Genomic DNA, 144179 nt, shown 5'->3' with positions numbered 1-144179 from the left:
CCTCCTGCTCCACTTTTTCCCTGCCATCAGGCTGCCAGCCTTAGGGCTCCTGCTTTGCCTCCCAGCTCTTGTTGTCCAAGACAACTTTTCCCTGAAACATGCTTCCAGACCCCCTCCTTCCAACCCGCTTGGTGTTACTACACACCTATTGGGCGACTGGAATCTTCCTCTTAAGGGGTGCTCTTTCACAGAATCTCTCTTGTTCCTCCTCACCAGTCAAATCCTACTTCCCAAGGTCTGCTCCCATTCTCCACCTCGCCACCAGATATCCTGGACTTTCCATCCTTCTCCATCCACACACTTGTTCCTTGTCCTCATCACCCTATCAGTATCCTGACTTTCCCCACCTCCACCTCCACCTTAATGCATACTTCCCTGTAAATCATCTAATTTACAATAAATTACACAAGTTTGACTGTAATCCTCTGCACTTGGGTTCTGCCTTTCTTCCTCTACTACCATTTGTGACAGGTTCAAATTAATTTATTTGAATGCCACTGTGCCAATGATTGCTGACAACCATCTCTATGCATTAAAACATTGTTTAATAATGGGCCCAAAACAGGGACATTTTAGACATTTTCCTTTGCCTAAAATTGTTTGTTTCTCCTCACTCAATGGAGTGGAAATTTTCCAAATTGCCAGAATGTGGACACAAACAGGAAAAGGTGGCACCCTCATTAAAAGCAACCAGATTTGCAGTGACTCATTTTAAAACAACAGGAGCTGAGTGCCAAAGTTTTTAACTAAAGCCAAATCAACAGCTCAGGTAGACCTGTATATTATCTGACTTCCAGTTGTTGTGTTGAGCAATTTTGAGCAAAAGCCATCTCACACATTCAACTGCTGAAGAAAATAAAGGAATGAAAGGAATGAAAATACTCTCGTAAGTTGCGTTGGGCAATTTTAAGCCAAACACATCTTACACATTAACCTCTTAAAAACGAGAAAGGGCAAGGAGGAATTTAAGGCTGATTACACCCAGAAACTGTCTACAAAACAAACCACTGAGAGGGAAGTTGCTTGGTTATTACTCAGTATGGCGGTAAGTTTCCCCTGTCCAAACCTATCATTCAGCTCTCTGTCAGAAACTTCTAAACAATGTCAGCTGGTAAAACGGAAAGTTTGTTTCAATGCTATTCAGTCTGAATTGTTCTCGTTGATTCGTGCTCTGACTCCTTCGCTGCAAATAATACCACCATGCCCTCAGGCTCCCCCTCCTGAGCTTGTTTGTTTACATGTGTGTATGGAAAGTGATGCGGATCCAATTTCCAAGTTCACATTCAAAGAACAAATGAGAAAATGTGTTCCAAAATTAGATAAGCACCATCTGAACCATGTTATTGACTTTTTTTTAGTCTCAACAGAATATTACAAAGTTCCATAATGTGCCGACAGGTCTTTGGTTTTCCAAGTTATAACATACGGCATTATGGATTGACTGTACTCTACATTTTTAGATCAACTTCAGCAATAGATGTATCCATTCTAAGACCTTTATATGTCCTCTTTTTCCTTTAAAATCCTTTTTTTCTGTTTCTCATGCTGCGCTGACATGTCTTGGTTTGGTTCCATACTCTTTCTATGTTCTTTTCCCCTTTCAATTTGTATTTTACACATAAACTGATCGCACATCTACTGATCCTTTCAGCTCTTTACAAGTGGCCTGGAATTCTGGTTGCTGATCTTTCCGGCTTTCAACACTTCACAACGAGTGAAATTTCTGTGTCATGTCGTTGCATCATACAATACATCTATTCATCTGTCAAGCTCATTCACCCAGCATGTTCTGACATCAATCCAAATTCTGGCAGTGAGGACTTCCTCTGTAACAATGCTCTTCAGATTGATGTTTGTGAGGGAGCAGTCCAGAAAAACATTATCTAAACTAATAGTCTTGCTCTTAATGACACCAAGCCTTTTATTCCCTGCCAAATTGCACCAGTCAGACGCCTTTCGGGTGTTTCTTCCTACTCAAGTCACCACTATTCGGTTTCCAGCCCTTAATATAGTTCAAATCAACATCCACACCCAGAACAAATGGTCTACCTCAGATGACTCTCCAAACAGATCACACAGGATGAGCCCAGGTCTCCAACCGTGTTTCCTATAACCTTTGCAAACCCTCCGAGGAACCTCTTTTCAACGAGTGTTTCAGCAGATCAAAGGCAGATCAAAGTTTTGAAGTTTTCCTTTGCTGTGTGTTTCCTGTCCCGTTGGTTGACCAACCGACTTCAACACATAGTGAGTGAAACATGACATAATCTCTTTGGTTGAGTTAAACTTCAATACCGCTGCAGGCGGCTAGGGAATTGAATTCATAAATCACCTGGATCCTGGTGATTCTGGAAAAACTTTTATTGTTACAGCTAACAAGCTAACTGAGTTTTCAATGGCAGCCTTAGGCTTCCTCTTCTCCCTCATTCATTTCTCCCTGAATGCCAAACTGTCATTACTTAGCCAGAAAATGTGAGGTTCTTTGGCTTGTCAGCTGAGGTTGACTCAGCAAATGAGATTATTTAAAAATGTCAGTATTGTATAACTACAACTCGTGTTTGAACAATGGTGATTGTGCATAAATGTGCACCCTGATGGATCTGCAAGTCAAAAGAAGGGACAGAGAGAAAAGTACAAGGAGTAGGAGGAGAATCCCCCTCAGGGAGGATACAGCAGGGCAGGAGACAACATGGCAAAGGCAGCAGCAACATTCGAAGAACATGGCCAACTGCCAAGAGTAGCTTTGCGGACCTCGGCTGACACAGCACTTCACTGCAGCAGCCGCGCAAGCTTTCTTTGGTTAAGGCTTACAGGGCTTGCGCTCAAACAAGCTCCCTCTGCCTCACACATGTAAACAGAGCACACACCATCAATATTGGATGCAGTCGGACATGACAGTACTTTTACAAAGCCAATATGTACACACTTGAGATCTCTATATTAAGCTTGTAAAGCACCACGCAAACACAAGGCATACTGCCATAAAAACACAAACCATGCCAGACCAAACAGTATTAGACAGACCACACAGAAATGCACTGTGCACACCCCAACATGTGATCTTGTTAGGACTTTCATGTATTACACTCATAACCCAAACCTTATACTGCAAAATACAATCTGTACCTTAACGCTACTTCTAAAGAGAAACAGGGAAACTCAGTTAGGCACATATTAATGAAACTATGTCGTATTGGTAGGGCATTATTGGCGATTGTTCAGACATAGTGTAAACTTTGCATACAATAAACCCAAATTTTCTTTTACTTGACAATTAGTCACATATAGATTATGTAGACGATTATACAGAAATCTTTCATCCATACGTCCGGCCAGTAAGCCGGCAAGCCATGATCAGTCCTCAAAATCCTCCAGGGGAATCCCAAGGCGTCCCCAGACAGTAAAATATATACTGTCCTGGTTCTGTTTAGGGTTCTTGTCCAAGTTGGACATGGCAGTGATACCTTCTACACATAGGTGTCAGGGATTCATCCTGGTTTAAATGCTCAAGGCTCATCTTCAAGAGTCCAGATGCCCTATTAACTAAACTTATTTTGGCAGGAGGCTGCGCTGGTGGTCAATCTTGAGATTCCCTGATCCAAATGGCTGAGTCACAAAGCAATTAAGAATGTTTAGCTGCTTTGTCGTCATTTCCCAGATTATTTTAAAATATTTTGCATATTCAATTTTGTCAATGCATGGTTTGGCCCTTGGGAGAATTTGTACAGAACGAGCTGGGATTCAAACCTTCAACCCCATGAATAAGGGGACACCTCTGATCCAAGGGACTGTACTTTCAAAGGCTGTATGCAAGACTTATGTATTATACACCTTAGTGCACTCACTGTGTATGATCAACTAGAAAAACTACTGCAGCCATTGCAGCTTTATCTTCAGTGGGCATGATAGGACAGGATATAGAGATTGATTGTAGTGGTGTATGGAAAGCAAAGTGTGTAGCCTGAAAGTTTTATTCTGTGTGTGTTTTTGTTCTACACAGACAGCCGCCTGTCAAAGGGAAATATTTATGATGACAGTAATATATAACCTTCTGTGTGCGTTTACAAGAACTCCAGGGACTAATTGCTCTGCTTTGACCTGGGTTCACCCCAACAGTGCACACATTGTGATGAACACAGCAAGGATGAGTTCTCATATTATCCATATATTTACTTTACTTTACTCATTAAACACCCTTGACAGAGTCCCCCTCTGAGTTTTAAAGAAACAGTACTGCAAATAGCTTAGTTTCACACATCTATCACTGAGGCAACAATCCTGACATGAGTTTTAAATGAGCCGTTAAAAAACACATCCGATGTCTCTAAATAGGTTTCCCTTGGCCTTGTGAGAGATAATATTATTGCTACCAGTTTTTTCGGATAATGTTTGCAACATTTATAGCTGCAAGGCAAAAGCTACGGCTTCTCTGTAGCAGAGTTTCTGGAAGTTTGGTTACTTACTTTGGAGGGCCATCGCTGCTCAGATCTGGTCAGTTTTTTTTGCAGTGGCTGTAAGTTTTTCTCCAAAGTAATAAAAAACAATTCAAACTAAACCAGGTGGGGGTTTATGGTCCTACTAATAGGATAGCTTTACAGGACATTCACTTTATTGTGTCCTTTATGCTAACGTGAGCTTAGTTGAAGGTGACATGGCTAGTTTGCCAGTGAGGTCAGGTGAGCTAATATTAGCTCAGAATGACAAAGGAGCAATGCTGTCACCAAACTGCTTCAATCATGACTAATTACATGCTAAAGGAACCTGACCGCTCCGGTGCTTGACACCACTGTTCGGTGCTGCACTGTTTTAGGAAACAAACCTCCCCTTCCAGTGCTCGCTGCCAGCTGCTAGTGCAGCGACAAATCATGGCAATAATTTAGGGAAAAGCTCCTCCTACATGTGAGGGCAGCTTCAGGTCTTATAAAGTTTAGCTTTTACAACCTCCCACTCAACGTCCAACGAAAGGTTTCCCTTCCGCTCCACAAGTATATTACTTATTTGGGGAACCTAATAACGATTATTCAGGGCGGTAGGGTGGCCTTGTGGTTACAGTGACCGTCCCATCATGTAAAGGACAAGGGTTCAATTGAAGAAACAGCAGCGCGTCCTGGCCAGAAGCCCTTCAGCAAGAAGCTGAAACCACTCACTCAGTCACTGAAAGTCACTCTGCATATGACTGCTCACCACATGTTAACATGCTCTGAATTAAGTGGAGTGTTTTTTAAATTTTCATATTAAATCTAGAACGTCAGACCCTGAAAAAACATTGTGACTCATGGAGCAGATAAACATGCAAAAAGATTTTTATTTTTTTTTACAACGCGTAAAGTCACTGAACATTAATACCACATCTCAATGATGAGAAAGACACACTTTGGAGAATTAGAATTCACAGTCAACTAAGTGAAAACAATGTAGGCATGTGTGTTGGATGGAAGGAGATAATGTTTTTATAATATGTAGCTCAATGTCACTTTGGAACAAAAATAATGAAAGCAGACATCGTCTTGCCTTACACTTTATGCAAGTGGGTCTAATTTATGTGGGAAAATGAAAGATTTGTCGAGAGCACAGACGGTCCATTTTACACAATATCGACATCACAGTGAACCTCATTGCAATCAGTCAAAAGGCATGTCCAGCCTTTTTTAAGTGTGGTGATTTTTGCAGGGGCGTCATGAAGTATGAGTGCATACAGATACACATGTCCTACTAGCTATTTACCATTTTTTGTCATGCTAATTATATCTAACTACTAACATTAAGCTAGTTCTTGCATTCTCCAAGGGTCACATTATAAAGTACCAACAAAAGAAAATATGCTACATTGAAATGCTACGCCTACAAGCAGCCTGTTGCAACAAAGTCTAATAAGTTGGTTTAAAGCTATGTCCTACCTCTGACTGGGCAGATAGGGTGGCACCTGGGTTGGCCAATCAGATTTCTACCCACTGGATACACCCTTGGTCATAGCTACTAATTTTACTGTTACCCAAGATGCTACTTTATAGTTATGATGTATGTGACAGAACTAAATCTGATTTGCTAACTCAGTGCTGAAAGTAATTTGCCCAGCTGGGATTCAAACTTTTTTCACGAGGCAGTGCTAACCTAATAAGGCTACGCTTCCAGCTGCTAGGACGAAGCAAATAAATGATCACACTTTGGAGTTTTTATTTAGAGAGACTTTAGTTCTAAGATCTAAATTAATGTCTGATAAGTGCTGGGATATTGCTTCTGCTGCTGCTGTAATGTCTTTAAGAAGGCATGCAAACTGGGCAACCCGAGCTGAGATACTGACTCAGCGATAGCAAAATAAACAGAGATTATATCTGCTTTGATTTGCAAGAGATTTCTGCAAGTCAGAATTTGTGAGAATCTTAACTAGATTGACAGGCGTTGAGCAACAAGCTAATCATTACAGTGCAGATCACACACATCAAAAGCCAAGCAAAGGAGTGTGGAATACATATTTAGCAAAGCAAGATTGATATCTACCTGTTCTCACAGCGCCAGCAAAATGCCACAATTTAATTTCAAAGCCTAAGGGTCTCGCTGTGATGGGAAATATTATATTAAAAGTAATGATAACAAGAGTGCTTCCAATATTTAAAAGTTAGAGTCTGGAAACATTTCAAAATTGGGTGCTGGCTTTTCTTAATAAATTATTTTTTAAAGCAAACAATAATTCAGTGTTCACATGCCCACAGGAGAGGGTAAATGAGGATAAAGACAACCAAACAGCCACAGTCAAAGGTTAGTAATTGGTTATTGAATGGCAGCTACTGTTTACATTTTTTAAGTGTTCCAAAATGCTCCCACATCGTGATACAGATAATCTGTTAAGTGGCCACAGTTATTATTATGGGGGAAAAAATTTCAAGTAGGGACTTTTGGCATTTTAGTAATTCATGCATGCATGCTTTGAAGTGGGTGAATGCTGTGGGATTCCTGACAAAAAAGAAACAGTAGAATGTGATGTTCGACATTATTGGATTTTTATAAACAATTGCAGAGCGTGGGCCGACTCATGATGATGTATGAGTTGGCCAATTATTACATATAGTTGACTTGTGGAACATCACTCTGTCCCATTGATTTGTGCTTTTGATCTGTTTGTTGTTTTAGTTACAAATCCTCCAGATTAGTTGGTAATGAATAAAAGCTGACAAACCCATCCAGAAAAGGGGCGAAAGGAAACGCGGATGGGAAATGTGAGGTGGGCCAACGCCCTTGAGTATAATGCCTCAGACGTGGACTTTGTGGCCATGACCAGTCCCTAATTTGATTCCGCCGTACGATTTCGGAACAATCAGGACCAGGCTTGTCTTTAAGGATGACTGGTAAAACCCAGCCAATGGAAAAGTCAGCCTGCATAGCAACATGGAGAGGATGCAAAAACAAGTGCAGGACCCTCATCTAACATCAGGAAACAGACCTGAATATGCACACACCTGTAGCTACTAGAAAAGACAGGGAAAAAAATTCCAAAACCCCAACTGCCCACTCAAACCCACTTCATTACAGTTAATAGAACTATCTTACAGTAGAGAAGTTTATATGGCAGTGCAATATGTGAATGTCTTTGTAGCTAGTTAGAACATGATGGAAACTTGTTCCTCATCCTCACTACCATGGCCAGTTTAACAGCTTTTCCATGGGAACGCTCCCCAGTATACCCCAGCTGCAAGCTGGGAGCCAAGAGATGCAGGGTTTGAATGTGGGCTAGGGCGAGCCTACATTAAGCTGGTGATCCCAGCGAGGTGGTAAACCTCGGTGTGCTTCACTCCTTCCTACCGTAAAAGCCTGGTAAAGGCGTCAGGCCCGGCTAGGCAGAGACAACCCTCTGCCCCTCCCAGACAAAATGTTGTACCTTCAACATGATGCTAAAGCTGGAAAAAAAAATTGTGTACTTCAAATCTGCTTTTAATGCTACAACCCTAATGGATCTCCAAGCAATGCTAATGCTTCAACAGTTTTGTTTTGTTTGTTCAGCTTCCTGAATAACAAAAAAAGGATGAACAGTAGTATACAATACTTAGATAGAAGACTTATTCTGACACCAAAATAAAGGCAAAGTCTCGCATGCGCGAATGGGGGCGCACGACACCAAATGCAAAATTTGTATCTTGTTATGTTGAATGTGGGCCGTGATTAAAGCCCCTTTTACACATGCATTGAAGTCCTGAATATGTCCTGACATTACCTGCGTTGGCTGCATGCGAGAACGCAAAAATGCTGTTCTTATTGGCTGATTCATACTCTTTACTGCTCGTCTCAGTTGCCAGTAATGTGTTGCTCACTCTTGCATTTGTACTACTGAAAAGTCCTTCTACTATTATCAGCACAGGCACCGTTACTGAAGACTCTCTCCTCCTCTTCCATCTGCACTATGTACTCCAGCGCCAGCCCTCACCTGAACTAAATGGAGTATTTTCAGTAGTGGAGAACGTGTCTCACATGGACAATCTCCTGCCACGTGTATAAAAGGGTCCAGAATGTGTCCAGACTTGGAATTAGTTTTAAAAATGGCTTTTGTCAAAGTTGGCCAAAGTTTCACTCAATGAAAAGCAAATCTATGAATTGGCTTTGCCACCACAACTGAACGTTGTATTCTTCACTTGAATATGGAGGGCAAATATTTGCTAGGGCTGCACGGTGGTGCAGTGGTTAGCGCTGTTCAGTCCAGGGTTTAACCTGCCTCTTGCCCAATGACAGCTGGGGTAGGCTCCAACCCCCTGCGACACTTTACAGGATAAGTGGTATAGTCAATATATGGAATATTTGGTAGTGTTAAGCCCCTTTCCCACTGGTCAAAAAACCTGCTTACACCCGCTAACACCCGGGTTTTTTGCTCAGTGGGAAATGTTACAATCGGGTCAAATGACTCTGCAGTAGACCCGGGTAATTATTGCTTCGCCTCCAATCAGCAATTATGGGTTGACACTCTAATCTCCGCCCCCTTTCCTGGCACGATGTTATGACGTGCATCGAAGTTCCGGCTGCTGTCGCCCGCAGAAGACTAACATACAACGGTGAATTTGTTTGTTTCATACAAGATGCAGCAACGGTGGCAAGACAGTCAGACAGTGACACAGCAGAAAGGAGTATTCTCCACTGAGTGGTTTATCGCACTTTCTTTTCACTTGCTGCCAACACTTGAGTCTTGCTGAAACAAATGCATGCAAGCAAAAATGTGATTGATGTAAGTTCTCTTTTGCTACTTCGATATAATTTTGTTCAGCCACGTGAACATTTGCCACGTTGCATTTGCAAGAAAACTGCTCATACCAAATAATGAAACAGCTAGATGAGCACTATTTACGCCCACTGCTTTACTTTGGAGAGTCCCATACCATGAGTGTGACCGGCCTTGTTGTTCATTGAGCATTGAGCCCACAGTCACAACCCCATCCCAGTTTGCCACATCGCCCATGATCCCAAACTTTAATCCTGGATGACCTCACTCGCTGTTTGTGGTTATTAGTCTATATAATGGTTACAGTTATATTGGATGGGAAAATTTGTGCTTCAGAACATGCCAGTCAGATAAAATAACATATGGTCTATGCAAGAACACTGACCACTCTATTTGTAACTGTATTTGACCTCTGAACTATACAGAGAAAGGGGTCACCCAGAGGTTATGGTGCATTTACAGCTAGTTCTGTATTTGACAGGAGTTTATGAGAGTGGTGGTTAATGCTGCTTGACAGCGGCCTGAGTTTTCCTTTAATGTGGCAACTCAGACGCTCTTCCATAGTGCTTGAGTTACTTTCTTCAATCCCCTCTCATTTTAGGCTCTGCTGTAGAGGCGTACTGGGTGAAAAAAGATCTTTATTGAATTAGCCCCTGACTGTAAAGTTAACTGCCATCAAGCTTTTTCTCAGGTCGTAGGCCAACAGGTTTCTCTTGATGTGCAAGGATCCCAGACCTCTGCCTTGTCCACTGTGCAGAGCCTTTGTGTGCAGTCGTACAAAGATCAATGAGGCATTCATTCTGGTTAATCATACAATTAAACATCATAAACAAGATTAAACAATGTTACATCGGCAAGACCATGCAAGATTAAATCAATGCTTGCTAAATGAAACCTGAGGCAAAATGAGTTTACGAGGCGAATCCAGACACCAGAACAATTTGAATGTGATGCATTCACCAACACAAACTCACATCCACTAAAGAACACAAAAATGACAAAATATGCAAATCACACGAATACTGTAAATACAAAGAGTCTGTGTTTCACCCTGTGCTGACTTGCTCATTACAGATCTGTGGGGCCTGTGCGCACGTCTACCTAACTTGACGTCACAAGTCGCCCACTAAGTAGGAGGCACATGGGAGTTAGGAGTGAAGGTTATTTTGAAAACCCCATCGCCTGACTGGATTTAGTTTTTCTGATTTGGGTTGGACCTCACATGGTCACCGCGCCACTTGTCAAATGTTTCATCTGGTTTGAAATTGCCCTGGTGTGCAAGTGGCTATCACAGCTCCAAGTGGCAGCTAGACTCCTAAATGCTGGTTTCAGAGTGGCAAAGCCACAATGGCACCTCATTTCCAGTCATCCAGAACGTTCTCTCGCTTTTCCACCAGAGAGAAATAGGTGTCAGTGCAGGTTATGGTGCCATGTAGAATAATATGTCAGAGGTATCAAAGGTTTTGGCAACGAAAACATCAATGATTCTCAGTGACTGATAAGTGATTCTTAACATGACGTTTTGAGTGGACATTGAGAACCTGAAGTATGTTTGTTCCAATGTTGAATTTTGCCTAAAATTTGGTTTGTGTTCACACGGAAGCTTTTACCAGCGGACCAAAAGTTTTGATGCTGCGAGGAAACTGCTCTCTGATTGGCCAGAATGTCCACATGATTAACTCCCTGCAGTAAACAGAGAGAGAGCACACTCCTCAATCACACTCAACTCGATCACGGACTAATGTTTTGTTGTCTGAGGTTTTTTTACTTTTAACACTACATTACTTTTTAACATTGTTCCACTCGCCTTTAGTTTTTCACATTGAATGCCTCACCGTGTTCACATGCATTTCAACAAGCATATGTGCAATTGTTTGGTCAGCACATATTTATATTTCCTCGTCGCTCCTCCACATCCGTCATCTACTCATCCTGCAGCATGGCCGTGTGTCTGTCTCTGCCAGTGTCAGCACCCGTTAACAAGGGACTGTACTGCACTGTTTTTTGGTTCACGTCCTATATTTGGGTTGGATTGCTTTCTCACCTACAGCGAACAAAATTCTGGCCCATTTGGAAGCGAACGGAGACCCCCGTTTTCAGGTGAATCAGAGTTTGTTTGTTTGGTCTGCACCAAAGTTGGAGATTGCTTTCACACCACCCCGACCAAACAGCTCAGGTGTGAAAGCATCCTTAGAGCTTCCCACCCTGATTGTGATATTAGAGGAAAAATGGCAAATGTATATGCTCAAATCTAGATATATACTTGCTTTTTTTTAACCTTGCGTTCGCACACACAACAGGCTGCGTCATGAACGTAATTGTTCACATACTTGTCTATGCACTACCCGTGTTACTGGAGGATACCTCTAGAGGGCACACCAGAGAGCTCAGGCCGTATGCAACTATCGTATGTGCAGGATATAAACAACAGACATGGCGACACTTGAGGTGGTTACTATTATGTTAATTCTGAGATCACGGCAGGTGGACAAAACGCACTGTTGGCACCGTCCCTACACCGTTTCTCCAACATTTACGCCAGCTATTTTGACAGGCATGTTTGTCGCTATCGTACAGATGTGGACAATTGCAGACTTGCAGCTTGTCTTCAAAACTTTCTGCCATTGTTGTCCTGAACGGGCAATCCACAAGGTGACACAATACAATACAATAGGGTAACGTGAGTTGTTACTAAGCAAGAGGACATCCTTAATAACTATGATTCGAGGACTATATAACAGGTAATGATGAGTTACTGGAGAACCAGCAAGGTGAATTTTAATGAATCAAGAGGTGATGATGAATTCATAAAGATCTCTAAAACAGACAGGTGCTGGAGTCATTCATTACTAAGTAGTCCAATAGACAGAAAACGGAATATTTAGAGTTATGGCTGATAATGTGATTAACGCTGAAATTAAGACACAAATGGGTTCAGCATGTCATCCTTGGAGTGTGTTTCACAAGTGGATGAGATAATTATCCATTTTAGGCCATTAAGCCATAACCAACACGCTGCAAGCTCCATATTCTCAGGTCTTATTTTTATTTTTATATCAGCTCATGACAGGGACTCGATTGGTAATGTTCCTGTCTTTGCTTGTTGACTCATTTTAAACCTGGGGCAGAAACGTCAGTGAGATGCCCTCAAACACTTATCCAAGCCTTTGAGTTTCCTCTGTGGTCGTCCTGACACACATTCCTCGCTGTTTTTCAAGCGGAGTGAAGCAGTGACCTCACGTGAAGCGTCTGCAGCTCTGGATATGTAGTTCAGCTGATGCCGGGTTACATCACTCCCTGAATACGGTTTGTCCTCAGACATTACGACAAGAGCGACTTAAAACATTGTTTGTCTCATTTGAGGAAGTGTTTCGTGTCTTAGGTCAACTAATTGTATCACACCTCTTTGTCTTGGCTCTTTTTTCTCTCTCTTTTAATTACATTGTTTGCTGTGTGTGTATCAATGGGGCTTTAGAGGTAATTAAACTCATTTTTGCACCACAAAATTAGGTGTCCTCTAGCAAGGGTGTGGCCTCAGCCCAAACTGCTTCTGCCTACATGAGACATCTCTTTTCAATGGTTCAAATTATCACCAATTATATAATCCTGCGTGTGCTTTGTTCAGTGGCAAAGAGCAACAGCACTAGCATGATTCTGTTGTGCGCAGATGAAATGTCTGTTAGTACTCGGGAAACCATGAATGACATATTTTACATCCTCGTGACTCACTGCGAGTTTTAAAAGCACTTACTCATAAATTAGATATTGTGGGAATACTGTTCTCAAATAAAAAAATAATTAGGGAAACAGTGTGTTGCAGTGTTTTTGTGCAGTGGCATTTGTCTCGCACTTCATTTAAAGCCAAGCAAATTATTTGGATCCAAGATTATATATCTGCGATGAAATATCCATGTTTCCATGTGGTTTTGTCACAGCATGTGTCACCCAAACCCCAAACACGCGTCTTTCCACATGGTTTGAAAAACACAAGGGACACAGCAGCGCTGGAGCGGCTTAGAGAAATATTTCTGCCACCAACTGTGCTGTGAACACCAAAATAAATCACTTTAGAGCAGTCTGGATATCATTCATTTTTACAGTTTTTGAAAGTAATGGCAACATTGGCAGAGACATGAGTAATAATGGGGCGGTTTTAAAATGTAAATAGTTATTATGATGATTGTTGCTTTTTTTATATTATGCAATGAGGAGACACATGCTGTCATACTGATATCGTTGGCCCGGCGTTTGCGGATGTTAGTAATTTGTGCACAAACCCAGGGAAATAAAAGCCAGACTGCATCGCTTGTGTTCCAGAAAACAAAATATTTGCTCAAGAGTAGCTTTTTAACTAAGAGCGTCTTTCAGATCTTCTTTTCCTCGGGCCTTCAGATTTTTGCGTCAGAGGCAAAAAAGTACATGCAGGGAACAATCTGTGGAGTTGCTACAGGAGTACCTGCGGTGTCGTGTCGTAAAAAGTAGAGCAGCGTTCTCTCAATGCAACAGCGTACAGTCATTGTTGTCCACCTAACCACTCTCGATGTTTTTTTAGCACGCTTGGAATTTGGTCTTGGTTAAAAGTGCAATGCCATGGATGTGATGATATAATCATGACATGTTAAGTCTGAGGCAGACTTTGAATTGTTTGTAGATGACTGAACCTTTTCCCGTTGTTTTAGTCATCCAGATGTCTGCTCAAAAAAATCCTCGCTATATTTTGGTTATGGAATTACAATAAAAAAGCAAAAACACTCGTGCATGTTTTGGAACAGGCAATAAAACTTCATTGTTCGTATGAGTATATTCCACTTGTGGTTCCTTTGTGTTTGACTTCATGCATGAACAACGCTGAACAATAAATGTATCTGTCCAGCTGCTACACCTGCTTTTTGGGTCTGTGACATGCCTGCTATTCTTAGGAACGTCAAAACACAATGTGGCACTGGTATTATATGATAGGGATTCCTTTGTAAAAGAGCTGCACGATTATGGACAAAATGATAATCACGATTATTTATTGAAATCACATTTAAATAAACAGAGCAATGCTTTCAGTTCCCTTTGGTGCTGCATTCCATCAAACCAAGACTTAACTGGGTTCTTTACCTGAATTTGGTGCATCTTCTAGAGGTAAAATGTAATGCAAAATGCTTTGGTAATTTCAGTCTGTCTTTGGGAGTTGGGTGGATAGGGTGTTCCGCTGTGCAGCGTCGCTGTTATGGACGTCTGACTTGACTTGACTGGATAAGGACGAAGTAGCGACATTATTCCTCATGGCCTTCATACACTCATCATGCTGCGCTTTGAGCTGTTTTTTTCAGGTGGTTGAACAAGTTAGTTGTGTTGCTTTGAGGCACAGACACTCAACATCACTTGCCGTAAACCTCCAAACAACCGATGACAAGCCATTTCGGGGGGACTGGTGTTTCTGTTTAACGAGTGACCTGCTCTCTTCCTTTGCAAACTCCGTTACAGAGAAGTATATTTTGAAATTGTAAGGAAAACAACAAATAGGCCTTCATGAGGACAGCTACGTATTTTCTTCCTGTGTTCAATAGCTGCTGTAACCACGACAACCACAGTCGCATTAGGCTGAAAATCACCAGTTAACATGGTCACTGGTTGAACCGTAACACCGGTCACTGTTGTTTATTCTTCCACTCTAAAGTGCCGCTGCAAGTTCGGCTCTCACAATCTCAGATCCCATCAGCTATAGTCTGAGATGATGTAGCCTCTGGGGACACCGGTGAACGTGCCGGGTGGTAAGCGATAAACGACTTCCTGTCAAGACTTCCCTTTCCGCATGCTGCATTGTTACAGAAAGAGAAAACGTTTGCGTGTGATTTACTTGGTCTTACCTTTGCCAAAATTTCTACATCATGATGCAGATTTGTAAACAGTAAAAATTGAAGCTTTGTCAGGTCTGTCCTCAAGAGGAGAAGAAACCTTTTAAAATGCTTGTTTGGTGAACGGAGGTCGGATCGATCTGATGCTTTCGAGGAAGTCAGGAAATCTGAGCGGCTTTCGTGACACAGCGTCAAGGGAATTCATCTCAAGTTAAATGCTAGATCTAGAACAGATTGTTAGCTGTTAGCATGCAGGTGTCTGTTTATAGAGATTAATAAGAAGCTAAATCGTCATCAGATCGCGCTGATGGGAGCCGGGATGTCATTACGGCACATTACTTTCCGCCTGCTTTTACTCTCCTCACAGACTGTTTTTCCTGCATACACCGCAGCCTGCTGATACGTGATTGGTCAATATTACTCGGACTACAAGCGTAGTTCAAACGGAAACCAGATCACGTCCCAGAAATCCATGTCTCTGCTTCTACTATGTGGAATCTGTAAATAGAGATTAGGCTCTCATGACATTACATGCCAGCTCCCCCAAAGATGAAGCCAAAACCTCTCGATCGCCCCCTGGAGGAGCAGCTGTTACTTTAGGGAGCGCTTGATTTGATATGCAGCAGTTTTTTACGGGCGGTGCACGCATTGTAAACATCAATATTGCCGTCAATCATGTTAATTTCATGGTGGGAAGACAAAATCATGATGGAGATTAAATGATTAATTGTGCAGCCCTACTTTGTAATACAAAGTGCACTGATTCCAAAAGTAGGATCCGGAGATCTCCAGGCATCCTTGTCTGTTTGTTGGTGGTCCCTATTAATCCTCTTACTGTAATTAGAGCTTCCTCCAGTTTATCATCCTAGATGGGAGGAAATGTGAATGAAAGTATATGAAAATGTCACCGTACACCGAGGCTTTCCCCACACAAAGCACCAAATACATGATCAGTATTTGAGGGGAAGACTGACTGCTTCGCTGCAGAAGGAAGACAATAGCATCAGACTTTAACGCCTAATATCCACCAGCTGGAAAAAAGGGCGGGTTGGGACGTGTGATGAATCATAACTGTAATCAAACACTGGACACGAATTCACACCATGGAATATGTGGATGTGTCACTGCTGCGTGATTGGCTGTTGGAGCAGTGATGTAACAGATTGATACAGACGTGGGTCTTTGTCACTTTCCACAGAAAAGGACCTGCGTTTGAGGATAGAGTTTATGAAATCGCACGGCTTTTTCTGTGGGGGAAAAATGCAGAACAAAAAGTATGTCTTGTTGGGGTGTGAATTTATTTTTTGTTATAATTGATACTTTTGCACTTGAGAGATTCAGTCAAATTGTTCCCTTCATAGAACTCCATTTATATTGATAAATCGTAAGTGTAAATAATATGTACTTCCTGCTCTATAAAAGTTTATTCTTGACCCTGCTACGTGTTTATACATGAATCTTAAATATCCCTCTGTCGCCATTGAAGTCAAGCTTGTTGTTAGCACACGCGAAAGCCTTCAGAGCACTTGTGCAAAAAGCATTAAAATTCCCCATGCAATAAAACTTTTATTTATAGGACCGTAACAGCCTTGTAGTTTGTCTTACACAAACCCCAGAGCAGGGACAGAGACACTCAATCCTCCCATAGACACTCGCTGCTGAGGCCACTGCAACACATGGCCGCTCTGCTGGTTTGTGTGCTCTTTTGATGCCAACCAGTCAAAATGCTCTTTTTGTTTTCCTCAGCCACATGAGAGCTAAAAGTTTTATTGAACATTAAACAGATAAGAATTTGCCGCTGAAGTCGGAGCGGGCGACACGGAACAGAAGGACAGACTAACTAGGTGCTCTCAGTAACCCGTGTGATGTCATCGGGAAAAGTGTGTAACATTATAAACTGGTGCCGAAAAAAGACGAACTTGTGACACAACACTTGCGGCATTAAGGAAGAATGTGTCACTCACTTGTTAAAATTCAAAATAAAGGAATTAGCAATGAGAGAAAAATGTGGCGAAAGCAGAGAAGGCCTCATGGACGCAGGGTCAACAGAGTTCAACAGCTCCACAGTGGTGTTGTGAAAGTGGAGTCTGCTGCAGATTGATGAAGAAATAATGTAGCTTCCTCTTCTCCTTCACCATTACAGGTACATCAGAGTGTGAGCAACTTACCTGATGATAGCCGGCATTGCATCACCCTGTCACCACAAAAAAAAAAAGAACATGGAGTCAGTCATTTTTGGCTAATCTTGATGCCCAGGTCTGGACACAAGATCCAACATTCCCAGCCGGCCACAAACATAAAGTATGAGCATCAGTAAGTATGTCAAATGTAAAGGGATAATCAGGTGACTCACATAATGTCCATTTTCACAGCCTGCTGTTGCTCAGAAGTACAACATTGCAACCGTTCAGTCTCTTTAATCAGATACATTATGCCCTGAAATGTTGCATGCAATAGTACATTTGTATAGTAAACATCAAATGAGGGCTGGTGCAGCTGTTAGCACTGTCACTTTGTAGATAGAAGGTTCCTGGTTCAGACAATGTGGGTCCTTTCTGTGTGGAGTTTGCATGTTCTCCCCGTGCATGCATGGGTTCCCTCCAGGTACTCGAACTTCCTCCCACAGTCCAAAGACATGCTCGTTAGGTTCATTGGCAACTCAAAAATTGCAAATGTGAGTGTGAAAGGTTGTCTGTCTCTATGTGTCAGCCCTGTGATTGACTGTCGATCAGTCCAGGGTGTAACCCCGCCTCTTGCCCAATGACAGCTGGGATAGGCTCCAGCCCCCCTGCAACCCTGAACAGGATAAGCGGTATAGGTGATGGATGGATGGATGGACAACAAACAAGTGAGTCAGGGGAAAGTAGTGCTATTGCAATGTCACAAAATATTTACTGTCAGTCAGGGAATACCTGTTTTGTTTTTTCTATGAGGAATCAGTTGGCTTTTAATAACATTTTAAATGTGTATTCTTTTCCTAAAGCAAATGCTCCCTGTTGCTCTCTCATGACTTTACTCAAATTTAGTTTGAAACGAAAGACAACACAAATAGTTACGGAAACATTCACAATCCAAACACACACCGCGGTGCTGTTCTGGTTGAAAATGATAGCCATACAAATCTTTATGGAAACTGCCCTATTCAGCTATGGATCACTAAGACCAGTTAGTAAAACAGGCTAGATTGAGGCACTGGTTTAGCTCAGCGGTTAAAGCACGCGCCCCATGTGTAGAGGCACGGTCCTCAAAGCAGCGCCGCCAGGTATGACTCCGGCTCCTGGCCCTTTACTGCAGGTCATCCACCATTCTCTCTTCCCTCATTTCCGACTCTATCCACTGTCCTGTCAATAAGGTTTTAAAAAATTATCTTAGGGGGCTGGTTTGGCACCCTGTATATAGTCCTCGACGCACTGATCATGGGTTTGACACCAGGTCATTTGGTCCCCATGTTCTCCTGTCTCTCTTTGGTTGTCCTGTCTAATACGGCAAAAAAAAAAACCCAAAAATCTGTAAAAAACTTAAAATAAGAAAATAACGACACACTTTATTAATCACTGAAGGGAAATTCAGTGATTTCACCATGCTACACACACATAGGCCTGAAATACACACATGCCCAAACAGGACTCTACGGACGAGCATTAACGGAGAGATGTCAGAGTGAGGGGGCTGCACGTGCCCCGAGCAGTGGGGGATTCGGTGTCTTGCTCAAAGGCACCTCAACAGGGCCCAGGAAATGACACGGCAATGACTTGAAGCCAAGGCCCTACAGACTTAGCTACCGTCTATCCCAAATAAACAGCCTCGATCACTACCTCTGGTTAAAATCCCAACTCATGGGCAAAATGTTCATTAACGACTGTCAAAGTGGCCTCGAGCAAGTCACATGACTATGAAGCTTCCCCAACGGATGTGTTCAAAAGCAGAGGCGTGCTCACACCGAGCAGGTAAATGTGTGTAAACGTGCCACTGTGTTAAATAGGCCACAGTGTTAAAGAGAGTTTGCATGCTCAGTAAACATCCTCTGAATTAATAAGATCACCTCTAATCTGCTGCTTGACTTGAACCCTTTTGTCCTGACAGACCCAGTTTTGGAAGTTTAATTTCTCTTACACAATCATTCACTATATTTTCATATCAGTAAACGTCTGGTTCGCTACATTCTTCTGCTGACTGACACAACTCTTAAGTGTTTTCCAGTTCATGGGAGGTTTCGCGCCTGTTGTTGCAGAGTCTGGCTGCCCGTGACTGAGATGATTCTGCCCCAGCAGTTCTTCTAATTATTGCTGAGCAGACACATTTTAAGAAAAAGAGCTGGGAGGTTGGTAAAGCAGTGATAATCACCGTGGCTGAGGAGACGCAGGGCACGTGTGTTAGAGAGCGGCGCATGTTAAAGCTGACACATGAACATGACGGCCTAAGCAAGTAGATGACAGCTGCTATCATCACCTCTGCAACACTATTAAGTACAAATCCAACACACTTTCTAGATGCAACTTTATTCTGGAAGTGAATAAAATACATTGCAAAGAAAATCAGGAGATTACTGATTTTCTTCCACCATAATGCGTAAGCCTAATCTGCTCTCCACAGCCCTGCAGGGATTTCCATGTACTCATGATGTGCTGTGATTACAGACGTATTTTAACAGGACGGTATTGATCCAGTAAACATTGGACTATAAGGGGTATTCTCTTTTCGGCACAGCAAATACTGCCACTCTGTGTTCCAACTCAGACGGTGCTGCCTGTGAGACTGTAACTCGGCTCTGCACGACCCAGACTGCTGCAGAGTCTCTACACACTGCAACAGACGTCAGACCTGACTGACTCTTTATTTCAGCTTAAATACACATTTTTATTAACTCACTCACGCAACCTGTCTGTGGGATTAATGATTTTTCAGCTCGTGTCGTCCTCTTGACACTAATTAAGTAATGTGCGAATGGATCTTATCTTATATTGTGACAGTTTAAGAATATTTCTGAGTTTAAGTTTAAACACGGCAAATAAGAGGAATCATCTCATTGCATCTCTAATTAAAAGATCAGTCAATATAAAGTTACATATATTTACATTTGTTTACACCGTCACATCAAATGACATCATTAATGACCATTAATTTCAGGCTAAATGTTGTATTATTACAAAGTGGTAACTTTGTGGTTCTTTGGTGGTTCGGTTAAATTGTTACCTTCACCTTATATTTTTATATGACCAGGTAAGCGGTTCTGTTCTGGACCTTTATTGTGAAGAATAGACTTGATTCTTTAATAGGAAATAATTTAAATCAGCATTATTACATTTAAGAACAATATCTGTTACTTGGATTGACATTTAAGTCGTGGTTAAAGTAAATATATGTGTGTGCAGAGCTTTAACACCTTAACCTTATTAGTTATAAATTAGTGTCAAATTATCAATCATCTTTATGAGTGGGCAGGTGGATGTGTAGACAGAGAGCACGCACACACCCATGGAGACGTCAGTCTGAACACTCATCATGCCTCAGAGTATAGCATCAGCATGCGTCTGTTTTGTTCCTCCACCTTGTGTTATGCGACAGGTCTGAAAGAAAACCCCGCACCATCAACTGTCTCCAAGATCAACAAAACAAACCACCTCTGAGTTAACGATGTACGGGATTTTAGGACACGTGAATGGGAACCTTTTCTGTCGCGCGAACCGTCAGATCCGTTTAACTTTGCTCGTGCCATGGTGGCAGACGTCATGGCACTGCGTAAAGTTGCTTTTCCAATAACCACTTTGCGCACAAATGCGTAAATCTGCTACACGATGTATTTCAGCCGAAAATGTAGCTTTCTTTTTCTCATTACAGGAAAAAAAGATCACAGTCATTCACGAGTCTTTCAGTTTCATTGTGAGATGTTACCTTTCCTTTAAAAAAATCATTAAAGGGGCTGCTATGGAGCAAAGACACAACTACTTCTCTCTAAAGCAATTTCTCTTGTTTAAAATGTGTCATTTGGTAAATAACACGATAAATGATGTGGAATTTCTTGAACTTCTTTGAAGTGAAGTTAAATTCTTTATTTCCAATTCAAATATTCAAGTCTTCTTTAAAGAAAATATGTCATTCCTACTCCCACAGTAGAATATGACTCGTTAAGATGTTCCGCAGGGCAGGCGGCTGGCATCTTTGAGGTCATCTCTCTGCCAAAGTCGCTCCTCAGCTCCTGACGCGCAGCCTTTGAAACCACCTTCAATTTCAGCTGCTGCACTTCAGCCAGAGGTCTGAAAGTTAAAAAACGGAGCATTTTGATAGCTCATAGCCTATCTCATTTCCTCCAAAGCCCCGATGACCGGAGCTTGTATCATTTAATTAATCCCTGACATGACGTGCTCTGAGGCAGGTAGAGAAAACAGGGAGTTGGCGAGGAAGGAAGGACCATTACGCAGGTTTTCATGACATCACCATGGGCTGGCTATAAAGCGGTGAGGAGTAATCCACAGAGTTAGAGAAGCACTTGAGGAGCTTTGGAGTAAAGGACGGACTGAAGCCTCTTATGTTTAACAGCTGATTGGCTGCTGCTGCTTCCGTCCCTCTTTCTGAACTTCGGCGCAGAGGAATCACTCAGAGAAAAAAAAGTCTTGTCAAAATGAACTTGTCGTACTTGGTAGCGTGTGGACTTATGGTCACCCTGCTTTCTGTGAGGATGGCGGCAAAACCTTTATCTCAGACGCAGCAGAAGGTAAGAATAACACAATTTATATCCTTATTTATGGCAGCTTATTTGCCTCGCAATATTAACCGTCTTGACCCGAATCCTGCCGCAGGACTGAGCAGCTGTTCTGTGGTGTAGACGCTCAAGACTGTTGTTTTACGCATCATATTTCATCATTTTAGTCCTGCTTAGCAATTCAGGGAGGGCATTTTCCCCGCTGTCTGAATCTCAAACAGTCAAGCTCATGCTTTTTTTTTTTTACTTTATGTTGAAAGGAGCAGCATGTTTTATATTGACATATCATAATCTCACTAAACAGCATTTTGCTGACCAGCTTTAACGTTTAAGCTCCCAAATAAAGCCATTTGACAAGCGCTCCAAAGAAATACAAAAAGAAAACTAAACCTTAAGGAAACGATGAAAACTATACAAGAAACGACTTTACTTTATGGGGATATTCAGGTCCAATTTGGAATGAGTCTTGTCCAGTGTTTTGTCCAATTAAACTGCAAGAACCTGAACGGCGTTGTGCGTAAAATCACAATTACGCACACAACTCGCGTGTAGAATAAACTTAATATTATAATGACTTCAGAAATTGATTTGATTTAAAAAAAAAAAAAAAAGAGAGCTTAAGTTATAAGCTAAGATGTCTATAATTTTGTGTAGCTACGAGTCGATGTCACAGTCTAAGTTCAGACCACAGGAGCGGGCTGCAGGCACCTGCCTTATGTGACTCTTTACTAAGGGCGACAGGGGAGTCTGTGTCAGAGCTGAACGGTCCACTTTTAACCCAATAACTTGAGCATTTTGCGGATCTGTTGGAGAGTATCAATCAATAAGTTAATCCTATTGTGCGTATTGTCAAAAACCCTTAATTCCTCTCTTGGCTAATGCAAATAGTGTTTTAAAAAGCGTACATATTCGGCAGGTTTTATTAGTTATTGTTTTATTTATCTTATAAAACTTATCTTAACGAGTCACCAAGCATGTGTTTTAATATTACGGAAAGCGTATCTCGCTGCACAATGTATCTGCCCAAGCAGACATCGTTTATTTATCTTCTCAATCTCTGCTCCAGTCTCTTAGAAGTTTGCTGGGCGAGGAGCTGGCGGAGTTTCTGGAGTCGGAGGAGAGGGAGAGGCGGATGGACGCTGTGCGCTCTCGGATACGGTTACTTCGAGATTTACGCATGGACACCCGGGCCAGGGGGATGTGGGCTCGTCTCCTTAACGACCAACCCGCACCCAGGAGACACAAATCCGGAAACAAGAAAGGGGGCTCCACGTCGCGGAGTGGCTGCTTCGGACACAAGATGGACAGGATAGGAACCATCAGCGGCATGGGATGCTAGGGCTGGAGCAGCGCTGTGACGGTGAGTTTTCTACAAAGCCACAGACCTTCTTTACACGCAGTGGATTCACTGTAACCTGACATAGTGACGTGTAATCAGAACCAGGAGGACAAAGGAGAAGATAGAATGCATGTTGGATAGGAGGAGAAAGAACTATCAAAAAGGCAAAGAGCTGCTTTAGGGGAGGATGGTACAAAACGATTGATGGGCAGGAAGAATGGATGGATATTATTAGGAAAGAAAGACAGAAATGGGGGATGAAGGAAGAGGAACACATTTATATTCTCTGTTATTCTCTGAGTCTTGTGTATGGTGGCCATAAAGACAGGATCAAGGAAGAAAGGAGGGGAAAACAAGCAAACACAAAAGACAAGTCAGATTATCTTCATTCACAAATGTTATCTTGCTGAAAATGTGTGCACTGGTCCCACAGATAGGCTTGTTTAGTCTTAGTGGCATGGAGAGCGATGAGCGTGCACTGTTGTATTCCGTCTCGAGGTGAATTCACAGCCTTTGTCAAAGATCAGCTCGATGTAAGAGACCACTTTGCGCCTCAGCTGCCCTCTGACGCTTCATTCTGAGAGCCAGAAGTGGATATAAAGGAGGATATTAAACTGCTGGGAGAGGACAGGATCTCTCAAACCTTGTGATATCATCAAAGTGCGGTCTGTAGTCTCGCAGTGTTCCCCCTCAGACAGGAACCCCCTCATGGCAGCAGGAAAGCCCACTTACATTGCTGTAAACGGATGTATTGGAAACAATCCAGCAGGTATTTAGGAAGTCTCCTCTTGTAGTCATTCACATAATTATGTTTCATCCAGAAACTAGTCGCATGCATCACGTTCAAACTAATAAAAGAGGAGAGGGAGAGATGTCGGAGGAAGGAGGGGATGCAGACAGGCAAACACACACACATTATAAACACACAGCACCCTGCGGTGGCCAGGATCTTTCTGGGAAAGCCATTCTCTCTACCCGAGTGATTTCAACAAAAACAACAAAGGGGCTGCGGTGGTGAATGAAGTAATGAGGAAGCAAGGTGACGCACAATTAGTCCTGAGGCTTGAGGCCTTTTTGTGGTTGTGGCAAACTGTGAAGTCCTGATGGGGGAGTGTGAGTGGATGTGTTTTTCATCAGCTGACACCCGTCTTTCCTCCTAAGGGCTGGCGGTGTGTAATAAATGTGGACGTCTGCGTTAGACATGTGTTGTTGGAGGTGAAATGGTTAAGTGAGGAGTCAGAGCAGCGCTTTGAGTGGGCATGAAACCGAAAAGTAGAAGACACAAACGAAACTTCTGCTCATTGAAAAGTTTCTGGATGTTTGATCTGACCTTGACTCTCCTTTTTCTTCTCTCTCTCTGCAGATCTCTGGATGATGGTTTTGGAAAACCAAGTTTCCGTTTGTTCACACCTGAGGGAAAAAAAAGAAACTCACCAAGAGACAGATTTTTGGTACGACAGTCACCACGACCAGCATAAACAAAGACTGAGACGACAATGCTACAAAACCTTCATATAAATATATATATAATAATATGCAGGTATATATACATATAGACATATGTGTATACCATACGATTGGTCACATCAAAGATGCATACGACAAGATGGCGGACAATGGTGTAAAAACTACAAACCGCGAAGCTGTATATTGTTGCTGCTGCTGTACATTCATGTACTTCATCTCCCCCTGCATAAATGTATTTATGTTTAAAAACTATTTATATGTTTATAAAAAGAGATATTTATAAATATGAGTTTTATTTATGTAACATTTGGAAAATGGATGCAAACTGCAGGTCAATTCTGTTTGTAACTTTTTTCTTTTGTCTCAAATAGATGTAAATGTTTTAAAAATGATAAAAAGAACATTCCATGTGCACTTACATGAAGCCTCTCAGGGTTTTATGTGTCAATCACACGGCTCAGTTCTAGGACTTTCTGCATGTGTTGCTGGTGGAAAAGCAGTATGTTGGATATATAAGCTTCTCAGGGAGATAGGAGATGCCTTGTTGGATTAACCACCAGGTCAGATTTCATCATCACCACCTCAGCGTCTTATTCTTAAAAAGGGCTAAGTTAGACAGAGTTGGAGATGAGTAGATGGTGTCATACCCTTCCTATAGGCACTTTTAAAGTTGGTGCTGAGCACATATCTAAGCTTCTTTTATCACCTTAAGATACCAGACTAAATTTAAGCACTGTTGATAATTTGTTGCTTTCTGGGGCAAACACGGACACACATTAAAAAGACAACCTTGTCAATCAATACCTGTAAGGAAGGGGGGAGCCACAGCCTTACAATCACACAATTTAATAGTGTCCCTGTCATGCAGACCTACAGAATACAATGACTCAAAGGAGCAATTCGGCCCTGGAAAAAGCCACTGTCAGTCAAAGCTGGTGTTCTCTGTAATCGATAGAAGCAATAATATTTGAAATTGGCGCCATAGCTGTGGAGAAAGTTGGACAAACAGCTCGTGGTTTCGCACGTCACGGAAATATGACGAGACTATACCGGTGGATTGTCTAAAAAATCTTCTGGTCTGCAGTCTACATTTCAAACCTGATGATTTTGAATGAGACATGACAGTAGTGCCCCATAATAGCACGACAGGACTGAGGTTGAAAATCGGCAAACTGGCCCTTTAAGAAAAATAAATACGGTGTTGGTAGATTTCAGGGCAGAGTATGAAGAGATTTTTACTGCAGCATGTTTTCAGCTCCTTTGCTGTTTAGCGTGACTTCCACGGCTTTAGCTTTTATGTTGATAGTTATAATGGTACTTAGCTTTAATGATTGACACGCATCTAAAACAGTAGGTTCCAAAAGCATTAAAGGAAAACAGTAAAGTATACAAATAAGGTCACGCATTTCTGAGGTATAAAGATAAAAAGTTAACAATAAACTCAAGCAGATGGAAACATAGAAAGTCTATAGAAATGTGTTTATGAGGGATGGTTAATCAGCTGAAGTTTCTAACACAGGTTTGAAACAGTTAGAAAAGAGTCAGAAACACAGTGGAAGGACATGTGAAGGCTGTGGAAAACCTTTATATTGAACGTGTTGTACAGAGTTTGTTGTAGAGCACACTTTATACATCCACAAATATGATATAAAAATTAAAAATAGTACAATCTAGGTCAGGCCTACACAATACTGTAAATAAGTCAATGGTAAATGTATATAAGTGAGTGCAAATAATTTGGAGAGAAGCTGTTCAAAGATGACATGCACTAATAAACTCCAACACTAGAGGGCAGCATATAGGGACACAAAGAGGACACAATGACCCCATCATTTACTAATAACAATATCACATTTGTAAAGATTGAGTCACTACAGTCAGTCATTTTTATCATGTTAATACAGCAGAGATGTTTTATATACAAGGTTTTACTTTACAGAGGATCGCTAATAGATAGCAAACCTATTTAAATTCATGTCTGAGGTGCTAATACATGCACAAAATTAAGCTCACAATTAATGAAAATGAACCCAACAAAACGAATAACTTACCTGTTCAGCACAGACTGGTCACAAGCTGGTTTCTATACTGAAAAGGCAAAACACACCTCATATATTTGGTGTCAAAATTGCAGCAACACTGGTCACAAAAGAACCTGACGGAGGTGAAAACACGACAACACCTGTCTGACAAAGATAAAAGCTTTTCACAAGCTGAAGATGGGCAGCAGGAAGCGCTGAATATGAGAGCTGCTAAAAGTACCCCACAGAATCTAATCAACACCTGTGTGAAAATACAGCGCTCCCTTTTGTGGACTGCTATTCATTGAAGTTCAAAGGCCGGTGTACAAAGGTAAACAACATGTCACCGTTTCTCTGGCTGAATAACAGTCAGGGCATATAGGACATAATGGTGCAGGATTCATTTCCCCGTAATGTTCTGATATTCTAACTTATACAACAGTTAGTTCCGACCAAGTGATCTGATTGGACAAGACGCATTCCATGAGCGCTGATAGAGGGAACAACATCACTTGGGATTTTCACTCTGTGAATCACTCCGCCTCAGCCGGGTGTTCTGAATACTGCTAATTAACATTACAGCAGACCGTGTGTGTCTACTTTAATCAAGCTGGTACCTCTGAATCACACAGCACACTCTGATTTCACTGGTTGAAGACAAATTAAAACGTACAGATAAATGTACAGGGCTGCAGGGTGGTGCAGTTGCCTCACAGCTAGAAGGTCACCGGTTCCAACCCCGGTTTGGGCAAGGTGGGCCTTTCTGTGCGGAGTTTGCATGTTCTCCTCGTGCATGCGTGGGTTCCCTCCTGGGTCTCCGGCTTCCTCCCACATTCCAAAGACATGCTTGTAAGGTTAATTGGTGACTCTAAATTGCCCATAGGTGTGGGTGTGAGTGCGAAAGGTTGTCTGTCTATGTGTCGGCCCTGTGATTGACTGTACCCCGCCCTTCGCCCAATGGCAGCTGGGATAGGCTCCAGCCCCCCCGCGACCCTGAACAGGATAAGCGGTATAGATAATGGATGGATGGATAAATGTACATGATAAAAAAAACAGCTGATCTGTGGTAACCTGTAGACACATGTTTGGGTTGCTTGGCAACAAAAGTCCAGTTTCAGTTAAGTTAAGCTGGTGGAGCAAAAAAAAATCTATCTGTTGTTGATTGTTACTGTTTACTACTATTTGCAGTGTGCATAACTGTTGTATAAAAGCAATATCAAACTCAAGGTCGTGATGTTATACTGAATATCAGCGCTGCTGCACAAGGCCACGACCGAATCACAGCTGTGATGATATTCAGTACAACATCTCGACCTCGTGTGTGATATTGTTTAATTAAACATAATGAAACTGACTGCTTTAAGCATTGGGACCACAATGGAACATTTACCATAAAACTTATGAATTACGCATTTCCTTGCAATCATTGTAGCTATATGTATATATTTCTAATATCAAATACACCTTATAACCCTAAAATAGCCTAACATTTATTTTTAAATAACATCCTACAAACAATATAAAACTCCTCTTAAGACAGTGGGCAGCTCTACTCTTGCTTACTTTATACATGCTGTTTAATGTGTTTCATTTGCTTTATCCAGCATCCCCTGTGTCAGATATAGCTTTATGATGATGTGTTGGCCCTGATGACAATTAGCAGAACTTCTGCAGTGAATAAGTCATAACAGCAGATTTTGAGTTCCTACAATTTAACTCCACTAGCAATGATGCATCACTGACACAAATGTAGCCTATTTATATTTTTTAGAAATATTGCCAGTGTGCTTTTACCAAGACTAAATCTCACTCTGGTCCGTTTTGGGTAGTCGCCCAGAGAGAAATGTGTATTTCTCTGTGATAAAGGGAATTATTTCTGACCTAAAACCCACGAGTGCATCCATTTCCCCACCTTGTTCTCTCCATTTGTCGGATTCACTCAATTTAAGCTATCCTGTCAAAACAGCAGCGGTGACATGTGGAGAAAGGGTGGGTTGAATGACTGAGGCCCATAGCTTTGTTCATCTTGTGATTATTAGCATATGTCATTTAAAAGACAGCAACAAGAATGTAACCCAGTGAGCATTTTTCTGTTGAATAGACGTTTAAAAGATGACTTTGGCCCCGCTGAAAAGACGTTCGAAAGTGGTTCAAAAGTTAGTATTTTCACCAACGATTTGAAGACGATTAAACGTTTATGTTGAGACCAGATTTCACCTGCTTCTGTCACAAGATTCAAACATTCAAACACATATTGATGGCAATTTGAAAGTCATATAGCTGCTAAAATGATTGAATAAGTGTGCAGTCACAGTCACCAAGTATAAATGTTTTGCATACATCGGTGGAGTTGGACTCCGACTCACGACACTTCAATTTGAACCCAGCACTTATCACCGTCGGTCAGGTATTAGTGACCTACATCAGCATCCAGGTGTTGTTCTACCTTCGTTATCAGAGATGCACAGTCGAAGTCTTCTTTTTTCTTCTTCTGTGGGGAATGTTCAATAACAAGACTGGCATTTAGATCCATATTTATTGTTAAACCCGTCATTAATCAGCGGGACTCCCTTCTGTTACGTCACATCCGGCTGTCTGTTTTGATTCAGAAACATGAGAAAACTCCCAAAAAATGACTCCAGAAGTCACTGTAGTGCATTAATTCATATATTTATTTGACAATATAATTCCAAAACCATTTTCCTAAACATTGATTCACTGTGACTTGACACCCCATCTGCAAGTTGCTCTTTAAGTGTTGTTTTCCACCATAGAGCCGAGTGCATGTTTGTTGTATTTGTCACTAAGCACTTAGTGCCACAGTGCGAGAGACAATAGAAAATAAGGGGAGGCATGCAAGGCGACAGAGATGTCACTGAAGATGTCTCTCTTCTCAGCAAGCACAACCTCTCAGTTGAGCGCACACACACATTCATAGAGCATGTGGGGGCAGGACTGACACAGAGAGACAGGCTCTTATCTATATTGTTATTGTTTTAAAGCTGTCGTTAGTGGTCGTAAAATTTACACGCGTAGCAAATTGAACGCAATGAACACTGTACTGTATAATACAAACTAAAAATAAAAACAAAAGAATCCCAGGTACCTAAATTATAGTGCATGTTTCTTCTGTGGAAGGATCTGAGATAATTGGGTTTAAAGGTGACAGTGAATTATTAGAGCCTTAAATCATTCAGTAATTTAATACAGTTTATAGATATTGTTGAAAGCTTGTTGAAACGGAAAGGAGCTCCATACTTCCACTGTGAAATGAGTGAGGAGTGTAAAATGCAATGCTGCCTCTGTGTGGTGTAGAGGGTTAATTACTTAAATGTGCTGCTGGTCCCCCCTGGGAAGTCCCCCTCTGAGTCTGTCTTTACTTTCAAAATCAAAAGCACCACAACGGCCACGGAATACGTCGTGCTTACATGATTTTTCAGCCTCTAGATGAAAGGTAAACTTTCAATTTCAACATTTAGGCCAAAATACTCATACTCTATTCTTTTTTTATATGTGAGCTGTTAATTTCACAGTATGCTTAAAGGTGCTGTGCATCAAGTCTCTGACTAGGAGCATGAAAGAGTGGCAAATACATTTTTATCCCACATCAGCCTTAACTAAGTGGGTGAGAAATGGGTCCCAAATAGCTGAAAATGTTATTGAACCGATCCTCAGGAACCTGAGTCTTTCCATATGTATGACTGACATCATTAGGGATGCACGATATTATCGGCACGTTATCGGTATCGGCCGATATCTACTTAAAAGTGAACTATCGGATATCAGCCAACTCGCCGATATCCGCCGATATAATTAACCGATAAAATAATGGGCTGCTGCATACTTGATTAAATGCCTGACCTCGGCGCAATGTCCCCGTCGCGAAGAAGACCTGCGCGGCGTGGTGCGGCGCGGCGCAGGGTGATGACGTCACGTGTGTCTACCTGCAGCATGAGAGAGTTAGAAGCCAAAATGTGGTGTGGAAGTTTAGTGTCCGAAATAGAAAGCAAAACTGCTATTTGCAATGACTGCTCAGCTTCGGTGATGCGAGGAGGAGCCAAGGCAAAGTCTTTCAACACTACAAACTTGATTAACCATCTCAAGACCCGTCACCCCAACCGTTGTAACAAATGTGATAAGAGTATCACCATTATACTGTACGCTAATTCCAATACAGGAGAGAGTTGATGATCTCTGCAATTAGGTGTGCGGGTAAAAAATATCGGTATCGGTAATCGGCTAAATGAGTTGTAAAATATCGGCATATCGGATATCGGCAAAAAATCTAATATCGTGCATCCCTAGACATCATATCAGCAATCCATTTCTGAAATGAAGGGGGAGAGGTGGACTTCCATTCTCTCAGGATGAGTCTCTCGGCAATTGTCATCCCTAGCATCAGTGGCCGTTTCACAGGTGTGGGAAGACCATCAGTTGACTGTGAGCAGCTGAAGATGGCAAGTCCAGCTTCTGTCTGGAAAAGTCTTTTATAGGCCTTCGAATACCTGTCAAATACTTTGGACCAGAATCCAGTTAGTGAGGGGCAGAACCAGAAGGTTTGAGATAGCGTGCCCTCTGCAACTTTGCATCTGTCGCATAGCGGTGAGGGCCAAAATACTCTTACATGGAAATTTAAACATCTTAATTTTTATCACTACTGAGTACACTCCATCTGCTGAGCTTGTGTGAAGCATTTGGAAACTCCAAATGTGAAACTGCTACTAGATTATCCTAAGGGACATTGTTTTGTCCATTTATAATCATCGTTTTCTTTATCGATGATGGAAAGCAAACTTTGTGAAAGTACTACAAAAAGTCCTGCATTTATTATAGGGACTTATAATAGGCTAACATGATTTCCACTACTGATGTATGCATGTTGAAGCACATTTTTTTTAGTTGGAAGCGGTACAAGTGAAACTATTTTACCTACCTTACCTACCTTTGTTCAGCAGGAGGAAAAAATTGAGCATAAAGGGACTTTATCACCATGTGCACCTTCTGATATCATGTGCAATAACACTTTCAGTATCAGGTTATATTATGTTCATCATGTGCAATAATGCTTTTCTATATCTGGCTATATTATGTTCATTATGTGCCATAATATTTTTCTGGCCACATTTATATTTGTATTCATGTTCATATTTATAGAATGTATAATCATATGCAATACTTCCGCTCATTTATTAGTACCATGTGCAGTATCAGGAGCAATATAATATTTTTCTTAATAATTCGTAATCTTGTGTACAACGTTTACTGCAGAATAACTGTAATATTGGTTTTTTTAGGCACTTTTAGGTCTCTTTTGCATTAACTCATACACTTTATATTTTATATTTTCACCTCCTATACAAGTTGTTTTTTGTATTTCTCTAATTTTGTACTGTATTTTTGGAGATATCTGGCTCTATAATTTCTTTGGGATGAATAAAGTTCCATCTTATCTTATCTTACATTTTTATTTTATGATATGTTGTTTTAGCCTGCAAAGTAATTAGCTTATTAATGGCTAATAACTGTAAGGAAGTACTTCCCTTTGGTATGATGGGGAGCAAAAGTATACAGCAGCAGTAATGGAAGTAGTATAGAGTAAACTGTGCTCTACACAGCTGATGGCGGAGTGTTTGTGGGCTCCACGTGGTAGACGGGTGACGGCAACTGGACCAAACCACGTGGTTCTTATAAACAGCTGCATGGGACATAAAGACGCTTTGTACTGAGAGGCCTTGTACGTGGTACATCATAAAAAAAGTCGACGGTTTAAATTTTTCTTTACATGTATTTATGTATTTATTATTTAGCCTTTATTTATACAGGTAACCTCATTGAGGCACGTGGTCTCATTCTCAAGAGACTGGACTGTTTTTAAGGTTCAATGTTTTTCATGTGAAAATAGAATTAGACTGTATTTTGATTAATTTAACATGTGATAATTCTGTTTCCGGAAACAAATCATTATTCCCTCCGAGCTTTTACTATAAATGCTGCACCACGTGATATATTTTATCTATCACACTCACTTAAATGTTCACAAAAAACGTTTGTTTCTGTGGAGTGATAGATTGTCCATCGCCTGTGTGTGTGTGTGTGTGTGTAGGCGATGCGTGGGCACGAGGCAAATGCCCCTACTTGTGATTGGTCGACACGGTCATGTGGGCGGGATGACGTGAACGCGCAGAGCAGGAGAGTAACGAGCGCGGCTTCGACTTATCTGTCTTTCCTGTCCAATGTCCCACCGAGTAGGCTGAGCCACGTGTATGCACTAGCTATTTCAACACTTGTCTTCAAACGTCCAGTTCCTTGTGTTTCTTTGAAACACATATCAGCACCATGGTGAAGTTAGCAAAGGTAAGATCAAATGCAGTGTGTTTTACAGGTAAAAGAGCGTGCGTTTGTGAAAGAAAGGTGTGTTTACGGATAAGGCCTCTCCGAAGAAGTTGCTGCGTTTGTGAGAAAAACGGAACTGACGCCGGTGGTAAATGTCAGCACATGTTCTGCAGCTAAAGCTTTCTGTTCATTAATTACTCTGTAATCTGTAAGCGTCTACTTTGTCGAAAAAAACACAGAGGCTTTCTTATTATAACCATACTGAACGATATTCATCAAATGAGATCGGCCATGTTTGTAGCTTGCTGCTGGTTTTCTGGCCTGCTAACTCACGGACTACTCAAGATGGCATTCATGCGCGTGCTCGATTTCAGCATGGATTTTAGAGATACAGGGGCGAGATAGTGGATTAAACGGCATGTGGCGCGAGCTTTCCTACTAATACTAATAATTTAGTGGAAAATTATAGGAAGATGTGTTCAAAATGCGAGCTCATGTGTGGTTAATTGTTAGCATTGACGCGGTTATCAGTCCATATTAAAACTCAACCTTATTTGCTCCGAAGCATTGGTACAAAGAAAAAACATAGCTCATCGTATTTGCGGTAAGATGTCTGAATCAGAGCTTATTATTTGTATTTTACTCGCATTTGTCTTGTTAGCTGCTCCGCATGCGACTTAAGCTCGTCTGCAAACAGTAAAATTAGCCAACATGCTAGCAGCCCTACCTCCTGAGCTCCACGTGGGTTGTGCGCCTGCTCTGAGTGACACACGAGGTGGAAACGCAGAACCGAGAAAACTGATCATCAACCGGACAACTATCTCTAACCGTGACTCGTGTTTATCCGACTTTAACAATTGAAATGATTAAATTATCAGTTTTGCTTGCTGTGGGGGTTCTGGTGATTTTTAAACTCAAATCACCTCACGCCGTAAACCCCCTCATCAGCACACGCTTAAGTAGGAATCAGGACAACAATGCCTCCAGGTTTTATTGTGAAACTAAACCCTAAACTTTCTGATGTGCCTTTTTCCTTTTCTCACAGGCAGCAAACAAGCAAGCAACTCAGAAGAAAAAAGCCCCTCCACCCCCTAAAGAAGTGGAGGAGGAATCTAGTGAAGAGGACAGCAGTGATGAGGAGGAAGAGGTACAGTATATTTGAGTCTGTGAAGGCCTGAAATGTTGAAACAATTTGAAGAAGGTAGATGAAATAAATAAATAAAATGTTTATTTGTTTATTGCAGACCCCTCCCCCTAAAGCGGTGAAGAAAGCCACACCAGCCAAAGCCGCCCCGGTCGTCAAAAATGGCGCTGCTGCCAAAAAAGCAGAAAGTGAGGAAGACGATGATGATTCTGGTAAGAAGTGAAATTTGACTCTAACCTAATTAGACTTAAGAGAAAACAAAACCATCTGAGTTCCTGATTTGCATAAAGTGGATGAATGGAAACAGAATAATTTTCCGCATTGTGTTCTGAGCTGAGAAACTTCATGTGCAAATATTTTAAAACTTCTTCCTTCCGTTAAATTTCTCATGCATGCTAGCATTTGTTATGACAAGTCATAATCTGATGTGTTATGTACATACAATATGTAAATACAGGAAATCTCATTTGGTTTACTGTCCAAATGTAAGACATAGTTGTGCAATGATTCGGGTAATTTTAAATGATTTGGACAGACATGATACACAGGAAGTGTTTACTTTCACACCTTATTTAAATGGTGTGTCTTCATATATATTGGTTATCCCACTGAGTTTGGTTATCAAAATCTGGGTCTTGGAAAAATAGACAGGTACATTTAATGTGGGAAGCTTTGCAGCTGTCACTAGTTTTATACAGGATGTTAACATTGCATACACATCTACCACTGTAGCTTCTTATGCATCATTGCTAAGCAACTATGTGCCACTTAAGCCTGTTTAACTGATACTATAATAGTGCATGGCAACCTTATTTAATTTGAGCGGGTGAAGGCATGTTGACAAATTTACACAAATCTCAAAATGTGAATTTATGCAACATCATCATAAAAAAATAGATTTAATTTGCTTATGTCAACCTACAGAGGAGGAGTCTGAAGAGGAGGCCCCCCCACCAAAAAAGACCCCGGCAAAAGCAACACCCGCTAAACCTGCAGCCAAGGCAGCCGCTGCCAAGGCTGAGGAGTCTGATGATGACGACGATGATGGTAAACCTGCATTTCTTTGCCATCTGCAGAAAATGTGAATGATTTGTAATTTGTGGTCCTTTTGTATCAATTTACTCGAAAGAAACTGATCACACACCCTCCATTTCTTGGCATGCATGTGGTCATTCAGTACTCATGTGTGTAATGTAAGGAGGAAAAGAGAATGCAGCGCTATGTCTTCGGTGCCGGTGTGTTTCATTGTCTGCCGGTTCTATCCTCAATCGCTGTTACATTCTTGCCTTTAACGACTTTTTGGAGTCTTAAGAGGATTTGCAGATTGTTCATGCTTTTAGTTTCATGTTTTTTTGTGTGTGCTCTGTGTAGATGAGTCAGAAGAAGAGGCCCCACCACCCAAGAAAGCAGCAAAGGCTGCTGCCAAGCCCCCAGTGAAGGCTGCACCTGCAAAGGAGTCCTCTGATGAAGATGACGATGATGATTCAGAAGAAGAGGCCCCACCTCCCAAGAAGGCTGCGGCTAAACCCGCTGCCAAACCAGCTGCAAAGGCTGCTGAGGAGTCTGACGAAGATGACGATGAAGATGGTAAGACTTTGATTAGTTCCTTATTTTTGAGAATGTATGTTTAGTGTTTTGTTATGTCAGAGTGGAGCTCCTGGTTTGTGAGCTATATCCTGTACATGATGATCAACAAGGGACTTAATACTGATTTTGTGTGATGTCACCTTTTTTATCGGTCTGATATAGATTCATGGCAGCTCACTGGTTTGTATTTGGTCACAACCACTTTGTAACTGTTAACAATGATGTTTGTGGCTCTACAGAGTCTGAAGAGGAGATGGACACAACTCCTGCTCCAGCCAAGGCGAAGAAAGCCGGCATGGTCAAGGCCAAGGAGGAGTCTGAGGAAGATGACGACGAGGATGATGATGACGAGGATGATGAAGATGGTGCGTTTGAATTTTTTCAGTTCCCCGAATCAAAGGCAGCAGTAACAATAAGTAGATCAATATATTTATGTTTTGATATAACAACAAATACTTAAAATGTGTGCATTTGTCAGCTCCGTCTACATTAGTTAAGTGTGCTTTGTTGTTGGAGTGTTCTGGTGGAGCCTGTTACGCAACAGTGTGGAAGCACTGATGCATCTTTTATTCATGTTCAAGCCTCTCATAGTTTACCGTTAACTCTTCCAGACATGGTCTTTGTTTCTCCTCCTGCCTGTGTTTTAAAAATAATGCAATGCTCTTGTCTCCACAGAAGTCCCAGTTACTCCCGCTAAGAGGAAGGCAGAGGGCAAGAAGGACACACCTCCTGCCAAGAAGGCAAAGGCAGAGGGCGAAGGTAAGAAAACATGCACTGAATCCTTCAATTGACTTTAATGAGTTGTATTATGATGATCAACAAGGGACTTAATACTGATGTGTGATGTCACCTTTTATTACTCTGAGTGTGTCTTGCATAACTCATAAAATGAGTGCATGTTTACAAAAACGAAAAGTGACTCAGTGGACATGTTCTGTCTCGTTCACCAGGGTTCTGTCTATTTGTTGGAAACCTGAACTCCAACAAAGACTTTGACGAAATCAAAGAGTCCCTGAGGAAATTCTTCTCCAAGAACAATCTGGAGGTCGTCGATGTCCGGTTAGGTGGATCCAAGTAAGCAACCAGTAGCATGACGCATACTTTCAGCCACACAGAAAGAGACAAATGCACTGCACAGGACAGGAAGGATTAAGGATAAGGATCTACCAATTTTTCTAGTATCGGTGCTACATCTCCATTTTTAATTTCACGTTTCCTTAAACTGTAAACGAGGATCTAATTTCTATATGCTAAACTTTTAAGTTCATCCGGTGTTCCCACAACATCTGACAATCGGAGTGTTAAATTGTTCGATAAATTAACTGTTTATACATCTTTGTTTGTCAGTAAGATGAACTAAACATTTTAAATTGATTACCCCTGAAGCGTTTGACATTTTTCTTAAAGCAGACGTTACAATAAATGCTTAAAATTTGATCTGTTGATTCAACTTCAAACTAGTGGCATGGGCTCTTTTTTTTGGTCTATAAAGGAATGTCTAACGGCACTTTCATGACTTGCCTCAACAGGAAATTTGGCTACGTGGACTTTGCATCTGAGGAGGACATGCAGAAGGCGCTGGAGCTGAACGGCAAGAAGATCATGGGTCAGGAGGTGAAGTTGGACAGGGCCCGCAGCAAAGACAGCTCACAGGAGGGCAAGAAAGGTAAAACATGTTGCCTGTGTGTCCATTAAAAAGATCCAGAAGATTGAAAATATATTTGCACCAATGCTCATTCTTAACAAGATGCACCCTCCATTTCTTGGCATACTTGAGGTTGTTTAGTACTCATGTGTGTAATGTACGGAGGAAAAGCAAATGCAGTGCTATGTCTTCGGTGCCGGTGTGTTTCATTGTCTGCCGGTTCTATCCTCAATCGCTGCTACATTCGTGCCACTTTTTTTAGATTCTCCTGAAATGTCCAAATATGCATACTGACATTGACATTTGACCCACAGAGAGGGATGCACGGACACTGTTCGTAAAAAACCTCCCCTTCTCTGCGACCGTCGAGGACCTGAAGGAAGTCTTTGAAGATGCAGTTGACGTCAGGTTACCTCCAGGCCAGAACGGTTCAAACAGAGGGTAAGAACAAAAAAAGCACCAACTAGTGAAGTGAAAGGCCTTTAGTCATTTTTTTTTTTTGAGTCTACATGACACTGCTAGATTATACAAGTCCAGTCCAGTCCAGTTTTATGGAAATATGAACATGCCAGAGTTTTTACTTCCTCATACTCGAGCCTGACGTTTATAAGCGATGCTTTCGTTTTTGCTAGAGAAGTAACGCCCTCTCTCTCCTTTGACAGCATTGCCTACATCGAGTTCAAATCTGAGGCCGAAGCAGAGAAGATGCTGGAGGAGGCCCAGGGAGCTGATGTACAGGGGAGGTCCATCATGGTGGACTATGTTGGAGAGAAGAGCCAGAAAGGGGCCAAGGTGGCAGGTGAGCTCTTTGTACACTTTGTAAAGCTCTGAAGACGGCATTGCCATTTAAACTGTACGAGGCTTTAGAAGTTTGTGTGAAGATAATTACTCAATACTACTACTCGCATCTCAGTGAAGATCCTCAAGTACTTCTCTGATCCAAAAGGATGTTTCTCCGTCGTACTCGTCTCACAATCTTTTGTTTCCCCCTCCTTGTAGCTTCAGGAGCAGCGAGTAAAACACTGGTAGTGAACAATCTGGCCTTCAGTGCCACAGAGGAAGTCCTGCAGTCCACATTCGAGAAGGCCGTCTCCATTAGGATCCCACAGAGAGACGGCAGACCTAAAGGGTAAATATCAAACTGGGTTTCTATCTTTAAGGAGCTAGCTCTTCATCCTTACAACGTGAATTAGATCTCAAAGTGTTGCACCTTCTCATGAGCTCCTCTTAATCTTGCCCGTGATTTTGCATGGATTCGCACGAGAAGCAGAGCCAATACACAGTTAGAACAGGCTGTCCCTACACTCATTATGGGTCCTGCCTATGTCTGCTGTGCAACAGATAGAAATGTGTAACACGGGTAATCATTTGACAAGAAAGTCAAAGTGTTTTATTGGTATGTTTTTGAGGGGAAAAGGGAATTTGTTTCTCCAGTGATGCAGTATTCGCCTTTCCTAATGCCATCCTTTTGTCCTTAGTTTTGCTTTTGTAGAGTTTGAGAGCACAGAAGATGCTAAGGACGCTCTGGACAACCTCAACAACACAGACATCGAAGGCCGGTCAATCAGACTGGAGTACAGTCAGAACAGCGGGGGCAGAGATGGAGGCAGAGGAAACTCAGGTAAGACTTCCGACTTAATGTTTGATACTGAACAGTGGTCTTTGTGTGGATAATATCCCAAGCTGCAGCTATGAGGGGGGAGAATTGCACTGCCTTTGTCATCAAGGCCAGATGTGATGAAACTCAATCTCCTGAAACTTTGTGACGATTCCAAGATAGTCAAGTCCTGAGCTGGCCTGTAAATAAACATTTAACTTGGTGATGATTTAACAGTTTAATTCATTGCATTTCCTTGCTACCAGGTCCAACAAAAACCCTCTTCGTCAAGGGTCTCTCAGAGGACACAACAGATCAGACCCTGAAGGATGCGTTTGAGGGCGCCGCAGCGGCCAGGATAGTCACAGACAGAGAAACGGGGTCATCTAAAGGGTAAGTTTGTAGAGATTAGAATGTTCCTGTGGCTTTATTCTTCTCGTGAGCACCGCTCTGTCCAGCAGTGACAGTGGACGGATTCGCATGAGAAGTAGAGCAAACTCGCAGTTAAACAGGCAGCTACCTTTAGTGGTAGTTGCCCATGTCTGATGTGAAACAATCAACACATGGTAGACTGAAACTTCAGTGTTAAGTTTAATTCTCTAATTTGATCTCATGAATCATTTTCAATTCAGAGTTTGTTACTTTTGGTGAAGTAAACTAAACCCCACTTTTTGCCTGCTCCTGTAGCTTTGGCTTTGTGGACTTCGACAACGAAGACGACTGCAAGGCAGCCAAGGAGGCCATGGACGACGGTGAGATCGATGGCTACAAGGTCACCCTGGACTACGCCAAGCCCAAGGGCGAAGGCGGCTTCCGCGGAGGCCGAGGCGGCGGCGGATTTGGCGGCCGTGGTGGCGGCAGAGGAGGCCGCGGTGGTTTTGGAGGCTTCGGTGGCGGCTTTGGCGGCCGCGGCGGTGGCGGCAGAGGAGGTGGAAGGGGAGGCCCTCGTGGTGGTGGACGCGGACGTGGTGGCTTTGGAGGTAAAGGAAACTGAATTTAGGAAAATTGACACCAACAAATGCCTGGTTTGCTAACGTTAAGTTTTTGAAATTGGGGAAAAGTGAGGCTTCATTGTTCATATTTTTTTTTTTTTGTATTTCAATCCTTCCCCTTCAGGGTCAAAGCGGAGTATTATGATATTCTTAGTTGGTGATTTGAACTTGATGCTTCTGGCTTGTAAACAAAATTGTCTTTGATTTCTTTTTTAGGTGGAAGAGGTGGCGGCGGATTTGGAGGCAAACCCCAGGGGAAGAAAATCAAGTTTGATGACTAAATCCTTAGTCTGTTTTACTTTTTGAATGGACTCTGGTTTCATCACTTTTCAGAGCTTTTGGACATTCCAGAAAGCGTCATTGATATATATTTAACTGTTAACGGGCATTTTAGCCCTTTATTTAGACCCTTCAAACCTCCCCTTCCTTTCTGTGCCAGACTGGTACTTCTGACCTTCTCAGCTAAAGTGCTACATGTTAGCACTGAATGTCCCTATTGCAAACCTGCACCTCTCGCCCTCATTAGCTTACTTGCTTTTCCGAAGGAGTAAAATGGAATGGGTCTGGCAAACAAGTTTGCTGTGAAAAATACGCTCGTCTTTGTCAGATACATCGTGTAAATTTAAACAGTTTGTATGATTTTCATTTTACCTTTTGTAAAAAAATACACTTGTATCCATATGTTTTTGTTTTTATTTTGTTTGTCATTTAGTTTGCTTTAGGAGCCAAGTTTTACTGTAATGTGCAAAGCATATTTTGATAGAAGATTTGAGTCAGTGCTCTAGAGTTGGGTGTTAAGAAAATGGCAAAGATGTTCTGTCATGTTTGTTTGATGGGGCATAATCAGTGTTTGAGTCACAGAGGATGTAATACCTCTTGTCTATGTAACATAAAATATTTGTAGTGCATTGACTAATTTTTTCCCGTCAGAGAATCCCAAGATTTTCACGTGATAAAATAAAATCTTGTAGGTGGTGATTTTTAAATGTCTGTCCTCATTGCACACATGTCAATCTCAATAATTGATGAAGTATCAGCAGTGTCCCCCAGCCTTCGAGTTTTCTTGAATACGGAACTGTCATTTGCTAGGCGGCCTCCAAATATGGTTAATTTGCGTCTTTATTAAATGAAGCTAAGTGCATCAAATGAAATGCAACATCCCTGCAATAAATTGCAGCAGTGTGAAGCTCAAGTCGTAAGACTGCAAATGGAGGGGTTCAAAACGTAAATATGGAGGCTGTGATTTTGCTGTGTAATTTTATTTTGAAGGGTTTTTATCATTTCCATCTCTGCTGCTGGGGGTTATGGGGTCATATTGTAAGCCAAATGAGAGTCTACAAACCATCCTAAAATGTAACCTAACCTGCATTTGTTGCATTGCTAAAAATCCTGAATCCTTCCATTTTAAAAAGCTGATGGAGGACAAACTCCTTTCTTTCCACCAGGTGGCACTCTCCATCACGTAGCTTTAAGTGTAGGCACACCTCAGAGTGGTGAGTCCTGTCTCAATGAGGAACTGATATGTACAACAGTGACTGTTCACTGGGTGTTGTCAGATCTTAGATTTACATAGATGGCCCTGATGGCTATGGAGGCTTGCCTTCCATTCTGCCATAGCAAGGCAAAACACATCTAAATACTCTGCTTCAGACTGCTCACAGATCTGTAATTGAGAGGCAATTTTTGTGCTAGTGTGGTATCTGTCATTATGCTCACACAGTGCCAAAAAATTAGGATAATACAAGGAGTAACGGCGAAACTTGGTTAATAAGAGACCATCGATAAAGCAATGTACAGTATAGTTGCATAGCTGGTCTGAAATGGGTGTTTGTACAATGTATATCTCTGTACAGGCATGCCTGTTATAGTGACATGCATAGAAGACACTCAAAGTCCTAGTGAACCTAAACGGTTGCTTAGTTTGCAACAGGACTTTGCAAGTCTTGATTAAGAGTGACCCTGAGCTGCTGTGCAGGTCTCTCATGTCAGTGACACCACCAGACAGTAGACAGCAGTCTGCTGTCATCCGGAGTCCCTGGTAGCTGAACAGGGATCTTTGTTTCTGAAGGTGCCTGGGCGGGAGGCCCTGATGATGGCACCACTGAATACCTCCATTTACAGATTTGTCGCCCCCCGCCTCGGGCGGTGACAGAGGGCATGCTAGCTTTTCTCTGTGGCGTTATGTCAGCCGTCTAGAATGACCCGTGTGCTTTCTTCTCTGTCTTCTGGTTCACCTTGGAGTGCATTTGTGCTTTTTCTTTAATGTTTTCTTATCAATCCAGATGCATAAGATTGTTAACATGAGCACTTCTGTGTTTCAGATTAAAAGGATTTTTTTTCTCCCAATAATTTTGGAGCAAATGGAAAGAATATAATTTAGCTTAGTATTAACCTTGTGTTTTTGCCCTTCTGTCTAATAACTGTTAAGAAACAAGTATTGAACTCTCTAAAAAAAATAGAAGCATGGCGCGGAGTCAGTGCAGCATTGTGAGGAGGAGAGAGGACAGAGACCGATTCTTTTTCTCATTTGTTTAGTGGCTGGTCTAAATAGGGCCCTCTTTAAACGCAAGTATACTGCTCTCCTCCTCACAATGGGTCTTTGTCAAGTACGTGGTGTCCTATAGCACAGATGCACTATGAAATCGCATTGCTTTGGCCTTGTTTTCCAGAGCGACGTGTGGGTGGGGGGTGGGGTATATGCATTTGCATAATTGTCACCAGCGATCTGTTCCTTTGAGGAAGTATCGTGTAAATTTACATACCTGGGTTTTCATGTCATACACAGCTGAGTAATAGTTAAACTATTAAACTATAACGTGTCACTACAATTCATTTTTGTACAGATTTAACAAATAATATATTAAAGTTCGTACGTGATTTTTAGATGTGAAGTTAGATGGCTTTTGTAACCTTTTCATAGATCCAGACTAGCCTCAGCTAATCATCTTTATTTTTAGCATAAGAAAATGACAGAAAATATTTGTCCTATTCCCAAGTTGACTATTTAGTGTCACTGATTTTTGTACTGGACAAAACTTTACCCAGTATACATGATTTATTATAACTGGCACAGATGCTGATAGAGGTGAGTCAGCAGTTGAGGAATGTTCTTTTTTAATTTTAGCCCAAGCAACAACATTCCCACCGTCGACCATGCCAATGATGATCCTCCAGGGGCCTTTGAAGAAAATAGAGGGCTAGTGTGAAAGCTCGCGGCCCCTTCCCGCCGACCCATTGACCATGCTGACATCAAAAGCTTCCTCCAATTAGTGTCAACAAATACGCAGCTCCTGGTCTGCAGGCAGGTTGGGAAGGCCCGGTGTGTGTGCTCACATACAGTCAAATATCAGCACCTGAGTGGGAGGTTTACAGTAGATGAAGGTTAATTTAAAAGGGTGGTCGATAAGTCAATTTGACAGCCTCAAAACAATTGGGTTGTCTTTATTCTCCTTCATCTTTTAGCTGTGAGTTTTAGCTTCCTCTCAACTTGAAAGTATTTCGGTCAGAGCTTTGAGGAAGTGGATGAGACATGAATCATATTTTATTGTTTGGGAGCCACTCTATGTGACTCACAAACACACAGCTGTGCATTACACACTCAGAACTGACCATGAGAACTGGGTGCATTGTAATGTACTCACTGACAAACTGCTCATAGTGCTGGAAGATAATATATTAAAGAAATATAAAAAATATATCCATAATTTTGAATTATTTTTTTGGAGATTGTTGAATCAATTTTGTAATGTATCAGTTGTATGGAGCTTTATTAATGATATTAGAGCAACATTATAATAAAAAAAGATCCTACAGCCATGCTAGCAGCTCTGCAAGGCTTTACTAAGGCACACCATGACACAACACAACATTAGCTTACATGCTCACAACATGTGCTAATATTTAGCATCGTGTTTGCATCTGTACCTCTGTTAGCATGCTAACTATGACGTATAAGCACAAAGTGCAGCACAAAGAACAGGAAGAAAGAACGTGTGTTTCTTTGAGCATGGGGGCGGTTGTAGAAGAATCCTCTCCCACCAGTAGATTACGTGTCAACCCCGCTTTCACACCCCTGTGTTACAAGTATATGGACCCAAAATAACAGAGGAAATGAAAACAATTGACTTACAGCTGGTTTTGAAGCATCTTTGATGCTGAAAATTGGCTAAGCTAATATTAGCTAAGGTAAACTAAGCTAACTAGCTTTGTATTTAGTATACAGACATGAAAAAGAAAACAATAATGGAAAAATAGATCATAATATTTGTCTTATCCTCCACCAGCCATTTTTGTCATTTGTGTCTTTACAAGAAAAAGGTTGTCTTGTTTAAATATTTCTGTAATCCATCCACTTAGCTAGCTTGTCGTTGTTTGACCATGGGGCTGTTATACACCTCATGTGATCAGTATATGGACCCCAGGAGCCCATACAACAGAGGAAATTAGATCAACTGACTTACAGATTTTTACAAAGCAGCTTTAACTACATGATTGCCTACTACAGCTTATTTGCGCTAAGCTAATACAAAACATTTTTTGTCTTATCCTTAAGGCAGCCATTTCTTTTTTGTCTTTATAGGAAAAGTTTGTTTGATTATTTCCATTATCCATCCACTCATTCACACCCTTATTTGATCAATTAACTTTCAGCTGCTTTTTTCTTATTGTTAATACAATCTTCAAAATGTAAAACCTTGATAGAAAAGCATTGACAGTAATCAAATGTGAATAGTGAAGTAATCACACCAATGGCTACGATAAAGAGGTCTTCTCTTTATCATGCGTACATTGTGTGTAACAAAGAGCAGGTTTGAAAGAGTTAACCCTTGTTAAGCTATGCTTCTGTGTTGGCAAGTGTGCCCCTCATGAAACACAATATAGAGAAGATACAGTTTCTTCACAGCTTTTTTTTTGTCTTTGTGCTGACAGAGATTGTGAAGAACAACAGGAAGATATTTGTTTTGTTCTGTGATGGCCTCTTTGTCTTTCTGGGCCAACGTAAAGCTCTCAACAATATCTTCACTGTTAACTGGCAGTATCGGTCTCAGCAGTTCTGCTGGGTGAAAAGACTCGCGATGTTTGACAGTGACTCTTAACAGAACCAGTGTGAAATGTCACACCCAGGCAGCAGCGTGTACAGTTGGTACAAAATCGACTGTGGAAATATGTACTATACTAAATAACAAAAGATTATTGAAGAAACTTGTGTCATATTTCCTATGAGATGATGTTCTGTAAACATCATAATCCGGCGGTCTTTTATATTCAAGTGTTCAATTACGCAAGTGACAGCTCTTTGACATCTGATCTCACCGATGAATAAAAAACAGAACAACATGCTCTTGGGTTAGGTTGCTCAGCATTGAATAAAATGAACTCCATATTGTTTTGAGTGCACCGTTATCACTTCCATGGCTGTTTGAGCATACATGTTTTCTGTGCTATGTGGTTGTGTAACTGATGCGCACATGTCAACACTGGACACCATTGTTGGCTGACTTAAACGGATTTCACGTAGATGTTGAACGCTGATCTAGGACAGATATTCAAAGACAAATGTATTGTCAGGATGTTTATTTACAAATAACAACCTATGTACATTTACAGTTTTTACAGATATATACATTATATAGACATAACCCACTACACCCGCAACATTCAGCTTTATAATCATTAAACATTTCATTAATATCCTCATCTGATGCTTTAACTTAAATATAAGAACCCCACATTTGGCCCCATTTATTTGGGGACACTTAAATTAACATGAAATACACTCGTACCAGCAATAGTTTTAGTTCACAGTGTCATCGTAAACCCTCTACCCAATTCATGTCAAGTATATCAGCACATTCAAATCCACAGACAGCATACAAGTAACAAGTTTAGACATCGTTTTAAAAGTTTCCAGTAGTAAAGAAGTCGTAGACGTCCAGATCAAGTCACATACCAAAAAAAATAATAAAACGAGTGCAAGGACCTCTACGATATGAAAAGTGATTCAGCTCTTACTTTGGGAACATGGACTGCATATGAAGACAAGGGTATCATGGTTACACTTAGAGTAGAAAAGGGTATTTTTTAACCGAATCACTGAGGTAGAGAGAGTTGTTTCTTTCTCTGACTTGAAGCCCTTTGAAGCCACTGCAGCATGCCATACTTGTACAAATGAAGGCAACGTGTAACACTTAGTACAAACCCAGGATGCTGGACTAACTACAAGTTGTGCAGCATGTTCAATGGCTTTAAAAACAGGGAACCCACTAGTACTTATTGCCCTTATAAACTCTAGATCAAACTAAACCAAACATTATTTCCCTCTGACTAATCTGAAAGCACAACAAGCAAATCAAACTAAGTCGTCCGAGACATTTTACAAATAAATTTAGGTTTCTTTTCACATTAATGGATTTGTTATCGGTCATGATTTCAAGCAGGTTTCAGTTCAATGGAAAACTTCCACCATATGGAAGAACAAATATCGGTGTCGGCCATGACGTTGGGGGCATTGGTACCCACGAAGAACGCTGCACCAGGGCTGAAAACAGAGAAGTTGCAACAATAACTCTCCTTAGTGCAACCATTGATGCATCTGCTCAACTTTGGTTGTCGTCTCTTCAATCTGAAAGAGTGAGTCCTTCAAATGCCAATATAAATACACAATTCTAAAACAACCATTAAAATCTCTGTATAATTTACTTGACTTTTGAGAAAACTCGCACAGGAACAGCAAAAGCATACCATCCATGGTCCCTCTCCACACAAAGGAGAGCTTACTGGGAAGTTCGCCTTCAACTCTCGTGCATCAGGGCGCAGCTCATCGTTTTGCTGTCCTTACCTGGTGTTCCTATCGAGCTATAGGATCTGCACTTTCTGCGAGCAGACCAGGTCGCTTTTGACCAGATTCCACATGTGCATGAGGTCCGCTGGGAGCAGCTTGTGCACCACGATCATGCTCTTAAAGAAACAAGGTTCTCTGTTCAACTTACTGTTCTTATTTTTCACCAAGCCAAACGTCTTAAAGGCGTTATGTTTTACGGGAGTGACTTGAAGCACCTCCAGGCACATGCCCAAGAAGACATCATCGATGGGATAGAGTTCCAGAGTATCCGCCACAATGTGAAGCCTCCTTGCGAGGGTACCATCCATCAGAAAACCCCCTCCCCCTGCATAGGGAGGGTAGTGTGTCTTACTATACAGAGCCTGGGGGATGTAGTATTTGTTCTCCTTTCTACGAATGGGCACGGCCTTGAACATCACATCTCCCACGAAGAGGTCCTTTGCATGGTTAGTGCTCTCTAAATACTCAAAGATGTTCTCCACGCTGACAAAGACGTCGTCATCCCCCTTAAAAATATAGCGAACACCAGGGCAGTAAGAGCTGAACCACTTGAGGAAGTGAGTCTCTTTAAGAGTGAGGTTGAAGAAGCTATCCAGGAAATCCCACTGGAGGATATCCCCGTAGATGTAGTCCTCAAACTCAACTAACTTCTGATGGTTTGCTCTCTCCGCCTCATTGGAGGATTTCCCAATAAGGAAGAGGGTCTTTATCTTCTTGCCGTCAAGCACCTGCTCTTTGCCCCACGTTTTTCGGATCACCTCCCTGCGATCATGCTGAGTCGCCACAGACTTTATAACCATAAGCAAATCAATGCCCCCTTTGCACTTTTCTGGGTGGTTGAGAACTATTGGAAAGTAACGGCAGTGTCGATAAAGCAGGAATTGCTTGAAATTTGGCTCCAGGCCCTTGAACCAGTCCTGACTTGAGATGTTGAGGTTTGCGCTGCAGTTGGTGCTGGTTACGTCCCAGGTTTTGAGGCTGCTGTCCTCAGTGATTTTGGGGTCCTGTGTGGTGGCCCTAGATTTGCTTGCCGGCTTGTATTTGCCAGTCTTCCAGAAGCTTTTTATCCCCAGGTAGGAGTCGGCCTTCTCTTCCAGAGCAGCTCCAGGCTCCCCGCCCTCGGACGCATCCATGCGAGCCTGCCTTTCAAGTTCGAAGGGAGCCCCCATGTTGATGTTCCCTCTTTGGACAACAGTCAGCGCCAACACTGCCAGGAAAAACATGACAGTCACCCTCTTGTACACCCTCCAGCGGTCTCTGTTGTTCATCCTGGGTGTAGACAAAGATCACAGATGCCAGTCAGAGTCAAGGCCAAAATCATCTTAATCAAATACCTTTCATAGATATTTGAAATTGAAATCATATTAAAATCACAATGGAGTGTTAGGAATGAGTTCATGTACATACAGATATATTGAAAGCACTAAAAGGTATCGCAAATGTCAAACAAGGAGTTTAAAATAAACCAGACACTAGTGACACTTTTTTTCCTTATTAAGTTGGACCCTAAACAAATTTAACTATGATAAGTTTACGATTAACAACTGGTCACCAAATAAAACCTAGCAGTATTAATATTTTGATGAAACTGTGGACAATCGTATATTAGTTTTGTAAGATTGTTAACTTTAAACATTTTTTCAAAAATAGGTTGAAAAAAATAGAGTTGAAAATACAAAAAAAAACGCATGTTGTGTAGGGAAAGTAAACCACGCATTGTCACCACAATAGGTTCCATTATGTTTATGAGCACTCCAGTGGTATTTGCTGTTATGTATCGACTGCAAAGCAAGAATTTGCCTAAAGGAAGGTTTCATTATACTATCATTTCTGTCTGCCCATTCTGTCTGTATACATGCTGTGCAACGTGTGTCATATACAGATGGCATTCAAAATTGCAAATAATTAATTTGACTGTCAAATTATGCTTTCCTCTGAAATCCAATGCAGCAGAGATATGTGGTTTCCCTTTCCCTAATTGAACTGATCACCGTAAGTCCAGGTAGGTCACTTGGGGTAGTTTTCATTTCTGCTACAAGAAGTGGAACGTGCTTGGACAGTGAAGAAACCTTTGAAGGAGATTTCCCCCCCTCTAGTAACCTCAAACAAGGTTAATTCTGTAAGCAGGCTGAGCGAACACACCGTTTACAAAGTAGAAGCCTAATCGAAATAGTTGACGAAATTAAGTCTCTAAATGTTGTTGTTGTTAATGAAAAAAAAACTTGTTAGTTTAATTATTTTTTTAATAAAACAAAGGCAAGGCAGAGTGCGTCATTCATGTTAGTAATCATATAAAGTTATCTACTTCCTCTTTCTATTGAAATACATTCATATGATCCACAGCATCATCTTGAGATTTACTTTGAAAATCTGAATTCGTTCACGTGCATAATCTTTATTGTAGCCTATTTTACTCTTCATCGTAATAATTTCCTTTAAATGTTTTTCACTTAATCGCAGGAAGCATTTGAATCATTTTCTTCAGTCGAAATGTTCATGAAATGATGGTTTAAGAGTTTTGAGTTGTACGCCTAAAGAAGGGTGCGATGCCTTAACATGCATCCAACCCAAAAAAGGCAACTCACATCCGGTAATATTATTAATCTTGTTTAAATAGTTGGAATGATAAACGAAGACTTAACTTACATGTTCTCTTAGGCTTGGGACTCTCTTTGAACTGTGTTGCTTGGAGACAGTTAAACCAATAAAAAAAACGATTTTGAGCCCAGAAAAAGTTGAATGTGTTGCGTTTATGTCTCTTCTGTTTTTGGACAAAATGAAGAAATAATCCTTTCGATCAAAAAAGACTTGTTGCCAATATCGTGAAAAGGTGCGGAGAGGCTTATGAGGTTTCTTTGACTGGCGCTGCAGATGTGTGATGTGAGATCTGCGCTGCCGATGACTACTCTCCCTCTCCCTCCCTCCCGCTTTTAAAGGCATGGCGGCAGTTACGTAGAGCACGTACGCGCACGAGGGGATGATGAATGGAGAGGGAGGGAAGCGTCCACCCGTCGTGTAAACACAGGACTTACTCCACAAGCGTAAAACTCCGTCACAGGTTAACTATAAGAGAAAGTCAACATTGGATTTCTCTTGTTTCCTAAGTCTATGGGATGAAATAGCCACACCAAACAAGGACTTTTTGTTACAATTTACGTGGATATCCTAGGGAAAAAATGGCGTTAATTATGCTGTTAACCCACGAGTTTTAAAGACATTAAGTCAGGTCTATGGCTAGCTTTTTAGTAACAATTAGCTCCAGACCTAAATGCCTTCCACAGAATGCTAGAAACGTTCCGTTAGGCTAATTAAATGGAGAAAACTAATTAAGGCTGAAAATCTCACTGTGCATTTTTGTGACTTTGTAGAATGGATCACTTCCTTACCTTTTAATTAAGTTACTGACAACTACAATGTCAGTAAATCTACATTTGGTATTCTATTTGCAAATTTAATGTTATGAAAAAGTCTTGGTTTGGTGCCAATTTGAAAAACTTACTTTATTCTAACAATGTAGGCTCATAGATGGAAACTTTCCAGCTCTGTTAAAAAGGTACTGCTCCAAACTTATTTACATAGGCTTTAAAATCAGCCGAACAACTTTACACAGAACTGATTACATAACAGGAAACTTTGCATACATAGTCCTGGAGCTGAAAGAACCACAGAAACAAATAATGTCCAGTCCCTACTTATGTTACATAGTTGTAAAGGTTTAGATATAGCTCACAAAGACTCCCAAGACTGCAGTACATTTCCTCCAGGTAGAAATGCACTGATACTATTATTCGCTTCTGTTATAACTTCTGCTAAGCCTCAGGAGCTCTACAACTACTTCTGCTGCCGCTATCACATATGTAGCTTTTCCTATTACTACTGCTGTGATGACTAAACTGTAACTACACAACAATAAAAGCCTAATTTGTATACTTAATTATAAAACATGATTGCTAATGTAACTTTGTATTGTTTCAGACCATACGGGATAGCATTGTGTTAATCTCTTCACCACTGATTAAGTCCCATTACGGTTAATCTTTCCTTTTGATATTCACAGTGAAAGATGTAAACACTTTTTGCACCTTTTAGCGCTTTATTTGGACATTTGACATCTGATGGAGGAGACCAAAACAGAGCAACACAGAAAGTCATTACTTACTACTTACTGTACTTACAAACAAATGCCAATGTCGCTCTGCTCTTTTGGATGTGCAAGTACAGAATAAGTTGATATGCATACATTACAAAATCCACCATAAAAGGGAACAAGTGGTGTCAAAATGTTAAAGTTTGTTGTCTTTATAGTTGCACAATAGAAAACTGAAGAGGTCAAAATGGTTATTTCTTAGGTTAATATAAACCTTTGTCTTGTAATGCCGGCCTCTGTGAACAGCCTGAATAACTAACCGAGCCTCAATGATTTGCTAAACCTTTAGGAATATTATTCAGTGATACAACGGACGTCCTGGTATACTGCTGGCGTCAGGCCAGAGGCTCTGGTGTTAATGAACTGTCACAGAGCATAAGCTCTCCTGCCTTTCACTGCCAGTGTAAAGGATTTGATACATGTCACGCCCTATAAAAGGGACGCTTCTGAAAAATGTGATCTGGGAAGTAAAACATCTATGATGATATATTCCTGTAACATGACAAGGCGAACTCATTGACACACATCAATGTCTCTATGGCATGAAGACAGAACGAGGAATGTTAATCAAAATCACACGCCCTTTCTGTGGCAAACCGTGCTCATCCGGTGTTTCTGGTGTGGGGAAAGAACAACAAAATGTCTCTTCGTGCTTCAAAACAGGGTTTTTTTCAATCACAGCTGTGATCCAAAATCTCTCCTTCCTCTCCTTCTCTCCCCATTTCCTGGATCCAACCAGCCATCCTTCTCAGGGCCATGTGCATCCTGTTGCCTGCTGGCGCTGTTTTTTCCCGTTTAGACTTTTTTTTTTCCTCTCAGTGGATTTAGGCTCTGCGACGGCCGTAGACAAGTGGTAATGAATGATATGGTCCCTCATCTTTCCTTTGGCTGGGGCACATCCACTTATCAGTGGTTGGTGTCTGAAAAGGACCTTGATTTACTTGTTTCAAGTCTTCTTTACACTAGCTTCTTTGTAATTAAGTTTTTAACTAACAGCAGCAACAACAAATCTACACTAATCTACACATCAAAACTTTACTATTAACAATGAATCACACGTCTTATTTTAGGGTAAAGGGGGCTGCCTATGAACCACAGAATAATCAACACTGCTTTGACTTACTTGAGAGTAATATTGTGTAACCTAGGATAACTTTTAATGATCAGTGTGCATTGTAAAACAACCCCCCCCAAATGTTTCCTTTTGACCTTAAAATAAAGATCACCAAACTGAACTAGTCATAAGAAGTTAAGAGGTGTAATAATGTAATAATGCCTTCATTGAATAAAAGGTGTATTGTTCTCAAACCAAAAGTCTAAAGTTCAACAGTAAGGTATTAAAGAGTTAATTATAACACAAGTCAACAGAAATGTTTCCGTATCTGAGGAAACCTGTCTTATGATAGTCTTATGATAAAAGAGCACCCGCCTGTTGGGAAGAGTTAGTTGTGAAACCTGTATCCTTAATGGGTGAAATTACACAATTTTAGTTATCCCTGCCATAATGCGTGCCTCCCACCATTGCTCCATCAGTTTTTCTACTACACTCTTTCTTCACCTTCTGCTGAAGTTAATGGGAGTCAAGGTGGGCCGCAGGGTTGGACTGTTGTAGCTAATAAGAAAAACAGACCGTTAATAAGAAATGGAAAACCTTGCTGCTACTTTTGGCTCAGAGGAAGTCTGTGCTAATCCCTTGTTGGGTTTAACACACCTGAGGGACTCGGGAGAGGATTACCTTTGGTTCGCCCGACTCTTGACAACTGTCTGACTTGAATGAACGAGCCTCAGAAGATTCATGAGCCCCTCCTCCTTTGGAGAAGTGAGGGGCCCTGGCTGCTAACTCCTCTGTCACCATGAAAGAATTTACTGCTGGGGAAGAAAGCGTTGCTCCGGGGGATCTTTGTCCTCCATCTCCACCTTTTCCACTGAGCCGTCAACTAAGGATGTTTCTCTGGAATAGAACAAAGGTGATGTGATCAGGGGGTGTTGTGAATGGCCCTGTCAGCTGTGGATATACATAAACACCTGCCCCCTCTCTAACCATGCAGAGGCCACTTTGAGTTTAGTAAATACAAACCAGCACAGGCTGCAAAGGAAAATCTGAATAAGTCGTCAACACTTAATCGCGTTAACCTTAATTGTGTATCCTCATGCTTTGCTAAGTTGGCCTACCACAGTGTATAAGGCCTTTGAAGTGCTGAAACACCTTCCTGTTAGTGCCAAATACATCACTAATTGTCCTGACCTTGATCAACTAATTAAGTTAGTAAGTTAATGATTGACGTGAAGTTATTTCAAACCTGCTGTTTGTTTTATAACGAGCACACTGCTTTATAAAATACAATTCAAGCTATTAACAGAACAACACTAACTTAAAGTCTGCTTACTTGCATCTCTAGAGCTTTTGACCATATTAAGTTTGTTTTGTAAACTGCTATGAACTTTTTAAGCCTAACCCCTATTGACTGTGTAACATAGAAAGTGGACATAGCCGCTGTTGCATCACCCATTTGTTTGAGGACTTCCATTTGAGTCTCAAGTTTGGCCCCTTTTCCAGCGCCATCCTGTTTTTTTGGAGCCAAAAGAGACCATATTTGGACGACAGGATGGAGCCGTAGAGCGAGGAAGTAGCTAACGCTAAATTAGCAAAAGCCTGTACAAGGCTGGTTAGTTAGCTTGCTAATCACATAGTTATCAAGCTAAGCTAACACTCCAGGGGGGGAATTTACTAAAGGTTTGCTCGGCTTTTGGGTCCGCTAAACCTGTGCAAACGACATAAGAAGACTCCCCCTCATTCTCCAAGCACACGCAGAGGGTTGAATGTACCCCAAAGTGCGCTGCAGAGCAAACAGCGTCTCTGTGCTCCGGTGCCGTTTGTGCGTATTTAAATGAGTCATGATGCAGACATTCGGGGCGGGGCAAATGAGCCTCGTGGCAAAAAGCACCTAATAACCAGCATTAACAGCACTGCACAGTTGGTGATCATGACGACAATTCAACCTTTTGTGCGACTAAAAATAGTATTTGTCTGTACATATAATCTGTTAATAATATTTTGTCATTATTATTATATTGGGAGACCAGTAGGTCAGGTGCTGTGTGAGGCTCAACCCCGGCACAAGGGCCGTTACACATGACGGGGATTATATCAGGACACGCTGCTGTTGCGCAGTCGTTTAAAAAAAGATGAAGCTGCGTCACAGACAGTTAAACTAGTAAACACCTGTGGAGTTTGGATTTTACAGTAAACCGTTTAAAGAGCTGCCCCCTCCTCTCCCTGCTCATCATGGATCTGTGGATGGAATTAAGACCCGTCAATGTGCGCTTAACTACTGCCTGAGAGCGCAGCACTGCTGCACAGCTCCTCTCCACAATCAGACGCACAACAAGAGCAAACTGCACGGATCTGCGAAACTTTATGGGCGTGTTTGCGCTTGAATATCATCAGTGCAATTTGCTTTGTGAATCGGACCTTGAGACGCAGCAGATAGCGGGGGCAAATGATGTGCAATTTATGGAGCTATCAGTGGCCGCAATTTATCCCCCCCAGGTGTAATGAGTGCAGACATTGATACCTGCAAAATGTCGGTAACATATAAACAAAGTAATACTAGATTTCACTCTGAAAAAAACAGATTTTGTAAAAGTTTCCAAGAGGCACAAAAAGAACCAAACAAATGCAGCCCAAAGGTTAAGTCCGTCGACTCAAATAAGCCGAGGTGACACCAAGCTGATGTATTTAACATGGGGGTCTATGGGGATTTGATTGCTTTTGAAGCCAGCCTCAAGTGCCCATACGAGGAACTGCACTTTTTGGCACTTTTCAACGGGACCTTATCTTTATCAAGACCAACATTTAAGCCAACATTTCTGGAAGTTCTCAGAAAAATAAAGAGTTCTAACATCTACATTTCTTTGACAACTGAGCACAGTCCTGCTGAGAAAGGCCATGAGATAAAGTGATCCCAGAGGAAAGCAGTCTGTGAAGAATCCACAGCCTTACACTCGCATTTACCATGTCCCACGAAACCTGCCAACCCACTGCTTGGTTTTGCTCTAGGGCACACACAGAATAAATTGTAGGTGTATTCATTGCTTAAGGTTAAGGGATATTTTGTGAGGACATTCCTGAGAAGGTCAAAAATGTAAAAGGTGAATTCCAAATAAGCTTAAGACTTCACTGTGTTTGATCAGCGGCCCCCTTAACCTTATGAAAATAGCCAAAGCTCTGACAACAATGCCTTCTGTCAATATTTAGTGATGTTTTTTTTAATGAGTGTTTTTCTTGTCTTTAGTTTGGTGTGCTACTAAAAACAGAACTCGACCAAACATGGCCTTAAAGGAAAGACACACAAGTGTTTACAACTAGAGCACAGTTGTGTGGGTCAACTTTATCTGTCTGTTCAAAAGGACCGGTCAAGAGGAAACACGAGGCTCAGGAGACAGAGACACTGGACTGCTGTCTCTTCTGCGTTGGCGTCACCTTTTATCAGCAGTAGCATGTGGCTGTCTACTGATAAACACATCTGAAAGTGGTGCCAGCGATTCTACAAAGATTTTCTCACCATAGATGAACTGTAAAGACACAGGTCAATTCAATCCTGCATACGTGTCCCCAGGTTACTATATTAACTGTTGATTATCAAGGTGAAGGTTGACTTAATATGTGACAAAAGCATTTCCCTGGTTAAACTTTGGCTCAATGCACTTGCTGATGGTTGCTTGCAAACGCAAATCAACTTGTGTTTACTCATTCAAATGTCACATGATTACCTGCATTTTGTGCCTGGATGATTATGGCCAATAACCTACCAGAGGCCTCTTACTGTACCTCCGTTTCTACCACTCACTTTGCAAATAAACCTGTTGGGGATTAATGTAATACTTTTACTTGGGAATATGGAACATATGAGGAAATAAGAGTCATTATTTTGACTGAGATCCCCTTTAAGACAAGTTGTTTGACGAGGTAACAAGGAAGAATCCAGCCATGACCAAACAAACTCTTTTAAAACGCAAGGTTATCTATAAAGCAACTCAGTGTGCTGTATCCAAATAAAAGAAACATTGATGGGGAGATAAAAACAACATCCTTAAAGTATAACTCCAGTCACTGCACAATTTTGAAAAATGCTCAAAGTTGGCAAGGAGCTGAGGGGTGGGTGGGAGTGTCCGGCAGCTCAGTGACGTCCCCTCCCCTGGCCAGAGAAAAATGGAGAGCGACACAGAGTCACATGGCACATATGCCACAGAGGGCTCTTTTGAGGTGGAGAACATCTCCCCTCCAGAGCACTTTAGTGTGGTGGAGGACCGTGGTGGTCCCGAGCCCTATCAGTTCGAGCTGTTGGCTCCAGCCCCACTAATACCTGAAGCTGGAGCTTTCGGAGCCGTGTGCGCATTGACAGGCGTTAACATTCCTTTTTAAAAAAAAATTGTATTCATGATGTAATTTTGTCCCAAACAGTCGTGTCTAAGTCACCATCGGCTGGCAAGGTCCAGAGCTAGATTTTTATAACTTTGGTAAGAATTGTCCATTTTCACCAGCGCTGATGTGTTTCATCACAGTACAGCAATATAATTTAGATTACAGCTCAAAAAAACATGTTTAAGCGTGCAGTTACTCTTTAAAGATATAATAAGTAGGATCTTTCCTTGCATTTTGTCAGCAACACGTTGAAACTGGGCCCCTCCTCCTGGGCTGTCCGTCACCAGAAGCTCTCACTCTCTCGTGCGAGAACACGCCTACCTTGCGGAGCTACCACCAACAGCATTACGGTTGCCGTTGCGCTAGCATGCTAACCACCACCAGTTACCTTTGCGCTAGCATTCAAACCACCGGTTACCTTTGCGCTAGCATGCTAACCGCCGATTAGCTTGTCCTACCCGGTTTGGGGCACCTACCTGTCCAACAGAAAGAAGGCCAACTTTGCATCGCTCTTTCGCCATGTTCGCCGGTCTGCACAGGGCCCAGTTGCTAATTTGAACCACTCCCACATTCACATATACGCTGTGGATGGCTCAGGGAACCAACCACAACAGCGCCCCTACTGAAAAGGTCGACGAAGGGTCTCCCAAGGGTCCGCACACACACGCTCACCAACGCACATGTATAGAGGCCCATAAGTGATGATTTATATTATATTTGTAAAAGTCTATATTTTAATTTTCTTAATATACATTTAAAGTAATAGGAGATTGAAATATTTAAATGTAATAGCTAAATACAGAGTAAATAATATTATACTAAAAGAGAATAAGAGTCCTCATAGTACTCCAATTACATAAAAAAAAACTTACAGTGCAATAAGAACAAATTGAAACTACAGTAGAGTAAATGTATGTTGTAGGGTTATTCAAAGGGACATGAAAACAATGTTTTCACTGTTTTTTCTGGCTTTTAAAAATTGTCTATGCTTGTAGATCATCTAATCTCTAATGGCTGATAAGATATGCTCTGACGGTGAAATGCAGTTTTCCTAAACTTGGTCCCATAAACCCCCAGAGACCCATAAAACAAGCCTGAAACTCTTCAGTGAGATAAAATCCACAGTAACCGTTGGATATTTTTCCATATCTACAAGCACCATCCCCTCGTCTTTTTGTTTTGATAGAAAGCAGCAGCTTCCTCTCTGTCCCCATTACAGCCAGAGAGTACCAGCGTGGCTCAAGCTCAGGGTTATGCGGCCACCTGGCTGCAAGTGCGTCAGTCTGTCATGTGGGGGGTGTTTCCTCACATTGTGCTGCTGCTCGCTGGCTGAATGTTAACTGCTGAATATGTCATCCCTTGTGGGACCACATGTGAGAGTTAGTTAGACCTGCTAAAACTAGCCCAGTCATTCCTGTTGCCCTTTTAAATCAGAATAAAGTTGACGGACCATCTGTGTTTTGCTAAATATTTTAGTGTCATAGATCAAGGGGTGTGTAGGAAGACTCGTCATAGAAGGAAAGGCACAGGTTTTACTTAACAGTAATGATTTCTCCAGGAAGCAAGCATGCGTAATCCTTAAACCAAAGCAGGTTGTTTTATTATTAACACCTGTGCTTGCCTACTGTGTATGCCACAGTAGAAAAGGGTGTTTGTGCAGTTGTGTTATTTGTTCTGAAGACAGTGTAGCAATTTGGGAATTTGCCAACTTCTTTGTAGGAAGATGGCGGCTTGCTGCCAGCAGTAGGCTGTTTTGCTGCCTCACAGAGAGTGTGATAAACCTGTCCCCTCATTCCATGAAAACAGGGTGCTCTCATGAAGACAAGCAAATGTTTTCTGACTGTTTACCTTGGAGCAAGAAGGGCTGTCACAGGCTGTCAGGTAACTGGAAATGTGATTTCATTTACACAGCTGCCTGAATGAAAACTATTCATCCATCCTTCTTTTACTGATAAGAGATACCAAGAAGAACAAGGCGCAATGGCCCACTCTTTGTCTAAGCGGCCTGTGGATTCAGTGACACATGGCTTGTGTAAACATATTTTTGGTTTCTAGCAAAAACGACTTTTACTAGCAATCAATCATGGGGCTTTATAATAAAGACTACAACATGCAGCGTGGACTTCTTTAAGGGTGCAGCTGCCAGGTGAGTTGGCAATAGCGTTCAGTTTACCACATAAGAGCGGGCATTTTCCTGCAGTGTCACATTTTGAGGCGAACACAGAGTTTTGTTTGTGCACAGCACAAAGGTGAGTACAGAACATCGTGCAGGCACAACATGATGACTAATGGCTGACCGTAATTATGTAAGAGGAGGTGATGTGTGATTCAAGGCTGCAGCTCTAATGCTGCGTTCACATGGATTCAGGCAGACGATAGAAGGCAAAACCAGATATCATTTTAGTGGACGAGAGCAGGACAGTTAAATGTGTTGAGGCCAGCAGAGATTATCTGCCCGCCACAGTAGACATTGCCATCCAAAGATTAACTTTTTGCCGTCCTCCGCAACTGAATTTACAACCGGATGTTACATACCTTCCTCATACAACAAGAGAACATGGGCGATCTGGACAACAAGAAGCTTATTATTTTATAAATATATCACCACCCGCTTTTATTTTTATTGTCTCTTTTTCAGACAAAGATAAACAACAGATACACCAAGTGCAGGTCTCCTTTCACTATCCATATAAGAAATGAATGAATGACGTTTAAGCTTAAAGGGGGTTCTAACAATAATTTTATGTTTGCAATTGAATATCAAGAGAAAGCTGCATTTATAGCTACAAATTTCAGAATGATTACATAAAATGATGACATGAATTTATTGATTATATAGTTTATTCAACATCACCATAGCAACATCTCGTCATGCGTGTTCAGTTTTGCCATCCTGCCGTTCCGTCGGAGTGTTTGTTTGCCGTGCTGTCCAAAAGGTGTTTCCGTCTGCCGCATAGACTGTATAAAAAGATGGACGACATGAAAAGTGTGAAGCCAAAACATTTCGAGTGCCCCCTGCTGACTGGCTGCAGTATAGGTCATAAAGCCCGCCTCCTCCATGTTAACAGATGGGACATGAGTCAAACTATAAAATCAAAATACATGCCAAATAATTTTTTCTCAAACATGGTTTATGTCATTATAGCTTGTTATTATCATGGTGATTTAAGTCCAAGTGTTCATTTTTCTGACAAGTTTATTTTCAATTAGTTATTTGATGCTGTAAAAAGGATGATTGACAGCTCTGTTGACAAATCCGGCTCCTGCAGCCGATCTGTTCCCGATCAGCAGAGTAGAGGAGAAACAGTGAGAGGAGACGTAACTAAAACAATCCCTACAGTCATTGACGTTTCATATCTGTGAACGTTAACCTCAGACCAACACAAGAAGCCGTTCTGCTGTTAAACACACCGACGTGCGGTGCGGTGTTTTGGTTAGCGGAAGTGGCTACAGCGGCGCCACCTGCCGATCTCTGCTGCGCAACTCTGGCTCCAAATGACGTCATCATCGCAAGATGGTAGCAGCTATCACCGGGGCTATTTTGGTAATCAAAAATTGGCATCAATTCCATACAATGAGCTCAGATTGAGAATCTATATATATAGTCATTGGTCTGCCGTCTATCATTTGCCTGAATCCATGTGAATGCAGCATTGGCAGCAGCCAATCGGGACGTAGCATGTAGCTAGAAATCCTTCAGCACCTCATCAAATAGAGAAATGACCAGATCTGTGACTTGTCACACATTTATTTGAAACCACTTCAAAAGTATCAAAATCAATTACTACAAAAATACGACACACTGCAGCAGTGGACATAAATATGCTGAACATCACCACACCTGGAAAACAGTGCAAATTTACAATGCAACAAATGCTGGATTTAAGACATGCACACAAATTCAAGTTATCTGGATGGTTGTGTATTTTAAAAATGAGCACTTAAAAACATGCACTACCTGACAACTCAAGTCAAGACCGTAGTCTTTTGTTGTAAACATTTCCTGGAGATAAACGAGAGCAGCTACTCCGATATGAGATAATATGAGCTGGTACAATTATTTATTTATGTGGACGGATGTTTTCCACCCCGGTCAAAAATCTATATATACAGTACGTAATGAAATTCAGACCATAAGAATATGAGAACTCCTTTTTTTAAAATATCTGTACAATCAATTCAAAGACAACTCTGTTATCACCAACAATGTGACGAAATTGGAAAGGAATGTAGTTCTGTCAGAAAACCATACGTGACAAGGCAGATAGTGAAACATTTAATCTTGTACCGCTCCAACTTTTAATCTTGTAAAACAGGATTTTAATGCCTGGAGGCTATCACACATATTTACGTGTACCATCCATTACCTGGGGAGTTGTGATTATTGTATGACCTCATATCATGTTACAGAAAAAGAAGACGTCTGTGCTGAAGCGGGAGGGGGGGGGGGAAATGCAGAGCGACAATCCTTCACATTGTTCAAGCCCCTCCTCCTCCTCCTCCTCCTCTTGCTGTGGATCCTGGACCATCTCTGTTGCTCTGACCCTGATTGCAACCTGGGGGGATGATGTTACAGGAAGCCTGATGCTCGGGGGGAGATAGCGCTACTCCATGGTGACAGCTCCCTCTTCACCTCCTCTTCGACTGGCTGCCTGGAGGAGGAGGGAGAAAAGGGAGGGAAATGAGGTGGGTGGGGCAATGAAGGGGAAAAGGAGGTAGAGCACAGTCACATTTATACCTCTCCCAAAAAATATATCTTATTTCAGATTCTCCCTATGGTTTTTAAGACACACAAAATCTCTGTATGAAATACATTTTTTTCCATTTTTCAACCATTGAAATCGTAAATCTATGACGTGCAAAAAAACAGTTATGTGAGTTGCAGATTGGATCCGATAGGCCCCCCAGACCAGTTGTGATGTCACAAAATTCTGCATTGTCATTCATGTGTTAAACTGAGATTGAAGGTGAGGACGGAGAAGCATTCCCCCCCACATCCCCTTCAGCAGAAGAATGTGAAAACTGCCTCTCTGCGTCAAGCTATGCATGTGTATCATTCAGCACGGTGAGGTTTTAACATGTAAGTCACCACTGTTGGGAACTTTGTTATAGATTAGCTCAAGTTTACAGTTCATCATTACATATCCTTTAGTGCCTGATATTGTAGGCCTACAGCCTAATGAAGCATATTGCATTCTCATGATGTGCCGGTCAGGTTCTGTTTAATACGTGCACCCGCCCGACGTGTTATCATTATGATAGTCAACCCAAACGTTGATCAACCAACTTGTACATAGCAGGCAGGACTGAGGAGGACAGAGACAAGGACAGAGACACCGAGCGCCAAGGTGCTGATCCTGCTGCTGGGAGCAGCGATTACATTAACATGCAGTGTGATGATATAGTGCAAGTAAATCTCAGCCAGCCATTCAATTTAATTTGGGCAACGGGATTCTTCTTCGTTGGATGTTTTTTTTGCTGGCACACTGGTCGGAGTGGCGTGCTGTGGATGAATAAAGCATGTAGCCTAAACAAACATAGTTTCAGGTGGTATAATCTCTATTTCCAGATTCTACATAGTAGACTGTCTCTATTTACAGATTCTAGAATCTGTAAATAGAGACAGTCAGTAAGAGAGCAAAAGCAGGCGGAACGTAATCCATGCGTAATGCCATCCCTGCTCCCATCAGCGTCATCTGACGACGATTTAGCTTCTTATTAATCTCTATAAACAGACATCTGCATGTAGGTTCAGCTAACAATCTGTTCTAGATCTAAAATTTAACTTGAGATGTATTCCCTTGACGCTGTGTCACAAAAGTCGTTCAGCGTTCAGATTTCCCGACTTTCTTGAATGCATCAGATCGATCCGACCTCCGTTCAACAAACAAGCATTTTAAAAGTCTTAATCTCCTCTCGAGGACAGACCTGACAAAGTTTGAATTTGAACTTCTTACAAATCTGCATCATGATGTTGAAATTTCGGCAAAGGTCAGACCTGTTTATAACAAGTGAATCACAAGAAAACGGTTTCTCTTTCTGTAACAATGCAGCACGTGGAAAAGTCTTGACGGGAGGTCGTTTAGAGCTCACCGCCCGGCATGTTCCCCAGAGGCTATATCGTCTCAGATTATAGCTGATGGCATCCGAGATTGCGAGCGGTAATGCGTTGCTTGACATAGTAAAAGTAATAATATTACCGAAAATCCAATTAGTAACGCGTTATATTACTGCATTACTGCTAAATGTAATATATCACTGTAATGGGTTACTTTTGTAATTCGTTACCCCAACACTGTAAGTCACACTAAGAAAAACTTGAGTGTGGGGGACTTCACAAGCTGCATTATTGGACTGTAAAAACAACTACATTTTCAAGTAGTATCATCGATACAAGAACACTGTGTGCTCCTCAGCTTGCAGATATTAGGACATTAAAACCCTTCTTTCCTTTAGCTGAGACATGCTGGTAATGTTGGCTCATTCAACTTTAACCAAACAAGGCAAAAATACATCTCGATATTTAAGATTTCTAAATAAAAAGGGGGTCATTCTTTCCTTTCTATTTGTGAGATAATAAAATCTGATTTCCTCCTCACGTTTATCATTCAGGGCCTGTCTGACAGTCCAAACCGCTGCGCTCCCTCCGCTTTCCCTAGCTTCATGGCAGCCTAACAGGAATCTCTCATCACGTAAATTCCACCTTGTCAACATGACTTGAGGAAGATAATGCAGTTTTTTCCAGCAGCGGCTCCCTTCCTTGTTTGTGCTGGCTGAGTTGGGGGGGTGGTGGTGGGCTCCTCTATCTTCCCTCAGCCAAAGGAGCGTCGCTGTCAGTCACAACGGACGTGTTTAACAAAAGTGGGCCTAAAGGGGATCCTGTCTCAGCGTGTGGTTGGTGTTCTCTCTCTCTCTCTCTCTCAGAGAGACTCAACCAAGCAGCAAATGTAAGACGTAAAACAGCTCGACAGTCAGCAGGAGCTGCCTTACAGTGAAATGCAAAGGACAAAATCGAGCTAGCAAGGAACAGCCAATAAAAGCTCATGATGCTCCCAGTAAAAGTCTCACATATGTCATACATGTTTGACACTTACCAGACCTCATGAGTAAACACACACACTGGGGGGAGTGGTTGCTTGGACTAACCATTAGGTCCCGTTATAAGATTTATGGTAAGGGCAGAAGAGCCGGAAGTAATCACTCATCAAATGCGATTAAGATGCATGAGAGCACCAAGAGATTTTATCTTCCGACTAAGAGCACCAGAGCATCTGATCCGGCCATCTTCCCTGCACAGACTCAAGTTCTATGCTTAAGATGTGAAGGAGACGGCAAATAAAAATGTGGTCACGGGTTGGGATGGGCCATAGACTTTGTGTCTGGTGGGGAACAATTAGTAACTGTGTATTTTATATTTGTTTCAGCTGATAAAGTCATACGTGGCCTAAGCAGTCATATCAGGTCCAAAATGAAAGCCAGTATAACTGTGGCAAGTGTAACTGTAGGTGAATGAATGCAAGACAGAAGTGTAAACACTGTTATGTAAACGCTTTAAATAAACAAAAGAAATGCAGATTTTGTTACAGACTTCCTGTTAAAACTGCTGATATCCCTGTGTGTAACTCAAGACGTGAGCTTGGGGGAAACTGGAACGCGATTTACAGCAAATTACACTTTTGTCGTGTCCCGTGTTATTGTAACTCTGCTTTTGTGTTCAGAACAGGTAGTGAGGAAAGTTCTGGTAAAACCTGTTTGCAAAGAGCAGGACAATTAGAAAACTTGGACAGTGATAAATTGGTGAGAAAGAGAGAAAGAACGCGCGCCTGTCTTTACATGCACTCTTACTGCTGGTGAGCCTCACCACAAGCAATCTGCTATTGTTCAATTTTTACACCTTGCTCAGCTGAATCTACTGTAATATTGCATTTATAAAACTTCCTGTCCCGGATTAGCTACATATCAGTTCATCTTAAACTAAGCATATTTGATTTCCTGAAGGGCTGAACCACCAAATCACTCCTGGCTAAAGTAACCATCCGTAACTAACTTTTGCTATCATATTGACCTTCAGTGCTTACTTCCGATTTGTCGTCCACCTCCTCCCGTTGAGGCGGCAGAGCCGGGCCGGCTGCTCTGCTGTGGCTCTGACTGGGAAAACTGGGGTGCCAGCGTCAGACCTCGGCCCCGGTGAGCGCTGCCCTGGCTGGCTGCTGTGTCGGGTGTACGGGGAATCTTGGGCTGGCTTGCAAATGCAGGGCTATAATCACCACTAGTAAAGGACAGGAATAGGAAGAAGAAGAAGAAGAAGAAATACATGATTAGATTTTCTTGGTAGCAGTATTAAATAACAAAAAATCATTATCAATAAATGAACAGTAAGTTAAACTGGGTTAACGTAACAAAAACTGTCCTTCACTTTATACTTTCATGACTCTTATTTCTCATTGCTTACAATCAAGGGCGTAACCATGGTATAGACCTTGGGGGGGTCCAAATGAGGGTTATCCCCCCAGAATTGTTTGTGTAGTTATATAATATTAATATTTAAAAAGATGCACATGTAGAACATCGTTTGGACGACTACATTGACCATTTGAATTCACATTTAAAGGAATAGTCTGTGATTTCTCTGAGATAGTCGCTGCCCCTCTGCCTGGTTTTGTTTTGGTCAGTTGCTTACTGTCCTCCTTACCATACCTTATCATGTTGCTTCACTATATTTTATTTTGTCTGCTATATTTTTATTTTTATTGATGTTTATAGATGGCATTCATGTCATTTTGCATGCACCAGCAGACAAAAAAATTTAACCCACAGCAACAATTTAAAAGTAGCCCTATTCAGAGGGAAATCCGCAAACCTGGCAACCCTGCACAGGCGGGAGCGCTTCTTTGGCGAACATACCGGTGTGTGCTGGCTTAATTTGGCCGCAAGTGTAAACTTGGGAGGGGTGTCACACACTTATGTTTTCCTTAAAGGAGAAGTGCGGTATTTTTAAACCTGGGTCCTATTTGTACAAATGTGTGTGTCGAAAATAACTCACAGGAACAATATCGGTCCAGTTGATGGCCTCTGCCTCCGCCGTGATACATAATGGCTGCAGTATAACCGAGGGGCAACTGCGCCCAATCAAAGTACGTCCACTAAAAGTGCTTGTTTTTGCCACTGGCTCAGATTGTTACTCCAGGTGTCCGCCAACATTACAGAAATGATCCCTACAAAGATCGTCCTTTTTTTAAAGCGTAATGGAAAATGGAAAATAAATGGAAAATAAATATGGAATAACAGGAGAGCGATCAGTTGACACGGTGCAGATATGAGGACATAATTTCTACTGTATATGAGGGGGGGACAGATTGGTATTTTCTCAGTATTGGAGGGGATATCACCCCCCAAAGAATGGGTGGTTTCACCCACGCTTACGGTTAGAAGGATCAGAGAGGTCATTCTTTTATCTGATGAGAAACATCAGACATGAACGGATCAAATTTCACAGAGGGTTCTCATAGTAACAAAATCATGCCTGCCATGTGTATAATATCAACCTTGCATGAGCCACTTGCCCTTGACACTTGATAGCATCCAGCGTCATTTCTGATGATAGCATGCCAGACTGTACTCAGTAGGAACAAGGATCATCCATACCACACAGACATTTAAGGAACACACTTCACCTGCTTGTTTCTTAACCTTAATCGAAGGTTTTGATACAATAAAACATATTTAATAACAAATTAAATTTGTAAAACGAGGAACTGTAAAAATGGATGTTTAACTCACACATCATTATTTATCTTTCAGCTAACAAAGAAGGGTATAGAGCTCTGACGTTTGTCATATTTACACTTTATGGCTGCATCCTTTGATGCAAATTACATTATACTCAGCTTATTTACATTTATAGTGAGCAGTGGAGAAAGAATTTTGTTGCTGAAACAACACGATAGGTTGTAATGTCTCTGTACATCTGAGAAGGATCACAATGAAAAAATGTCTCGTCTGCCTCCAGTCTGACACAGTGAATGTCCAAGCCACGCTAATGTCCTTATCAGCCAGCAGCCAAAGGACCCACATCCTGTGAAGCAATCCTATACCATAATAGAAGGATGGATTTCAGTCCACTCATAATTGTTTCTACTCACAGGAGTCACATTGGCTCCAATACCCCTGATATCATCAGGTATAACTGAATGTTACAAATCATTTACAAGCATGTCTGTTACTGAAAAACAAATTCAATATAAATCTTCTTATTTGGTATTTGCCCAATTTCTGTGTTGCTAGGATTCTGTCCACCGACATATCAATGGCAGCGTCTTTTCACTATAAAAGTCTTCAAACTGGCTCGAGACGTTGCTGCTGAATCTGTATTGTGAAGGTGTTTTACGTTCCTGGGGGGGAGGCAGGAGGGATAACTGAAGCGGTTTCCTGGGACTCATTACTCCTGGCTGGATTCGGGAGTCAAGTTCCTCTGGGATTTAAAGGAGAGGAGAAGCAGGGGAGCTGCGATTGAATGGGTCCCTTTGTGGGCGCTGCTCGTTTAAACGCATGTCACAGTCTCACAGACCAGCTTGGCAGTGCTGAGTCACCCGTCGGTGTGGAGCAACGCTCGTGCCAACTCTCTCCACAGACACACAAATACACAGACCAGACACTCATCTGAGTTTCACCTCAGCTGACTTGCACTTTTTATTTTTTATTTGCATAATTCCGTAACAGCCTGTTTTTCAGTGCCTTTTATGAGACGCAGCTGCACCTCCAAGCCCAAGATTCAACACTGAAAAACTGCCTTATAATTGTTGTTTTCAAACACTTTTTTGTGCTCAATGTGAAGTCAAAAACAGAATTTCAGGCAGCCACTCTGGGGCAGACAGAGGAGAAAGACACACAGGGTTTATCTTCTAGATTATCAACTAATGTTTTCAGAAACTGACCCAGCCTATGGATCTAGCTGGGCCTTTTTTTCCTTCTCAGATGTGACGATGGCCCTATTGAGACCCTGTTACTGCTGCTGAAGTACTTGCACAGTATGTGCCACAACATGTTTTACACATGGAATAATCTTCGAGTTGAAGATCTTCATCAGCATCCTCCATTTTTGTCTGACAATGATTACCGGGATGAGTCTTTGTCACGATCAGTGACATACGTGAAGAAAGACTTCCAGATAGTCATCTCGGCGATGGCTGAACCCCTCACCCTTTCCAATGGTTCCAGCTTATACGCTCATGATGACACAAACTGTGTTGTTACTGACATGGTGGGAAACTGCTAGATGCTGGCTGAGACTCTGCCTCTGAGAGGATTTCTCCGGTTGTCCGCCATTAGATGATTAGCATAAGGATTGTATGATATGAAATGTTGAGAACATCCATGATGATGTAGTAATCTAGGTTCTGTGTCTCATAAAAGCTATGTACAACATGTGTTCCAGACAAATACCTTGATAATATACATTTCTGTGTTCATGCCCATTTTACATGTCTTATTAGTTTAAGAAATGCCTCAATTAATTTCAATTAATTTGCTGGTCTATGAATACCATTGATTAGCAATGCACGTTATTGGATTTTTTGCCGATATGCTGATATTTTCCAACCCTTTTTGCCGATTTCCATCCCGATATATCAGGCACATGTTTTTTTCCACCTAATTGCAGAGAACATCAAGTCTCCCCTGTAGTAGAATTGATATCATGCCTGCTCTTATTGTAGTGGCCAAAAACTGCCATACAGCACCCTTCTTCACGCCTGACAGAAGAGGCATTGTACAAAAGGTCACTTGTCTGATCACTCACGTTTCTGAGCGCACCTGAATGCAGCATCCCCCCAAAACATGGCAGTGAGGGAGACATGCCCGAACTTGTTTACTGCACCAACTACAGAGACATCAGTGATCGCTGACAGACTCTTTTTATGGTGTGTGTGTCCATGAGCATGTAAGTTAGTTTTGCACTGATGTTTATGTATGTTTAAGTCCGGTAAAATGACGAGAATGTGAGGGAACTGTTACCTAGTTAAGAGTTGTGAAAGTTGTCCAACTTAAATTCATTGGCTCGAGTTTCTGTGACTTTTTAGTCTTTATTTGTATAAAGTTGATAACTTTGCGCAGGCAGTGCGTGCGCACACTCGCACCAAGTTAATGTCGTAGCATTACGTCAAGCTTTTTTAGGGAATCATCGAGCATTTAGGCAGAATTAAAGTGTTGTTTTGGCGGAAAATATGGGCAATGCCGATGCCAATATTTAATTTTCAAGCCATTATATACAGATGCTGATAATGTGCCGATAATATTGTGCATTCCTACCATTGAGTAATTTTTAAAGAATAAATAAGTTGAAATTTTTTGATTCCTTGCCTCTTTATGTGAATAATTTCTGATGTTGTTACTCCTCTAGAGTCTTCGGGGCTTCGGGAAAACTTTGGCCGTCATTTTTAACGATTTTCTTTAATTTTATAGAGCAAAAAAAAAAAAATCATAAGCGACAAAATAATATGAATACAAAATGAGTATACAATCCTAATCAACATCATCAAACATAGCAACCTGCTGAGCTCATTAGGCAAACCTTTACTTTTCCAGTTTTTAAATGTCAGCAACATTCATAAAAGCACACAGATTCTTGTATTATGTGTTTCGTTTTCTTATGTGTGTCAGTTTACCTGGCAGAGTGTCCATTGTGTTCCTCCTGGGAACGTCCCTTTCTAGCTCGCCCTTCATATGGCCCGTCCAGCTCTGACTCCTGGGACAACCGGCCACATTCAGAATCTAAGTGTATTTTTGTTTGGGATAAAGAGAAGAGCGTACAAGTGATCAACACGGTACCAAATTATCTGGCTTTCAAATTAACTATACCTAATTAAAACAATGTAACAGCCATGTTAGACATTTTTTTCACCACTAAACACATGATAAATGCTGATATTAGTGTAAATGTAAACTTAATCTCTATGGGCAGGGACGTGGATTTTAGGGTTCTGGTTTCTGTTTGCACTATGTTTGTAATCCGAGTAATATTGACCAGTCACGTACCAGCAGGCTGCGGCGTATGCAGGAAAAACAGTTTGTGTGAAGAGCAAAAGCAGGGGGACATCCCGGCTCCCATCAGGAGCTATCTGATGATGATTTACCTTCTTTAATTTCTTTAAACAGACATCTGCAGCAAGTTCAGCTAACAATCCGTTCTAGATAAAAAAATCTAGCTCGATAAATTCCTTTGACGCGGTGTCACGAAAGCCGTTCAGCATTGGGAGCCTTCAGGACAGACCTGACAAAGCTTCATTTTTACTTTTTTCTGCATCATGATGTTGAAATTTCGGCAAAGGCAAAACCCATTAATTGAAGTAAATCACAAGAAAAACGGTTTATTTTTCTGTGCAGCACGTGGAAAAGTAAGTCTGTATAAACCACTGGCTACATGCCCGGCATGTTCACCATTGTCCCCAGAGGCTATATCGTCGTCACATTAAAGCCGATGGGATCCGAGATTGCTGCAAACCTAACATGTCAATAATCATTTGGTGCCTGTTTTCTCTGAGTCTTTATTCCTTCTGCTTTCACAGGAAGCTGCTGGAGCTTTTTGCCTAGTGGACATCAGGCATCACATCAAATAAATCTTACGTAAACCAAATAACCATCAGCAGGTGGAAGGGAAATTAAATCGTCCCACAAATATGCAGCAACTCAGTGCGCACAAAGTGCATTAAGTGTGAGTAATCTGACTCACAAACATCTGATGAACAGCCACAGCAATTTTGTAAAGGCATGTAACTTTACTTAGTGAAATCTGCTTGTGTCAGATTTATGTATGTATTAGTAAAGAAAAGGGGAAAGTTAATAGCCTCCACCCACCGATGCTGTGACGTAGGGAGTCAGCAGTGCTGGGGCGGCTGCCAGAGCGCGTAGGAGGTCGGGAGTTGTGTCGGGAAGGTGGCAGGCTTCCTCCATCGCCCCCCTGACTGCCGGATCGATAATCCCTACACGTGGAACGAATAACACAGGTTTGGTAAGAACTTAAAACAGGATATTTATATTAGTAACATTATAATTTTTCTCATCACCCTTTGAAACCAATGATTTAATAGTTCTACAGACCCTCTCGTCAGACAAAACTTCAATCTCATATCTAAAGGAGCTTTATGACAATGTTAAAAAACAAATGTATCAATTACTTGCTGCGATTTGATGCTCCCGTATCTCTAGGGCCAGTACATGTGAGAGACACCAATCCCACTCAGCTGTCATATCCATTACTCTAAAATAATACTCTCTCTTTTATTCCTGTGGTCTAGCTTACAGTTTGTGTTGACAGTGATCTGCCTTTCAGTACTAAGTGGTTCCAGTTGCAGTCTCTTCCTGCTGACTCATTTACATGAACAATTCAGCCATGCTCGCAGTGATTGATGACGATATGAGAACCCATTCTTTCTTTGACCTACTATTCTAGTTTTGATGGTTGTGAGGGGGCAGCACATTGTCAAAATGTACTCCGAGCCACCTGTGCTGTTGTAAACTGATCCGCCTAGAGAGGCTAGACATCAAAAATCTGGATCTAAATGTTGTATTCCCTTGTTCCCATTACGATGAAATGACTCCCTATTGTACCTGTATATTGTACAATTACAGCACCTAGAGCAAGAAACTAAATCTTACTCTGCACACTTTTTGTCAATCACTCACAGTCATCACATATAATCCAATAAGGCTTGTCTGACACTGTGTGTGTGTGTGTGTGTGTGTGTATTTTTACTTACCCTGCATTGGCATTACGATGAGAACTTGGGGTGACTGGCCGTTGTAGGGGTTCATCAACACATGGCTGTTGCAGAGGGGTAGTCTTTCTCTTTACTTTTGCCATGTTGGTCATAATCTACACAAATACACACACAAATAGAGACAAGAATATTCATGTAGACAGACAGAATGCAGAGAAAGGGCTTATTGTATGTTTAGTGTACATGACTCATCTCACAATCTCAAGATCATTGTCAAAGTTGTGAAATGGGGGTTAGCATGTGAAGTAACTAGTTTGACACAAGGATCTAAAGAATCATTCAAGCCCAGTAAACACTTTTTATGATTTGCATCAATATTAACGTTCTTCCTGATAAAAAGAAGTTAAATTTATAATCTCAAAGATCTCAGTTTCGCTCTCTTTGGCGCTCTTTGCTGATAAGCGGTTATTGCAGGAGCACACTTCCCAGATATCCAGACAGTGTTGCATGTGTGACGGTTGGCTCCGGCTGTTACTCTTGGTTTTCCTCTCTGACGGTCGCTTTCCTTTTTAGACTGTTTGCCTTCATCTGAGCGTTTGCATTTGTTTCTTTTTCTTTGGATTTTCACTTATTTTTGAAGTTGTCATCTGTAGTCATCGATCTTTTCTTTGTTTGTTCAGCCATAGTAGATTACTGCACTTCTGACTGATGGAAAAACGCATCACTAACTGGGCGCCGCTTGTGTGAAAGTTGCACCAGACACCCAGTCTGTAATACTGCAAATGCAAAGGCTTTCATCAGCGGGCCATAGGCTCAATCACCATTGTGTTACCTCATTCGGCGATAGATAGTGACTTAACAGACATTTACTGAAATGAAAATCTTTGAGATTATCACTTTAAAGGAGACAATCTTGCAATTCAAGAAGACTGGCTAGTGTCTTTGGCATGCTTACAATGTAGCATAAGTGTTATCAGTTCCCCTTGTCGCAGGTATCAGTTCCTTTAACTGCATTTTGAACAGGCTAAAACTGTGAAGCACACCCAACCACCAAACCTAAACGTGCTCTGTTCTCATGTGCAGCTGCCTCTCCCACCGACATGCTAACAGCATATTGCACGGTGAGGAGTGTAGTGAGTGTGTTTTTTCTCTTACTCCCAGGTACTCGGTTGTAAGCAGACTCTCCCCAGACAGTTCCCTGGGCTGTGGTTGGAGAACTTCCTCTATATCAAGGTCTGCCTCCATTAAATCCTCCTGTGAAAAGACAAGGATTGCAAATCAGATACTCATGACACCATTTCTGGTAGACAGACTACGTGCGTTTCAGAAATGAGAGCATTAAACATAATTAGTAAATATTGGTGTGTACGTTTGCTTTGGTAGTGCCTTAATTACTGGACTATGTTTGGAATTCTAAGGAAACATTGATGTACCGTAAGTCTAAGAACTAGGTTAAACACTTTTACAATGCCTGGCACCACGTCACACAGCGACCAACAGGAGAACAATGTGCCTCCACACTGGTCCACATATATCCGTTCACCCTTATAGCCGGGGTAAATGGATAGCAGCTACAAAAACACCACATCTGAGATCAGAGGCAATGGAATAAGGGCACTCACACTCAGGAATTCTTATGCGGCCACGAGGGGAACAAGGGGACACACACACACTGTACACATGCACACACCTCTTGCTTTAACTTACTACCATATACCTTATCTTGATAACCCACTTTCCCACAGAATTCAATCTGCCAGGCCCATCGCCCCCCCCTTATACACACAGGCACATGCAGAAACACACAGGTGGGAGACACCCAATATCTGTGTCATGCTGAGATTGCCATCTACAGGTTTGGGAAAGGTGTCAAATATGTGGTGTTCTATTCTGGTTGACCCTCCTCTCACCCTCATTTTATATCCATTTCTCTGTGTTTGACCTATTTCTGTTAAAATTTTGGTGCGGTTGTGTTAACTGATGTCTGGATGGGTGTTTAATGTAACGGAGAAAAGCACTGATGTATCACGGGCTGAGGGTTGAGGGGAAGACTTACATCATTGTCATCTTCTTCTTCCTCATCGTCTGACTCGGGCCCCTCTTCATCCGCTGGGTGGAACACAGACAGAGCACGAGGATGAAACAAGTCAGCAAATTTTCCAGGAACAAAAGCAGTTGGTACTTTATTTTAAAATATCATTCTGAAGGTTCATAGAGTGTTAATTCTAATATTTCAAAATATCTCAAGATACAATTAGAAAAGCGTCTAGGCAAAACCAGCTGCCCAAAAGTAGGAGCACAGTTTCACTTTAAGTTGCTTGGATGTATTATACTCTTACATTTACATATAGAGTCATATATAAACATATGCATGTCTATTTGGAGAGTAACTTTGACTTCACTGACCTGAGTTCAGCTGCTTGATGATGAACTCAATCTGTCTGTTGAGGTCTGGGTTCTCCTCCTTGCTGTAGCAGCGGAGGATCTCCTCCACACTCTACACACACACACACAAGAGAGGGAAACATGTCATGCAATGTATTTTAACTGTGTTCATACTGATGATAATGCTTTATATCAAGGTCCTTGTAAAAAGAGTTAGTTGACAGGTAATAAGACCCTGGTCACTGGTCATAAAGGGATAGTCAGCAACAATAATCAGGTAGGCTGTGCCGTTTAAATGATGCTCAATTGGTACGAAGGGGCCCAAACCATTACACCACCACCGGCAGCCTGAACTGTTGATACAAGGCAGGATGGATCCATGCTTTCATGTTGTTTACGCCAAATTCTGTCCATCCGAATGTCGCAGCAGAAATCGTTTTTTCAACGTTTTTGTGAATTGTAGCCTCAGTTTCCTGTTCTTCTGCTTCAAGGTTCGATGTGTTGTGCGTTCAGAAATGCTCTTCTGCACACGTCTGTTATAAACGTGTGGTTATTTAACGTTATTTTTGCCTTTCTATCAGCTCGAACCAGTCTGGCCATTCTCTTCTCTCTCTCTGCCATCAACAAGGCATTTTCGCCCAGAGATGGTTGTGCTTGAAAATCCCAATACATCAGAAGTTTCTGAAATACTCAGAACAGCCTGTCTGGCACCAACAACCATGCCACGTTCAAAGTCTCTTAAATCACCTTTGGTCCCCATTATGATGCTCAGTTTGAACTTCAGCAGATCGTTTTGTCCATGTCTGCATGCCTAAATGCATTGAGTTGCTGCCATGTGATTGGCTATTTAGATATTTGCATTAACGAACAGTTGAACAGGTGTACCAAATAAAGTGGCCGGTGAGTGTATGTTAGTAAGACTATATAGATGTTCATAATAGTACCATATTCATGTTTATTTTTAGATTATAAGACATTTATAAGCAATAATAATAATAAAAGCCTAATAAGTTTCTTATAATTGTTTATAATAGCATTACAAACTCATTCAGGGAGTGTTACTCACTTACCTATTATGCCATTGTTAAGCCTTTACTAAGCCTTACAGATGCTTTATTAAGATTGATACATACTTTATTGCGCAGTAACTAGCTGTTAACTATGCACTTATTAACAGTTAATTGTGCCTTTTTGCAGCTACTGGACTGAAAGCAAGATCAGTGCCTTATTTACGGTAATAAACCCTTTATTATTTACACTTATATAGTCTTATTAACATATATTGAATGTTTAGAAGCATGTTATAAGGATTTATAAGGGTCTTATTACCTATTAACTAACACTCATTACAAGGAATTTAGTATAAAGTGTTACCATACTGATCATTAATGTCAGGGGCATCTGCTTTAATATAATATTTTTTGGACAAGATGTATCCAGCCCCATAAGTTCTTTCCTGCAGCTCCAAATTTCACTGCATGAAGAACAATGACATCTCTGAGTCAGTTTGAAGCACTGAATCCGGCGGTTCAGTGACTGAGTCATATGACAGCGAACACCTGCCGTTTCCCCTCCAAACACTGGCCGTGTGGTGACATAAAGAGACAAATGCAGAGCAACAACACAAACTGCGTCTGTTTCCTGCAAGCAGGTGAAGACATTTGTGCTATCTCACCATCTCTTTGGCTTCCTGTCTCACAGAGGGAATACACAGGATACTGTAGAGGGCTCCGTTCACGTATGGTCGAATCTGAGGGAAGCAGAGCGACACAGACACACGCGGCTTCTATATTTATATGGCCTGAGGTCAAGTGTTTTTTTAACAGCTTGTGTGAACGTGTAGAAGCAAGAAAAAATGGGTACAAAGAGGAAAGAATGCACTATGTAGTATGTAAAGCCATGCTGTAGTGATGACAAAAACTTGACATTGGAGTTAATTGCCCTCCAAGGTTGTTGACAACCTTTCATAAAATTTTATAAAGCCAAGGTTGTTAATGTTTTATAGACTTCACAAAAGTCTGATTTATATCTATCAAGATTGCCAAACATTCTGCAGGGCATCATAAACCTAACTTCACAGCAAGCCTGGATGTGTCTGATTTGGTTATAGTGGTACTGACATTTGCTTTGACAGTTCCACAGGTGGTGAAGTTATGTTCATGTATTTACAACACTTTGACATTAGGAGTAAGGCTTGTGTTAAGCACTGCAAACTTATCTCCTGTTAGATAACACTTGATGCTTTTACAGTTTGGATCCTGCATTTGCATAAATCCTTCGCCCCTTGTACTGCCTGTGTTAATAGTATAAATATGCGCTGTCCATGTTTTTAACCCTTATGACTCTGTTCTGCATCGTGCATGTGACGTGTGCAAGTGTAGACGGATGTGTGTGTCACCTCGTGGTTCTCGTGTCCGAGGAGGTCAGTTAGGACCTTTAGCACATGCTTGGCGCTCTCTGCACACTTCCTTTTTCCTGCATAGAGACGGCCATCCAAAACACACACACACACACACAAAGAACACATTCTGCTTACACTCAGATGCAACTTTTGTTGTTTGTTTTAGAATAGAATTATTAATAAAAAAAATTAAAACCATTGCTAAATCAAATGCAGTGCAGTAGTTTGCTACGCAATTCAAAAGTAGGCCCCGGGCAGCTGTGACACAAATAGAGGCAGTGTCGATAAGGAGGGAGAGTGTCTTTGTTTATGTGACATGAACAAAGACACACTCAAGACATGATGTGAGAGGAAATAAGTAGAAAGGAAAGTGCACCAAGAAGTAAGATTTTATATGGACTGTACATCCAAAACCTAATGGCCCTTGCTCTGCCCTTAATAACATCATTCAAGAACACGGTTAGACAGACTCTCTGCCGCTTTAAAAGAAATACAATTGATTTATGCTGACGTTTAGACTTTTTATAAACACTGATTTTTTTCCGTGTTTGTCTTGGTTGCACTTCAAGAAACCTTGATAAAGAACTGCAAGGCCAGCTAAATACAGAGTGGTATTTTGGCATACATGTGGGTGCAACAAAATAAATCAAATTGCAACACTTTAACACAGACTCTAGTCCTAAATGTTTTCAGCTAATTCCTAAAGTTACAATACTTTGAAAAACAAACTTGAATGGTTTTGTCTTCAACTGTACATCTGTGTTTCTGTGTGTGTATCTACCTGGCCCTCGCCTTTACCTTTTGTTCGCAGACACAGGTTCATGAGCAGAGCTGCAGAGTACTCCAGGGTGTAGTCACTCAGGCAGTCCGAGTCCTGCAGCTCATCCACCAGCCAGCTGATCAGATCGTCTGCTATCATGGCCGTTTGCTGGCTCCTCCTAACAAAGACGAAGACGATATTAACATTTTTTGTGTCAACAGTACAGTATAAAGCTTTTTTTCTATTCAACAATATGTCCCGTTAGGTAAAACAGTTAGGTTCCTTGTCCTTTTAAATGTACTTTGGTGATTGGTTAACCTAAAAAAATTGGGCATTCAGGGTTTTACAGAAGCAACAGTCATATCAAAATATACCTCAGGCTGAGTTTCTGCAGGGCTACCAACACATTCTCTCGAGTGAGGGAGTCTTTTTCCTCCGTCCTGAGAGCCTCTGTCAGAAGTCTGAGAAGAATGGGGATTTGGGAGAGGTAGACACGACCTGTAAACAATGACAGAAACATGGATTTAAGATCAAAAGACAAGAAATACACTTTTTTCAAGGGCAGCATCATTCTGTTTTAAAAGCAGTTGCACCTTCATTAATGAAAACAACAGAATCCCTTTAACAACAACAAATCTGACTGGACCCAATTATACACTTAAAGGTGAAATGAAAAATGTCATTTTAATCCTTTTAGATCACATCCCGGTACTATTGTGCGTCTATTTGACAATATAGGCCAAAAAAAATACAGAAAATCAATTTCTTCTTATTCTTATATCAAAATCTGATAATTTTTTCTTCCGCTAAAACTAAATTTCACGCGTGCTTACGTAAGTTAGCACCAAATAATTTCAACCAATCAATCTGCAACATTTAGCCGCAGAGCACCAAGAACGCTCGGTCAGTTAGCTAGCTACTGCGCTGTGGAGAACGTCTGTCTACGCCCACTTCTCAACGATCAAATCAAATCCCTCTAATGAGATGTCCCGCCTGCACGTCCTGTTTCACTCGGAAATACGTCACGATACGGAAGCTAGATACTCTCGAAATGCCGTTTCAGCTTGACTTTAAAGCTGCCAAGTAAGTAAGTGGGGAAGTTATTCTAAAGAAATGTTCAAATTACACAAAAAATGTGTCCGTGTTTTCAAGGATGAACTTAAATACTTTCTTACAAAATAATCTTACCACAACCAACTTATTATTGTACAATTTTCATACAATAAAAATGTATTCTTGCAAACACAAAAAGCCCTCAGCAGTTACTGGCATGGTACTGCAGAGGATCATTAGCGTTTAAACCTGAATGGAAGTCAGATAAAAGAAAGTCAGTTCCGACTTGAATCTATGTCTCGTAATGCATCCAGTCAGACAATGACTCATGTTACAAAGAAACAATGATGCTTAACTGAGCGTAATGATAGTTGAGCACTTACCCTCCGCAAGGGAAGCGAATGCATTGATGAGGCGAGCCACGTACTGCCGGACAATCTCGCTCTTGGATCTCATTAAATGAAGCACAGTTTTCTATGAAAACAGAAGATGTACGGTGATTTAAAATTGAGACCTTTCAGATACAATCAGTAACATTATGCACAGTCAGAACAGGTTTTCTTGCTAAATTCTCCAATTAGCCATTCTGTTCCTTACAGTAGTTTTATTTTGCCTTCAATCATTGTCAAACACAGCACATTTATGTTTTTATGTTTTGTTTTAGAAAATGACACGCTACCACTATTATAGTGGCTCTCCACAGTGGTTTTATTCCGAGCTGGCTTGGATCACAATGTTAAGTACGTAGACAAAGAGCTCAGGTGTGAGGGGAGGATCATTTACTCCCTTCTGTAAAGGGATTGTCTTTAATATGGCGCCCTATGGCTGAAGTCCAGTGGAAGGGAATGTGACGAGAAAATAATAGAAGACAATAAAGCATGTGAGAAAGACATGTGGCCTCTGAAAGCCTCTTGAGAGGGTGAAATCTGGAATATAATCTTTTTGTTATAGTCTGGCCTTTTGTTGAACAAGACAAGGAAATCGCTCAAGAGAATACGACTGAACCCGACGCTGGGAACTTAAAACACCTCCTGTCGTATTTAAAGACATTATTAAAACGATTAAAACCTCACGCTTACATTAGATAAGAATGTGTAAAATCTGGTGTCAAAATGGTTTCATTGTTGGGACAATAATTTGAATTTGATTTATTGAAACAATACGTTTTTTAAGTTTCTTACACAAACATTATTGTGATTCACTTGCAATAGATTGAAACTTCAAATAAACAGTAGCTACAAAGGTTAAAAGGGATAACACTGTGGTAGGCATTTATAAAAACAGTATCACAGAAGCATAGAGTTAATATCCAAAGTCTCAAAGCCTGCCTGAAATGAAACCCTGGAGATTAATTAGAAAGCGAGACCAAAGGACAAGAAGCGATTTTTTGCTTTGACTCTGATGGTTGCATGAAATATAAGTTGGGAAAGACAAAGTCCTGTCATTTCAGTTCAAATTAGGGATGCACGATATTAGATTTTTTGCCGATATCCGATATTTTACAACTCATTTAGCCGATTACCGATACCGAAACCGATATTTTTTTCCCGCACACCTAATAGCAGAGATCATCAACTCTCTTCTGTATTGGAATTAGTGTACAGTGTAACGGTGATACTCTTATCACATTTGTTACAACGGTCGGGGTGACAGGTCTCAGGTCTTCTTCGCGCCGGGGACATTGGTCGTGTTGGCCGATATCCGATAGTTCATTTTTAAGCCAATATCGGCCGATACCGATAACGTGCCGATAATATCGTGCATCCCTAGTTCAAAATAGTAGATATTTAGAGAGAAATGTGCTACTGTGACTGATTTCCAATGTTAAAACACGTCACAATAAAAGGTACACTAAAGCGGTCGTCCTACAGTCTCACCTGTTTGGTGCTGTAGCGCTCCAGCAGGTCGTTGCTGATATAGGCCTGAAGCACCGTGTCTCTCTGCTCACCAGGGAGGGAGCGAGTCAGTCTCTAAAAAAAACATGAGAATAAGACAAACTATTTATCTAAGAATCAAAATATAAGACATGCAAAGTGCATAAGAACGGTACTCTCCTCTTTTTATGCTCACAAACTGCTGTTTTGTGAAAAAGAACATAAAAACTCACCCAGCGCAGCGCCTGAAGCAGCAGCGACCGGAGTCTGTCCGGGCCTTCGCACAGGTCTTTCTTCAGCTTCTCGTAGTCCAGCGATGGCAGCATCGGCACCTCTTTGGATCTCCTGCAGTGTAATAAAAATCGCATATCAGCCATGTTTTATTATGCCGCTTATCAAACCGTACAGATTAGCAGTAATATACTTCAGATGGAAGACTTACTGCGGTGCAATGGATGCTCGTAGCATCGAGGAGGCCTATAAGAGAAGGTCACATTTAGAATTGGATTATTTAAAACTCTTAGCCTAGATTGTGGATAACAAAACACATGCAAATGTTTATCATCTTTACTACCTGATCCCTGTACTTACCCAGTTCTTTATCTAAATCAGTCCTTAGCTACAGTCTAAGCGAGTCATTAGTGGTTTGCAAACATGCATACATCATGCTTGTGGTACATGCTAAATCCCTGGTTACATAGTTTGGCAACATCGCCCATGCAGTCAGTGACAAGTATGCTAATATAAGTCAGCTATAAAAAAAGCACCAGGGTCTGGAGGTTAGTGTGAAACAGCCGTGTACTGGAGGCCTGCAGAGTGTTGCTTTAGAGAGAAGGAAATGGAGGCTTTAAATAGAGTAACTTATGGCTGTAGTGGTGTGGGTGTCTGGAGGAAGGTTTATTGGTGTTTTCTGCTATTGAGAGGGGAATTCAGGCCCTGAAATCTAATCTAAAGCCTGGGTGGTTAGGCCTATAGCGGGAGCAGTGTAAGGTCAAGGCATTGATCCCTGTCGTCTGAAGTATCAGGTGGTCCGGCCACATTTTTGCTTTGGTGTGTTGTAGGTAATACGGAAGTGGACGAGAGCATTGATACCTGGATTCATTCCCAAATTCCTCTCTGTCTAAACATTTCAGTTCCCCTGAAGAATGCTCAAGGGCAAGGGGACATGTTTCCCTGAGACATTTGACACTGGGGTGCTTCAAACCTGGAGGGCCCTACTGAGAGTGACAACTAGACACAAGCCTGTGCATATATATCTCTCTAACAGGAAAGCCCCACACCTATTGAGTGGGGTCAAACGAAATGATTTATCTGACAGATTTTAGCTGGTCACTTTCACAAAAGCATGACCTGAATTCTCTGACAATGCACAGTTTACATAAGCGGTGTCTTTACCCTCTTCACCTTTTTAACGTGTCATCTCACATTTAGTCTTTTATGACCGCGGGGACGACCGAGGGCCGACTATTGTTCAAGTTATTGTACAAGTAGACGGCTCTGCCCCCCCGTCTCATATAAGGTTACCCCCTCCGACAGGCATACCCAGAGCGGAGCAGAAAAAAGACATTTATCTCAATGTCATGAAGACATAAAGGGGCAACTTTGGATTTATGTAGCGATAAGTGGAACAGTTACATGTTTATGTAAGAAGAAATATCAGCTCTCCATGTCTCTCAGATTTCCGAACGTTTACTAATGCCTGCTGACTTCATCAATCAGAGAGGGATATGAACATATATTTACAGATGCCTGCTATTAATGATGTTAAAGGAGCAATTGGCCCTTGGAAAAATCCACTGTCAGTCAAAGCTGGTGTTCTCTGTAATCGATAGAAGCAATAATATTTGAAATTGACGCCATAGCTGTGGAGAAAGTTGTACAAACAGCTTGTGGTTTCGCCCATTCTACATTCCTACAACACCCAGCATGCATTGCAGAGCCTCCCTCTGAAAGGAACGGCCCAGCGAGAGACGCTGGAGTGAAATCCTATCAATGGCTCAGAGCGGTACAGAATCTGAAATACGACGAGAATATACCGGTGGATCGTCTAAAAAATCTTCGGGTCTGCAGTCTACATTTCCTACCTGATCATTTTGAACAATACATGACATCGGAGGCGGGCGTCCTAGACTAAGGAATTGTAGTTTAACAAGCTCCCTGGCCTCCGTCAGATGACTCGTTTTACGTTGTCTGGCGGAGGTTTTCCAGGACCCATTGGAGAAGCGGATAGCGTCCTCCAAAGGCGCAGATTGAAATTGCATTTTTTTTTTCTACCATAATGGCATTAGCTCCCCATAATAGCTTGATAGGACTGAGGTTACAAATCTGGAACTAGCCCTTTAAGAACAATTAAACTTTTCAGAAACATGTAACTCAACCTACTCTGTTTAACAACGTGATGTACCTGTCATAATGTCTGTCTGAATTCTTTGAAAAACTGGAACGTTAAACAAATGGTAAGGAGAGAAAACTGAAAACGGACAGGGTTACCCTTGAAAAAAAAGACAATAAGGAGAGCTGAGAGGAGGAACAACGTCTGCGTACAAATTTAATGATGAGGTACGCCCTGAAAGAGACGCTTTTGTTTGGCTTAACAAGTGGCCTCACAAAAGAGGTCATTCTTACAACAAATGAGGCCTTTAAACTAGGACAATCTAGTAGAAACCACAAGAAAATAGCAGGGAATAAAGGCGGAGAACAAAGGCAGGCCAAGAAATGTATATCTGTAGTAAAGGAGGGAGGAGGAGCAGATTTAAGACAGGGAGGGGAGGAAGAGAAAAAGGAGACGTGGCGGCGAGGCACAAGCAGGATGAGAAATGGGGACCTGAGCGATGTCAGGAAGTAAAGATGAAAACATATGAAACTTACATAGCCATCATCATAGGGACTCATAGAGTAATATCCCTTTGTGGACAAGAGCATCACACACGCAAAAAACACAAACACACAGAGAGAAGTTTTCAGTTCAAAACAGAAGAAACGAGATTTCACAAAGCAGCACAATGGAGGCCACTGACAGCAAGCGTGATGTTTGAGGACAGATTTGATTCTATAGTTTTTATATGTGTGCAACCGCTATCCAAAATGGCCTTAAGGATGTAAACATTCCAACCTGCTGTTTGCTTTGTAACTCGAATATTTCTCTACCTGCTACTTTGACCTGCAATCAATCATAAGCATAATTTTTATTCTAACTGATCTAGTCACAGATACATTTGACATCGTGTGTCACTGTGCTGGTTAAAACTGTTCATGCCCTGCATTCAGAGTTAGCCATGTGTATTTAGCTTTACAATAAACCCTCAACATATGGGTGCATGACTGCACAACCAGGATCCGGTCAGCTTTTTCCAGGATGCAAACTGCAGGATGAATGCGAAGCTCAAAGTCACTGGACAATGTGTGCAAGAGGAGGACATCTTATGGCAAATAAACCCCTCCTTTTTTACAATCCTGTTCAAACACAAAGTCAACTCGGTGAAAAAAAATAATACAACCTGTGACGTCAGAGCAGATAAGTAAAACTGTGGCTCTTAACTGATGACGGACTGTTGATCCCCCCTTGATATTTCCCACCCTTATACTCAAATCATCTTGCCTTGAGGCCATTTGTTTTGTCATTCTTCTACCTGTGAGGTGTAAAGCAGGAAAAGGGAGAAAGTGGTCCGTGTGCTCTCACTCACAGTGCCAGGTCTGGTGAAGTCAGTGCTCTGCACCACGCTCTGCCTCATCTGGCTGCTGAACAGGCGGACACACACACTCTGCAGGTACTCTGGGGAGATCTGCAAAAACACAGCAGGCCCCTTGAGCTTTAAGCAATTACGCATGGGGAGAGGTTGCTATTTCTATGTGCCTGTTTATCAGAAGTGTCATGTAGTATCAAATATTAAAATGTGTTTATACTTTGTTTCAAAGCCACACTCTGTGTTTAAAAGGTGTTTTCATACAACTGTGACCTTTGCATATGAGTAACACCCTGATTAAACCCCCCATTAGCAATTTGTGTCGTGTGCTTGTAGCATGTGTGTTATAATGTGTGTTTGTTTGCCCCGCAATCAAGCTGACTTACCATTTTTCCGCTGACGGTGGCCTCCAATGAGTCCACCAGCTCAGCGGTGATTCCAATCAGGTTGTGGTAGTCGGCCTGCATCTTGTTGTACTTCCGCACATAGCTAGCGATGCGCCGGTCCGATTCAACCAGTTGGAGCTGTAACTGTTGCATGGCCTCTATGATGTCACACAAACACATTCAGACACAAGTATGAGGGACATTCCCTGTGTAACAGAAGGGGATGTTGGTTCTATCTATAAGGGTGCATATATTTACCTTTCTCGACCACGACTCGACAAACGACTACAACACTGACTGAACACAAGTCTAGTGGGAAAGATTCCCTTCATTCCATCTACCCACATAAATTAGTGTAAGCTTTCACTTATTTATAATAAATTGACAGTTTTACTCCAGAAGAAGGATAAACACATTACAGCAACTGCTTAAGTAATCCCTGAGTAGCTGGCACTGACAACCACAAGTTATCTTGTTAGTTTACAGTTGGTGTCCGTATCTACACGATTGATGTAATGAGATTGAGGGACAGATGTAACAATAATAGGGAGATTATTCCAGAAGGATATTACCTTTAGTACTCCTTCCTCCCTCCTTCTGTGTGATGTCTGTTAAAGAATACACATCAGCACTGACGTGAACGCTAATTAAACATTTCAGCTATGATTTCCTTTTTCCAAATCTTATCCAGAGCTACAAACACACCATGTAAGACTATGTAAAGATGCCATGGCTTGCTTTAGTCAGACAGGAAATAAGACAAACACAGCGGATGTTGTACATCCTGTTTGAAGAGGGCAAACACCAGTCACTTGAGGTTAGGTTTTATTGTTTTCCTTTGATGTATGAAGGGATTTATGTGTTGATGTAGGACCAATGTAAGTTTATTTTGAAGGGCTGGATAGAGCTATATCAAAAACCTTATCTTGTGCAAACACAGCAGACATGTATTGTGTTTAAATGCATTCAGGTAGCCAGGTTATAGTGGGATATATATAAGATGATTTTTTGAATGTCACGGTAGCGAGTAACCACTCAACCAACTGTGAATTTCCTGGTGGGAGGATGTTGTGTCAGCTGAAAGTTCCGGTGTCTGCACAGTGAAAAATAATACGTTAGAGAACCTCTTTTGTTCATACAGAGAGGACAGAGTTTTTCGGATAAATCCATGAGATAATTATCTCATGTTATTATTTTTTAAGGTGATCTTCTTTGAAGGTAAGCCAGTAGGGAGAGGGTTTAGTTTCATGAGTGTACAAGGAAGAAAGTCGATCCACAGGGTTTCCAGTAAGAACAACACTTCTTATAATCCTACACTTTCCCTTCTTCTCTGAATTACTGAACGTGAGTGTCAGATTAAGTCTTGCCATACTCAACCATTTATAAGCCATTTATAAATGTAAATCAGACAGTATGTTTGCAGGATCAGAAACAGGGCTACAGTCTTGACTGTTAATGAATTCTTTAGTCCCCAAAAGAAAAGCTTTTTATTTGAGATTTAAAAGTACAGCTCAGCCAGAAGAGGGACTGGAAACCACTCTGTACTTGGCCTGTGATAAAACCCTGAGTTGTTCTCATTTAGATTTTATAATTTACAATAGCTGATTGACTATTTAAAGAATAACTCAAGAGACATTTGTCCCTGTTGATGAGTTGACAAAAATGATTAATAGATGTTCTGCCCTTTTTTAAGGCCCCTCTGTGAGGACTGTCAGGTGCTGAATGAACACAGTTAACTACTGGCAGTTTATTAGGATCTCACTGCCAAATATCCAATTCTGAAAAGGTGCAAGAAGTTGAATTCAGCATTTCAAAAGTTTTTTTTCAGCAACAACTATAAAGTTGAGGTGAAAATTTTTGTTCTTTTATATAACATTTATATAACAATATAAGTCACTGAGAAATGCAAAGACATCTAAACACAAATATAAAGTCACCAATCTGTAACCTGATGTTTTCTCAGCAATGTAATGTGCAAGTCACAAAGAAGGATACATATAAATTCAGCAGTCTCGGGGTGTTGGACGGCTTTAGTGTCACTGACAGAAACTGCTCCAGCTTATCCTTCAACTGTGGTATCCACGAGTCCTAAATAATCATAATATAGATTATGAGAAATTATAGTTATTCCTTGTTTTATCTATTCATTGTAAGTAATTAATGCAGCATTTGTAAAAACAAATTAGCAATTAACAACAAGTTAATGTTTCATAATTGGCTAAACACCTGGAAAAGATCTTTGAAGGAGGGGTGGACGGTGGGGTTGGGTACGAAAGGCAAGGCATAGTAAGGCAGAAACTTTGTGGTCTGGCTCAGTGCTGCTCCCCGAGTCTCCAGGTACTGCTTGAAGTGGGAAATCCTGCCCTCAAACTCATCTCGGTCCTGCAGACAGATTCAGGAGTTCAGAATTCAAGTTCACAACTAATTTTAGTTTAGTTAACTGTACATCCATGCAAACGTGTGCAACAGTGCAATGACCTAATGTTTAAGATGTATCACAGAGGTTAGAAATGATTGCTTGTATTGTGCAGCATCATAGATGGCCAACTGACAAAAGGTTGTAGCACAGCTTAGTGGACATTTAAGAAATAGCACATAATTTTATTCAGCTCCAGGACCTAAAAGGATTTGTTTTGCTGATAGGCCAAAACCTCTTGTGTTATAAACCAACAAATTAAAAATGATTTACTTACGTGTCTACCAGGGTGCCGCCGAAGTGGGTAGATAGTGAAGTGGATGTGAAGGTAGAACTCCAGGCTCTGGGCCTCGGGGTCTGTGTCCTTTACCTCAGAGGGAATATTGTCTGCCCAAAGTTCAAAGAACACTTTGTGGTCTCCATCATCAAAAGAGCTCAGGAGGTCTTTCTAGAAAGGTCAGAATTAAAGGAAAGTGGGTGAGAAAAAAAGCAATAAACAATAAAATGGGCAACCCGTTTAAAAAGGCACAGCAATGTTTAGAGACATGGTAATCAGAAGTAACTACAGAATGTCTAACTTAAGTAAAATATACTTTATTTCAGTTTGTCCTGGCCCTATTTCTCAGGTTGCAAAAACAAACAATGTAATAATTTTTAATGTGTGGGCAAATATCCTTTCTATTTTCCACCACTCCTCCTGATCATCCTTAGCTGCAACCTCCACAAAGAATTGACAATCTTGCAGGAACGACAGGTTATTGTATCATTTACCTGAATGATGAGAGTCTTTGAGTCTCTGAGAGCACTTCCTTGAGGCTTTGAGACCAGCTTGCCTTTGCATTTACAATCCTTGTCAAAACTGTGAACAGTCTCTTCAAAGTCCTCAAACTTAAGGAACTACAACAGAAACAAAACAGAAGCATTAACTCCATGTAACTAATGCAGAATGGAGCTGTATTGTAAGTAATCCAAATTAAATAAGCTGCACAATCGTTGTCTTGATAAATCTCTACAATATCATGCTCGGTTTTTGGAGAAAAAAGTGCATCTTGTCAAATTTTACTGGTGCTCATTCTTGTTTTCATATTGCTCTGTGTTCATTCTCAACGGAATTGTGTTACCTCCTTAATCATTCCAAGAAGATCAGCCTCAGTTGCCAAGATGTCCCCCATCCTGGCTGCCTCCCTGGAACTCATGTGAGTGTCCGAAACCCTTAATACCCTCTATTGGCCGTAAAAACTCGCATTAAACAACGTTTGTGCTCCCAGCAGGCATTCTGCTCAAGCTGCAAGGATAGGACAACACAAGGCACTGTAAATTATACTGTATAAGAATAAAAAAGGTGTGTGGACACTCAAATAACAGATTATAGAATTAGGATAAGCATGCAATACCAAGGTCTAAATTTAAGTATACTAGTTACATGTTTAACTAAACAAACACATACTTCTCACGTGTACTGACAATTTAAAGCAGTAAACTACATCGTAAACACATAACTCATATTATAATTTCTACTTTTAAATTATACCATTATCTTTAACAGTGAACTTAATCGACAAAATCAACCTTAGCAAAAATATACAAAGCAAGCACTAGCTGACAAGCTAATTAGTGAACGTTGTCTGACGTTAAGAGTGCACATAAATATCACCCTCACCTCATACGTGAGACATTTACTACTTACGACGTATTTATCCATATCTGAAACTAATAGAATCCATTTCGGCAAGACGTTATGGGCATCCGTTGCACTGATATTAGCTCGTCAGGTAGCCATTAGCTAGCAACCGTACACAGATAGGACGCTAAAACACCTAGCAACCAGATGGTTGAGAAATTCGGGCTGGAAAGTGGAGGCAAGTGTCGTACATACTAACGGCGCTGAACTTCTTATTTTAGTTTACTGGCGGGTTGCAACCATTACTTCTTAGGTGCATACTGCCACCTACTGTACCGGAGTATGTAGCGTGGAAGTTGTCTAAGGATTACTTTACATCAGATATAATAATAATAATAATAATAATAATAATAATAATAATAATAATAATAATAATAATTATAATAATAAACTCTATAACCTATGATATATTCCTATCTCTTTCAAATATTCCACAAATGCTTTCTTTGTGTCTGTACTGAAAACATAACGTTTAGTTCTATATATTTCTATGTGTATATATTTTGATATTTATGGAAAATTAATGAACTAATAACAATTCGCCTAACTACCTTTAACATAAACATTGTTAAAATAATAAGGAACGAGTTTTCATTTTCGACCGGAAGTAGTTTGTGTGTCAAAGGTTGAGCACATTGTTCCTGCGCGGTACTCTGTTGAACAGGGTAATGAATTAAGTTTTACTCGAATAAGATATTTAGCGAAAAATTAATACACACATTGGCAGAGACAGAAGCAGTGGCTGCGGTGTCATTCTGCGCACAATATAATAAAACAAGTTCATCTTCTCTGAGGTAAGCTTGGGGAATTGTGTGGACAACATGCTAAAGCTAGCAGCTAGCTTCAGTAGGAGATACTACAGTAGCTGTTTGTTAACGTTATGTTAAGGAGTGGTAACTTTGGGTAACAACAATTCAGCTATGCCAAGCAGCAACGTTGTTAAATAAAAGTAAAGCAAGCTTATTTGAATAACCAATCCATTGAATGAGTTTAATCTCTGTGTGATGGAAGTAGCTTTAGTTGAGCCACACTTGTACTGTCTTGGGTACATTAGTTTCAGAATAAAAGTAGTGACTGTGAATATGTCTGGTGTCAGAAAGGCTGCTTTTATTGTGTGATCTGAAGGTAAAAAACTACATTCATTCATCCCAATCAGCAGTCATTTGTGTTTTATTAGTGATTTTATGAAATATAGCTACGATAACAATATTAACATTTGTAAACTGCACTAAGAAATACAAGTTAATAATATCCTGTGTTTCTTTTTCATGTTCATAGCCCAGGGCAGAAATGGCTGGAATTCTGTTTGAAGATATATTTGATGTAAAGGACATTGATCCTGATGGCAAGAAGTTTGACAGAGGTTTGTGAAATATTATTATTATCATTATCATTATTATTATTATTATTATACAGTAATGTTTAGGTAGGAGGTAAGTTATGACACCATCAAAATCCTTGTAAGTTGTAATAGTCTCAGGTGTTGTATTTACATGAGATACAATTTCCTTACTTGCATAATGCTGAGACAATTTGTTGCTTTCCATCATTTATCCAGTGTAGTTTTCAATGAATGTCCTTAATTTTATAACAGTAAACCAACTAACCCACACTGTGCTGTTATTGGTTATTTGTTGCAGTATCTCGTCTGCACTGTGAAAGTGAATCTTTTAAGATGGACCTCATCTTGGATGTGAACATTCAGATCTATCCAGTTGATCTTGGTAAAGAGCAACATCCTTGTTTTTGAGTGTAACAAATTTCAGTTAAAGATTGAAAGTCATTCAATGTTTTTCTCTGTCTGTCAGCACAATTAGATTCTTAATTGACCTTGTACACAGTATGGTGAGAACAAATTTCACCATCAGAGTAAATGATGATCTCTGATGATCTTAAATGTAAAGCATTGCCCTCTTTATGTGAGTATTTTTTGAACCCACTTTGTTTGCATTTCTTAAGGTGACAAGTTCAGATTGGTTATTGCCAGCACGTTATATGAAGATGGAACACCAGACGATGGAGAGTACAATCCTCAGGATGATCGGCCATCTAGGTATGATCTAAGATTTTCCCTTCACTCATTGCTGTAACGTTCCTAACATGCTATTTGGTGGGCATTTTTAAAAGAATAACACTATTTGTGTCTATATAGAGTATCTTTTTGTGGCTGTCCCCTGTGGTATGCAGTGTTTTCTGCTGGTATTGATTATTTGTTTCTTAAAAAAACTTTGTTTACATTTCCAGAGCGGACCAGTTTGATTATGTGATGTATGGAAAGGTTTACAAGATTGAGGGTGATGAAACCTCAACAGAAGCAGCCACACGCCTGTGAGTGATATTACTATGTTTTAATTAAACTTCAGATACATACACTTTCAGTGGATTATCATATATGTACTGTTCGCTGCAAATTATTAACATCAACAGTATTGGATTGATTGTACGTTATCAACTTGCCCAACTTGAAGTCTGTGTGTGTGAGATATTTTTATCAAGTTGCACTAATGTGCTCTTTCTTTCAGCTCTGCGTACGTGTCGTATGGCGGCCTCCTCATGAGGCTTCAGGGAGATGCCAACAACCTTCACGGCTTTGAGGTGGACTCCAGGGTCTACCTCCTCATGAAGAAACTGGCCTTCTAAGACCCAACTGCGCTCGCCAATTTACCCAGGTTCTTCCACTGCCACAGTTCAACCTTAAAGTCAATCTAGAACTGCTTTCTGAACACATTTATATTCCAAAGTGACCCACATGACCATCTCCAAGAGGCTGAAGAGTATATATTTTGTTTTTTATAATCTCAAGGAAATGGACTACAGGTTTAAGACTGTGATACTGAAGAACTACAGCAACTTCCATCTGCTGGCAAACTGTAAATAAAGATTTTTTTTATACAAATGATTCTTACTCAGTCACTTTGGATCACACTGTGATCACTCTTTGCTTAGGCATATTTATTCTTTTAATTTTCTTCCAACCGTACCGTGTACCTCTCTCCTACTATGTAGGTGCTCTTTCACATGTTGAATCAGGTTTTATTTTACTTATCAAAAAGAACTGGAAGTCCATTTGAAAAACTGTTACTCAATATTTGGACTGCAGACAAGCGGTGTGCTACAGTAAACAGAAGCTTTATAAAGAAACTGGGGCTGACTGGGTCATGTCGCTCTCGTGGATGTATACATCATCACATTTAAAATCATTCTGAATATGAATTTATGTAATTTTAAGACGCTTACAATAATCTCTTTCTCCCAGCTCACATATGGGTATGAACAGCTTGTATATTTGCTTGAAGGGCAGTAAACTAAAATGTAGACACTCAGGATACCTTTAATTGAATTAAGGGTAAAGAGACAGCTATTGTCTGCAACAGGCATCTCAGTGTCCGTGGTAATGGATGTCACAGGATGGGGAGGAACACTGATGATGACTCACACAGGGCAGCCATATTCATGTGACTGTAGTGATGCTGTCAAAATAACGTGTAGCCTTACTAGGAAAAAGGACAGCTGTAATGCTTCGTAACAAGAAAATACACTAAGTTATTACAGAAAGACATGTTAATAGTCTTATTGGAAATATTGGAGATGAATGGTATGTGTTTCGGAAAAGCCAGCGTAATAATAATACAATTTAATTATAGGCGCCTTTCAAAGCAGAGTAAAAAAACTAAAAACAATCAACAAAATTAACAAGACAAATTTACAGTGTATAAAATCACAGGTTTAGTACAGAGGTTTAGTGTGATGGATCAAACTGAATATGCAAGTGTAAAAATATTCGTTTTAAACTGGGATTTGAAAACTGAGAGAGAGTCAATGTTACAGATGTCGGGTGGGGGGGTGAGTTCCAGAGTTGGGGGGAAGAGCGGCTGAAGGCTGTAGACCCCATGGTGATCAGGCGGGCGAGTGTTGCAGGGAGGTGAATGGAAGAAGAAGACCTGAGAGTGCGGGTGGGTGTGTTGATGTGCAAGAGTTCAGAGAGATACAGAGGAGCGAGGTTATGGATGGCCTTAAAAGTGAGGAGCAAAATCTTGAAACTGATGTTATATTTGACCAGGAGCCAATGAAGTTGCTGTAGGACAGGATGTGTATGTACAATGTGAGACATTTTCTGCCCCTGATACAGTATATTCTAAGTGACAATGAACAGGTGCTAACTGTCATGCAAGTAAGTTTCCCCCCTTGGTGTTCGCTTGTCTAACAACACACTAAATGCAAATCAAATTCAAATTGCGACCAACAACAAACAACAACGAACAAACAAAAAAGGGTCTCTTTGTTTTTTTAAGATTATCTTTTCTATCCATTCATTTATTTGTATTTATTTTACCGTGAAAAACAAAGTATATCTGCTCAAAATGATTCATGACATCAGATTATTTAATTGGTGTCGCATTTGAACGTAAAAATGTACCCAAATCGTGTGCATTAAATCTGTTGGGGAGTGATTGTTCACTGGTTGGAATTGTTCCCAAATTCATTCTAGTCCACCGGAAGTGATGTAGTCGGATTAAACTGCGCAGGAGCGTCGCAGTGACGTTCGCTTGTGCAATGTTTGCAGGTCGGACCCATATTGGTCGGACCTGGTGCTTCAAGCATTACCTGCTCAGGGAGTTTGCTGCACTTCACCGATGTAAACTGGACACACTCCCTGAAGAGATATGTAGAACAATATGTATTTATTTTCTTAGTGTTTTCCAAAAGAGACTGCAGACACGTCCGGTAATATGTGCCTGCATTCGGCTTTAATTGGAAGCACTGCTCTCGGGATTATGTCAGTTGTGGCGTCTGTAGTGATACTAGAATGGACATGTATCCTGAAGAAAAATGAAGGCGAGCAGTCAAAGTAAAGAAAGAAGATTGTAGCAGCCAAACACGATGGATAACCGACGGAAAAAGAAGCTGACATTCTTCACCATTGGGCTCATGTTTCTACTGAGCGGAGTGGAATATGGTAGGTTGTAATACGTTTTTTTTATTGAGGCTTTCCCAAACTTTTTTTTTCTGTATCAACATTTAAATATTATTAGGACGTTAAACAGATCGTCATAAATTAATAGTTTTCCCATAAACACCTAACTTAAATGTTGTTTTGATTTATGCGATTACAACGCAGCAGACTTATTATTCCACGACATTTATGTCTGTAAAAAGTTGGCTAGTGGTGTGACAAGTAGTTTAGTGTTGGAGTCTTTTGACATGGTGCAAGAAGGCCTTCTTCCTCTTTTTGAGGTGTTTTCCACAATGTGAGCCTATTTGGAAGAGAATACTTTGGCAATGGCTGTAGTAGCGACATTGAGGGCAATAGTGGGTCAAAGCGCAGCTCCATAAACTGAAATAATCAATTTGACCGTCCCGTTTTAGTGTTAAATTAATTTGTCTACATCATGGTTTCTTTCAAAGACATCTCCATACTGGCGATGTCATAGTATTGTCTAAACAGCTGAATACTAAATCGTTCCTAAAAGACGCAACCTGTGAAATTTCTGTTTAATATCTTTTTATATCTCTAACATACCCCAAACAATACCAAGGATATATGACCCTGATGTTCCTAAATCAAGCTGCGTTGAAATTAATATTAAACTGAAGTAGATGATTAAACTTTTCTAACATGTAGCTCTATCTCTCTCACATACAGACTTCTCTGTCCGGGTGAGTTGAGCAAATAATTTCCTCGCTGGAATTCCCTGAGAGCACGCGTTATTGTGTGTCTTCTGACCCAAGAATTGAATTTGCATTGTATTGGGTCAGCACTATGCTTTGTTTATAAGATAATAACACTGGAGGCACTGACAAGAGCTGCTGCCACAGCCTAAGTTAAACTTCACAATGTACACTGAGACGGAAAACATTTAAAGTCTTCTAATCCCTTGTTTTACCTACATATCATCTTAGGTTTGCTGTTCAACAGTTCAGCTAGTTTAACTAGTTAGTTAAATCAACATCTTATTATAGACCAAATACAGACTTTTAGTTTTCAGGAAGCTGTGACGGATGGTAAAAAAATTGAGTCTATTTTGTTTTCAATAAAGGCAATCGGGTAAATAGGTACAATTACAGGGATATTTTTTTGTGGTGATATCGCACCACCTTAACTCAGCCTCTGACAAATGTCACTGGAAGTCTCAGGGGAGTCACAGGGTTTTAATAAACACTGGTGAGACGCCATAGAGATGCAGCCTAGGTATTTATGCTTACGTACAGGCAACCCACTGGAGCTGTACTGTGGTTGCTTGGCTTCATTGACTTATTATACAGATGCCTCAGCATAATTAGTGTAGCTTCAGCAGGTTTGGAAGACGGTGTTAGTCAAACTTATGTGTTTATTAAGCTGTTTTTCAAATCAGACACTTTACAATAGCATTACTGCATATAACTTCTCATCTCATTTAAAGTGTGCACAAAGAGTCAGGTGGAAAAATGACCTCTACCTACTTCTGTCTCTCCAGCTGTAATATTGCCCACGATATGGAAGTACCTGCAGACTTTAAATGCAGCCCCGTACTTTCTGGGTTTGGCCCTGTCAGCATTCAGCTTAAGTGGCCTCCTGTCAGGACCGCTGTTTGGCCACTGGTCTGACAGAACGGGGACCACCAAGAGGATCATCTTGTTTGCCAACCTTTTTGAGATAGTCGGTAAGTACATGTCAAAATAAAAAACGTTATCTCCTGTTCTAGTGTTAGAAATGTATATGGCTTACTTAATGTTTAAACTCTTGTGTTACCCTGCAGGTAATTTCATGTACTTTATGGGCTTCTCCAAGTGGCTCCTTCTGTCAAGCAGACTAGTTGCAGGTAAGTGTTTACAAAATGACACTTTGACTTGGTGTAATAAGTGTAAAGTGTAAGTGTAATATAAGCATAGCAGTGTAAATCATCCAAAGAACTACATTTTCGTTTTGTCCTCAATGTCTCATGAGATGTATTTTCCTCAGGCATCGGGACAGGTGCTGGCTCGTCTATCTTTGGCTTCCTCACCAGAAGTACTTCCCCTGAGGACCGGGCGACTGTATTTGCTGCTGTCATGGCGTGTCGACAAGCTGGCCTTCTGATTGGTCAGCGCTCCACTGCTTTCTAATGACAAACACTAATCAATACCTGGTGATCATTTGTGTTTAATTGTTATGAATTGTAATGGTTTTGTATCCTTTACACGCATGTTAAAGGCATGTTTCTGCTTTGTGTGTGACGCAGGTCCAGCGTTTAACATCTTCCTGAGGCTCTGTGATTTCCATCTGGGTCCTTTTGTGGTCAGCAAATATACTGCACCAGGGGTAAGGACCAAGATATGCTAGTGTGGTGCACAATACTTTCTTTTTACTGTCCCAAAGGAAGGTCGTAACACTCGTCTTCTACTCCTGCAGTTGTTCATGTGCCTGCTGTGGATTCTCCTTCAACTGGCAGTCATCTTCATGTACTGGGACTTGCCACCTCTAGAGAGGGGGAAGGCAAAGGTGGATTCGACAACACAGAGCAGGGAAGAGGAGAACGAGCGAGAGCCTGAGGAAGAGGAAGAGGAAGAGGGCAATGACGAGGAGAAGCCTTTAATGGGCTCCCAGGAGCTGGTGGGGTCCTACGGCTCAGTGGTGCCATCTAACCCCCCCGTAAACCACAACCCTGCTGTCTCCAACGCCGCGCTCAATCATGTCTCTCCACCCCTCTCTCCTGAGCCACAAGAGTCCCATGAGTCATCCAGCCCCTTTAAGAATTTCAGCATATCCAGAGGTGGGTGGTTGACTGCTTTGTCAATATTAATCTGGGGTATATCTGGCCTTCAAGTTGTATCAGATATGTGACTGCCAGTTATTACAGGCTTGATGGTAAAATATTCTATATCTAGTTCACAGTTCAAACACTACTTTTCCTGTTTAAAATCGTAGACTTCAGCTGGCTTTGTGTTGCCTTGCATTGCATTTGTTTGACACTTCTGTCAGAGATTACTATGATAGGAATATGGCTGACAATTGGAAAGGTGTAAATTCCTATCTGATGGTATAGCTGGCTAACATATCGTTGGACAAGAAAGCAGTACAACATAATGACAGCATTTGAGCTTTCCACACTGAGTATGACATCAGAGGTAAATAGCTGTGTGAATGTGGTGAATGATGTTCTGCAACAATGAGCAAACCATGAAGTCTGTCTTTACCTGAGTCTCTTCAAATCTGCAGAGTTCCTGAGAGAAGAGGTGGTTGTGCTGCTGACCGCTCAGTTCATCACCCTCTTCAATCAGACAGCGCTGGAGGTGCAGTAAACACACATTTAAACATGCATATCATACGATTCTTCTGAATAATGATTAAACAATGAGACAAAATACCTTGTTAATATTAAAATTTATGCCATGTGCCACTTCCTTCACCCATTCCCTCCCCAGACCATGGTGACCCCGATGACCCAGAAGTACTTCGGTTATGGGGAGCTGGAGAACAGCGTGATGTACTGTCTCTGCGGTGTGGAGGTGATCGCTGGCTTCCTGTTTGTGCGCTGGCTGAGCCGGCGTGTTGCTGAGCGGGTGGTCCTGGCCATCGGTCTGACCATCTGCAACATCTCTGGAGTCTGGTGCATCATCTTCCTGGCTAACCCAATAGGTCAGACTTCACTGAGAAAAATCACACAGATTTTCTGCACCAATTACTGATGCTGCGACATCAGTCAGTCAGAAAGCAAGCCAAAGGATATTAGCAGCCTCATAATGAAAAATGTGTTGTGCTAATTCACCCAATGTCTTGGTGTTTTCTGTAGGTGGGTACCCATGGCAGCTGACCGAGTTCATCATTGGGGTGTTTCTGCAGGTTTTGGGTCTGCCATTTGTCGCCGTGGCTCAGGTGTCCCTCTTCTCCAAAGTTACAGCTGAGAAAACACAAGGTGAGAAACTGCGCCCTCTAGTGGAAACATTGCATGTTGCATTGTATTTAATCTTGCTGCTCTTTTTCCAGTAGCTCATATAGGCTTTTGTGTTAAAAATGAGTTGTGTGGATGTAAGTTATTATTTGTCCTGTACCCCGCGGTCTTTGATGTGTTCTTATATCTTTGTGTCTCACGTGTATTGCAGGTTTCAGTCAGGGAGTGCGTCGCTCAGTGGGAGGCCTGGCTACCATCCTGGGCCCTCTGTGGGCTGGTGGCCTCACCGATAACATGTATATCATGATGGGGGTGATGATGGCACTGCTGGCGCTGCTTACGGTATGCAAAAGGAAATGAGATAGAAGATAAAATGAACCCCAAAAAAAGGGGCCTTTCTCTAACCACCACTCTGTTTGCGCACACTTTGGAGGTTCCAACAGGTTTACAACCGCATGTGTAGACCAATAATAACTTTAGTGACCATGTGCAATGTCGTCTTGTGTTAGTCGTGGGAGACACACCCACAAATGTAAGTCACATTCAACGTTACATTGTGTTTAGGATCAAATACAGCCGTCTCTAGTTTAGAGAACGGTAGAGGGTTTAATCTGAGTTTAAAGTGTTTTATATTTACACGGACTGTTGCAAAAACTAAGCAGCTTATGAAAACTGAACTGAGAGCAAAAAGATTTTAGAGGAAAAAAACCCCCAAAAAGCCTCCAAAGAGGCTTGAAAGTAAGCTTTTTTCTCCTAATGTGGGGATTATTTTAATGAGTCGGCCTTACTGTTGCTAATGTCGCCTATTAATAGTGCTGTTATGTGAAACCATGGTTACAAAAAGTTACTTCAGCTCTTGTTCTCTTCGGTTAGTCCCCAAGCTTTCCACTGTATTTTAAACCCAACACCTTAATGACACAGGGGCGTCTTCCAGCTGTGAGTGTGACTATACAGAGGTCTGTAAAGAAGGAGTGGGTTGAGAAAGGCTCTGTCAGTTCGTGGTTGACTTAAGAGGATTGGCCCTAATTTGCAGTGAAACTTTGATTTGAAGGAATTACGGTGACAATTATTACGTTTGTGGCATTATTGTGCACAAATCTATTAAGCGGAACCTTTTATTTTTTATCAAGGTCTAATTATTTATTTATTTTTACCTCGCAGATCCAAACAAATCCAAGTCCAACATAAATTGAGTATATTAGATTTACTGTCTCGAAGTTATAATGGATGTATTTTAAAGCAGTGTAATTTGATATATGTAAATGCTGAAAACAAAAGGTTAAAACATGTTCCTCTCTCTAGTAGCTTTTTCTTTTCATCTATGTCGATGATGCTGATATGTTTAATCCCCACCCCCCAACCCTTTTACCATGTGCTTGTATGAATAAAAATAGGAATGTGATTTACCCTGATTGTTCACATGCACAAGATGCAGGACTTGCAATGGTTAAAATCTGGCTCCGTTATTCGTATAAATGTGGGCTCATAACTGTTTCAAACTAAACTTTCAATGGGAGTTCTTGTTTAGCAGCAAGAATGTAATTGGAACAAATAAGAAACAAACAAACCACAGAAAAGGGTTTAAGTTCGGAATAGGAAATGGGGGTTGACGTCTTATAGCCAGCAGCTTCTTTTGCGTCCGGGAACAAACAAGCAAAACAAAATACGTGTAATGCCTGTAATGAAGCATGCTCAAACCACAGCCCAGAGACCAAATGTTTCCACTGTCAGTGAGAAAGAGCAAAACAAAAACCAGAGTGTGTTCCTGAAGGACTCAGTGTGTACACTCCCAGACAGGTAAAAGGAAGCAGGCCCGCTCTTCTAAATTGGCTCCAAGAGGATCAGCTCCCGTCTTTTCTTTCTTTCATTACTTTTTATTGTAAAGGACGGGCTGACAGCTCTGAAGCAGGGGTTTAGGATTCGCAGCATGAAGCCTGAAAAGTCAAACATGTCTTCATATCTGTCAGTTCTCAGGATTCACTTTGAGAGTGAGTGAAGAACAAAGCTTTTTGAAAACATGCTCAAATATATTTAAAAGGAAAATAAGAGTCATAATGTGCCAGAGCTGACTAATAATAGAAAAATCCTAATGGGAAAAAATTGATGGGAAATCCTTTTTTCGACCAACAACTAAGATTTCAAATAGTTGTAGTAGTAGTGTGTTTCTCTTAGAGTATACATATTTTTTGCATTTATTCTAACCTAATTGTCTTACAGTTGATGCTGGCTTTCTCATATGACCGGCTGGTTGCACCCACCACACAGGAGCAAGAGGAAAACCCAGAGAACTGCTAACCCGTCGATGCAAAAAGGTGGATATGAAAGGCAGCCTTCTACATATACCAAACACTTAGTAAAGGCAGACATGACAGGCAGCCAAAAGCCACTTACCTCTATTGTATTAGTACAAGACCTGTATGTAATGTGAGACTACTAATCAAAACTGTCTCTGTGCAGTTTGATCATGATCTAATATTCCCATGCAAAATGAGTGATTAGTTTGCACATATTCTTAAGACCATAAATAACAGCTTTGCCCCATCCTGTATTTTTTCCTTTTCTGCCAGTGCACGACGGAACAGTCCCTTCTCCTGCAACCTGACAGTCCCTCCACACTTTCACTCTCTGCATCGGGACCAGCATGAAGGGTGATAACACGCTACCAACAGCTCGCACCTCACCGTCTCCTGAGTGCTTACCTGAAGCTTGGACTCAGCTTTATGTTGCAGAGGCCGATCAAAGTACTGATCTGGTGTAAATGTATATTTCCCATGGAAATATAGAATCCTGCTGACACGGCATCGGGAAGCTTTGGATGAAAATTGACACACATGCTTGCCTGTGTTTCATCACATGCAATAAAAGACTTATTGTTCTGTTAAGGAACATGACAGAGAATTTAGCTGACCTTTGTTCTTGTGCTGGAGGACAAGAAATTAGCTGTTAAGCTGTGATACCTAACACCTGATTCACATGAAATAAAGGAATCTGAAATATTCATCAGACAACTGAAACTGGTTGGGAATATTCCCTAAAGCAATATTTTTGATCTATATGGCGTTTCTTTGGCTTTGGCTTTATTTTCCTCCACTGTTACTCAAAGTTGTATTTTGTTGATGCGTTAGAAGCATTCATCCTTGATGAAATGTAATTTCAGTTCTCCTTAACACTGCATTTTTTTGGGGGGGCAAAAGATATGAACATTTTATTTTCTTTGAAAGTTGTATTATGTCAATCAAATGTTGGACTATGTGTTATGATAATTAATACCTCAAACTGACCTTTTCCATTGAGGGAATGTGCTGAGTGACTGTCAAAAAGACGTACTAAAACAACATAAAATAACTGACGTGATAAAAACAACTGTCTGAGAAAAGACACCTGATGATATATTAAGTTTGCATAGCATCATCTATCACTTAATCACTCTATAAATATAGGAATAATTTGAAAACACTCTATATGTGTCAAACCTTAACTAAAGGTGACTGTTAAAGAAAAGAGACACTTTCTAATAGTTTGATGCTGGTGTAGGACATATTTTCTACACTAGTGGGCGCTCTAAGTCCTTCTATTGAAGCACATCATTGTCATACGGCTGAGCCTGATAAGTCATGAAACTCCTTCAGGTCCAGAACACTATTACAGACAAACTGTTATGGGGGAAAAACTGTTAGCATTTTGTTGAACAAAAATAATCCTTTGATTATGTTTAGTACCTTTTTGTTTTTGTACCTAATTTGCTGATGTTTTACACTTACAAACACCAAAAGTACTGAATGAACTTTGTGGTTATTTATTATTTATTTTGCATTTATTTATTATTTTTTCTGTGGGCACCTAACATCTACATTAACGTTTCTTTTGTATTCCTGTCACTATACAGCAAAGATAAACTAGCACAATGCTTCACCGGCCTGTGTTTCATTATTCTCTTGGAGCAGTGATCGTTTGTGTGGACGGTAATGTGAGCAAAAATACTGCTGGGATGGTACTTAAAGAAATGTTGTAATATGATTCATATGAAAAAATAGGTAATTTTATATTTAGTTTTATTGTGTTTTCTTTTTAACTAGGTAACATGTTCACATAATCAATTCAAATAGTAATCTTACAAACTGAAACATAAACGTCTGTAGAGCGATTTAGATCAGATTACTTATCTGATCGATAATGTAGTACATTTAAATTTAAAGTTTTGTGAAAAGAAGACGTGCTGTGTGTAAAGAATAAATAGGCTCCTCCGGGACTAAGGATAATTCATTTCTTTCTCCTTTACCTTTTTTGAAAATTATTATAAAACATTGTTTAAATAGATATTATACAAGTATATAACTTAAGATAGAGTTATTTTTGTTCCAACACTGACAAAAATATTATATTTTATTGTTCATCTAATTAATTGTTTTCCTTATTTTTTATTACAATCAATATTTTATGTTCTATAATAAAAAAGAATTATTTATTTAATATTTGTAAAGGTGAAAATAACAAGAACGAAATATTTTACACAAATTATATTCAATGTTTTTTCTTCACTTGTGGTGGGGGGTTGCATCTGGAATAACATTTAACTACAATATTCTTTTTTTCTTTTTTACATAAAAAACGAATGATCTATAATGTAAAAAAAATAATCAAATAGGTTATTATATTCAAAATATATATGTTTTTCATTTCAATTTATCTATGAAATAAAAAGAACCAAACTGGATAGAGAGGTCATGTGTTACACAGTAATTAAACCAATAATTAGAACATTTTTTATATTTTTCCCCTCAAACATGACATTGTGTTTAGTTCAACATTTAATGTTCAGTCGGAATTATTTTATTAGTGTATACACAATTTAAGTACTTTAATATTTATATTGTTTTATTAATATATATAAATGTAATTGTATAAATATTGAATGAAAATTGAATCAATGAATAAATCAGAATTTATAGAATATTCAAATGTAATTTATGTATGTTACAAATGTGTTAAAATTTGAAACTTTTATTTTGTATTTCTTCCTTTTTAAGATTCATTAATGCAGAATATTCACATTTTCTGAAATCATTAAATGATTAATCATCTTTATGTAATGCAGAATAATATTTTTAGGATGTGATTTTGGAGCGATGTTTTGAAATAGCATGCTGCATATATGAAAATTTAAACTATTTTCATAGCGTATTAAATATATATTAACTTATATTATATCTTCAAAATGTATGTATTTGTAATATAACCTATAATATTTTAACTATAATATTTTTTATTTAATTCAACATTTGGTTAGTAGCAAATGAACAATTTAAAACGTCAATATATATATATTTTTAAATATACGTTAGATACGTTTTTACACACGAACTGAGACAGGAACAAGCACATTTTGCAAATGAAACAAGCAACTTTGTGTTCATAACGTTGCATATTACTGGTTTATTTGACAAAGCACCGCTGGGTGATGCTGTGACTTCGCCAACACAACCAGACGGTAGGGCGTAGCTGAGATTTTTCTCACTGTGACGACACTTTGTCTGCCCGGTGATGTGGTGGCGAGGGGGCGTGGCCTCAGACTTGAACTCTACTTGAACCTGTTTTGATATTGGGCGGGGCCGGCTCATAAATGTTATGACATGGGGCCAGTTACAGAGATATTTTGGGGTTTTGCTTTTTTTTTTCCTTAGTTGCCCTAAACCCCCACCAACCCCCCCATCACACACACACACTCACACGCCTGCAGCTGCAGTCTGACCGAACAGCGACCCTGCGTATCAGGGTCAGAGCCGTAGAACACGTCGTGTGTCATATCAACAGTAGTTGTCGGGGTAAGTTTGGTAAGCTTGCTCGTCCTCCTTCCTCACCAATCGCAGGGATTGGTTACGAGGCATATCGGGCAAATTCCACGATGGTAACGGACGTGTGAACTTTTGGTGAACTCTGTTTTCCCTCATCGGGAGAGGGCAGCAAGGGCAGGGCGGTGGGACTCCGGTTCTATGTTTTTTTTTTATATCTCATTCCCCAGGCTTGTTCACTGATTGGATTTGCGAACGTGTTTGGATAAATTTGGATGATGCGCTGCGACACAGAGGCTTGTGGGATATTACAGCTTACCCTAACATGCATATTTTACATGTGACACTGCAGCATCAGCAACCACCTCTTCCCCTTTCACGTGCACTCTACAAGACCCTTTCCCTGTTCGCGGGGCAACTTAACAGTTCAGGAATAAACACCATCAACTTGGTCATTATAAGACTTTCATGAAGCTAGTTGTGAAGGGTAATAAATGGATAAAAAGTGCTCTCTGGCCTGAACTTTGGTGCTTTTGAGCTGGCAGGCGTATGAAATATTCAGCCCGTGCACTGGTGTCAAGGATTCTTAATGTTTCTGCAAAAACAGCTCGAGCCAGAGTCAAATCAAAATGATGGCATCTAAAGAAACCTGTGAAAGTATGTGAGTGTCCCGGCATGGATAGCACTTGAATCTCCTGTTAATAATACATGTGTCACTCCGAGAGAGGTGCGACATCTCGAAAGGGAGATGGTTATGGAAAGGACGAGGGAGAAGCAGTTGTGAAGGAAAAGGAAGCACTGCGACAGAAAAGTTTAAATAAAAGACCATCTCGTTAAACTTTATCCCAGTTTCTTTACTTTAAAAGGTCATCTGCAGAGTTTGGTCTGGTTGCTGTGAAAGACGGCACTCCAGAAGAGCTCTATCTCTGTCACCCGAAGCTGTGCGACATGCATCGGATTTTTTCTTCTTCATGGGTCCTAACAGGAAAGCGCTGTTGTGTAATGCTCCTTCTGACTGAATGAATAATTAAGTGTGCGTAGCCTATAGCCGGGGCACCCTGGGCTGTGTTGTGCAAGAAGCTAGCCAGCTGCTATCACTTTTGAGGGGTTCTGTTTTGCCAATTAGGTCACGCTTCAGTCATCTTCAGCGCTGCAAGTTTTTCTTCTAACAGCATTCTTCCTCCTCGCTTTGATCTTAAAACATCATACACTTACTGTGGATTTGTAATTCTGATGGTCTGTTTGACCTCTCGACATCGCACTGCTTCTGTTTCAAGTCTTGACCTGTGTGGTCGCTGAGAGCGGAGCGGCACAGGAGGGATTAAGGATACTTAACGTCACATTTTACACCTTTTCAGACTCTTTAATGCAGCTCGTTTTTAAACTGTATGAAAAGAATACTAATTCCTGCTCATCGTTGTAGCACTATTTTTTCCTTCTTTCTTTCATTCAATGCATCTCAGTCAATCTAGAATCCTTTATTCACAACGCTAACATTTTTATTTGATATGTTTTATAGCCTGCTCTGGAGGCGTACAAGAAGCATTTTTGTTGAGGTAATTCACGGTGAATGTAATTGCGGCCATCTTTCTTTTATTCAACTTAAACTTCATTCCTCTTTTCCTGCAGCCCTGCTTTCAGGAAATATCCTAAACTCCAACCGCAAACTTTTTCTGCGTCCTTAATTGCATTCTGACCACCACCACCACCACCCACCCACGCACCGTTTCGATGTACCTCCGCCCTCATCTGTCCCCTCTGCTCCCAGAACAGAGATTACGAGCCCATCTGTATCAGCAGAGCCAGGCCGGGGCTAAGCCGATGGGAGCCCTGCTCAGCAAGGCACCGCCGCAATTGTTAACCCTGATTAACTTGATGTGTCGCTCAGTAGAAGGAACAGTGTGAAAATCAAGCCAGTGCCGTGACCCAGTGCCCTGCCGCTGAACCGAGCGGGAATTGGGCAAACTTGGGGAGGGCGGATGAGAACGGGGGGAAAAAAAAGAGAGGAGTGAAAACAATATAAAAAAAGAGGCAGGGTGATGGCAGAGAGATTAAGGCACCTACGGTTGGAGGAGGAGGAGATATACGCACATAAATATCTGTCTTTGTTCTGGTGCAGTGAAAGAAGGGTGTCAGTTCAGTTGCTCTTCTGTTGAGCCGCTGCATTAAAGATTCAGTTGTAGCTACTATAGTGAGCTCATGTCTCCACAAAGAAGACACTGCCTGCATTGTATGAACTGGAGCATAGTGTAAAGATGAGGCAATACGGAAATGCATACACTGTTTACTTAATTAGGATTTCATTCATGTATTCTCCCCGAGGCGAACATAGACCTATGCTTGTTCTGCTTTTATCATGATAAGAATCAGAATAAGAATCTTTGCTTGCTCAACAGAGTTACAATCATCCCTCAGTTCATCTGGAATATTTGTTTATGAAGCGTTACAGAATTAAGAGCAATTAAATTCAATGTCAGATAACATTTGAACTTTTTCTATATGCGTGGAATTGTTATAAATCATTCCCGCGTCGCGTGTAATGCTACATTATTGATTGCCTTTGTATGACTCCTCATAGACGAGCCTGAAATTATAACTCTTTGCACATTACGATGCAGTTGTGGATGTAGTTTTGTACTTCAAAAAGCATCTCAGTCTGAAAGGTCACGTTAGTCCACATGTCAACATTAATGCCAGCTTTGGTATTTTGCTTCTGACATATCGCTGGAGAAGGTTGGCAGGAAAGCGTCAGGCATGTTGCCTGCAGGATTTTATCTTGTGTGTTTGAATTCCAGCTGAATGTAAAAATACTGACAGAGCATAGGCCAGTTTGTTTTTACATAATAATGTTTAATCTACAAGCCCTGCTGCAGTCGAACTTGGAAATGTTTCATTTTTCAGCACGTATGTTTTTTAAATTACTACATCCCCTCCATCAAATATGTGAAAGGCAGACATTACTGATATGCTATTTTAATTTCAAGGGCAATCAACCGAGAGCTGCTCTCTGCATTTAAACAAATAAATAATAAATAAATGTGCATAATGGGTACAAATGTGGCGAGCCCGGTTGTGTGGTTAAATACGTCATGTCAACAATCATCAGAGTCAGTCGCCTGAATGACCCTGTGACATTTCCTCTGCGATTTACACACAGCTCCTCTGAGCAGCTGCGTTTGTCAAAGTGTGAATGAACGTGACGTGTGAAAGAATGTGACACACTTGTTACATATTAGTCTCCGACTCTATCTGGTGTTATATAAACCATCACAAGAAGACTGTAACTGATACTTCGTAATGAAGGGGACACATTATTTAAAGGTATGATATTTCTACCAGTCCACTAATAGAGTTGTAGCTACGAATTTAGGCACTCTGTTGGTTAATATAAGAATAAGAGCATTTGTATTTCAAAATAAAAGTCCAATTTGGAGATTTAAAACTCTGAGACAGACCCGCACAGATTAAACAAAGTAAAATGTATTTTATTGTGTATGCTAAAGTATTTTTTTACAATCTGAAAAATAACATATGTGCCATTATATGAGCTGAAAGCCTTTCTGCAGTCTTATTGTACAAACAGTGCAGAGTTAAGTTAATAAGCATCTACAGTGGAGGGCAGAGATGTTTTCATGTGTACGTGCACTTAAAGAAAATGACACCATTGTGCATCCTCAATGACACCCCAAACAAAGGCAGAGATAATAACATGTTGAACCTTGCCCCAACAGGCCCCTCCCTCCCTCCCTCCCTCCCTCCTGCAGCTCCTGGCCATTTCTCCTTTGACCTAATAATTAAGCTGCTTTTGGTTTTATAAGTTGAGAAGCAGCTTTGCCAACCTGCAGCGACAAATCTCCCTCCACTGAAGCGCGGCTGCTACTGTCTTACTCGTAATGCACGGACGCTTCCAGCTCCCCTTGTTAAACTCCAAAATCTTTTTTATCATCCCTCTTAGAAAGTAATCCTACTCAGCCAGTAATCATAAACAGCCTGATGCTGAGCGGGTCTCACAAGCTGACCTTTTTCATTAATGACATCAATGTGAGACTTTTTATATTTTCATTTTAGCCTTGACCACATGATTGAGGGACGGTTGCACCATCACAGGAGGCTGTATCTACTCATCGAAATTAGCGGAAAAATAACAAAATATGTTCAGTGTTATTATTTATTTATTATATTATAAATATATTAAAGGCCCCCTTTATTAGATGTTACTGAATGGTAAAGGTGACCACACATTTGAGCCTCCTAAATAGACATGTAAGATTAAAGGACAATCATTTAGCAAACTAAGTTGTAGTGTTACTTTGAACTCTGCAATAGACATGAGTCCGCCAGTGAACACAAACATCATATTCATACAGTCTGTAGAACCTAAGCCAAAAGTTGATTTAAATCAATAAATCATAATAGTTTATAAAAGCATGGAAATTGTGGCACAAACGAAAATGAAAAAATCAATCAGGCTTGCAATTTCATCAGATTTTCCTACATAAACACACAAAACATATTGATCCAAAGTAATTCCAAATGTAGAAACGTGAACAAAGGATTTCTTAATGTATTTAATTCATCACAATAACATGAAATCTGCATTGATTCCAGTAAAGTTCCTTCATTGCTTGGTGGTAATCCAGTTGAAATGTTCATTGATTGTTAAAGAATGGACTGACTGTGCGCCGGTTCGGCTCAGCGGTTAAATCGTTGGCCCGTGTACAGAGGCTACAGTCCTCGATGTGGCGTCCCCGGGTTCATCTCCCACCCTCAGCCCTTTGCCATGCATCATCCCCATTTCTGTCCCTCCCTTTTTCCAACACCATCCACTGTCCTCCCTGTAAATAAAGCCATAAAAGGCCCAAAAAATTGGACTACTTTACAATGATAATAAAAACAAGACGTGGCTGACCGCATCAGGTCAATGTGCGCTTTTGTGGGCAATGTGTTACAAGGACTGATATGAGGCCGATGACTACGTGTTTGAAAACAGGTGCGTGCGGCGGACCTAGGTGAGGACAGCGGACGAGCAGCGGACGAGCAGCCCCGCCTACTCCCCGAATAAAGTATCCAGAGCCGTACAGAGAGACAGTCGCTGTGCAGTCACGAAGTCTGCAGCTGTAGGCAGCAAAATAACCTTGGTCTTGAGTTGTATTATCCAGGAAAAGTTGGATATTCGTTCACGGCGTGAAAAACCTCTAAAAAGAGATGAGTGAAGTGGAGGCACTGTCCTTATGAGGCCGATGACATCGTGTTGGAAAGCAGCTGCGAGGAGCTGCCCTGCCTGATCCCAGAACAAAGTATCCAGAGCCGTATAGACAGAGAGTCGTGTCAGTGGAGGTCCAATATGCTCCATGATCCGCCATTGTGATGTCGCAACTGTCTCTTTCTGCGGCTCTGAAAGTACCGTCACTCACTCTGTCACTCAGTCAGTCACATACAGACCCATGTGTAGGGCTGACCCCGGCGGTCATAGGCATGCACAAACACTCTACCACTGATCTTCTCCCACTCATTTTGGATACATTGACTTGAGTACTGAATTGCTTAAATATAAAATATAAAATGTTAATGTAACATGGAAACCTTAAGGGGAAGTATGTTTTTATTCATGTGAGATTTTTTAAATCTGATTTCTTCTGTTAAAATCAGAGGAATTCTGCTCAGCATGTTTGGTTAGGCCAGAACATTTCCAATCTGACGTGTTTAGAGAGTACGTTTAAAAAGCACATTAAAGCTTAAAGATGCAAGTTTTAGTCCTATTTAAAACGCAGTGTAGTTTGAAAGTACAAAACAACAGTAGTAGGAAGTCTGACTGGAATAGTTTCACAGCCTGGAATATTTTTACAACTTTTCAAGCTGCAGTTGGAGGGCCACAGATCTGATTCCCTCTGACCTGTAGGTGTGATCACACTCTGAGCACAACAGCAAACAGTTAAGGACACCCATCTCCAAATGTGAGAACCTTGTTGGTGCAGGTTTTGGACATGTGGTTTCTCAGCCTGTCTGGGTTAGACGGGGCGGACATAAACAGAAACAGACAGTGAGGGGCGGGGGAGGAGGGGGATAATTTGTGAGGGAAGGAGCCGGTAAGGAGGCTGGAGGAACTTTGCAGATGAGGAGAGTCCTGGGACTTGCACTAGCATTACAAAGCAGTGACCCAGGATTAAGCGCGGTGGCCGGTAGCAGTTTGATTTGATCGGGCAGTGCTGTGTTGTTAAATCACTCATTAAATCCAATTAGGTGGAGGTGGAGGGAGACAGAACGGAGGGTGGGTAGGGGGCGATAAAGCTCTAGTCTTGGAGGAAGGTTGCGTGCCAAGCTGAGCAGGTGAGAAAAGTCCAATTCTGAACTTCTGACCTAGCCGTGGGACTCCCCACTTTTTCGCTCCTGTTCACCCTTCTCCTCCGCTTGTTCTTCCTCTACTGCCCGCTCACAACTTTAACCTACCACCTCTGCGTCTATGTGAGGTGTGAGGGTGCTGGACATCCTGCGGCACGGCTGACATGTCAAAGAGCAACGCAATCAATCTGACCAGATTTACATGCAAATTATACCGCCAAGCTAATTAATGTCTCATCAAATTAAAGAGAAACTACCGCCTGAATTACACCAAAACACAACCGAGCGCTGCCAAAGCAAACGCAAAACAATTATCCAGAATCACACCGCCCTGCTGCGCCCTCACAACAACCTCTTTGTGAACTTTCACAATAAAACATGGACAAAAGCCCTGACCCTTCTCGATTTAATAATCCATCCAAACTTTTTCCAATTTCTTTCCCATCTTTACCTTTTTTGAAATCTTCCACTACTGTTTGTGAGATGGAGTGCAAAGGTTTGAGGCAGAAACAAACAAGGACGGATTACGAGTGACACTGACAACGTAGTCATTCTTCTCCTGAAGTCTCTTTTGGTTTGTTGATCTGTGACTTCATTCCTGTTTACGACTCACACTGTCACACTGCGCCTCTAAAATTGTTTTTCCAACTCCCATTCCCCTGTTTGTCCTTTGTCTGTGATTCATGTGCGCGTCATTGTTTGCCTGTTATTTCGAATCCAAATCCTCTGCTCTGTAGTCAAAAGTATTTGACCACACACCTAAGATCTCGACTTGAAGACTTTAATGGTATAACAGATTTAACAATTGTTTAACTATTAAAAAGACAGAGATTGAAAAACTTAACTAATACTTGGCTTTGTGTGTAAATGGTGTTGCAATTAAGGCCTGTGACATCAAAGTGACGCCTGCCTTGTACAGGAATGTCGCCTCTGGTTGTGATCGAATGCAGCTGAAAAATATCTGGAAGTTCAGTATTAAACACACATTAAACTATCAAACAAATTAAACCTCTTTAAACAGTAACTGTAAGTAATTACTCTTCAAATCAAAAAGGCCGAAGGCCATTGGAAATACTGCAATTCAAATGAGCTTTTTATTTCTTACTTTTAATAGCAGATGAATCCAGCCTCCAGAAATGTCACCTGACCTATGATCAGAGCATGCAGCAGCAGCACAAGGAATGGGTTGACTTAGTATTTCTAGCATTAAATAAGTTAATCTATATGTGCATTATTAAGATAATTGAAGTCAATATTTAAAAGTGCAGTTTATAACTAACTTTATACTGACTTTAGCTTTATATAATTTCTGTGCCCTCAGGCAGGATTTCAAACCTTTAAAGGCCCTGTGAGTCCAGCAGAATTTTTTTTTGAAGAGGCTGGATAATGACTTAAAAGTTTCAAAGCAATCTCGGCGTGTTTCCATATTTTACACTTTCTGTTATAAATGATTTGTACAAATATTTTTACTCACTTAAAAGTGGCAACTATACTAAATTATAAAGTAAAGATTTGTTAAAAGGATAGAATTTAAATCTATGTATTTATCCATATGTCTTGCTCTTGAATTATAAAAGTCAAATTGCTTTTAGTCCCTCAAATAAAGTGCAATAAATATTGTGGACATGGCCTCTAGGCCTTCATCTATGCTGTCTTCCTTTTCACTATAGGATACTAAATGAGTGTTATAGTGGTTCATGTTTTCCTCTTCTAAATTTAACCACAATACTCTGTCAAATTATTTCAGGTTTACAAAAATACAATCTATACTTTCTCAGAAGTTCAAGGGGCCAAAGGTGGAGACCTGAGGAACACCTCTGACTTTACTGTGCTGTACTGTGTGACGCTGTGTTTTTTTGAAGAGCTATTTTCTTTAAGAATACATTTTCAACACCCCTGACTCATTGAGAAAATCAATTTCTGAAAATACCCTTGTAATGCTTTCCTCTTGAGCACTTCTGTAAATATTTAATGGCAACGTTTGTCTGATTTGCTTTGCTGACTGAATGGATTAAAACCAGGCGAAAGCACAAACTAAAACTCCAGAGTTAAAGCAACTAATTAACTGTCAAGAAGTTTCTGGGTTCATAACCAAAGCAAATATGTTATGTTTAGTTGTAGTTCTGTTGTTAGAGTAAGTAAGATTATGACAGGAAATCATCATAAGATTTATCAGTGAGGCAAACTTGCAGTTACTGCAACAAAATATGTCTCAATAATCTTTTATCTCTGAAATCCGATACCAGCTGTAGCTTCAACCCCATATCACAAAAACTAAATCTACTAAATACTGTTATTTATTATTATATAATGCAGCAGGTAATTATTCTTTAAAATATTTGCTTTATTACTTTACTTTTTATATTGTTTTTGCTGTGTTCCTTAATATAATTGTTTCTCATTTGAATAAAGAAATAAGTGTGGTATAGGTCATTTTTTTGTATAAAATATCCCCCAGAATACATTTGAAATAAACATTTCGTAACTTTTAATACAGAACATCTTGAGTCTGGTTTTCATTAAACAAATTGGCTTTTATATGCTTCCCTATTTTATGTTCTTAATTCTACCTTATCTGCATTCTGATCTTAGTGTCCCTTTTATGATGTTTTACTCGTGTATCACAGAGCAGGTTTATCACAGACTGTAAAACATTCACTCTTGATTTTGCCTCGCGCTCTCATGTATCTTCTTGTCCTTACTATGTGCAGACATTTACTGGTTCCTTCTGGGTCTGCATGCGGACTATATTGGCTCTTATATCTTAAAAATCCTCAGTGTAAATGACTTTTTACGGCCTCCAGAGCTGCTGTGGTTATCTGTCCCTCAGGTCACACTGAAATACTGCAGGCAGAAAAGTTACAGGTTACAGGAGCCACGACACAAGGATTTAAAACTCAAATTTCTGGAGTCTCTTGGCGGATTTAATGTTTGACAGTAAAAGATCTATTGGCAAATTTCCATATTTAAAATTTTTTGTAAATGAAAGTTTTAACTACATTTGGCCTGTGAGCCGGCTGACATTAGAGTCATATTTTCTTCTGACTTGGGCACCTGAATAGAAGACTTTAATTTGTTCTAAGTTATATATTTTATTTGAATATTTGTTTTATGTTTTGTGTTTTATCACATTAGCATTCTAGCATATATTAAATGTACATATTGTACATTTACCTGCAGATAGAGCTGATTGTACTTTATAAAGTGTTATGCACAATTGTCCTCTTTGACTTTTAGATTTAACTTAATTTTGCTTTAATTGTAAAGTGATTTTTTTTTAAAAGTGGAACTTTATTTAAAGTTAGAAAAAGCATCATAATCCCCTCTCACATAATTCATAATTATTTAAATAAAAACACATCACAAATGTTTGACGAATATGACATGTCATTTAAGTAATAAAAATAGCTACAAAATATGTAAAACATAATTTTTTTTTATCAAAGGTAATATTCATAAAATGTATAAATATTAAAAGTACAATGCTTACTACTGATACATTTTGAGACATGTTATATTCAACTATAAACAATATTTAATGTATTTTCACACTGACTTCATTTTTAATAATAACTTTGGGAGGATTCAATTATAATTCAAATTAATATTTATATTACAATTGAATGCATATTATATTCCAGCATGTAATGTAGCATTACCACTGCTTGTAGCAGTCAGTGACTAATATATTTATGTGGAGTTTTGCATTGTTTTACATTATATTTTAATAATGAGTTATATTTAGTATTTTTGAGCTTTTCTATTTTAATTATCTTATTTATTATTATTGTTAAGATGTCATTTAAACATAAGCAATCTCATTTCTGTGACAATAATGAACAGTAATGTTTGGTTGGAGACTTACCAACCCGCTCATATTTAATTAAATAACACTACAATGGCAGTGAATGGATACAATGTAAATACTTGCTTTCCAATGCTCTTTATGTTATTATTCAAATGACATTTGTCACTCTTATAGCAGCTCAAACATTTTACCAAGAAACTCAAACCCCTCCGAGCGATGCAGACTAGTGCTGCGCTGCTCAGAGGTCATATGTAGCACCTTACTGAAGTTTTAAAAGTCCTGCAGACAGAAAGTCAAGCGTTCCCACCCACAGTCCAACAGCTCTGCACAGGGCAGCCTGTCTCCACTGTAATCTCACTGCGTGCATAAAAGTATTCAAGACTCTTTTTTGTCTTTAAACGCTCTCTCATCAAGGTATTTCTGTATTCTGTAAGCATGAGAAAAGTTCTCCTTCAGGGTTTACATGGTGTTTATTCTGCATATAGTGTGCCTCGGAGTTAACATTTTACTTAGTCATGAAGGAAGAGGAGGATAACAGCACTGATGCTGCCTGCCTTCAGTAAGTGTTAGTATAAAAACAGAGTGCAGGGACCTGAAATGCCACACAGCCACTGAACTCCTCACCCTGCGTTCTGCAGACAGCGCTCAGGCTGGTTTCTGTAAATGGCCGCCAGCGAGCGGGGATGGAGACAAAGGCGGTCTGCGGAGGTCTGGGATCAGTGGGCAGAAGGGTCAAGGTGGAAGTGGTGAGCCACAGTATATTCAAAAGCTCCCTTTCGCCTTTAACAGATGGCTTGCTGCCCTAGTTACACTGGGATACGCAGCTAACAGGAAGTCCTCCAGGCCTTCAGTGTCACAATGAAAGTCAGCAGAGCCGCGGTGACCTTTTCTTGACCTCGGCCGTGTTCTCTGGGATGATCTTGATCCTCAGCCCTGCTGTCTCTGGCTTTTTCCAACCGAGGAAAAACAGACATCGGCAAACTCTTCTTTATGTGTAACAATACAAAGAACCATAGAGAGACAGCATATTTACCGGACTGTCTCGCCTTCTTCTCCTATCGAGATGGCTGATGGGGACAGTTATGCCAAACCTCTTTGTCACTCCCTGAAGAAACTAATAGAGATCTTTCCTAACAGCCTCTTAGTCCCAGAATAGATGACAACTTTGACACTGATGTATCATGTCTCAGTAGCTCAGACGTGGAAGGCGGCCTGCCTGAGCTTGATGCAGCGCAGGCATCCAGCCAACAGAGGTACACACGAGGAACATGGAGGAAGGGGGAGGTGAAAAGGGGGGACCTATTTAAAAACAATCCTATCTGTGGATCCAGTGTGGGCTAAACAAAGGATTGGTACTCATTAAGATAAGAGCGTCCACGAAAGCAGACCAGTCGTTATGTGAAAATGCTGTCAAGGAGGCCGCAGAGAGGCAATGGCCTATTTTCTTTTCGCTCTCTCTAAATAGCTGCGTGTCTTTACCGCGCATCATATGTGATTACTGAGCATGCTCATCCTCGTCTCCCATCCATTCCCCCCCATCACGTCCATGTTGCTGCCAGTCATGTGTGTACGTTCAGAGCCGGAGAGCAACGATAAACATCGGAAGATAGGGCCGGCTGTTTTCCCGATGCGCCGCAGAGCAGAAGTAATACAGAGAGGCTGAGGTAGAACAAACTTGTTCTCGCAAATTCCAAAATAAAAGTGTTATTTTTTGGTTTCTGAGTCAGTTCACTCATGACATCAGTCAAAGTGAAAATGTTCCAGGTCACAATTTGGCTACTTTGTAAACATTATTGTTGTTATAGTACTATTTTCCCTTTTATTATAGTTTGATTTACTCATCTCATTCCTCTCCAGTGTTTTCCTAAGTTACAAAATAAAAGCATAAAACTTTTTTTTTTACAAAAACTTTATTTGTAAATGATAGATAAAAATAATTGATCAAATTTGCATGTAACTATTACAAAATGAAAAACAAGCTTTAAACTAAGCTAAAACAATTTTTTTGTTTGAAACAATGTTGATAAAAAGGTTTTGTTTTACTTTGAAATGTGTTTTTTTGTAAAATTAATTAATATTGAACACAGTCCCAATTTTACTACGCCATAACAATGTGCTTTAAGGTTAATGCAAAGATATCAGTGTATATTTCAGGCCAGGCAAGGCAACTTTAATTAAATAGACATCATACAGGAACAAATGTGCTTTAAATTCAAGTGAAAACAGCAACAGGTGACATGAGATTGTAAGTTATAACAATATAAGAGCAAACACAAAATCATTTCAATTAACTGGATTTTTTTGCAGCAACAATAAAATGAATGAATAACTTTTTTATGCATTCCTGGGTGCCAGCTATTAATAAATATTGAACACCTTCAACACACAGTGTCCTTCTTTTGGATTAATACAGCTCTTAATTAAAGAACATTAAATAATGAAAAAATAACATGAATAACGTCCGACAACATTAGGAGCCTTATTAAAGCTGCCGGGAGGGATTTAGAGGGAAAAAACTCTTTAGAAGACATTAAATAATGCAGAAAAAGTGAGTGTTGTTTGATGTTACAGAAGCTCACTTTGACACACGAGTCTTTGATGAGTTTGAAAAGCGGTGGTGACGAATTTGCTACAGTTAGTTTTTAATATAAGTGTTTTTTTCTTATTGCCTTCAGAAATCTGCTTGGATTCTCTGTTGTGCATTTATTGAATCAGTCTTTTGTGTCTCTAATAACTTTTTAAAAAGCGATGAGATTCTGTGCACCTAAAACAATCCAGTTAAACTGTGGATGTAGATGAAAAGTAACTCACAGGGAGAATTTTTTAAACTGCAAATATTTAGTGTTAAATATTGTGCTTATTTTTTAAATCATTATTATGATAACATTTTATAAAACAACCTCCCAGATAGTGGAAACAACGCCTCTCCCCCAGGTAAATACTTTATTACATATACTTCTATCATATCATCATCATATACTACCGCCATCCAAAAACTGCACTTAAATCTTATTTACTCTTTTTTAATTGTCTGTTCATTTATGGGTTGTCTGTGCAATGATGCTTCTACACAAACAGAGTTCCTAACGGATAAATAAAGTTTCTTTAATAGAGAACAAAAAAAGCTGAATAACATAGAAATACTTATAATACCTACTAATATATTTATATACCCAACTTCATACATTTATACAATAATACTACAGAACAATGGCTGTTTAAAAACATGGATAACTACAATTAAATCTGCACTTGAACACATTAAAGTGTTAAATTTGATCAAGTCTATTTGTAATGTAAATTAAAAGGAGACTTTAAAATAACTATTTTAATCTTCAACCAAAAACACGTCTTACTTAGACTCTAATAAAACACAAGTTTGTGTGATTGGACAAAATCATAATTGACATTTAAAGACTTGAGAGGTGACTTCAATATTCCTTTAGAGAAGTGCAGAGATTCCAAACACATGGACATGTCTCCTATGTCTCGCTGCAGTGGATAAACTCCCTACAGCGGAGCCTGAGGGCCTGCATGAGAACACTGTCCGCTGATGTCGAGGATGCTCCAAACTCACAAACAAAAGCGCTGAACTCCTGTAATGTATCAGACGTGTCTGAGCTTTGTAATCAGAGAATAAAAAGAAGCTTAGCTGTGAACTCAGACGCCATGAACTCTGAATGACACAGGGTTCACTCAGAGGTTATTGGTTCAAATTAGCTCAAAGATCCATAGGGTCTTCTGGGGCTGTTTGATACATTTCAGTCATGCTCCACTAGGGGGCAGTGCATTACCTTGTGTTGGGTGATGCTGCTGTTTTATAGGTGTAATGAATGAATACAGGGAGAGAGCGAGAGAGTGAGAGAGAGATGACCCTGTGATGAACTGCAGATCTGTGGGAGCTCAGCGGGGCAGTGCTGACTGGTTAAATGCCAACGCTCCACCTGGAGAGGAGAACAGTGACAATAATGCATCTGTATGCATGTGAGCGCCTGTGAGTTAAATCCATGACACTGTATTTATATTCATCTGTGTGGGAGCATTTGGGGAGGGTTTTTTTTACTTAGCACTGACAAAAATACGCATTAAATAACCAACAATACAATATATGCTCAGAAGAATGAGGACAGAAAACACTTTAAGTAAAAAAACAAGAAGTAAGTAAATGAAAAGGTGAAAAATGTCAAAATAAAATACAAAGGTTTCCTTCATTTACTCAGAAACAGCACCAATAAATCTATTAATACATACTACAATTATATAAATGTATCAGTTGTCATATGAATCAGTTGTGCTACTTTGTTGAAGTTATTCACAATTCATCCTAAAATTACACATTTAAAAGGCCAAAAAATTAAAATTAAAATTAAAATTAAAATGAACCATTGAAAAAACTGTAGAAGGCCAAAAAAAAATTTAATTTGAAAAACAAAAAAATATAATTAAAAAAATGTAAACTTTAAAAGGCCAAAACTATATATTTAAAAAAAAAATTAAGACATAAAAAAATTACACCTTTAAAAGGCCAAAATGAATAAATAAATAAATCTTAAAAGAAAAAAAAGTACACCTTTAAACATTATATTGGGTTGTCTGGATACAAATTGTCCCCAGATGTTAAATACTTTTATCCTGATGGGAAAAATATTCATATTTAAAGCACAATTAAAGAATTTATCTGAATCTAACTTTGTCACAAACATTGCAAACCATTCTCGGGGAGTTTCTGGGGTGTGGTTGATTCTGAACATGTGGCCAGCAGTGCAGCAAACCCAAGGTCTTGTCCGCTGTGTCATATCCCTACTCATTCCTGCAGAACATTTCTTCACAGATTAAATTAAGACTTTTGAAGCATTTTACTGCCAGATCACTTCTCTAAACAATCCCCTGGCCTCTCTTTTCTTCCTCCATTTTTTTTTTTAACCTCTCCTTTACTTTGGCTCTTGCCCTCACTTTTTCTCCATCTCTTTACTTAATTTCCTAACAAAAGCCAGGACCGGGAGGCACATGATTAGGCTGCAACTAATTGGTATCAGATTCACAGGTTTGGATCGGCACCGTGTTCGCCGGAGCCAAAGCATTGCTCACTGAAGAGAACCCGAGTGTGTCGAGCCGTTTGGCCCCCGCCATCAGTTTTCTCGTAGGCCCTGCAGCGCTTGGGGGCCAGACGCAGCTTGGAGCACACACACATGTATGACGGCTTTCATGTGCGGGCCAAACTCTGATCAGAGGACCTCCGTATTGACACCTTTCATGGTTTGTTAGCACCTTGACAGTGAAGGAGCGGGACAGCTGAGCCGTCTGCGGTGTGACGGAAAGAAGCGAGCGGCGTGGAAAGTAGGCTGAGGTTAGGGGAGGCTGGGCGGACATAGGGATTAGGGAACGGGGGTCTGCCTGCCATATTTTCTGCCTCCAGACACCCAAACTCACACGCATAGACTCATGCAGAAAAACATAAACATTAACATGCAGACACACATTTGTACTTGTCACCGCTAATACACTCTGTCAGGGCGCTGTGTGTTTTTCTTTTTTTGTCTTTCAGTAAAGGAGGAATTTTTTGATTGGCTATGCCAGGGAATTTGTTTTGGCAATGCACCGCGGGTTTGTTCCGACTTTATCGCAGTGACACGAGTTGGCAGACTGTGGAGGGCAGCGGGTTGTGGTTGGGTGGACTGCAATACTGCACAGATGACGGCGGTAACAAGGGAACCACCGTGAAAAAAATGAAAGAAAACAGAACAAGAAAAGTGTTGTGACACCTTCACGCCAACACAACACCACCCCCTTCCTCAAGGGACAACCCTGACCCAGAAAACAAGCAGCCGCAGGTTGTCACTGGCTTAAAGATGGTTTGTGACCACTAAGCTAGAGGATGGATAGAACGCCCACCACAGTGCACAGACTTCCCCAGAAGCAAACACTTGGGAGGCTGCCATTGGATATGAGACAGCACCCACAAGGGCTTTCCTGCCAATAGTCCGACAGTACTCTACAGTGAAACCCTTGGCAGCTCCGGCGCCACCCCTCTTTCGCTTAACCCCTTATTTAACCTGACAAGATCAGTAAGAACATGCTTGTTTACGACAAGAGCCTGGGGGTGATTTGAGGAGGAGGGCTGGATTCACAACTACCCTGTTATACCTGTAAGGCTCACAGAAACACCTTAAAAGATGTAGCTACAAGAGCACATCCAGCGCTCGAAACTCTGCTGCTTAGTTTTGATTCCAGCCCCGGCTTTGCTGGACGTCCTTCTCTTCCCTGTCTCTCTTCAGATTTCTGTATCAAATGAAGGCCTTAAAAAGCAATCTTTTAAAAAACCTGATTATTTCAAGCTTAAAAGAGACGCTAAGTTCTGTCAGAGGTCATGAAAAGTACCCGCAACTCGCAACTCCTACTGGATGATAGCGTTCATAAATAAATTAACATTCATTCATGAGAGTGGATTGCATCACTTATTCATCCTGCAGGTCCTTTGAGTTGGCTGGTTGAGCAAAGCCGACAACTCTCCAGTTATGAACCCACAATCTCCTATTCATCTCCGACTTTCTCGTTGCACCCCCTGCTGGCGCTCTCCGGGTGGTTTCCCACCGATCCGCCGACCTCTTCCTGCTTCCCTCGCTCTTCACTGCTGTTTTCCACCGGCGCTATCTGTGTAACTCTCCGGCTGCCTCTCCTTATCGGTCCTCTGTCACGAGGTGGTGCAGAAACCACCTTGGGAGGCAGAAGTTGGAGAATGTGAGATACCGTGTAAAGGGAGGACACTTTCAGGTAAGTGGGGGCTGGGATGGACTGATGTGAAATTAAGTGAGCTGAAAACTTTTTGGACCAACAAAGTGGAGAGTGCACACATCCAAAAACTTTGTATCCAAGATTGAAGCCAAAGGCAGAAATCAGACTAAAGATCTGAATGACGTTCTCACGCCAAGTCAAGGATAAAGATCTCAAGGAGATCTAAAAGCTGCTCAATCAATTCATCGGGATCGATGAGTACAATCTTTGAGTTCATGGTCAGATTTTTTTCTGCCTTAGAAACTCTGTTGCCATTGCAAACAAGTTGAAGACAATTGACTGCAACAACTATTGAGCTTTGTGTTTGCATGATTATCCCAAAATAATGCCATACCTACAAGTCATTGGAAAGAGAAACCTTCTTGCTGTTTTCATATTTCATTTCCCGTCTTATATTTGACAGCAAACAGCCTATACTTCACCAGTGAGCGCAGATATGAGGCATGTACTCTGCCTTTCATTCCAGCCCTCCATCAGATAACACAACAATACAAATCAGGAGCTTTAATTGGAAGGGACAATCTCCCTGCCATACTTTCGTGTGATATTACAAGGCTGCGGAAAGGAGGAGGGGGGGGGAAGACTTTTAAAAGATATCATTTCCATTTGTTTTGACTGACATTCATCTCGCCTGCTCTTTAATTAAGCCTAAGTGAGGTCAGAAAGATTGCTATGCCACTTTTTAAAAGCTTTTTGTGGAAACACAATCCTGCGACCGTAGCACGGAGCCGGAGTCACCTTATCCGCGCTCCGTGCCCCATGGCGGCCCTCTCACACTCTGAACCGCGTCCAAACACAACAACCGGGGACTGTACACAGCACGAGGGAAAAACTGATACAACCCGATCTGTCTTTTTTTTTCCTCTTGTCCCCATTGTAAGCCTCTCCCTCTCCCTCCTGTTGGCACATCCAATCAAATTAAAACTGTATGCAAGGGAAGGGAGTTGCAGTCATGGGGCCCTGTGTGCCCCCTGTAGTCGAAAGAGACCGGAGACGGGGGATTCTAGGCAGCCCTTCACCCCCTTTACTCGTCGTAATCCCCGAAAGAAACCGAAGAGTGGAAGAAAGGGCAGCGCCTGTCGCCCCAAAGATGTTACAATAACAGAAAGAAAACCAACCGACCTAGAACACCAAACCCCTTCCATAATCTCAGCTACGGAGGGAGGCCTTTGGAACAAGTGACAAGACTGGTCTGTGTATTCATCTGTGTGTGTGGACAGCCCAACAGTTCCACTCATGGGTAACAGATGGTGCCTTATCATTGGCCAGGATCGGCGGCGCAGCACACATTCCTAGACGTGCCGGTAATGCCTTTTGTGATGTTCAGTTAATGCTAACTTCACGTAGAATTACACACCAAATTACCGTCAGAGCGTGATCATTACTCGATGCATTATCAGCGCTGAAGTCGTCAGACGGAGCGCGCTGGGGGGCATTTGTTCGGATAATTGTTGTTTAATGATTGGACAAGCTATTACACCTTCCTGTGTGCCTTCTTTTTTTAATTATACAACCACACATCCATGCTAGCATATGTTAGCACAAGCGTGACCCATTTTAGAGTACCCCTCGTACAAATATACCTCCTCACCTGGCCGCCGCTAAAAGCTGGCCTTTACGCAGCATCCCCTCTCCCCTCACCCTTTTAATAATGCCCTTTTATGCTTGAACACATTATTAAACACTGTCACTCAGGCTAAATACCAGGAATAGTTGGATAAGAGCCTAAACAAGGATGAGGGCGGGGGATAAAAAAGGGGGGGAAAGAGGGTGCGTGGAGTACTCTGAGTGATGGATTGGTTTGAGTCCATAAATGCCGGTGTTGTGAGCAGAGAGAGAAAGGTAAAAGCTGGGAGGCTGAAGGAAGGCTGGAGGGAGGCCAAGTGCATTATGGTCGGGGTGAGGAGTTCACGCTGGAGTGCGGCAGGGGGGCCGGTGTTCACTCCGGCTGCACGTTGTGATAGCTGGTCAGCGAGGAAGATGATTGACGGCTGGTGTAACCGACAGGGTGATTGACAAATGCAGCAGGCATGTAGAAGTCTGTGGGTGGACTGATGGTGGTGATGATGTCCCGTGCATTTCTGTGTGTTTCTGAACAGGTGTCTATGTGGGCTCTCTGGGGCATGAACATGTGTCTGAGTGCATGTATTTGTCCGGGTGCATTCATGAATGTGTACCTCAGTAGGGTTCAGCTTCTCTCACACACATCTGGAAGTATTTTTTTGCAAGAAAGAACCTTAAGGTAATGTAACACATCCTCTGGCAGCCATACTGGAGCTCTGATACTGATTGCTGGCCGTCCATCCCGGTGTAATGGAGCGTGGTTTTCTCAGGGTTTATTAGTGGATTAGTGTTTCATTTGAGAAATATGCTTATTTGCTCATTTGCTGAGAGTTAGATGAGAGGAGGAATACCATCTTTTTGTTTGTACTCGAAATATGAAGCTAGAACTCTGAGATGGCTAGCTAGCTTAGCATTAAAGGGATAGTTTGGATTTTTCGGAGAAGGGTTGTTTGAGGTCTTTATCAATAGTAAGTGTACAACAGACAGTGGATAACATTCGGCACGGCCCCTTTTAGAAGAAACCAGACGGAGTTCCTACACGGAGGCTAAGCTAAGCACGTCTGCAGACAGGGTCAGGAGTACCACTTACTTTGGCCACTTAAAAGAGTCCTAGATATAAACAAACATTTCAGTTTAAGTGTACACTGTACTTTATTTTTGTCTCTGCTTCACATTGACGCCCTTTACCTCTGCACGACTGTATGTCTTACTCCACACAACGGCCCTGTATACCTACGATACATGGTATCGGATCAGTTGTTTAGGTCAGCGGTTTGTAGAAGGGACAACAAATAAAAGAAAATACAATATTAAGGAAACGAAAAAGTGCAGTTCACGGTGGGGACTAGAGGATATTGTTTTCCTGTTCACACCTTGAAGTATACCAGCCATATGTAAGCTGTTTGGGTCCATGTAGGAACTCTAGCTGGCTTCTCCTAACAGGAAACGTGCTGAGTGGATCCTTGCTGTTTTTTTCGTTAAGTTAAGTGTGTGTTTTGTGTTTCCACCCGCCGATCTCTACTGCACAACTCTGGCTATGTGACGTCACCATCGCTAGATGGTAGCGCCTATCATGGGGGCAATTTTGGCATCAATTCCATACAATGACAGCAGATGGAGATGCGTCGTCCATCTTTCTATACAGTTATTGATCTGCAGCGGTGCCTAGCTTAGCTTCCGTGTAGGAACTCCATCCAGCTTCTACTAACAGGGTCCGTGCTGACTGTTATCTACTGCATGTTGTACACGTACTATTGTACCTCATACAACCCCACTTCACAAAATCTGAACTATCCCTTTAAGACTGGAGGCAGGGGCATCAAATAATCTCCCTACCAGCACTTTTTAAAGATCAGTAATTAACATTTTCATTTTCAGTTGTTTTTTCCATCTGGTCATTATGTTTTCAGATGTTAGCTTGTTAGTAAGCTAGCATATGTAGCTGATTATTTCTATTTCCTCCCTGTTGAAGCAGGCATTCAGACTAAAAACTAAACTGACTAAAGACTAAAAAGGTTAAAAATCTTAAGGAGTCGTGCTTTTGTGGTCGGATGATCTAACACAATTTGTTTGAGCAATATATCCCAGATGCTTGAACACTAAACAGAGCTCTTAAATACGACTAAGTAATCTACAAAGAATGTGTCTACATATTCGAATGCAATGTGGCAAAAGCTGAGCCAAGTTACACTAAACACTGACCTCAAGCTTTCTTGTTTTTCTGCCAGAGGCATGAAGAATCCTGTTGTTAAAATGCAGCTGACTAATTGTGGAGGCACTGATCTGAATTTTCTGACAGCTAGGGTGAAGAGAGTGTTGAATAACATATTTTAGACTAACTAGCAGTGGTTCTAGATTCGCAGTGGCACTGAAAAGCCTACATACAGCAATGCTTCAGTAGTAATACAATAGTAGCTGACACAATGACTGATGGCACAATCAAAGTGGCCTTGTTTTGATATTTAATAGCCCCTCTACCCCCCAGTGAGAGACAAAGCACATGAGAGGGCTTAACCCGAGCTGTGACAGGCTTAGCCTACTGGTTACTTCGAGGAGTGACGGGCTGATGGGAAAATGAGTTTTCAAAGGATTGTAAGAGTAGCCACAGTTTGCTGATGTCACCAGAGTGCACACACACACACACACAGCCACACAAGGATCACCTGCCTGGAGACAGGGTGGATTATGGGGAATTAGGGGGCACTGTGTGACTTGGCACTGAAACTGGGGGTCCTGTTGTTGTCGGCGCAGGGTCTGAAATTCTGCCAAAACACACTGACACTGTGTTACAATAGAGGGCACACAGATGACTGGGGACACACAGGCACAAGGTAAAGACAGACACGCTTGTGCTGACACATGCTAACTGCGCACACTGTATGAAGCAATTCTGTGAACACAGGCGCACATAAATACTTGAACATGTAACACTTCAGGACACACTCGACATTGAATACGCAGCGTCTCTCTTACACACACAGCAGCTCAAAGCAGTGTGAGTGTGTCGCCTATCCAACAGTAGCAACTGTAACAATGACAAGGCTTAGCGGCGCAACAGTAGCCCCCCTGTAGATTGACATTCGAGACCGCTGTTCACACAGTGCAACCATTCACAGCCTCGGGGCTTGATAACTCACTTTTAGCCAACACTAACCTGCAGCTGTGCACTGTTATAATTAACACGGAGGCCTTTACATGAAATGTCAATCTCTATCCGGGCTCTTAGCGACAAGCTTATCAAGCTAATGTAAACTGTAAAATGCAGCACAGTGGATGATAAAGAACCTGTTTGACTACATTGTGGAGCTGCCATGCTTAAAGATCAATCATACCTTAAGCTACTGTACTTGAACTTGATCAGAGACACATGATCAGGGCCGGCTCTAGTCATTTTGGTGCCCTTGGTGAGATTAGGAAGTGGTGCACCCCTTTCAAATTTAGGTACTGGCCCAAGACCACAATGATGAATTACAACATCACTCTTAATGACAGTTAAATCATTCCACAGAAGGAGCTTTTTTTGGGAGGCTAGGTAGGGGGTTTCTTCACTGGGACATTTGTTAGATAAACAACCTTTATTCTGATGCTATTTTACACATTCTTGGTATCTTAATTACATTCAGAGTACATGTGTTAATTATTCTTTATCATCAATCATACCTCAAAAACTTGAAGAACTACCATTAGTTTATTGTAATAGTAACATGTTTTTCCTTCATACATACAGGTAATGCAATGTCTGCTCTGTTCACCTCTCATCGTGTTCTGCTGTTTCTCTCTTCTTTGTCTTTCTCCATCATATGTTGCTGTCAGTCTGTCTTAGTCATATAAAAGTACGCTGTGTGCTATGTATATACGTTTGGCAAGCTAGCTAAAAGGCAGAACCTACAATCAGGAAAAAATCAATAATTAGTGAGAAGTTATTTCACATGCTAACTTTGAGTTATGTTTTTTCAAACTGGACCTGAACGCTCTGTCTTGTCTCCTCTCGTTGAGTCTGGCGGCAGTACGCAGTGAGTGTGTGATTGAGACAGAGACAGAGAGAGAGAGAGAGAGAGAGAGAGAGCAGTGAATAAAAGCGAAGTAGATGGTGAGTTCGGCACCCTTGGTGACCGCCTATATCGCCTATATAGTAGATCAGACCCCCTGTACAAAGATGTTCTTTTGCATTGGAGGTGTCTGCAAAAGATCCAGAAAATATCAGAAAGTTGACATTGAGCTAAGATTTTAGATATTTTTTTAACAAACAAATACTGTTTCCAAACTCACAAAAGAGTATTTACGCTCAGCAGTGACCAAATTTTATATTTAGACTCTTGAGTGATAAATAATATATGCATATACAGATCAATGACCTCGGAATTGTACGGAATTGATGTCAAAATACCCCCGTGATAGGTGCTGCCATCTTGCGATGGTGACTTCATTTGGAGCCAGAGACTTTAGTGGCTTTAGCCACTTCCGCTAACTAAAACACACACTTAAATTACTGGGGAAAACAGATTTGTGTTGGTCTGAAGCAGACTGTTAATGACGGTAGTGATTGTTTTAGTTAAGTCTCCTCTCGTCGTTTCTCCTCTACTCTGCTAATCCGGAACAGATCGGCTGCAGGAACCGTATTTGTCAACAGAGCTGTCAATCATCCTTTTACAGCATCAAATAACTATTTAAAAATAAACTTGTCAGAAAAATTAACACTTGGACGTAAATCAACATGATAAGAACTATAATGACAGAAACCATGTTTGAGAAAAATTTATTTGGCGTCTATTTTGATTTTATAGTTTGACTCAGGTCCCATCTGTTAACATGGAGGAGGCGGGCTTTATGACCTATACTGCAGCCAGTCAGCAGGGGGCGCTCGAAATGTTTTGTCTTCACTTTTAGGGAGCTGTGATGTCGTCCATCTTTTTAAGCAGTCTATGATACAGACATTATGAGAATCGAAACGCTTATTTAAACACTGTAAATAACATCATCTCAAACAATACTAGCATCTTCATCAAATCACTGTTATATCAGAGGTATTATGAACCTGAGGTAACCACCATACTTCCATTTGACCTGAATTTGAACCTCTTTCTACACACACACTGTGCACAGTTGTAAAACAGGCATGGCATACACAAGGGGGACCAAGAGAGATGGTTTGGTTATACAGAGTGAAGAGGAAACACTGCTGCTGAATTCCAAACATGTCCACACACACACACATAGAGAGACACGCATACATCATACATATGCACGTGTAGCCCACATACACAACCACGTACAAACATGATATAACAGACATACACATATCAGGTAGTTTCAAAATCTTGGCACACAGTTGTAGAGTAGTTAGACACACACACACTCTTACAGTACAGTGTATTATTCATATCTCTCACACCCCCTGCCAGTTGTCAGTCACTGCCTTTGAGCGCAGGCCCTGAGGGACCAGATTAAATCCTTCTGGAGACAGAATGACGGGTACAGAGGCCTGTGCCGATCACACACACACACACACACTGAACACACACTCACACACATAAAGAGACACCGAATGAATGACGGCATGTCCTACGCTAACTATCTCTACATGATGAAACTCAGAGTTCTTTGCTCTTAGAGATCTCATGACAGATTCGCAAGATGACACCACTTTTTTCTCATAAAATAAAATAAATTACCTGTCACCCTAATGCCTCAGCTCATAATACAGAACAGTGTGTGTCTCTGCGAACACGTTCAAACAGCCTCCTGATTTACAGCAAGCAACAAGAATCAAACAAAGTAGAACGCTTAAACTTATATTTCCACTGTTACTGAAGCCGAGCAGAAAATTAAAAACACTCCAGTAAATATTTAGTAGAGATTGCAAGCAAATAATGAGAGAGAAAATAATGTGAACTCGTAAACATTTCATTGCCTTAGCCTCGGGGGGAAATTGAACCAAATGGCAGATTTTTAGTCTTTATCTGTGTGATATAACAAATCAAAAATGAGTGGCTCTGTGTTGTGTGTTGCCATGCTTGACGGCCCCCTTCTATCCCCCAGTTTATGATATACTGACTCCACCTAAAGTAGTTCCTGTGTGTTTTCCAACCCTTTAAAATGCATTCTACCTACACGTGATGAAAACAATTTAAAGGCCGGTTGGGCAGCAGTATTGTCAGGTGATTTGGGTTGCTGAACGCTTGAAAACCACCAATTTGCTATGTTGTGTTTCTCCACTGGCTGTTTACAAAGTGTTGGCAGCTGCAGATGAGTTACGGGCATATTTTAGACGATACTTTGTTTCTGCCTGTCGCATCACAAAGAGGCAGCGGCTCTGAGTGAAAGCCCGAGTCTCCAGCCTTGAGAATGAAAGTTACGCAGAGACAAAACAGATGGTGATGAGATGGAAGTTTTTTGGCACGGCGCTTTGCAACATTTTTGATGCGCTCTTTTGTTGTTCTTAAACGCCGACGTCAACTGTCGTCCCGGCTCTGCCGCGAGTGGCCGAAGCAGCTGTAATAACACTGCAGCGACAGAATCGTGAAGGGTTTATGACCTAGTTCCTGCAGAGAAATGAGCTGATTACTGTAGGCTAAGTGAGTCAGTCCTCACTGCGTGATTGCAACGTGTCTATGAATTAACTATTTGCTCGCGTAATGGAAAAATTACTTGGTGCACATGCTCTATTTGTTGTTATCCTTCTCTCCAAACAGCTGAAGCGGCACATTGGGTAATATGATACACATTTCATCTGCTCAAATCCAATGGTTGCACTGGGAGCAAGAAAGTATTTTATTGACAGATGACATAACGTTATGGCTACCCCCATCTCTTCTCTCAGATGAAAACTATGCTGCAGATTGATGGCAGCAACATCTGAAATATCCTCCATTTTCTCACCCAACAAGCATTAAGTGAAGTGCTCCCAGAAGAGCGAACTAGCTGTCAGAGATACTTATGTGCCAATATATTTATGGCACTTATGGCGGCATGTTCCTCCTGGGGAAAGAAATAGTTTGAACATTTAAACTTGAATTTCCTTCAGTACACAGTGTAATAGTCATTTCACTCTCTCAGACCTCAAGCAATACAGTGTCCTTGGGTTTGGAGTCGGTGTGTGTGAATCTGCACCATTCAGCTCCAGTATTATTATGGTTTTGATGAACAGGCCGTTCGGGCACAGTCCAAACTCAAGGACACAGCCCATCTATCCGCCATCTGTCAGCGACTTGTCATCTGGCTGAAGTAATTACCCAAGCGTAAATACGGCCAGGAGACAGCAGTTTGACGGCAGAATGAGATCTATGAGATCTGTGTGTGGTGTAGTCTCGTGTGTTTAAGAGTTTCCCTCACAGGAAGTGGCTGTAGCTCTTTACAGGTCGACTTGGAAGTGGATCGGGCCTCCAAACTTTACTTCCACAACGTAGCTTGTTGTTTGGGTGGTGACCTCTGGTGCAGGCTGGGATTTGGGACTTAGATGGATGGAGGCTATATAGAGATTGAGTAAGTGAGGACGTGTGTGTTTGTGTGTGTGTGTTTAGGTGGAAATGTTGCCGAGGCAGAGAGAAGGAAAGGCTGTGCTTTGGACATTTTTGATTTACTGACTCTGAAATCTTCTTTGTGTTTGATGAACATTCTAGAAATACTGTCGTCATTAGTGAAACGGGTAAGAATAGGTTCTTTTCATGACCTGTTTTTTAATCCAGAAGGGATTAACTTTACAACATTTGCAGTGGTTGCCTCATATCACAAGCAATCCCTGCAGAAGAAAACCCCCTGTGTCTCAGGTTAAAGTGAGGCAGGATTTCTTAAAAGAAAGTATGACTTCTTTCGAGAGGCATTTCCTGCCCTCACAAGGCTACCAAATAGTAAAACAGCCAATGAATAAAGATGAAGAGAGGACGGTTTTATGCATGAAACATCTTTGACCAGATAACCTATGGGAAACAATTCGCGGAAGCAATAAAAAAGGGGCCTATAAAGCAGTTGGAGGAGATCAAGGAAACAGACATTTGACTCTGAGGCTCAGCAGGGAGGGTAAATCACCTTAAATCTTCCACCCTGAACACTCCATTTTAGATTGCAGATAGATTCTTTATCTTTACGTGTCGGCAGTAGTAAAAGATTAAAGTTGTCTGCATGCAGAGTGGGTCAAGTCTAGGTGGTCCGGCTTCACAGACCTCACACACATTCGGGAAGACTGACTCTTCTTCCCATTAGAAAAAAGAGGCCTCACAGTAGAAGTTTAGTGCGTCCATTTTTCAAGTTACTGGCACCTGATCTGATGAATCCATTGTGGACTAAGGATAAATTCTTCTTCTTTGGTTGGCCAAGTCAAAGATTATATCTAGCAAGCAAAGGGCCCCAAAGCTAAGCTGTATGGATTCACTGACACAGCAGAGACATATTAGCAATGTCATGTGTGGCCACTGCCAGTGCACACGGGCCAATAGAGGGCAGGCCAGAGGAAACAGGTTGGTGTTTCAACTGCCAATACAGTGACGCATTGAATGGAGGTAAGAACAGCCTGTCTCGTTCATAACTTCAAATATGAACGCTTTGTTTTGGCACTAGGCGTCTCAGATTCACAAGGTACCTATCAGCATCTGCAGGAGATGTACGAGGTATTAAACTAACTTTAAGGTAAACCCATCCAAGGCAAAATCAGATGCTCAGAAAAACTGGACTTTTATTCTCTGTTGGGGGTGGCAGACGGAGGAGAAGGACGGGCCAAACCACGCAGGACCTTAGCCCAGAGGACCAGGGTGCCATGTAAAACTAAAGGGAACCAACCCAACCAAAGTCTCCCTAATCCAATTTTTTTTGTCTAAACCTGACCGAACCATTGGTCATTTGATTTCAGACAGGAAGAAAACAGATGCTACCATAGAGTACCAGAGCAACCTTTGGCGACTATCAATCTCAGAACCCGTCGGCCATCATCTGACGACTTGTAGCCTCTGGGAGTGACAGCCAACTTTTCGTTGCTTCCGGTGTAGCCTGCAGTTTGCAATTAAAGACTTCTGGCCGAGACTTCCTTTTGTGTTGCATTATTTACAGTCTCAACTAGCAACTTGACAAGCAAGAATGGATTTGGAGTTGAGATACGACTTTTAAGAGCAGATTGTTAGCTGCACTTGCATGCAGATGTTTAAAGGGATTGATAAATTGTGGATTGTGTTCAGCCACTTTGGCTCTCCACAGGGATTGTCTTTCCTGCATGCAACCAAAGCCTTCTGATGTGTGGTCACTTGGTCAATACTACTCGGACTACAACCGCACTACAACCGCACCACAAACGGTACAAAATAGAGATCAGGTGTCGGTATTTGACGAACTTGGACGAGAACGCATTGGTTACAAGTATAAGGTGTAGAGAAGGCAGGCAGTTAGATAATAGCTAGAGGCTACTATATTTTATTTATCGGTTTGACCACTGTAAAACAATTCTTACAACATTTTCAAGTTGTCTCTTTGTCACTTTGCACCACTCTGAGTGAGCCTACACCTACTTGCATCTCTCCAAGTTTACATTAGGGCCGAACAAACCCTTACTCTGACATGTATCCACTCATACACACTTCACACTCACTTTTCTGTATAAAGACTCACTGGTCACTCAACCTATTTTCAATCCTGCAGATTCTCCTCACTTTCCCTTCCTCCTTCTCCTCTCCCACTGCGAATCCCACCTCTCTTGACCTTCTCCTTCTCACCACTCACTCTTGAATTCTCAGAAATTACCTTTGCCTGCCTCCCCACCATCAACCGTCTCTTCCCCTCCTTCCTCCTCTGGAGTTTGTTTACCAGCGACTGCTGACCCAGCATCCCCCTCTCTCTCTCCCCACCTCCTGCATTTGAGCTGTGAGAGGCCAAAGAGGGCAGGGAGGGGGAACTCAGACGTCTTAACCTTAATCTGATGGAGGTTTTCCTTAGACAGCTTTTTTATTGCTATTGTGTATTTGTTGCATTGCTAATCCGGCCATTTGTCCGAGCCCTGGTGGCGTTGTGGAAGGCTGACGGGTCAAACTCATGAGCCCTGTCTGAATTGCAAATAGAAACCTGTGATCAGCAGAGTGTAATGAATTTAAAGTGCCTTATTTGGAACTTTTTCCTCTCTGTGCTGAGCAGGCCTTTCATGATGTTGAAGTGCCTGGATGTGGTCTGTTATATATCATTTTGATTTAGTAACCACTGATAAAACACCAAATGATAAAAAACTACATTTTTAGTCTCTGTGTGTTTAACTAGTGCTGTCGCTCTGTGCATGCACATCAAAGGATGGGTTCGACTTTGTCCCATATGGAATTATCACAACAACATTTTGATTGATAACAATGGAATTTTGTACAAATATCCATGTCGCCTAAAGGATGAATACTTGTGACTTTACTGACGCCCAAATTCTTAATCTTGCTCCATGAGAAGGCCAAACTGCTGTAGCTGACTCAGTGTTTCATGTTGACTACCCAATGTTAGCATGCTAACCCGCTAAGCTGGTGCATTTGGTACGTATGGCCTGCTGAAACAATACACTGAATGTACACTACCAGTCAAAAGTTTGGACACACTTTCCCATTCACTTGTATTAGAAAATGTGTCCAAACTTTTGACTGGTAGTGTAGTATTATGTGTTCAACATCATGTTACATTGTCAATATGAGGACGTTAGCTTGTCGATGTTAGCATGCTAACACGATGGTGCATTTGGTACATATGGCTTGCTGAAACAGTACACTAAATTTGATGTGTTCAACATCACTTTGTTAACATTGTCAATATGATGATTAGTTAGCTTGTCGATGTTAGCATGCTAACACACTGAAGATGGCACGTTTGGTACATATGACCTGCTGAAACAACAATAAATTTGATATTATGTGTTCAACATTGTCAATATGAGGATGTTAGCTTGTCGATGTTAGCATGCTAACACACTAAATATGGGGCATTTGGTACATATGATCTGCTGAAACATTAAATTTGATATTATGTGTTCAACATCGCTATGTTAACATTGTCAATATGAGGATGTTAGCTTGTCAATGTTAGCATGCTAACACGCTAAAGATGGTACATTTGGTACATATGGCCTGCTGAAACATTACACTAAATTTGATATTATGTGTTCAGCATCGCTATGTTTACATTTTCAATATGAGAATGTTAGCTTGCCGATGTTAGCATTTAGCTTAAAGCACCACTGCTGCTAAGTACAACACCACAGAGCTGCTAGCATCGCTGTATTAGTCTTTGGCAGCTGAATAAACAGCGAATGTTTATGAAATAGTACAGTTTCAACTCACACAAAAAATTGCTATACGGTAACACGCAATAAAAAACAACAATAACACAATAAACAGAGCTATTTCGACATTTTTGACCGCTATCATCAAACCTTCTGCACAAATGTTTGCTACCTGTTTCGCTATAATGGCTGCTGCAACCATTTCTATTAGTCTTTGTGAACACACACACATACACACACACACACTAACGCACGCGCACACGCACACACACACACACACACACACACACACACACACACACACACGCACGCACACACACACTCTCAAAATGAAAACAAACTCATCATGAGAAAACACAAAAGTCTATAGTGATTTCCTCTGAACAAAACAAGCCAGTTAGGAAATGGACGGCTGTAAGAAGAGAGGGTATAGCTCGGGGCCAAGAAGAGTGCCATAATGCCGAACAAAAGAGTAACAATAACAACAAGCAAAGCCCCTGAGAGCCTTCTCCTATCCTACCTGAATAATTCATCAGCTCAATCCAGTCAAAATAAATATTTATATAGAGTGTATTGAAAGATTGAACAATTAAATGATGCACTCATGGTTTAAGAAAAGCCTCCTGCGTCAAGTAAATATTCACAGAACTTTCAGGAGTTGAGTGTTGGAGAGGGCCTTGAGTATAACAACATGCAGATATGGAGGTGGATTTCTCCCAGAGTGTATGTAACAGTGTTTTGATTCAAAGAACAGATGCACAGATGGCTGGATTTACCTGTATATGAATTTAAATACGCAAGGGTGTTGCATTTTGTTTTTGAAGGTGCCAATAAAATATCAAACTATGTTTTTTTCAGTGTACTTTAAATAAAAAAGAAACATTAAAATGCTTTTCCCTGTAAAATTGTTCAGGGAGTATCTGCATTTTTTGTGCCGGGGAGATTTTTGTGGTGTTCTTTCCATCCCTTCTGTCTCTGATCTGTGCTCATTGAAATCAACACTGCAAATCAAGTCTGTCTGCAGTGTGCTGGAGAAAATTAATCTTTCTAATTGAATGAACATGTTCACTTGACTATAGTCATTAAATCCCCCTCAACACTATATCTCTGTTTAGGCTTTATAGACGTTTATAGACTCCAACATCCTGCTGCTGTGTGCGCAGAAAACCTTTTGGCCAGGACGGCCGAGGCAGCCTTGCGGTAATGAATTCTATTAAATCATTCCCTCTCTCTTATTAGGACCACATTAGGAGAGGCCAGAATCTGGAGCAAAGTACACAGAGAAGAGGAAAAACAAACCACTCCACGCAGAATGGATCAGCCCTTTTTTTTATTCATTTTAGTGGAACTCAGAACAGGCTGCTCTTTTATTGGCTGTCAGCTCCCAGCCCACTGCAGCGAGCAAACAGAGACATGAAAAGAAGTGTACAGAGGGGGGACGTCTCGTATTGAGGAGTTAGAGAGGCTCATCCGGACGTCCTGGGTGAAGCATGAGAAAGAGAGAGAGATGAGAAGAGGGATGGAGAGAGTGTGTGTGTTAAGTGTGGGGTTTTCAAACGTCTATGCATTTTAATGGGGAGGTTTTTGTTGCTTAAGTGTGCACATGTATAGGAGCTTCTTTAAGTACGAGTAGGTGTGTGTGAGGTAATCTTTAGTGTGTGAGTGTGTTTATAGATGAGTGTCAGGAGGCAGCAGTTGGAACACAGTGCAGACCTATTAAATGCTGCCAAAAGAGATAAAGCGATGGCCTGTTTAAGTAGAACATTCTCCAGATAAGATAGGACTCAAATGCATCATTTCATATGCATGCGTGCGCACAGATTGTGATTTCGACATTCACGTACTTTTTCCCTCTGATGCAGCGGAGTTAACACATTTTTCAGGCAGCGAGTAAGTGGGTGGCCAGCACCAGATCCTTGAAGGTCTTTTTTTTCCTGTGTAAAAAGAAAATGCTGTGCTACCATGTTTTTCATATCACTTGGAAGTGATTCAAAGGGAATTCTCCGTCAAACTGTTTTTTTCCCTGTATAATTAACTCGTGCTTCACTCGCTCTCTCAGCAGCTCTTGTTTTCTCAAGATCTGCTGTGTATTTCTGAGTCAGTTGTCAGCCCACACATGACACTTCCCCATATGTTTTAGCTGCAAGTGCAGATGCTCCAATTCTTTCTCTAACAGTGATACTCCAAACAGCAAGAAACTGCTAATAGAGTTGTAGTTACAGTTATGCCTGCAAAGGTGGTTTGTCGGCCTTGGGTAAGGTAACATAACAAGAGACCAAGTGGGAGTTTTGAACCTTTGACTGAAAAGGTGTTTGTAGAACAGATACTGAAAATTGTCCACCAAGACTTTGTATTAAAGGCCTGGTCACATTTCTGTTCTGGTTTTTTTGTGTGTGCGAGAAAAGGGCTTAACAGGAACGCTAAATAAACATGACAGGGTAGGGGCGCTGGTTTGGCTCGTTTGGTGGAGCGGGCGCCCCATGTGCAGAGGCAAAGTCCTCGACGGATCGGCCGTGAGTTCGACTCTGACACACGGCCATTTGGTGCATGTCATCCCCCCTCTCTCTTACCCATTTCCTGTCAATCTTCAGCTGTACTATCCAATAAAGGTAAAAAAAAAAAAATCTTAAAAAAATACTTGACAGGGTAATGCAGGGAGATGATAACCAAAGCAAAGACAAAAGCAACAATGACAAAGATAAACAAACCAACAAAAATCAAACATACAATAAACTAAGTAAGGGTCTGTGTCCACAGAGATGCTTCTTGCGCTGGCAGCGGCCACAACCTTAATTTCAGAGCACTTCTCATCTGCACATTGTTGCTAGGTTACCAGCGCAAAAAACAGTTTGTGGACACAGGGGGGGTACCTGTGTATTATAGAATGGGGGGAAAAAAATAACATGAATAAGGTTGAGGGCATATGTTGTGATAAATGAGTGAGAAAACGGCGCCAGTTTAGCTCAGGGGTTAAACCGCGCGACCCATGGACAGAGGCTCAGTCCTCGATGAGGCGGCCCTGGGTTCAACTCCCACCATCGGCCTTTTGCCGTGTGTCGTCTCCATTCTCTCTTCCCCTGTTTCCAACACTATCCACTGTCCTCTCTCAAAAAAAGTGAGGGAAAAAATTAAAAAAGAATTCAATTCACGTTTATAGTCTTGTTTACTTATTCATTGTTTAAATATTTCAGATTAAAACTCTGCCAGTTTCAGGTGGATTTAAGTCCTTGTTAACCTTAGATTAACGTCTCTCACTGGAGGCAGATGTGAGTTTGTATCCATCCACCTGTTTTAAAGTGCATTTTCAATTAGTGTATAATAAAACCTGAGTGGAAATACCATTAAAAAGTGTAAAAACATTTTAAAACAAATAAGAACTAAACAAAACATGAACAAAAAACATGATTAACTCATCTTCCATTCCTTTTTCTGTAGCTTTGTTAGCATGTCACAGCGTCATCAGTATTGAGTCAAAATAAAACGTGTATGGTTTGGTTCTAAAATGTTCTTAACTTTTGTCATGCGAGGTGAGTTGGTGGATCTGTGTGCTGAGCTGTTGCCATAACAGCATCACCCTCCCTCTTGTCTGTCCCCGCATCACCTCTGCTTTCTTCCTCCTGCAGTGATTCCATCACCTGCTGTTTCAAAATGGCCGCCTTAGAAGCCTGCAGGTGGGATTCCCTCACCTCTCGTTCAGTGTTGCTTAAAGCCCTCAAAGGCGATAAAATGCCTTTCCTGATTTTCTCTTTCTCCTCGTTTCTAATAAAAGTTGGATGAGATTGAGCTTCAGTTCACACTTAAATCACCTCATTGATCTTTTCTTCTGCCAGACTTTGATTCGATCCATTCATTAGCTTCAAAATGTGTCTTCTATCTCACTTTTATTGTGCCTTGATCCTGGCTTACTATATTACTTTTAGACATATGGCAGACCTGCGTGTGCTTAGCCCTGCGGAAGGCCTGGTAAAGTCATTCCCTTTGGTCGCACAGATTGAGTAATCAAGCTCACAAAGCAGCCGTGAAGAATGAGACAACAAAGAGCGTCCCTGTTCGATTCAATTATCTCTCAGCCCCGTCTTGTCTCAGTGTATCCCCTAAAACGTTTCTGATATCCTCCATCTCCCTCGCTCTTTGCACTAAACCCACAATCTCTCTCCCGTTCACAGCCTCGCTTTCATTCTCTCTCTTCCACACAATAGCTCTCCTCAGGCCCGGGTCCTGTTTGATGTCGGACCCCGAACACTGCTCTCCCTTTCTGTCGCTCTCTTTAAAAATTCACCCAATTTATTTATCTATTTCACTCCAGCAGCGGTTCACTCATCGCCCGCCCGTCTAAGCTTGTCCCCTCCGTGGCCTTTTTCCTGATAACGGGAGTCTGCTCTGGTCCATCACCACCTCCCACTCAGCCTCGGCCCAAGCCTGTGTGATTGACACGGGCCGCTTTGACTTCCAGTACGGTCCGAAACCCCTCATCTGTGCCTCCTTCCCTTCCCACAATCCACCTCAGCTGTCTTCTCTAACCGTGGACAATAAAGTTGTTGTGGATTGGACCATCACCTGCAGGAGGTTGATCGATACTGACTGAATAAAAACTCTATGTATGGTAAAGGCTCTCTAATCACACTGAAAAGACAGTCTACAAGTTTGGTCTCTATTTGAAGTTGCATCATCAAACATTTCTGCTCTCCTATCATCTGAACATGATAACATCATCTTGATAGTGGTATTTTTTATGTTGTACTTAAGCACGCACTCCTCTGCGGAACAAAGGCAGTTTAATCTCGCAACAAGACTTAAAAGCAGCTGAACTGTACGGAAGAGTAAAAGGATCTAAAGCCAGACGTCTTTGTTGTGGAACAATTTAAGAGCTCAGTGCAGTTATTCTCATCCTGCCATCAAAGGATGAGGCTGATGATAATCTTTTTTTTATAGTGACCTTTGGTGCCCTCTCCAGTTTTTATGCGTCCGCGTCGGCAAGAGCATTATGTTTTCGGGTTGTCCGTCCGTCCCATCCTTGTGAACACGACATCTCAGAAACACCTTGAAGGAATTTCTTCAAATTTGCCACAAATTTCGACTCAAGGATGAACCGATTAGATTTTGATGGTCAAAGGTCAAAGTCACTGCGACCTCACGTCCATCCCGTTCTGGTGAACACGATATTTCAAGAGCTTTGAAGGAAGTTCTTAAAATTTGCCACAAATGTCCACTTTGACTCAAGGATGAACTGATTAGAATTTGGTGGTAAAAGGTCAAAGGTCAAGGTCATTGTGACTATACGTAACACATTTTTGGCTTTAACTCCAGAATTCATACGCTAATTACTGTGTGACAAATGACAACATTAGATAAGATGATAAAGTGAGGACATTTTATACCCAAAAGGTCAAAGGTCAAAGTCACTGTGACCTCACGTCCATACCGTTCTTGTGAACACGATATTTCAGGAGCTTTGAAGTAAGTTCTTAAAAGTTGCCACAAACGTCCACTTTGACTCAAGGATGAACTGATTAGAATTTGGTGGTCAAAGTTCAAAGGTCAAGGTCATTGTGACTACACTTAACACATTTTTGGCTTTAACTCCAGAATTCATACGCTAATTACTGTATGACAAATGACATTATTAGATAAGATGATAAAGTGATGACATTTTATACCCAAAAGGTCAAAGGTCAAAGTCACTGTGACCTCACGTCCATCCCGTTCTGGACACGATATTTCAGGAGCTTTGAAGGAAGTTCTTAAAATTTGCCACAAACATCCACTTTGACTCAAGGATGAACTGATTAGAATTTGGTGGTCAAAGGTCAAAGGTCAAGGTCATTGTGACTACACTTAACACATTTTTGGCTTTAATTCCAGAATTCATACGCTAATTACTGTGTGACAAATGACAACATTAGATAAGATGATAAAGTGATGACATTTTATACTCAAAAGGTCAAAGGTCAACTTCACTGTAACAACATAATGTGCTGCAAAAACACTTTTCTTGCCATTATTCAACGCCATAACTCAGAAAGAGGAGAGTGTGACTATATTTCACATTTGTTCAGATACTGAATTAGTGACACTAATCTTTGGTGCCCACCTTGAAACTGTGGTGATTACAGAGATCTTCTGTGCTGCCGGGTTGAAGATGTGTGCAAAGCATCCACGTATCGCCAAGAAATATACTTTTATTTATTTAATACCTTTTATTAAATTCCTTCAAAGTCTTCACTGTATGAGTCTGGACAGACATGGATGATAACTGCAACTTGAGTGGCTGGCGGAGGCACACAACCGCAAGGTGGTAATTATAGTTATTTAAACATGTAAAACTTAACATAAATATATGTACACATTTCTTAAAAGGCTTTTCGCACCATTACATTCACACGAGTAATTTTTGAGGACTATTTTCAACAGTGGATTAATGCACAGTTTATTGAACTTTATTTAATGGGAAATTCTCATGCCGGCTTGCTCCAGAGTTAGCTGAAATACTGAAACGAGTAATACAAAATAACTCAAATACAAGTGAAATATACAATATAATGTGTACTATGGGTTAAATGCCAAGGGTCAGAGCCTAATATAATATCAGTAGTACAATAAGATTAAGAAGATTACAGAATTAAGCTTAGTAAAAAGTAATGCTGGCATTTACTGTGGTATTTGCAGTGATAATAAGATGTAATGAAAAACTTATATTGAGTTGATGACTGTTAAGATTAAGTTTTATAGTACATGATCATTTTGAAAAATTATACTGCACAAGATAGTGGAAGTTAAGTCATTTGCACATAGTAATAAATAAGTGGTGGTATAGCACATACTAATGTATTCTATTAATATAAATAAAGCCCTGATATTTAGGGAGATATTGCACATGAACATAACATGAGCTGGTATTGAAAAAGTCTTATTGCACATGATATCAGAGGTTGTATTATAGCTGTAATGCAGAAGTTGGACATAGTGACGAAAAGAGCCTTCATGCTCCGTTTTTCCTCCTGCTGAACAGGCAGGAGTTATTCAGTTTGATGGCCACAGGTAAAAAAGACGTGGCCTTCTTCGGTGCTCTTCGGTGGTCTCAGTCTACTGCTGAAGCTGCTCTAGGTGCTGCAGGGGTGGAGAGATTTGGTATGCTTTGGGATTTTCAGGTGACAGACTCGCCTTTGTAGGATTAACTCGATATATTTTATGTCTCCATGCTGTTAGTGAAGAAACATTTCACTTGGTGCAAGAGTGTGGCTCATTCAAAACATTTTTTATGTGTATTTCATGAAAACTATGGTCTGTGGCACTTCAAGAAAGCTATATGAGGCTTTGGCTACAAAGACTGGGGTAAATTCACTGTTAGATCCATATTTTTATTTGTCCAGAAAGTCATTGAAATTTAAGGGTAATGTTTTATTATACATATTTATTACATGGCTGTGTTAAATACTTGATTGTGATTGGTTAATTACAGCATTCCGAGGTCTCTTATTCCTGATAATAGAGCGTTGTTATGCGGCTCTAATCACTCAATCCGGAGGACTAACTGTAATCATTATCAATCCGCCAAAAGAAGTAAATTTGACGTTGGCTTGTTCACAGAGGGAAAAAAAAGAAAAGAGACAAAACAGCGGAGAGAAAGCAATGAAGGTGATACAATGCAGAAACTGAAGGCTACGACAGAGAGAGCTACAAAACTGAAGAAGGCACATGAGGTAAACATTAAACGGAACACAGTATGGGATACGACTGTCTTTAAAGACGATGAATGGAAAAGAAAATGTCAACAGACTCTGACAGTGATGAGACAGAAAACCTCGATCAGGTGCTGCGCTGATTCCTGCGTTCCCGTTAACCTTGTCTTACTTGATTGCGGAGGAACTCCTTCAGGGTGAGACAAGACCCTGACGCCGGGTTCCACTCCACGATAACAACCTGCTCACTATACATTATCCCTTCCCAATAGTGCAGATGAAATAGAAATTATTTTCAATCACAGTTTTCTGTAGCAAGAAAGAAAAAATCCAACACACCTCTGGATCTTGAAGCTTAAGTGCTCCTCAGCTGCAACCCCTACACACGTGCACACAAACACACCTAAATCTTTTCCCAAATATCCCAACCCTTTGCTTGATCCCCTGGCCGCTTGGCTTCGCTGTGAGTGATGTGTTTACGGTGAGAGCTTTGGCCCTGTGCTCTACAGCACACAGGTATTAATTCCACTGATTGCTTTATCTGCTTTGGGACTCCATGTGTGTAGTGTGTGTGTGTGTGTGTGTGTGCACATAGGTGTGTCTTTCATGTGGCCTGGTTTGTGAGAGTGTATGTGCATCCACAACTACTTTAATGCAGTCAGTGTTGCCATCTGTCTTACAATACACACGATCATCTCATCTGCATCAAGTATGTGTCTCATGCGATTGTCCACCTGTGCTCTGCTTAGTGTATGCGGCCTGAGATCATTCCGGTAATGGCCGACCGCTCCACGTTGATCAGCGGTGACAGGCGTAATCTATCTGTACGGCAGCAGCTCCCAGAGTGCACTGCAACGCATTTACAGTCCACGCGCTCCGTCAAAATGTTGCTTCCATGATGGACTTCTAATGACAGCACTCTGCACTCTTTAAACATTTGACCTTTGATAAAAAACCAGCCGGGGCAGACGTGGAAACACATGCTGTAATATTAAATTTAAAGATGGAGCGTGGAGGGTAAATAAAAGCGCAGGATTGGTTGATATCATTCCATCACGGAGGGAGTGAACGCCTGCAGTCATCACTGGAGGAGAATCCCATTTTGTAAATGTCCCGACAGATTGCTGATTGAGTTGCTTGGCCATAGAAGATGGCAACACTGACTATATAAAATGTTTGAGTGCTTTTCCCTCTCTCTCTCTGCATTCCCTCAGCAGCATTTCATTCGCTGTCTGCCCATGTCCCTCGGCTAAATGCTTCATTTAGTTTCAGATGACAGCGCCTCCTGTTTTTGGCGTGTATCGTCTTACCCATAATGCAAAGAATATGTGCCGATGAAAACAGCCTTTCAATTGTTTTGTCTTTAGAGGAAGGAAGACAAGAAAACTCTAAAGGATAAAGGACACATGCGTACAGCAGCACTAGCACCGCCCAGGTTACATGCTGCTCCCAACAAAGCTATCTGATGACACCGGGGATCCGTAATGTTGCAGAGTCGGATCGGAGGAGACATCTGTTCTCCTCCTAAACATTTTTTGATACAGAAAAAGTCAGAAAGGTCACAGATTCCTCTCTGCGGTGTCTGTCATCTTTGAGCTGTGATCTTTATTCAGCATCTTCACCTTCTACAGACATCAACACACCCTCACAAACACTCAACACAGTAATCCCACAGGTGGAGTCAAACCTCCGTTGACAGAAGCTCAGAGACAGACTTAGATTTTCTGGCTATCCGATTATAACAGATGTATATCTGTTGTATGAACAGCATGTAGATGAGCACATTTCCACTTTATAGTATAGTTTTATGGTTGTTTAGTTGCTCACTGGACAGTAACGCTCTGTCATAGAAAGTTGGGACGAACGGTTTTATAGAGAAGATTTATAAAAGAGTGAAAGACACTAATAATATATCCTCTTAGTCTAACTTGTGTTCCCTTTCAGTCGATCCACTCGGTACAACACAAAGTATGGGATATCACACCCCTACTTTATGTGTAGTGCCTCGTTCCTCTCCTTCAGGGAACAGAAGTTATCGTCATAACATTTCGTTCCCTTTCAGTCGATCCACTCGGTACAACACATACAGTACAGTGTGATGTCCCATACTATAATACCCATTTCCCACCAAACTTATCGTGTTGACGCAGGTTTTTCAGACCCGGGAAGACCCGCTTATAGATGCAGATTGTCTCTTTTACCATTGCCAGTGGAGTATACTCCTTACAGTGTCTTTTCTGCTGCGTCACCGTCTGATGCACCAGAAACAGGATTAGTAAACACTGAAGATGTTACGGTGGTTAGGTCTTTAATGTATCTATTACTCATTCAGTCTGTGTATCAAACTCGGCGGCGACATGTTCGAGCACTGCTTGGATGGAGACGGGCAAGGAGTCGCAGAAGTTACCAACAGAGCATAGCATCGCACTGGAGAGGGGTAGGAGATTAGCATGTTGACACGGATTTTGTGTTCCCATCAATGCCGAGGCGATTATTACCCGGGTCTCCTGCAGAGGCATTTGACCCGTGTCTGAATGGCGATTGTGACCTTTCCCACAAAAAAGCCGGGTGTCAGCGGGTGTTAGTGGGTTTTTTGACCAGTGGGAAAGCGGGTTAAGTGTTGTACCTCTTTCCTCTCCTTCAGGGAACAGAAATTATAGTCATAACATTTCACTTTAGTTCATCAGGCAGGACGGATGTACAATAAACTTTTTGGCCAGAATTAATGTATTAAGTACCCATTTATTCAAGAGTTTCCTGCTGCACAGAAAATCATTTGCACTTTTTGAATTATTTCCCCTGCATCAATGATGTAGCTGTTCAAACAAATTCTTCACCTACAGTTGTATGTAGCTTAATGGCTAAAGTTACTATTTGTGAAAAAACTGCACACGGCACATAAACATTTAGCTCTTTATATGACAATAGTTCATCCTGACCATTGTGATACAAACACCTTAGCAGAGAGCTAACTATCTAAGCAAAACAAGAAGAAACACCTTTATATTAAGATTCCAGGTAGTTCGACGTGAGTCATTTCTACGAAGACCCTAGTTTGAATCTAGCCCGGCCCCTTCTTCCTTCAGCTGTCACTGTCTGATAAAAGCAATATGGCTGAAAAATATATAAAAAAAGAGAAACGTATTAACCTTAAAGCTCCTGTGAGGAGTTTTTTGCTGGTTATGAAACAGACTGAAATTAATTCTGATGACTCTCTATGACCTACAGAAGCAAACCAGACCATCAGCGACATGATTGATTATTTCTATATAGTTATTTTTAATGCCTGAAACTGCTGGCGGTGGGTAGGTGTCAGACGAAGCGATTAACTGCACGCTGCCTTTGTTTACATTTTCCAGGGCAAACATTTAAAATGAGTGATACATATGACTGTTAAAGAAAGCAGGATGAGATTTTCTGTTAAGAACCACCACTTAAGCATGCACAGGACAAAGTCAGCACAGCTTTAATTATTCATAAATCTTAACAAAAGAATCTTGTTGCTTAAATTCTACATCACAATTGCATAGTTAACTTCTTCTTGACCACTAATGCTACAAAAAAGCTCAGTAAAGGTAAGCTAGTTAAACTCAACAACTATTTGGTTAATATGGTGAGAAATTAAATGCTTATAAATGTGTAATAATCTAAAAATAAACAATAACTATGTCTATGATGTGATTATTAACAGTTATTTAGTGCTATTAATACATAATAAACATCATAAAAGGATTTTAAAGTCCCTTATTACCTAATAATTTATGCTTAGCTCAAGGACTTTTATATGTAGCATTACTGCGTGAGTTACAATGCATCATGAGCTCACCTCAGCGAGTTGGACGACTGTACCGCTGAGTGAAATTTCTCCACCATTAACTGTTTGCATGCAGCTGTGTCGATAAAAGTGAAGGAGCATGTCGTGTGAACCTCTGACTGCAGGTCTCTGTGCCTCTTGTGTCGTTGAGGAGAGCCGAGTTTGTCATGGATGTTTGATGGACTCAATTGAGGGGGAAACTGATTTACAGTGCATGAAATTATTTGGGGTGACGTCTCTCTTTGTGCCCAGAAAAATATGTTTCTTCTCTGCCATTCTACTTTTTTTTTCTCCAGTGAGCCAAGTTGTGTTATTTCTGGATGCAAACATATTTCTGCTGCCAGCCCGAGCTCTGCATCTGAAACTGTTTAACTCAGTCTGAATCTGCTGGACATATGCACACACACACATACACACACACACACCACATAAACATACAAATTGGCACGTACATACATGCACACACAAACTTGCAGCGCTTGCACATTTGGTCCCACACACACACACACACACGCACACACACACACACACACACGAAAAACAGACCGATTCAAATCAGCAGACGAGGCAGATTGCCGAACGGAAACCTGTCACTTGTGAGGAACCTCACAGTCCAGGCAGACAGACAGAGAGAGAGGGAGAGAGACGGGGAGACAGGCAGAGGGAGAAAGAGAGAGACAGGGAGA

General features: G+C 41.0%; 6 protein-coding genes and 4 non-coding genes across 12 annotated transcripts; 8 read left to right on the top strand and 2 right to left on the bottom strand.

Annotated features, from left to right (window-relative positions):
- The first annotated feature begins 21561 nt into the window (after positions 1–21561).
- On the top strand, positions 21562–24921 carry nppc (natriuretic peptide C). Its single transcript, XM_069680457.1, has 3 exons — positions 21562–21754; positions 22809–23102; positions 24445–24921. The coding sequence occupies exons 1-2, from the start codon at positions 21662–21664 to the stop codon at positions 23079–23081; spliced, it is 366 nt and encodes a 121-aa protein (XP_069536558.1). The 5' UTR covers positions 21562–21661; the 3' UTR covers positions 23082–23102; positions 24445–24921.
- A 7882-nt stretch (positions 24922–32803) lies between these two features.
- Positions 32804–40853, top strand: ncl (nucleolin). Its single transcript, XM_069680153.1, has 16 exons — positions 32804–32923; positions 33948–34049; positions 34147–34258; positions 34971–35093; positions 35418–35633; positions 35873–35998; positions 36309–36392; positions 36584–36707; positions 37163–37299; positions 37593–37719; positions 37941–38077; positions 38278–38407; positions 38757–38899; positions 39142–39268; positions 39563–39855; positions 40084–40853. Exons 1-16 carry the CDS (start codon positions 32906–32908, stop codon positions 40146–40148), a joined length of 2064 nt encoding a protein of 687 aa, XP_069536254.1. The 5' UTR covers positions 32804–32905; the 3' UTR covers positions 40149–40853.
- LOC138608058 (small nucleolar RNA SNORA57) lies at positions 35191–35328 on the top strand. The gene has a single exon (XR_011309416.1). It is a non-coding gene; the product is annotated as a small nucleolar RNA SNORA57 (small nucleolar RNA).
- LOC138608057 (small nucleolar RNA SNORD82) lies at positions 36436–36502 on the top strand. The gene has a single exon (XR_011309415.1). It is a non-coding gene; the product is annotated as a small nucleolar RNA SNORD82 (small nucleolar RNA).
- On the top strand, positions 37387–37524 carry LOC138608059 (small nucleolar RNA SNORA57). Its single transcript, XR_011309417.1, has one exon. It is a non-coding gene; the product is annotated as a small nucleolar RNA SNORA57 (small nucleolar RNA).
- Positions 39306–39433, top strand: LOC138608053 (small nucleolar RNA SNORA75). Its single transcript, XR_011309411.1, has one exon. It is a non-coding gene; the product is annotated as a small nucleolar RNA SNORA75 (small nucleolar RNA).
- Positions 40854–46335: 5482 nt separating the features above from the next.
- b3gnt7 (UDP-GlcNAc:betaGal beta-1,3-N-acetylglucosaminyltransferase 7) lies at positions 46336–49588 on the bottom strand. Its single transcript, XM_069680182.1, has 2 exons — positions 49355–49588; positions 46336–47977 (listed from the first exon to the last, which is right to left on the bottom strand). Coding segments are annotated over exons 1-2 (1257 nt in total). The 5' UTR covers positions 49357–49588; the 3' UTR covers positions 46336–46722.
- Positions 49589–60012: 10424 nt separating this feature from the next.
- Positions 60013–87764, bottom strand: LOC138607144 (lisH domain-containing protein ARMC9). Its single transcript, XM_069679712.1, has 26 exons — positions 87613–87764; positions 87074–87237; positions 86724–86849; positions 86230–86400; positions 85763–85918; positions 85532–85624; positions 84109–84133; positions 83537–83694; positions 83151–83249; positions 82336–82371; positions 79910–79944; positions 79701–79812; positions 79471–79563; positions 77977–78067; positions 76915–77038; positions 76579–76718; positions 75778–75854; positions 75055–75129; positions 73401–73491; positions 73051–73103; positions 72150–72248; positions 71034–71149; positions 70132–70256; positions 68943–69048; positions 64359–64549; positions 60013–60932 (listed from the first exon to the last, which is right to left on the bottom strand). Exons 2-26 carry the CDS (start codon positions 87146–87148, stop codon positions 60910–60912), a joined length of 2490 nt encoding a protein of 829 aa, XP_069535813.1. The 5' UTR covers positions 87149–87237; positions 87613–87764; the 3' UTR covers positions 60013–60909.
- A 500-nt stretch (positions 87765–88264) lies between these two features.
- On the top strand, positions 88265–90529 carry polr2h (RNA polymerase II, I and III subunit H). Of its 2 annotated transcripts, none has more exons than XM_069680217.1 (6): positions 88265–88427; positions 88912–88996; positions 89274–89357; positions 89593–89686; positions 89878–89961; positions 90156–90529. In XM_069680217.1, the coding sequence occupies exons 2-6, from the start codon at positions 88924–88926 to the stop codon at positions 90271–90273; spliced, it is 453 nt and encodes a 150-aa protein (XP_069536318.1). In that variant the 5' UTR covers positions 88265–88427; positions 88912–88923; the 3' UTR covers positions 90274–90529. The 2 variants fall into 2 exon arrangements, with proteins under 2 accessions (XP_069536318.1, XP_069536319.1); XM_069680218.1 differs by having other exon boundaries at positions 88293–88298.
- Positions 90530–92272: 1743 nt separating this feature from the next.
- On the top strand, positions 92273–100398 carry mfsd8l1 (major facilitator superfamily domain containing 8-like 1). 2 transcript variants are annotated; one of them, XM_069680146.1, is made up of 12 exons: positions 92273–92590; positions 94089–94274; positions 94371–94433; positions 94574–94693; positions 94833–94912; positions 95003–95363; positions 95810–95883; positions 96016–96229; positions 96384–96506; positions 96694–96824; positions 98700–98794; positions 99050–100398. In XM_069680146.1, exons 1-11 carry the CDS (start codon positions 92515–92517, stop codon positions 98775–98777), a joined length of 1506 nt encoding a protein of 501 aa, XP_069536247.1. In that variant the 5' UTR covers positions 92273–92514; the 3' UTR covers positions 98778–98794; positions 99050–100398. The 2 variants fall into 2 exon arrangements, with proteins under 2 accessions (XP_069536247.1, XP_069536246.1); XM_069680145.1 differs by having other exon boundaries at positions 98700–98807.
- The last annotated feature ends 43781 nt before the right edge of the window (positions 100399–144179 follow it).

The sequence above is a fragment of the Semicossyphus pulcher genome, unplaced genomic scaffold, assembly GCF_022749685.1.
Source record: "Semicossyphus pulcher isolate SPU_LCO1_2020_fin unplaced genomic scaffold, fSemPul1.0.p SCAF_4, whole genome shotgun sequence".
Taxonomy (NCBI): domain Eukaryota; kingdom Metazoa; phylum Chordata; class Actinopteri; order Labriformes; family Labridae; genus Semicossyphus; species Semicossyphus pulcher.
This window is presented reverse-complemented; position numbering and strand designations above follow the sequence as displayed.

Bases quoted from the DNA above. Each gene is read 5' to 3' on its own strand.
- nppc (XM_069680457.1), top strand. From the start codon at position 21,662: ATGAACTTGTCGTACTTGGTAGCGTGTGGACTTATGGTCACCCTGCTT. The intron at 21,755-22,808 runs GTAAGAATAACA...TCTCTGCTCCAG, and splicing joins TATCTCAGACGCAGCAGAAG to TCTCTTAGAAGTTTGCTGGG.
- ncl (XM_069680153.1), top strand. The intron at 34,259-34,970 runs GTAAGAAGTGAA...GTCAACCTACAG, and splicing joins GGAAGACGATGATGATTCTG to AGGAGGAGTCTGAAGAGGAG. The intron at 39,269-39,562 runs GTAAGTTTGTAG...CTGCTCCTGTAG, and splicing joins GAAACGGGGTCATCTAAAGG to CTTTGGCTTTGTGGACTTCG.
- LOC138607144 (XM_069679712.1), bottom strand. From the start codon at position 87,148: ATGAGTTCCAGGGAGGCAGCCAGGATGGGGGACATCTTGGCAACTGAG. The intron at 82,372-83,150 runs GTGAGTGAGAGC...TTGTCCACAAAG, and splicing joins ACTTCACCAGACCTGGCACT to GGATATTACTCTATGAGTCC. The intron at 69,049-70,131 runs GTGGGTGGAGGC...AAATACACTTAG, and splicing joins CTCCCTACGTCACAGCATCG to ATTCTGAATGTGGCCGGTTG.
- polr2h (XM_069680217.1), top strand. From the start codon at position 88,924: ATGGCTGGAATTCTGTTTGAAGATATATTTGATGTAAAGGACATTGAT. The intron at 88,997-89,273 runs GTTTGTGAAATA...TATTTGTTGCAG, and splicing joins TGGCAAGAAGTTTGACAGAG to TATCTCGTCTGCACTGTGAA. The intron at 89,358-89,592 runs GTAAAGAGCAAC...GCATTTCTTAAG, and splicing joins GATCTATCCAGTTGATCTTG to GTGACAAGTTCAGATTGGTT.
- mfsd8l1 (XM_069680146.1), top strand. From the start codon at position 92,515: ATGGATAACCGACGGAAAAAGAAGCTGACATTCTTCACCATTGGGCTC. The intron at 94,275-94,370 runs GTAAGTACATGT...GTTACCCTGCAG, and splicing joins CAACCTTTTTGAGATAGTCG to GTAATTTCATGTACTTTATG. The intron at 96,230-96,383 runs GTCAGACTTCAC...TGTTTTCTGTAG, and splicing joins CTTCCTGGCTAACCCAATAG to GTGGGTACCCATGGCAGCTG.